The sequence below is a fragment of the Syngnathoides biaculeatus genome, chromosome 5 (assembly GCF_019802595.1).
Source record: "Syngnathoides biaculeatus isolate LvHL_M chromosome 5, ASM1980259v1, whole genome shotgun sequence".
Lineage (NCBI taxonomy): Eukaryota > Metazoa > Chordata > Actinopteri > Syngnathiformes > Syngnathidae > Syngnathoides > Syngnathoides biaculeatus.
In genome coordinates this window covers 26,654,654-26,758,689 of record NC_084644.1, presented here as the reverse complement: position 1 = coordinate 26,758,689, position 104,036 = coordinate 26,654,654, and the positions used below count along the sequence as shown (strand labels likewise).

The window sequence follows — 104,036 nt, the reverse complement described above, 5'->3', positions numbered from 1 at the left end:
GTAGTGTGAGCCAGATGGGTGATTTTTCAAAAGCTGATTTGAATCATATTCTAGTGACAGCTCACACAGACATTTTTAACATACAGTACAATTTACAAAGGGTGGAACGGTGTAGCAGCTGGAAAGTGTTGGTCTCACAGTTCTGAGGTCCCGTGTTCGATCCTGGACCCGCCTGTGTGGAGTTTGCATGTTCTCCCCGTGCCAGTTTCCTCTTACATCCCCAAAACATATCCAGTATTAATTGGTGATTCTAAATTACCCTTAGGCGTGATCGTGAGTGAGTCTGTTTGTCTATGTGGCCTGTGATTGGCTGGCAACCATTTCAGGGTGCTCTGCCTCCTGCCGGTTGACGGCTGGGATAGGCTCCAACACTCCCGTGACCCTTGTGAGAATAACCGGCTAAGAATGGATGGACGATTTAGAAAAAAATGTTTTTGTTTTAAACTGCAAACTTGCTCTTACAGTTGAGGAGGTTATGAATATTTAGATGTCATCATATTTAGGTTGTGAACAAAGTAGTATTGTTGAACTCGCGTAAGTATTAGGCGAAAAATGTCACCCCTGTAAAGTTTCTCTGGATCGCTAAAAGTTTCAGAACGCCTACGATCAAATTTGAACACGCGTTCGGACGATCCAACTTCTGTCTTAAAATGACTAGTGCACAATACTGCGTTCAACCAGTAAGGGGAGGCGGCGTTCCGTGAATGTGAACGAGGATATACCCGCCTTTTGGTGCTATTTTTCGGGCACATGTGGCTCTGTGAGGCTTTAGGGCTGCCTCCCCCTCTGACTCTACCTCGTCGATTAAAAAAAGAAAGCAAGGAAAAGTGGGGTGGGGGTTGTGGATGCGCCACAGGAGACTAGAAACTGCTCTACTTTGGGAACGCTGATGCTGCTAAGCATGGAGAGCCACCGCCTTCACGGACTAATTGGAGTGTACGACGATGTGGGCGCTTGTTGAGTTTGTCAAAGCCAAAAAGATTCGGCAGACACTTTGCTTGTTTTTTGTTTTGTTTTTTTCTTTTTTGAGACGTTGATACTCCTATCTGCAACGATGCGGGCTGTGGAAGGGAAAGGGAGTCGGACGGCCGTGCTTGCATTCTTCTTTATCGGACTGTTTGTTTCAGAAGGCTCCAGCAAAACGTCCGAGGAAGGTAAGGACTCATGCCGAAAATCTCGGCATACCTTGACCCGTCTCAAGAGAGCGAATGGTTCGATGTCTCCGAGGCTAATGGCACCGCTAGCCTGTCGGGATGCTGAGGTGGGCGAAACTTAGCTAGGTTCACGTTAGCCCGGCTAGCTGTTGGCTAGGAAAACTTGTTCATTCTTTTGTGTTCCTCCTTCAAGTCGTCTCTCTTTAATAGAGTGCATCATTTAACCAGCGCTATTGTTTTTGAGAGGCACTGCCCACGAGTCATACCATATTGTCGCGAGCCACAGGGTGTCCTGCTGCTCATTTATTGAGCAATGGAAAGTCGTAGTTGCTGTCACCAAACCTTCATATTCGTTAAAAAGATACCTAACGTTAAATCTTGAATGCAATACTGGCGTCTGCAGTATATCGGTGTCATTTTACCTGTCAATGCTAATCACAAAAGGATAAGTGATGCACCCATGTTGAAAATAGAACTTGATTTTTATTCTATTCTGTAACAACGTACTGGTGGTTAGCATGTTTGCTTCACACTTCTGAGGTTTAGGATTCGAATTTGGACTCCAGCCCAAAATTGGGCTCACCGGACCACTTACAGCAGATAAAGTACATTTTGTTCGAGGACCCTCTATTCCGTATAAGTACCCAGTGCAGCCCTAAACTCCATGAAACCGAAAATAATCATGACCTGTTGAATCAAATGAAATTCCACTTCATTTAAGATAATTAAATGTAATATTTTATGAAACGTGGCTAGCTAATGTGATCTGACACAAGCAACAGCATGGCAGCCAACAGAGAGAAGCTAGTTTGAAAAAAAAAAAAGCAACATCATTCTTGCCAACATAGCCATGATTTCGATGCTACATACATTTCAAGCACCTTTTCCGATGACTGGCGACTATTTGAAAGGAAAAAAAATTACTGTAGTGAGTTTAATTCTCCCTTACAGACGGACAATATGTGGTGAATTATTTTCATGTTCTTTTTAGTATGACAAATAAAGAATGAGGCAATTATTGAGGCGGTTTTGCTTAACATTGCCAGAGATGTGGTTCCCATCAGTTTGTTGCAAAAGCAGGGATTTATCTATAATGGAAAATTTTGACCGGAGGCATAGCTTCCAAACATGCAAATATTTTACAGAGATCGCCTTGCATCCGCAGTATGACTCCAGGGAATCACAGATCAGTATTAAATTGAAAATGTTTTACTTGGCGTCACAGTGAGCGAGTGGTTAGCACATCTGCTTCAAAGTCCTGAGGATTGGTAATCAAATCCTGGCCCCGCCTGTGTGGAATTTGCATGTTCTCGTGCCTGCGTGAGTATTCTATGGGCATTCCTTCCACACCCCAAAAACGTGTGGTAGTTTGATAGAAGACTAACTGACCATAGGTGTGAATGTGAGTGCAAGTGGTTTGTTTTGTATGTGCCCAGTGATTGTCTGGCAACCAGTTCAGGGTGTACCCGGGCTCGAGCCCAAAGATAGCTGTGATAGGCTGCAGGACGCCCGTGACCACAGTGAGTATTAGGTGTACACAAAATGGATCGATTTAATTATTTTATTCTACAACCCCAATTCCAATGAATTTGGGATGTCATGTCATATGTGCGGGCGCAAGGGTGGCTCATCTGGTAAAGCGTTGGCCTCACAGTTCTGAGGTCCCGGGTTCAATCCCGGACCCGCCTGTGTGGAGTTTGCATCTTCTCCCCGTGCCTGCGTGGGTTTCCTCCGGGCACTCCGGTTTCCTCCCACATCCCCAAAAAACATGCAGCAATAATTGGACATTCTAAATTACCCCTAGGTGTGAATATGAGTGGTTGTTTGTGTGGGTACAGTACATATCCTCATGAAGAGTGTGGTAATGCACAATCTGCTTGGTCAATGAGAGACCAGATTCACAGAAGGGGTTTATGTCACCTGCACTTTATCAATACAACCTACTTGGAACCTCAGCTATCCAGCAACTACAAATAATAACTTGCTCCTATTAGATGAGGGGAATTTAGAAAAGAAATGTCGATGCACATTGTATATGTGACAAAATACCTTTAATTTAAATTTAGCTTACTTTAATATATCTTTTAGTCCTGACTTTGACAATGGAAATGTGCTAATATAAGTGAGTACAATCATGGCTGGGTGAATAGGGACAGTATAGTCGAAAAGGGACTTTGCTGTTCACTTTCTTTCGTCTAAATCACTTAAAGGTTTTGAAAATGTGGTGAGTTTCTCTTGTAATTTTGTTCCCAAACATTTCTAGCACACCCAATGCAGCGCTTCAAACAATATGACATCACTCTGTTCTATTATTGTTCAGCGACAGTCGCAAGAATGTAAACAAGACTAAGGTTATGCATTACAGAGTAGAGAGTGAAACAGCACTTATAATCATAACATGAAGCAAACTTGGCATTTGTTTGTCTTAGGTAACATTCAAAAATTGTTTGGCTAGTGTATCAGGATGCATGCAGTACACCAGCAACTCATCCTCAATGTTACTTTTTTTTTTCCTGTTCAGCTATGAGGTTAAGCAGAATGGAGTTTCTGGAGTATCCTCTTAAATTGCTGTTTGTTAGTTGTCGGCACTTAATGCTTGTAATCCCTTGTACTGCGCACCTATTAGTTAATAAGATACTTCGGCTCTTGGAGCTACGGGTAGCTATATAAATAGCAAAGAGTTTTTACCCAGTTTATCTGGTATAACATGTCTCTATGCAATATCTTATCCCAACCATATTCATGTTTTTTATCTTTTTAAAGTATGTGGCAGAAAATGTTGACATGCCCTACAAAAGCTTACAAAAAACTTTTTAATTTCTGGCCAAAATTGATTAAAATTAGATTCATCACATAAAAAAATGTCAGTGGAGTACAAATTTAAAAAAAAAAAACCTCCCCTGGAAAACCTTTTTCTCTTTATTTCATGTAAAAAAATGCTTGAAACAAGTGAAAATTCTCTGAAAACAATGACAAGTCTTATTTTTTTTCAAGTTCAATATGCATGTTTTTTTTTTCTTTTCCAGTTTAAAAAAATCCTGGGATTATTACATCACTTTAATTGCCATAACTACATCTGCTAAATCTTATTAACGGCTTGTTTATGACAGGGAAGTGGTAGTCAGCCAGGTGATGGTGAGGAGACTGTAAAAAAGACATGATTGCATGATAATAAGTTTCTTTGTTTTTTTTTGTAGGTGTTTTATATATAACCACGTTTTGTGTGTGTGTGTGTGTATATATATATATATATATATATATATATATATATATATATATAATACTACAATTCCACAATAAACCATATTTTTATAATGTATTTAAAAATGATAATAATTTAGCATTTGAGTTTGAATAAAGCTTGAATTAATAATAATTAATTCTTATGATCTATTAGTGGCGAGGCTAGCTCTTTTTTTTGGGTCGTCCACCAAATGATCTTTTTGAAGTTCTAAAAAGTTTGATGAAATTTCAGAAGGGTACTTTCCAAAATAAGGTCATGGGCTAAGATCACCCAAAGTATTCAACCCAGACTTGCCTAACATGCTCCCGTCTTTCAATACACAATGCAATCTAATACAAGATGAGACCGGGTGGTTTGTTGAAGAAAAATGTGCAGGATTTCCACTAGTTACAACAACTACTAATTTGGTGAGTGGTTGTTTCATTTCTCTGTCTTTTTTTTTTTTTAAAAAAAAGAGGTCCGTGGTGTTCTGAAAAATATATAAATGATGTAATCGATTAATCAAGTTTGACTCAACTTTCATCACTTTTTAGTCAACGACAAAAAAATTGTTCTTAAATTCATAGCATCTAGTCTACCCCAGGTTCCAGGGATCTCAGTTTATACCTTTCCTCTGGATTTTGGATGTTCTCATCATAGTTATGAATGTTACAGTCAACGGTTGGTTGGTTGGTTGTTTATACGTGTTCTCTGAGTCACTGGAAGCCTGTCCAGTGTACCTTCTTTGTTGCGCAACCTAAACTAGGATTAGCTCCAATTTTCCCCTGACCCTGAACAAGCAGTATGGATGGCTTTTCTCCTGCTGGTTATTGCATGATGCCACATTTCTGCGGTTTTTAACTTGAGCCGATCCATACTGGAGTGTACTGCTTGGTGGTAATGTGGCTTTGAAAGGAGTACAATTCTCACTGAGGGAAGTTTACTCCACTTCAGAAAGAACTTCATTTATCTGAAACAGAATTGATTCCTCCGATCAATAAGGTGCTGCAGACATCCAAAAGCAAATGGCACCTATCAAAGTCCAAGATCTTCTATGTGTTAACAGTATCACAATAATGGTAATGTAATAATTTTGCTTAGTGTACAGTATGTATTTTTGGTGGTGAACTGAGTTGCATGCCCAAGGATCGGTACCATAAGAAAAAAAAAAATAAAAATTGGATGAAATAGTGGAGTGTATGTTCAGGTCAGAGGCACAAGAGTCACTTCCTCACCACCCTGTCCCGTGCTGAGTTAATAGGATACACCATTGATTCCCATCCTGTCTTAATCCCGGGGAGGCGAAATAGCAAGGTGAAAACCTACCATTTGTCTCTTCCCTTTGTGAATAATGGGGAAAAAAGTGACTCGTGAGTAGTAATTCTGTTTACCATGCCTAGATTGAATAATTCCACTGTCCAATGTAATGCTACAATTAGATGGGAAATCTGTCTTGTTAAAAGAAAAAATAAAACCTACAGGGGTGACTGCACCAAAGTTTGTTCTCAGGTTGATATTGTGACGGTTTTTTGCTAAGATCTGCATGAGAAAAATGTTACTGCAAATATTTGACTCACATTTGAAAACACGGCTTTGGACATTTTATGGTGCCTTTATTAATCGGGGGGGGGGGGGGTGTCACGGTGGATCAGCTGGTAAAGCGTTGGCCTCACAATTCTGAGGTCCTGGGTTCAATCCCGGACCCGCCTGTGTGAAGTTTGCATGTTCTCCCCGTGCCTGCGTGGGTTTCCTCCGAGCACTCCGATTTCATCCCACATTCCAAAAACATGCAACATTAATTAGACACTCTAAATTGCCCCTAGGTGTGATTGTGAGTGCAGCTGTTTGTCTCAATGTGCCCTGCGATTGGCTGGCAATCAGGCTCCTGCCCATTGACAGCTGGGATAGGCTCCAGCACTTCTCGCAACCCTCGTGAGGATAAGAGCCGAAGAAAATGGATGGATGGATATTAACTTGGGGTGAGGGATACATCAAATATACTGTAGGGTGGTGTGAAAAGATGTTTCCCCCCTTTTGACTTCTTTTTTTTTTTTTTTAGATGTCACTTAAATGTTTACAATTTACAAACAAATGTAATTATTAATCAAAGACAACAGCAGCAAACACAAAATGCAGTTATTGAATGTTTTTTTTATTTTTAAAGTTGAAAAAAAATACAAACCTTCATGGCCCTATGTGGAAAAAGTGATTGCACCCCGGATAAAACATACCTTTTCTCTAATTTTTGCTTTGTAATAAAACAAAGGAGAAAACAGAAACTCTAACCCAACGTGAACCCTGGGTTATTTCCTGGTATCGATGTGATGTATTAATTACCTTTTTAAAACAATTTAAATTGATATATTTACATCCAGGAGGCTAACTTTCCTGAGCACAGTCCAATCCAGTTGATTCATAGGGATATGAATTGATGCATGGATATAGTGATATTGATATGTTGTTTGTTACACCAGTCTCTCACTAACCTACAGTATGTCAACACAGTATGTGACGTAAGGCCTGGTATACACAAAATGAGAGGATTACAAACTCTTTGACCATTTTTCTGCCATCTTTTCAAATGGTTTAACAGATGAGTTTTGTTACCTCACAGGGCAGATAACGCTGCTGCACTTATGACTTGTTGTTGACCACAACTTCCCCTGAATCAAAACCTCTCCAAAAAACTGACATCAATCCCTTTTCAAGGCACTATCTGTAGCTCATCACCATCATCTCCGGTGTTTGTTGTACTTTTTGTCTCCTGGCAAGACTTGCTTGCTCGCTGCTGCAGGGAGTACACTACACTTGCTTGTTATTTAGGCAGCGTAATGAAGCCTGAACCATGTGTTCCCCCTCAGGTGGTTGACTGATAACTAGTTGAGAAAGTTCTTCATTTAAAGCAGAGCCCACATTTTAAAAATAAAACTCAGATGATCAGGAAAATTGACTCTTGGTTGCTTAAACTGTGATCACAACTAAAATTTGATTCAGATATGCAGCCCCACCTTAGAGCGAACGATAATTTTATCAGGAATAAGATAATCTCACATTTTACGTCATTGTTCGGAAAGGGGCATAATTGCGATAAAGACAATCCAATTGTCTTCACGTGTGTACCAGGTGCCATGATTCTATATGTTTGAAAAACATTTCTACGGGATAAATCCCAAAAAAATCAAAGGGAACACAGTCAGTAAGATGGTAAATCGCCATTGGGTTCCTCTATGATGCTTAAATACTAACATGATCATTTGGATTGACTTATTTTAAACAATTTTAACAATTTGAATTTGTGCTTTGGGAAGCTAAAATGTCAAACTCATCCTGCCACCCATTTTCTCCCCATGTGTGCCTCCCTCGCTCTTTCACTTGTAAACAAATGCGCACCACCCTGCAGCTTTTGGCGCCTGCTTCATGTGTTAGTTGGATACAGCTCTTTTTATGACGTTATTCTCCACATGGTTCTTAAATTCATGGTGATAAGGAGTGGACAAAGTGAGTTCTGCTTTGCAGTTCTTCAGGGTTACTTTCTCCCCCATGCCGTAGTGCAGGAGACTGCTTGTTTAACAATGAAGTCACCCCGCTGCTGATTTATTGGATGAGATCTGGGAGGGGCCTCTTGCATTTGTGAGTTCTTGCCTGTCATTCTGGACTCTCCCAGGGGAGTGTTTTTTAAAGTGAGTGCAGCTGGTACCCCTAACAACAGATCCCTGGGAGTGGAAGAGGAAGTTAGGTCGTGACATGCACCGAGTCAAGATGGAGTTTGGAATTTCCAATACTCTCTTTGTGCTCTTTCAAGCCTCCGCCTTGCTTGCATAAATGTAATAAAGGGTAGAATGTGGTGAGAGGTCAAAAAGTGGACACGGAGAGCTGATCTTCCCAGCACACTTCTGTCAAAGTTTTCATTGTTTTAGTTTACCAAAGATCACACAGTATGAAGCACCATCTAACTTTATATCAGTAAATGTATAATTTGGAGAAGCAGCTCCATTTTTGTGACCCAGCGTATATGCGGGTTAAACTCCCACACTCTTAAGAGTAGTTACAAGTCGGCTGTGGGATCATGGGGGTGGGGGTGGGTGAGGGCATTCATCCATAATTTGTGTGCATGTGGCTGAAGGTGATTGAACAAGAAACAGACAAAATTCAGTTGCGTTTTAGTATTTGGGAGGAGGCCATGTTTTTGGGCAGGGAGTGGAGAGACCTTTCAGCTAATTGAAAGGTTACCGAAGGGTTACTCGTGATACAACGATCAAACAAGTCGCTCCAAAGAGAGCAGAGGTGTGTCTGATTTTCAGGTTGTCTTAGATAATAATGCTGAAACTGGTATTGCAGAAGACAATTTAAATAAATAAGTTGACACAGATTTGATTCATATTTAGGAAGCGAGGCTAGACGGAGTTATTCATAAAACACATTTAAAATGCAAGGTAACTTAATGTGCTTTATACGCATTGAAAGTACAACCTTTAAAACCTTTTAAAAAACCCACCCCACCCATACTGGTAGACAAGTAACTGGATGGATGGAAACTTGGATCCAGGGTAACAATTTCAACAGAGAGTTGAGCAGCAGTTGACGTCTCTTTTGTTCTCTAAATAGGTTTGGGTTAAGGTACCCTGCTATTTTTATTGTAGTTTTTTTTAAAACGATAATTACTATTATTTTAGCCATCTGTTTTTTAGTGTAACGTAGGAAAGGAGAGCCACAGTCACTGATACACTTTTCATGTGTTTATTCAATGCCAAGAGAACAATAAAAACCAGTGAGCACACATGCAGAAGCTCCTGTCCACTACAGCTCTCGTCCAGACATTTATGTAGACTGTCATCATATGCCACCCAACCAGGCTCTGCCTCTTAAAGGTGCATGCATGTACACAGATCCTATAATGTTTGCAATATTTTCTGTACTTTTCAACCTTGCATTGTGTTTATGGTTAGGGTTAGACATGTTTCAAATGTATTTAAAAGTGTGTGGTAGAAGGTTTAAATATTTACAGGGTGTGGAAGACGAACAATTTAAAAAAAAAATGTTGACATTGTCTCTCTCTGTGGAAGTTTTTTACATTTTGTGGATGAGTCTGTAACGTATCCCCTGCAATAAATGGGGGTTCACACCAGGGTATAGTCTTTAGGCCTCTATTGCACATTAATATCCCTCATTGGTGATCACAGTCTCAGACAGAATTTGTTAATTTAATTTGATATTTTAACAAAAAATTTTCAGAGGTGGTTTTATATGCTGTGGTCCATGTTTGATGAAAGGAAATGGTCCATTGTTTTAGAGGGGAAGTTGCATTGGTAGGAATCCAGGAAGTTGTCACAAGGTTGACATGAAGAATGCGTCCTCTGGAGACCAGAGCTAGAAGGCAAGACAATGAACTGAACTTCTGGTTAAGAGATGACTATTATTTTAACGTCATGTAATGCAGCTTTTGTATGTAAAAGACTCCTTTGTGATTGTGGAAGCACAGAGATGTGCGATCTCAGTGATCTTTTCTCTTGTGTTCGTAGAGGTGACTCTGAAGGTTCACCTGAGCGATGCCAGCACTCACCAGCCTCTGGCAGGAGCATCCATACAGCTTTTTGCCAACCACACTTTGGTAACCACGGAAACATCACTGGTTGATGGCAACGCCTACCTGCGCTTCCCATACCGCCTGGGGACACCGTTACTCGTCGCCGCAACCAAACACGGATATGTGCCAAATTCTGTGCCATGGACACCGTCCCGACTACCTGGTATGTATCACCTATAGCGGATGTGTTTATTGCTTACCCACTCATGTGGTGCCAGTCGAGTGTGTGAAATGTGTGGGTTCATGCCAAGTGTGTGAGATAACAATTGGCCTGCTCCATTACTAATTTATTACACTCCCTGCCAAAAAGCCAGAAAGGGGGCCTGCTTAAGCCTCACTTTCATAAGCACACACGCTCATCTCCCATAGGGGCCTCTGCACAACAGTGTGTGTGCGAGTTACAGTCCTTTGTGGAAGAGTATGGGGGTGGAAGGGATGAAGGGCTATTATAAGCCAACGGGAACGCTAGCCAATTGGATTATCATGCTTACCAGTTCGGAACAATGGAGGAGTAAAATGAAGGAAGGGAGAATAACGAAAGAAGTACAGTCTGCCAGGTCAGCCATGTGTCCTGTACTACTGACAGGAAGCTGGTTTCATTAAAAATGTAGAAAGATGGTTTAATGACTTATGCGTGATAGTAATCAGTGAGTTATAGCCAGGTAGATGCAGGCTTGTGTCCATCCAATTAAAACTGTGCAGTTAATGCATTGTGTACACTTGTTTGTCTTCCAGTATTTTCCTCCATTAGCCTCAATCTTTTACCCGAGAGATCTGCTACTCTGACGGTCTATGACGATGTGGTGGAGATCGTGTCAGATTTCCAAGGTAAAAGTCATGCCTTTTTTTGTTTTTAAACTAACCTGAGGTCTGTTGGCTATAAATAAAGTGCCTTTAGAGAGTTTGCATGAATAAATGCTGCTTCCTTGCAGCAATACGGACAGTGGCGCCTTGAGATATGGGGTGACCCGACTAATGGGTTTAAAGAGATATGAGCCATCGTGCAGCTTTTTTTTTGACTTGCAGCAAAAATTTGAAATATGAATGCTTTATGATGGCATTGAATCAATTCCAGAACGAGCAGCAGTTTGGCAGACAGTGAACAACTGTTCCCAATTTAACTGCACTCTCAGTTGAAGTTTACAGCCAAACTAAAAATAAGCAAATAGAAATAATTGTTTATTCAGGTAAAACAGATAAGATCAGATACTCATTTGCAATGGCGGCCTGGCTACAAACAGCATAGTAAAATAAACAAGAAAATAAATTTTGTACGTGTATTTCAAACTTCCACATACCTTTGGCTTAAGCAGAGTGTGCTTGGCCTAATGCTAACAAACAAGTCAAAATGAAGGGCTCACAAATAGCATCTATCTGGTGGTGTTATAGCGTTTTAAGCGACTCATATTTCAAAGTAGTTATTTATTTTTTGATCTCATTTAAGACAGCGGCACAGTGGAGCAGTTGTAGACTGTTGGCCTCACAGTTCTGAGGACCGGGGTTCAAATCCTAGCCCCGTCTGTGTGGAGTTTGCATGTTCTCCCCGGGCCTGCTTTGGTTTTCTCCAGGCACTGCACTTTCCTCCCCTATTCCAGAAACATGCATTCATTGGCGACTCTAAATTGCCTTTAGGTGAGATTGTGAGTGCTGCTTGTCTCCATGTGCCCTGCGGTTACCTGGAAACCAATTCACAGTGTACCCCGCCTCCTGCCCGTTGACAGCTGGGATTGGCTCCAGCACTCCCGTGACCCTCGTGAGGATGAGCGGCCGAGAAAATGCCAAGTTATTGGTCATGTTTAGAGAATGATGAAGTCGAAATGTTTAAATGTTGCATATCTATCCATCCACCTATTCCACCATTTTCTATATCATGTATAATTTTTACGTATTGTCAAGTGATATTTACCTGATTTTATTTTACAGCAACATGCAATATGTTGTCTTTGATCAAAAGAAGTATTGCCTATGTGTAACTGCAACTTTTGTCAGCATGTGCATCCTGTGTTGAATATAAATATTTGAAGTCCAGCCCTGCTCTGAAAACATGAATCCAAATAATTTCGTTTTGTTGGCCAGCTTCTATGAACATGTGTGTGATTCTATTAGAAGGGGTTTTTTCGATCAGAAAAAAAAATCGAATTAGTTTTTTTTTTTTTTTTTTTTTCCCCCAGAATCTTTTGTGTTGGACTGACAAGCATGCATGTCACAGACACACAATAAATGTACAGACCCTATTAACATGTAAACTGTTGCCTCAGGGTAGTTCATCTCGTGTCTGACATACATCTAAATGTTTGTCTCGACGAGGGGAGCCGTGGGGAGAGATAAACCTTGGCGTGTGGCACGAGGGGAAAAAAGAATGAAATGAATGGGACGGGGGGCCCGGGGGGCGTGATCCAATCTGTGCTGGAAAGTGCGGATATGGGTGGAGTATTTTGAGAAAAGGGGGGGATGGGTAAAAGTGTCCAACAGAAGGAGAAGCATAAGGTGAGGTGGAAAGGGAAAAAACATGAAGAGTTGAGGAAGGAGATGCACAATGAAGAAAAATAGGGTCATTTCCTTTTTAACAAACCAGGTTACAATTTGCAACCCCAGCTCTTACCTTAATCTTAAGACTTAATATTAATTGTTATTCAAAATGTGCACACCATAATCATTACCTCAAAAATACAAACCCTCATACACACAGCTAGCCAGCTGCATGTGCTCACTGCTCTGGAATGTTCTGTGTGTCCAAAATGATATCACTTTCCCAAGCCAGTGTGCAGTGTACTTTTTCTCCTAACAATGGAACCTTATTGATATGGATTAAATGGATGCCGAAGATGTCTATGGAGGAAAAATTGAGAATATACTATGCGGGATAATCCTATATTGAGTGGCTAATGTAATCTAGCAGAGCTGTTACTGCAATTATAAACTTTTGAACCAATGTGACTTAAAGTCCCACTGTCATGAAATGCATGATTTTTAGTACGTTATTAATGAGAAGACGCTAGCCTACATGGACCCATGCGTTTTTTCACCACAAAACATGTTTTTGACATATACAGCTTTTTGTAACTCCCGCCATGAAAATCCTCTCAAGGGATTTGTTTTTGAGAAGAAGCAATAAGTGACGTATAGGACAGACCCGCCCTCAAGTGGACTCGTTTGTTTTCATTAGTTTTACCTCCAGGAAGGTAGCTCGTTGTTCCTTCGTGTTAGTCAAAATGCCGGCTCGTTGCATTGCTGGACATTGCTTGAACACTCGGGAGGATGGATTTACCCTTCATAAGTTTGCAAGAGACCCGATTCGTCGTATAAATGGATTGCACGGGTGGGGAGGACGAGAGCTTTGTGGGTTCCAAATGACAGATAGGTGTATACAGCTACTAAAAAAAAATAATAGTTTGGGGCAGACCACGTAATCCGTCTCTCATAACGTAACAAAAGATCCGCGTACGAAATGTGTTGATGTGCACGTTGGACGGCGTCTGGTTGCTGCGTCGCTTCGCCAGCGAAGCGAACGGGCTCCCGGACGGCGACGGCTCTGAAGAGCACTGCCACAATGCAGCACTCAGCCGCATCCGATGACAACGCAATAAAGCGCCCCGGCTCGACGGTGTTGTTTATCGCGTACTGCGGCGTCTTTGAACAACCCCCTAAAGCAGCACGGCTCGGCTCTGCCTCACTCAGCCGCGTTCGGCGACAACGCACTAAAGCGCACCGGCTCGACGGTGTTGTTCATCGCGTACTGCGGCGGCTGTGAACAACCTCCTAAAGCAGCACGGCTCAGCTCCGTGATAAGCCAACTCGGCGCCAAAAATGAGCCACACCGGCCAGCTGCGATGAGCCGGGATGGCTCATCTCCGCCACGGAAGTGGATCGGACGTGGCTGTGATCGCATATCATCTGAATATGGCTCGAAACAATAGTGTAATATTGCCCCGGTAACTTCACTCAGTTGTGTGGTGTTCTCCTTTTCGAAAAGAGCTTCTGTGTCAGAAGGGGCATGTTCGTCTCCCACGGTTAGGGTGCACTGTGTGTTTTCATTGGCGAATGTCCGGGTGATGTCACGGACATAGGATGCAATCAATATGGAAACCACTTGGATGTTGTAGAATGACACGTCTGCAACTTTGCGCATGAATGACGCGCTTTCCGCTCACATTTATTTTTTCGTATAGACATTGAAGTGAATAATGTTATATGTATTTTTCATTACAATATCTATTTCAGAATGTTTATAGGGATGACACTTGGCCTTTAAGGACACATATTAGCAACATATAAAAAGCTTTACAACAATACTCAGATAAATATTCTCTCTGCTCTGTGGGAACATTGACAAAAGGGGCTTTTCCACCACAGGTACCTTTGCAAGAACCTACCTAGTTATCCAGGTAGCTTGAGTTACCCCTCTGTCTCTACTGAAAACTACCATGGTACAGAAGGTCCCCCCTGGATTATTTTGTTCCTCCTGGTGGGTAAGGTGTTCCGAGAGCTACCAGGAATACTTTGATGGGGTGGGCTGTGCTGACAAACGCCAATTGGCTGATAGATTTCTGTAGGTGTTTACTTTTTCATTCACAGAGTTGACATTCCTGGATGCAGCACTCCCCAGGGTTAGAAATAAGAGGATTAAAATACATAGAAAACAAAAACTTCCAAACATTCATCCTTACATTTTCCCAATTAGCCGCACTTGGTGGAGAAGGAGCAGGCTGGAAGAATTCTGGGCCCGGTAACGGACTTTGCCAAGAGTCTGCTGCCGGGTGGTCCGCGGCCACCTTAGTCCAAGCCCAAGATGGTGTGTGCATCTTGCTCTCCTGGGGCAGAGGAGACAAACACTGGACTGAGATTGGCTGGTGGGGATGAGCTGATGATCAATACAGTTAGTCACCAGGGGAAAAAAAAATGAAGAACCCTCCCAGGCAAGAGCTCTTCCAGTCTGTGGAAAAATGCCACATTTGCCATCGTGAAAGCAAGGAAATGAAGCCTGGCTTTTTCTCTGTGTTTGTATGTTCACATAGAAATATTTGGAGTTTTTTTTTCTTTACTGAAACATAGTTACCGATGCCATATACGTCACACTGTTGTATTTAATAACAAAGAGCTGTCCTTGAAGTCATTCTTTAAAATTTATTTATGGAACATTATCCAGGTAAGGTATTTTCACTGCCCCCCTGCTTACAGACAGCGAAGTAAAACAAAGTAAAATAAATCCCAATACACATCCAAACTACAATGTTATATAGTAGCAAATTAAATATGATAATAATAATTGTGATTCAGGATGGATCAAAATAATCATGATTATTTTGGCCACAATAGTCCAGCCCTAGGTGCAAATGATAATATTCAATGGGCACATCCATCCATTCATTTTCCAGGCCGCTTATCCTCACAAAGGTCACGGGAGTGCTGGAGCCTATCCCAGCTGACTTCGGGCAAAAGGTGGACTACACAGTACACACATTAACACTGTCTATAAATAAGAGCCATGAAGAATCAGTTGTCCTTGTATGTTAGGTATCGAAAAAAAGACACTCCTCCCTCCTTCTCAATGTGATTTATGTTTGTGTCCCAAACAAGTATGTGACATCTGGATTTCTGTATCCTTTCAAGGTTTTAGGCACCAGCCGAGTGTTCATTTCCAGCGCAGAGCCTTAACTCTTCCTGTCAACACATCCTATGCCAATCTGACTGCACTGCTCACTGTGGCAGACTCTCTCGCCCACATCCAGCACTTTCCCTATCTGCAGGTCGCTGCCAGCAATGACACAGGTAGGTGCAGCAGGCAGAGAGAGCCAAAGAGAGGACGATGATCGCATGGTGGTTCACTAGGTGGGGTTTGGAGTCTGGGTCTTGAGTGAAGAGGAGAGAGAGTGGCACAATAGAAAGGCTGCATGTTGAACAGCCTCTAGTCTATAGAGATCGCGCACCTATGTCATAAAATCCTGTGATTTTTGTTTACGTCACTATATTGCCAGTCAAATTGTTGAAAGTCAATTCCGTTGAGTCGAAACAAAAATGTCTTATAGGATGACACCCAGAGTTTTGTCTGATACCATTAAACTTTTAGATGGTGATAATAAACGAAGGTACGCGAAAAAATTAGAGACACTTGGCATAGAGGGCCCGTATTCAATGCTGAAGTCGATGTTTTCCCCGATAAGAAATTTGACCGTTAATTCAGTTCCCTGTCTTGGACAACTGGATATACACATGTATCTGGTGAGTAAGTCGCCGAGATTGACACAGGAAAGTTTGAAAGCGTATTAAAGTCTGGACGCATACAAATACTTTGTTGCTGGATCAGGAATCAGGAGTAAATCTCACATAGTGATGGACCCACTCAGATTTTTTCAATACAAATACCAATATTGAAATAAATGACCCCTGGTTTTACACAAACTCACATTCATTAAATACGATTGGAAAAAAAATTTAGGGCAGGGAGTCGTCTCGACCATACACGGAAGTGTATTGCTGCCACACGTTAACCTCCATAAACCTCTCTGCGACAGAGTTCATTATTTTTTTGAAATACGGATTGTTCTCAAATGAGTCAATTTGGCATTATAAATACTTCTTGATAATTTGAGATTGAGGAGTAATAATTCCTACCTGAAGTGAAATGATCGCTAAACGAGCCAGTGTATTTTGTTGGTCACCACCCTATCCCGTTTAATTTCTGAGATCCATTGATCTTTTCTGGTCTTTTCAGCTGGTATTCCATAGAATGATATCTTTGAAGAACTGCACGTCTATTGTGACAACCAACATCACAACATCTCTCGGGCATTGTAAAAATCTGCTCTGGTTCAGCAATTCCCATACTGCCGAGTATTTTTGTTTGACTAGCAATATGGCGTCGTAAAAACGATGACGTCACCTGCACTATCTCTATATGACCGTCTCAAACACAACCCTTGTGTGTGTATACTGTTTTACTACAGGCCTCATGCCTGCATTAGCTGTCTATCATTCATCCCTTTTTAATCGGAAACCAAATCAAAAAAAGTTTTTTTTTTTAATCAAGCAAAATGCAGTTTTTGTCTCAGAAAAAACAATACACAATTAAAAAATGGGCCACCTTACTAAACTTGATTGGTCATGTTTTTGTGACCCTGACGTTTGGTAACAAACTTTAGTAAAGATGCATTAGCCAGTAAAGCCACAATCAGTCAACTGAGATATACAGTGTACACACAATTCCTAGCGGGTGAGACTGAAATTAACTTTTGAAATGACAGGGCCCAAGTCTAGAAGTCTACATGTGATCACATTTTCACAAATGAGTTGAAAACATTGGTGGAAGCATACTAGGTTCTTTGTTTTTGTTTAGATTCTCAGTCACTCAGGTCATGGTAATCTGCAAATCAAGGGAACTGGATTTTTGTTTATTGAAGCAAGAAAAAAAAAAAAAACAAGAAAAGTGTCCATTTGCTCCCTGTTCCTTTGGCCTGAATAGCCCTCAAATGACCCCCTGCCCCCACTACCCGCAGTCGGGCGTACTTGGCCTTTGTGACACTTCCAACCTCCCTTTTTTTCTTCCCTCTTAGCCCCCTCTCCTGCCCTTCCCTTGTTTTCTTTCCTGTCTGTCTTAGCCTTCCTGACATCTCTTCTTCAGATACACTGCTTTGTTACTAAACCCCAACCTCACCTACTCCCTCACAGGATCTGAGAAGTCTCTGGAATTGACTCCTGTGGCTGCCATCTCCGTTCACCTATTGGCCAGCGACGGACTGGAACTGCAGGTGAATGAGCCAACCACGGTCTCTGTCCCGCTACCTGCAGACAGTGGCCTGAAGGAATATGATCGCGTTCCCACTTGGAGATTTGACCCACGTTTGGGTACGTACTGATAGAAACGCACTGACTCATGGAAGCTTTCTGCTGTTCCAAGCACAAGTTCAGATTTCGAGTATGGATTTTTCAGAAATAAATGTCCTCGTCCTCCCTGAACACATTGCTGTGTCGGCATGTCGGTTTTAAATAAGAATAATTTAATTAGTTAACTGGAAAAGCTGCATAAATTCAAATCACAGTTTATGCACTTTTACCAGAAATAATGTAGCAGGTGGAGTGATGAATGACTTTATTCACAAGATCATAAGGAACTAACAACTGAATTTTTAAAAATATTTCTTTGGTCCTGTTCGGCTGTTGCGTCAAACAGAAATGAAGATCTGTATCTCTTTTAGCCAGAACAGTTTTACTGTGCTTCAGTGGAGTTTTTAGATGCCACTGTGGTTCTTTCTATTCTTATGGATTTTTAATGAAAGTCGGACAGAACAACGCTTTAAAGGGGAGTAACTGAAAAAATAATCCGAATGTGAAAAGATGTCTTCTCTTCCTATATTAAATTAACACATTTTTTTAAATTTTAATCTTAATTTGGTACCATGCAGCGGCACGGTGGGAAAACTGCTTAGGGCATTGGCCTTACAGTTAGGAGGACCCGGGTTCAAATCCTATCCCTGCCCATGTGGAGTTTGCATGTTCTCCCTGTGCCTGCGTGTGTTTTCTCTGGGCATTCCGATTTCCTTCCACATCCCAAAATATGCATTAATTGGAGACTCTAAATTGCCCCAAGGTATGATTGTGATTGCGGCTATTTGTCTCGATGCGCCCTGTGATTGGCTGGCAACATGTTCAGGGTGTACCCCACCTCCTGCCCCTTGACAGCTGGGATAGGCTCCAACACTCCCTGCGACCCTCGTGAGGATAAGCGGCAAAGAAAATGGATAAATGGAGGGATGGATGGAGACTCTAAATTGCCCTTTGGTATGATTGTGAGTGCGACTGTTGTCTGTATGTATGGATGGATAGATGGTACCATGTGTCTTTATGGGACATTTTGCTTTTTTGTATCACACAATTACAAAGATTCATCATTTAACTGCTGCATATTAGATTGAAAAAAGTTTTGCATTGTGCATGTGCCTTATGCTATGTAGCCAGCGGACGCGAAAGATCATTTGCCACACGTCTTTGCTGAAAGTGCATGCTCCTCACCAGCTCTGTAAGCCCCGCAAAGGGTGGGGCTTCCCCTCCCCGAGACGGCAACATTACTTTCTGGACAAGTTCAGGTGTCCCAACTTCGAGCGTTCGGGAAAAGGAGGTGAATTTGCGAATGCCAACATCCTCTGTGCTCTGTCATCTACCCCTCTAACCCCCCCCCCCCTGCAAAAATTCACATTGATCCAAACTGCATTGACTTTCAATGTAATCACCCCCCACGAAATGCCCAAAATGTGTACGGTGGTTATGTAGAATTGGAGGCAAATATCTTCACAATCAGCATAGCTGACCTTGGGAGTGTATATTTCATTCTTCTCATTATCATTGTCAACTTGGTGTCACTTTATCAGGATTGTAATAGTAGCCAACCTTCCAAAATCTGACTGAACAATGCTGTTTTATGCAGACCCTCCCTTTTACGCTCACGTAACGATTTCAAGTTGACGCCTGCAAGGTGACACACCCGCACATGCTAATCAGACAGTCAGTGATGACATTGTCTTTTGAGTCAGACATGTTTGCAATCGTTAATCTAACCCTAAAACCTCAACAGTTCCCACAGCTGTTGTTGCAGAACATTACAGTCCACAAAGGATGCCGCTTCCACATTATGGAACAACGTATGGGTAAGACACTTCAGCAAATAATACGCTGTTTACTCAACTTCAGATGGGGAGTTTGAGTCATCTGTTCGGTGGGAAGCCTTTATTTGTACAATTACTATCAACTGACATTTCAGTTGAAAACCAAACATAAAGGGCTCTTACAAAGAACAAACAAGTATTGTGGCAAGACAGAACAAAAACATGGATGGACACAACATTGTAGATCACACTAATAAAATCATAACCACCAGAAAAGACGACTGCTTAATACTGCACAGGGAATATGTTGACAACATGAGGCAAAATGGGCTCCACAGTTAACTCTTTCATTTCCGTGTGAACTATGTCTCAATTGAGAGAATTACAGTTACTACCAGATACTACAGACAAAGATCCGGATCCACAACTAACTGGGGCATATCATCTACTTGAAGAACGACCGCTATTTGAAATACAGTGGACACTTGAGATACGAGTTTTATGTGTTCCACAACGAGGCTTGTAACTCAGTGCTCTTATGTTCAAATAATCTTTGCCTATGCAAATTAACAGAAAAGCCTTTAATCCATCTTTCCCTAAAAAACAGCAATTTTTGTTTTGTTAATTGGGACAATAATACTCTAGAGGGATACCATGTAAAAAGTAAATCAGTTTGTACATCATGATTAGTTCCACCACCTTTGGTGCATGAGAGAGAGAGAGAGAGAGAGAGAGAATTGGCGACCATGAGGCAGTATAACAGTCGCACAAACAAAGAAGTTTCCCAACTTCTGTGAGTAGTGTTAGTTGAAGAACATATGCCTGTGAGTATAGTTGCTTGCCTACATGTGTTGCTGCACCATTTGTGGTCAAATATCCATTGCTTACAGTATTATAACACCCTCACATAGATGCTCTTCATTTGCCATTCTATGGCACATAACATAATTAATTCTCATTATGTGTTAGCATTATGCTAACAAACTTTAAAGCAAGTAGTGTTATTTTGTTTTTTGTTTTTTAAATACACAATGCTTAATTCTCTCTGTGATTAGATGGCAACCCTGAACTGGGAGCAGCATTAAACAAATTGGAGCATTTTTTTTTTCCAATAATTATTTACTATCTGCTAAAGTGCTGCTTGTAAAGTGATTTTTGTTGAATTCATGACCATGCACCGCTCGCGTCTTAAATTTTTGCTTGCAAGTCACAACGGCCGAACCTTGACCGAATATTAAAATTATGGAATGTTGGTCTTTACTCTTATGGTGATCCCTTTGAAGATCTTTTAGCGTTTTAGTTGCAAATATCCAGCACTTTAAAAGGAGCTTTTGTTAGGATGGGAAAGAACACATGCACATTTGTAGCCTACGCACATGCCTGCAGTATTTCCACAACAGTCGCCATCCCTCATCCCCTAGCAACGGCACCAAATAAATAACCAAACGAGAGTCACTTGACACCTGATTGAGTTTCACCAAGAAACTATGTGCCTGTTTGTGGTAATGCATGAGTTGAAATGAGGACATAAACCAGACGCAAATCTTTTAGACGGTTGGAGCATAGTAAAAGATTCCCATCATAGACACACACGCGTACTATTATTTGAAAATCTGTTTGTCTTGTGCTGCAGACTAGCCTGTGTGTATGAATAGATCAGGCAAGCATGCACTTAGGTGACCAAGTGTTGAAAGGAAACATGGCAACATGATTTTTTATATTAACTGAGACATGCAGGGCAGCCTTCCTGTGGATGTGATTCAGACCAAACCAGGGTGAGTGCGGGGAAGGCTGGTCACATGGCTCAGTGATTCTCAGTGATTGGTGTGTTTATGTATGTGCACCTGGAGGTGCTGAGTCACGCAGTATCTCCCTTTTCTCGACTGCCATTACCTCTCTACTTCTATTTGTCTCATTGTTTCCTGTAAGTAGTGTTTTATCCCCATTTGCCATGTTGTGTGTGTCTATATCAATTTCCTCTTTAGTTTTCTCTCTCTTCTTAAAGACCAGTGATTGTCTGATGGTGCCAGTGTGTCTACAGAGAACAAAGGTCACTCTTCACCTGTGTTGTACCCGGCATCCACAGGAAGTCACATGTAAATGTTTCCTCTTCTTGGAGCAGCCAGCAAGTCAGTCACTCAGTGTTGTCCGGTTTGGTTGTGGCACTGGCAAACTCGCAGCCCATTGTTCACTTAATTTTTGCCCTCATCATGTTCATCCTGTTTGCCATAGAATGTACCATATTATGAAGACTAGATACATGTAAATTAGTCGTATTTTGGCGAAATTCACTGTTTTGAACTCAAAATGGGCCATTTACATGAACTGTGTAGATCCGATGAGCTTTTCCTGGGGTTGGGGGAGGGGAGGTTCTGACACTGTTGTCATAGGCTGTGTTGTACATGTTGAATGCTGGCAGCTGGATCCATTCTACACAACCACACAGATGTCATTTCTGAATATTACATATCACTCCGAGCTGGACTAATATGGGAGCGCATCGGCCTGAGGTTCCCCCTGTGCATTTGGAACCTGCTTTGGATAAGTTACAGGTGTTGGCAAGACCGGAAAATTTTCTTCCGGAGCTTCTGTTGTTAAGGAGTACCGGTACATTTACATCCTTACCATTTGTATGGTGCATAATAGCTAAATGCCGATTCATCATGTTTGTTTTGGACTCTGCGTTCCACTATTTGAGTCTGTCGATCTCAGAGCACCACTGGGTTTGCATTCCATAAGCATTTTGTATCATGTATTCAGGACCGAAACCATTTAGTGATTTTTAGACCAGTTGCAGAACTTAGAAATCTATTCTAAAGCTGACTGCAACCCAGTGTAAAGAAAGACTTGTAGAATTGGAGTTATATGCTCTGACATCTTTGTTCTTGTCCGAACTCGAGCTGGAGCATTCTGAATGAGATGCAGCTGTTTAATACTTTTTTGGGGGGAGTCCAGTCGTAAGACTGGGTTAGATGTGTGAGATTTGAGGCACACTGAAATCCCCCAAAAATATTGTGGAAAGGGTTATGCATTTACAGTGGTACCTCTGCTTACAATTGTCTCTAATATCGAAAAATTCAGGTTACAAAACTCCTCCTCTGAAAAATATTCTCTAGTTACTAAGGAAATTCAGGATACAAAGGGAAAAAATACATGTAGAATTCCCCAAATTCCACCGAACGTAAACATCCTGTATCTTGGTTTGTGTGGCGCGATAGACCTGCTCTCCCATTAACTTTCGCTGCAGCCTCTTTCTAGCATCCCATTGGCTAGGAGGGATGTGAATCTTTACCCATGATGCTTTTTGATTTCCTTGGACACTTGACTCTCACCAAAACACGCTAGCGCTGTCACACGATGTTACAAGCTAACACACATTTGAAGAGTACAACTTTTTTGTTTGTGTTGTTTTGCACGTTTATTAATCGTTCTTCATCATTGGCCCCAAGAAACTTTAGTAGAATTAAGTTGTGTCCGTGCGTACGTTCGTATGTGTTTTCTCTCGGTTGTCAAAGTTTGCCTCCTCCTCCACCCCCCACGATGCCTTTTGCTTTTCACTCACCCTTCTCTTCGCATAGTCGCCCAACGCCAAAAATGATCCCAATTATTTCGTTTACATTGTGTACTTTGAATGCCTATTTTTGAAAAGCAGGGGGACTGGGGTCTTGGAACGGATTATGCTATTTACATGTAAAATGTGATTCTACTTGCAAAGAATTCATGTTACGAAATGACTTCTGGAACAGATTAATTTTGTAAGTAGAGGTACCAGTGTACTTTGTGTGGAATAAAATGTAATGGGAATGAAGTTGTAATTTTAATAGTTTGTCACACTTCCCGCAACAACATATTGGTTTTAGCATCGAATGTTTCATTTGTGAAACATACTTAACTTGAACTTGACAAAATCTTCAACAGTGCTCATTTTATTTGTCAATCTCTTTATTCTTGTAAAATTTACGCAGTAACTGAATTACTTTTTTTTTTTCCCGCCCCTCTGTCTACTTTCCCCAATACTTTCTTATACCATATATTGGGTGTCCCAGAAGTCACTTTACATTTCCTTTTTCTATATTGTTAAGGTATTATTCAGATAGATGTGAGGCCATCAGCATATGACAGCTTAAATTTTGCAATCTTTATAGGCACATGACTCCCTTGGCCATAGCTTGCCAGTTGACACTGGGGCCTGTTGTCAAATTGAAGATGTTTTTCTGTCCCTAACTGCACTTTAGTGCTAGTTGGAAGCCTCTGAACAATCTGAAGTAAAACTTTCTCACTCTCCAAAGCATCTGCTAATTCGAGGTTTTATTTGATGATGATTTTTAGTGAAGCCTTCCGGAGAGACATTCCCTGGCTTTGCGCAAACATTTGCTCTATGAGTTGGGTGTTTTCATCAGTGGCGGTGTTAGCAGGCTTTATACTGGGTGGTTTGTGAAAAACAGATCCCGTTTTTGAGAATTTGTCACACTGGTGCTGAGCCACAATCTGGGACAAAAAAATGTCTTTCCAGGCAGCAATTTTACAATATTGTGCTGTGGATTTGGGGACCCATGGGCTAAAGCAGCACACACACACACACATGCGCTGTTGTGGGCATTTTTACATTTGAAAATGTACCCTGCCGAGTTTATCAAGCCACAAATATCAACTTTTTTTTCTACTAAAATGTAACATCTTTCATAATTCCATTTTCATCATTTCATTTAACGCAGTTGCAGCGGCTGGTGTGGCTTGTCTGTCTGGTAGTAAAAGTAGCTCCATCTGCTGGCTGTAACATAATCATGAAAACTGTTCAATGTAGCCCTGCAAACCCCCCACCCCCACCTTGGCGGCTAGCCCCATAGTTTGAAAAACAATGGGGGAGAGACCGACATGTTTAGAAAAACTACAAAGCCCAGCCTGTCAAATGCTGATGGCCTCACGCCTTTCCAAATGATGGCTAACATTAAAAAAAAAAGTGCTTGTTGACTTTATGAACAACTGGTACACAAAGAAATTAGTTAAAATATTTTATTGAATTCATCAGATATTTTTTGTATTTAATTTTTTAAAAAGGAAAAAGCTGACATGTTTTATTCTAACTTTCTGAGATCTAGTGACTTTTGTTAGCCAGTTCCTTCGTCATTGTGAGCCCAAATATATATTTTATTAATGGCCAGTTACCAAATTTAGAATTTTTTTTTGTGTGGCTATCAGAAGATATCTCTTAATTTAATACAAAAGCATATTTTTAAAATTGGCCCAAATATAAGGCACGGTGGATGACTGGTTAGCTAATCACAGTTCTGAGAACCCAGGTTAAAATTTGGCCTTGCCTGTGTGGATTTTGCATGTTTTCCTTGTGCCTGCGTGGGTTTTCTCTAGTTAAAAAAAATGGATGAATATCCCAAGTATGAATAATTGGGGGTCTGACTATAGAATAAGCGAAGCTGAAGGGATTTTGAAAAACCAACTAAGTACAACTTTTTGTGAAACACTGCCACATGGTCGTCTCAACAATCTTGAGGGTGATTCCGGTGCATATCTTGTGTGTTTGCGCAGGTTCCTGGATAAAGAGCAGTTGGGGTCACGTGCAAAGGGTGGACGACCAACTCATCCTCACCTACATTGCGCCTCAGTTGGGGTACTGGGTTGCCGTCATGTCGCCACTCCAATCAGGTGAGATTCACTCTGGTTTGGCACGGAGGACAGTACATACATTGGAAAACAATTTACCACAAGGATTTAGAGAAGTTTTATACTTACCGGAGTAGTTTTGGAATCTTCTGTTTATTTCATCTGTTTTTATTGTCGTTCCAGGAGGTCTGCTGGTTGTGAAGGACATCAGTATGTACCACACCATGTTTCTACTGGCCATTCTTGGAGGCATGGCACTCATTCTACTTTTTTTGCTCTGCATCCTCCTGTACTACTGCAGGTGTGTCAACAGACCAAATACGACCGTATTGTCAAGTGATATTTGTCCCTCTGATATGCACTCTGCCCTGCTTTTTTATGGTGTGTCGGGAGCCAATACCTCCATTTTCGAATTATCTCAATTCATAGGCTGTATTGTTCATACACAGTTAACCAGTGAGCCCATTTCGGCTGTTGCTATCAAAAACAGATTGAGTGAGCTTTTTCCCCCCATAATTTTTTCAAACAAAAACAAACACAAGTGTTACAATATTTAAAAATAAACCACAACAGTGTAGGCTGGATCTCTGGTTTTTAACACCCCCATTAAGAAAAAAAATTCACTCTAGTTTTAATCAAGGCCAAACACAGAATCAATTAAATAACCCCTGGATACTTTGTGATAACGGTCAATTTTAGGCATTGTGCATAATTGGTAAAATGTTATCTCTAACTGGTGTAGATTGGTATGTTTAACTTAATAAAAACAAATTAGTTGTTTCCCCTGAATGATTAATTAAAATATTGAGTCTACCTGGATGGATGTCATAAATTAATTACCCATGCAGTAATTAATTTGATCTTGCATTATGTGGAAGCATGTTCTCCCTGAACCTCCATGTGTTTTCTCCGGATATTTTGGTTCTCTCCCACATCCCAAAAACATGGATGGTAGTTTAAGTGAAGACTAAATTGCCCGTAGGTGTGAATGTGAATGTCAATGAATGTTGTTTGTTTCTGTGCCCTGCAACTGGCTGGTGACCAGTTCAGGGTGTCGTCCGCCTGCTGCCCATTGACAGCTGGGATAGGCTCCAGCATGATCTTAGGGAGGATAAGTGGAATGGAAGATGAATGAAGAACTGTAAATGTACCATGTTTCTACCCACATCTGCTTTCACCTGACATGAAGGACCTCTCTCTCTCTCTCTCTCTCTCTCTCTCTCTCTCCATATGCGGTTTGTAAACAATTTTTTATATTCGAAATTTGGTGAGCCGAGTTGCCAAAGAAGAAAATGGGAATCCTCACTTTGTCTTATTTGTCACCTATTTGTTGTTTTCTGTGTCTGTGTTTACCAGGCGTCGTTGTTTGAAGCCCCGAGGCTCTCACCGCAAGCTCACACTGTCCTCTGGTCTGGACAGCAGCAAGCGGGACCAAGCCACATCCATGTCCCACCTCAATCTCGTCACCAACGAGGTTGGTACTTGGATGTCACTCCTCTGTTGTCGTCTAACAAGATTTGTCACGGATATTAAGGCATGAGAGAAGGAAAAAAAACAAAGCTGGGGATATTATGGATCATTCAGGGGTGGAAATTGTAGTTGTCTCAATGTGAAGATTTCCTTTTTTAGTTTACATCTATACATTTTGTGGGAATCACCTGTGGTAATAATTGCACCAAATCAAGCCCATAACTACTTAAAAACAAGATATATTTTATGTAGCTGCTGAAATAAGTATTTAACATGTCACACAAGGTGCTTTTGACCAGATGTTGGGAACAACCCAGGTATTTCCTACCTACAAAGAAGGTTCAAGAGATAAACTCAGAAATCAAGTTTGGTGTAAAAATGTGAAATAACACGGAGACAAAGTATTAAACACACAAAGAAAGGCAGGTGCAAAAAGGCATGGAAAGCCAAGACAACACCTAAAATCTATAATCAAACAGTAACTCAGCCCCGTGTCCTGACACGCATGTACACCTGATTACTATTTTTCCATTTTAATGGACACTGGATCCCCAACAAAGACTTGTGCCAGACTGGCCATCTACACCAGCTGAAAAGGCATTTAAAACGTCACCATTCTTCCTCACTGAGTATACTTCCAAAGGTGCAACTGAGTTGAAAATTTTGCCAAACAAATAATTCATACATAAAAAGAAAGTTGATCAAATAAGCTCAGAAATTAAGTTGTGTGGAAAAATATGAAATGATACAGGGAAAACATACTGAACACATGAAGAAAGGGAGGTTCAAAAGGGTATGGAAAATGAAGAGGACACCTAAAATCTATCAATAATCAAACATCAACACAGCCCCTTGTCAGTACAAATGAATATCAGCTGGTTTAGTCCGAATTGATGGCCTACAAAAAGTTATTGCCAGGGTGTTTGTCAAGAGACATCTCATGATGGGTAAGAACAAAGAGCTGTCCAAGACCATCGCAAACTAATTGTTGCAAAACAGAACGTTGCCATTGGTTGCCGGCGCGTATAAAAATAAAAGCTTCTGAATGTTCCAGTGAGCAAAGTTGGGGCCATAATATGTAAGTGGAAGGCCATTTATACCACCATAAATTTGCCTCATCAGGTGTTCCTTGCAAGATTTCTGAGAGAGGAGTGGAAAGGCTAATCAGAAGAGCCAAATACCCCATATGGAAAGCATTAAAAATACTATCCTATACATGCAAACAGTTTTAAAATATGACTAAATAGTTTTTTAAGTGGGGAAAAATGTTTTGTTCGATATTCCATTGGTATTTTACAATTTGACAAAATGTTCGTATAAAAAAATATCCATTGCCTTTCTTACGCATATCAAAAGTCCTATAGAGTTCATGCCCTTACGTCACCGAAGTCACGTGACTGGCCATATTGACAGTCTAACAGAGCATTCTTCAATGTTAAGTCGGTTGGAGACGCCACGAAAATAAGTCTTATAGCACAACGCACAGAGTTTTGTCCGATACCGTTAAACATTTAGAAGGTGATAATAAACGAAGGTACATGGAAAAATCAGAGACGCTTGGCATAAAGGACTCATATTTAATGGTGAAGTTGATGTTTTCGCCAATATGAAAGTGGTCTGTTAGCCCGCTTCTGCTTGTCTCGGACAACTGGATCTACACATGTATCTGGTGACTTAAGTCGTCGAGATTTACACGGAAGAGTTTGAAAGTGTAGAAAAGTCTGGACGCATACAAATACTTCATTGCAGGATCTGTTCTCAATCAAGAATAAATCCCACATAGAGCCGTTCAGATTTTTTCAATACAAATACCAATATCTAAATAAATGGCCCCTGGTTTTACAGAAACTCACGTTTATTAACTATGATTGGAAAGAAAAAAAAAAAGACAGTCAGTCGTACTCGAAGCGTGTAGCGGCCACATGTTAAACTTCGGTCAACTTCTTGGTGACAGATGATTTTTTTTTTTAATATGCATTGTTCTCAAATGAATCCAATGCGTATTTAAAAAAAGAAAATAAACCGCTGGGATAGGCTTCAGCCGCTGTACACGAAAGTGTCTTGCAGCCACACGTTATCCTATGTAAACTTCTGTGTGACCGATTTATTTTCTTTTTCTTAAATATGCATTGGACTCATTTAAGAACAATGCATATTTATAAAAAAGAAAAAAAAATCTCTCGGAGACGTTTACCAAAGTTCAACATGTGGCCACAACATGCTTCCGTGTACGTGGGAGATGACTTCCTGTCTTTTTTTTTTTTTTTTAACACATTTTTCTCAAATGAGCCAAATTGGCATTATAAATACTTCTTGTGAATTTGAGATTGAGAAGAGTAATTCCTACCTGAAATGAAGTAATCGCTACATAGTCGTGTCTATTTGGTTGGGCGCCGTCCATCACGTTTAATTGCCAAAATCCATTGATCTTTTCTGGTCTTTTCAGCTGGTATGCTATAGAATGATCTCTTTGAATATCTGTCTCATCTGTTGTAACAACCAACAGCACAACAAGTCTCGGGAATTGTGAATATTCTGCTCCGGTTCAATGTCCCCCACACATTTGAGGAGGTCTTTTTGACCGGCAATGTGGCGCTGTGAAAATGGTGACGTCACGTGCACAAGCTCTATATGTACATTTGTTTATGATGCTCCAGACTATGCCAGAAGTTACCGGGTTTCTTTTGAATAGTGCATCAGATTTCCTTCAGGGATTTTTTTGTTGTTGGTTTTGTTTTTTTTTTAAATAATGTAAACAACAGTGAAAATTAAAGATTTTCAACAATATATCATTAGAACAATACTTTGTCATTTTCTTGAGTCATTTACAATAAATCGTACCCATTCAACAAGATAATCTAATTGTGGTGTTGACTGTCTTTGGTGGTGAAATTCAGTTTTTGCTATGAAATCCTATTTAACAAAAAAAAAGAACTTTTAACAGATTTCCCTTACTGCCTTTTTTTTCTTCAGGTGCAGTTGGAGTGTGTCTCCACAGTGACAGAGCCCAACATGACCACGCTGATGCTGAAGCCGTCCTCTTACGAGCACCGAGACGATTCCCATGCACAGAACCTGATCCAGCACAGCAAACGCAGCCGCTCTTCGCTAGGAAACAGCCACCACGGCTCGTCCCTCGGTAATCTGACGCCTCGCAGCGGAGACTACCGTCAATCCATGGAAACAATGCACTTAAAGTCAGCCATGTCATGTGGTACAGACAAAGGTTACCGTCAGTCGTACGTATCAGTATGCTCGTCTGGCAACCACATAGTTGATGGACTATCACCAGTCAAGCACGGCCAGATGTCAGAACATCAGTTAAGCGGGGTTGTCATCTCCCCTTCCTCCCCACCTCACTCACCCTCCAGGGGACAGGTGAGTGAATGCAGGGTCCCTGACTATCTTCTCTCCCGCTCCGTGGACCACCTGGAGCAGCCCTCCTCGCTCACCCGCCCGGGTCAGCTGCTGTGCTGTGCCTCAGTGGACTTGCTGAGCAGTGGCGAAACCTATCCGAGTTTGCGTCCCACCCTGGTTATCCCCGCTCACTACATGCGCCTGCCCGGGGAGCACCCCCTCTCGGGTCAGGCACTCCTGCTGCAGACAGACCAGCAGAGTGACTTGGAGACTATCCAAGCTGAGCTCAATGCCTCCCAGTCATCAGGACAAACCCCCAAAGACTGTGTCCCTAGTCCTGCCGAGCAGGGTGACGGAGAGAAGTTGGTGTCCATTCCAGGAGCTCTCGGAGAAACAAGTCTGGTGGAAATAAATAGCGAGGACACCCTTTTGGCTGAAAAGACTTTAATGGAGCTCCGAGGAGGCAAGCCTCTGCCACACCCACGAGCCTGGTTCGTCTCGTTGGACGGACGATCCAACGCCCACATCCGCCACTCTTACATTGACCTCCAGCGGGCCGGTTGCCATGGTAATGTCACAAGCACAGGAGGTCCACAAGGCAGCGGGCGGAGGCACGGCAGCGGCAATGACGCTAGCTTGGACTCTGGTGTTGACCTGAACGAGCCCAGAGCGGGGCGCAGGGGACGGGACGTGGAGCAGGAGGAACGAGAGATGGAGAAGGGGGGGGCCAAGAGCACAATGTCAACCACGGGATCCACTCAGTTGGTCTACGTGGATGATCTAGATGGGGCAGGCAGTAAAGAGACCCCCAAGCATGAGAGCCAGCACAGCAACTTGCGCTCTGTCCAGTCCGTCAAGGGAGAAGCAGACAGCATACAAATATACACGGAACCCTACTCACTTTCCTCCTCCTCAACGGCTTCTCCTCCTCCCCTGACGCAATCCGACAGCATGACACTCAGGAACGATGGCACGCTGCTTTCCGCCTCCCCCGAGGATAACATGCCAGCCGAGGACGGGGAGGAGGAGAAAAAGAGCCCCTGGCAGAAGAGGGAGGAGCGACCCCTACTGGCCTTCCACATGAAATAAATCCTCAGGTGACCACATGAGAAGGACAAACCCGATGAGCCTTTTTAAAGCACTGACATACTGTATATCTGCTACTCATAAAAAAAAAAAAAATAGGGATACTGTATGGGGTTGTTGAGAGAAATTTCAGGACTGACTTAAATGCACTACATTACCTTTGCATGTGAACTTTATTCATACTTCTCTCAACTTTGGAATGCACATTCAGCTGTTTCTTTCAGTCGTTTTTGCACAAGTTTTGAGGAGGTGAAATTAGGTTTAACTGTAAAGGTAATAGTGCATTTTATACTTTTTGAGAGTAGTCTCATCAGCACTGGGATCCATGAAATGAAAGGACCGCTCTACTTTCTACAAACTTTTGTGTACTATTACATGAATATGACCACTGTTGTCAACCATGACTGCCCCTCAACCACCACCTGTGTGCACACTCCACTTGCAGGCGGGATCTACACTTTGCCTGAAGGACTTTTTATGTGTATGAAGCAAATACAGTATATGCATTTTTTTGGGTTGTACACAGACAATGGATGGGTGATTTTCACAAATGAAGGACTACAAGATCCTTTTTCTTTAAGCCATATTGGCCTCGGACCACTGATAGTAAAACCACTCTGCTCCTACTCTTGCTGTGTGTTGCTAGTGGTTTTGGCTGCACAAAAACACCTCAGCACACACTTAAATCTCTTAAGAGAGCTTTGCTCAATGACCAGGTGAGTGTTTTACGTGAACTACAAAAAAACAAAAAAAACACTCTGCACTGTCGTGTAATCAGACAGTGTGACACGCCACCCATCTGGAGGGTAAGGATGTAAAACCGCTTCTAGTTATGCCTATAATAATAATACTGTCTAATACGATGAAGGGTTTTTTGTACAAGTTGAATCACTGACTGGCATATGTTGCTGGAAGGCTATGGATCACTTTTATATACCTTCTTGAGATGCGTTTTTTGCTTGTTTCACACAATTATTTTGATTGCCTAGGTGAAGTACTTTAACCTGATGATGCTTCTTCCTCTCCCAATATCTAAGAGCTTTTATTCACCCCCTTATTCTGTGTTTTTAGGTTTATATATCTTTATTTTAACTGAAACCAAACTGTTCCCATTTGCAGCATTTCCCCTCTTATTTTTCGAATTTTCCAAGTGCCTTTTCTTAAGCACCAGATTTCCAGAACAGGTCACCGTTTATTCCTCACCTCCTTTTGCCCTCGTCTTGCCTTTTCTCCTCTACCTCAGCCCTCCTGATTGTGAGTGTGGCAGAAAGTATGCAGTAAATGTCTCTTCACTACACTCCGCATAGCTCACAATATTCTGAAATCCCGTCGAGAGGCACCAAGATGCATTGCAGCACAGTAGGGAATGGATAAAGCAAAGTGAGTGTAGGCAAAGGCGTAACGGTTTACTTTTCCACATTTGGAGAGGGAATATTTGTTTTAAAATATTTTTCAGAGTGATGCATGTTATTTTTTTTTTTTTTTAGAGGGGGAGCGTGGGGGGGTGACCAACCATGTCCATATGAGAGTGTTGGGAAATAATCAAATCCACTCTGGAGTCATATAGATATAACAATCATTTTCTTAAAAACTATTTTTTTTCCCCCTCGAGCAGGTTAAAATAATGCAAGCCTGTGTTCTCAAAAACCTTACACGTTAGCAAATTTGGAGTACAACGTGTGTACGTTGGTTGTTTTGCATTCTATATTTGAAGGCTATTATTCTGAATAAACAACCACAGGAAGAATGTGTCTGGGTTTTTGTTATAGAGACAGTTGCAGACTTGCTAGTCTTTGAGGATTCATTCAAAGACTGAGAATTTAGTGGCAATGTCAAACAACACATTAGGCCAATCCATTTGGAGGGTGACATTGTAAGACTGTATTTTAGAGGATAGTATAATTTAAGTTGTCCATGTGAGCTTCAAATGCTTCTTATTCCAAATTGTATTGTTCTTATCAGCAATAAGGTGCCATGGGCCACCTTGGAAACTGCATGTGGAGATGACATCCATGAACATACATTTGAAGTTCATGTGAGACTCTCTTAAAACTGGTGGTTTATTTTATTGGTGATGTTTCAAAGTAAACGTTTACTTAAATCACTCTCAGTGCTGGACATTCACTTCAGTACACCTGTACACGGTTAATTAACTCAAGTGTAGGAAGTTGTGCAATAATGCATTTAAAAAGAAAATAATGGCCAGCAAAACGACAATACAACTCACATTTTTTAGTGATCTTTTTGTGAATATTGACTTGCTTATTAGCGTATTATGGCCTTTTCATCATGGTATTTCATTGTGTGGCTTATGGTTGTAGGAACAGACAGAAAAAGGGGTCTAGTATACACTTTAATTGCTTCCCAGCAAACAAAGAAATGTGCAACAGATTGGTATCTGCCATGAAGAGGGACAACTGGGCACCCACCATGATGTACTCTGGACTGTGCAGCAAGCATTTCATTCATGGTAGGTACATGTTCTGTACATTTGTATGCTGCTGGTTGTGGTGGTGAGGGGACTGGTAGCTGTGGTCGGGGGTAGCCAATTTCAACGACACTGGCTTCAAATAGAACTATTGGAGACTAGGAGCTGAAATACTTATGATAAATGGTCAATTCATTGTACTGAATAAAATATTTGTTGCCGCATTCTTTTATATATTTCAGGTGACAAGAGTGATGACCCTCTATCTCCTCACTTTGTGAGAGGTACTGTGCGCAACAGATACACAATCATACAAGGGACAATACCGATACAAATGCTCCAACCAGATGTAATTTCCGGTTTAACACCTCTTGATAAAATTGTTCAACATTGTTGTGCACTTATAAAGCCAGCAAATCTGTTGTACCAATTAACTAAATGCATGTAATTGTATGTGTAATCAATTATAAATATACATACATTATTAATGTATGCATAATTTTAATTTGGTATTACTTGCGATAAAACATTTGTGCCAAATAATTTTATTCAAATTTGTGTCCTGTGCATTCCATTTTTTTTAATATGAGAAAAAAGTGAGATGACTAAAGATAATGTTTGCATTTGAAAATTATCTTTCTCTTGCGTTTTCAATTTCTATTTGAATTTCAAACATTGCGATGGATACATCCACTGGTATATACAGTACATACAGGTACACATACAAAATACGCAATTTGCATACATAATGAATTTACAACTATTTGGATTCTATTAAAATAAAAAAAATAGAACGAAACCTTTAGAAAGAAAACTAGGTTTGCAAAATGAACACATCTCTTAATATGACTTGAAAATTCTGAATTTTTCTAGTCTGGCCACGTCCACTTCCTCTTTGGAACATTTTTCAGTCAGAGGGAATTGATGTGAAACTTTACAATTATACACAAGTGATATGAACGACTCACAATCAGTTTGTCATCAATAGGTTTTCTTCAGTAACATACTGCACTTGTTGTGTCACTTGTGGTTCCATCTGCTGGCTTCACAGATCTCTGAAAACACAGGTCTGGATTTCTTGAAAAACAACTTCCCACTAATTCTGTGAGAATAACACTTATGTGATATTTGCTAGCTTTCAAAGTTTTTCACTGAAGAGCGTGTTATTATCATTGTGGTTTTTTTTTTTTTTTTTTGTACATGAAAACCTTGTCTTGTCCAAACAACAAAATCTCAAAAGTTTAAGACCAGTAACCCCTCACTGTGCCTGGATTTGGTAAAAATACCTATGTGATTTCTTCCGAACAAAACTGAGAGTCATGGGCTGCCTCTTCAACGGTCTGGTCTTTTTTGCAGTGCGGACACTTGATCTCGATGAACCCCACGCCGAGACGAACACAAGATGTGTAGCCTTCCGGTGACGCTCCTAAGTACGGGTGCTTCTTCCTGGGAACCAGACCAGCATCACCAACATAGAGACCCTGGTGCTTGCTTGTCATAATGTGCTCATACTCGCCTTGTACAATTTTTTCATGCTCACATCCCTGCCTAACAAAGAACATATTAATACTTTGAAGTTCACAATAAGGCATTGACAAGAATATCTTCGACAGAGACACATGTTCATCGCAATCACAAACTGAAATAACAGCAACCTTTTTATTTTGATTCAACATTAATAATGCAGAATAGTATGAAGGATGCATCATATTTCAAGGTTTGCAACATGTTTGTATCAGTTATGGTAAAAGAAGTTTTGTAGTTTTATAGATTAAAGAGCACGCATTTTTATATGAAATATAGAAGAGGAAGGGATTAGACAACCAGATAAAGTCCTTAAAGCCTTTGCATTAATAAAGAAAATAAAGCAGTGACACCAACACCATAGTCAGTCATGTGAGACGGAAATCTCCCGCTCAAAACTATGATGCTTTTGTTAGCAGTGATTTATACAGATCCATGTATTATTCAATTTATCTACCAGCATACATGTCATGTTTCATAAAGAAAGATAAGGTGAATATCATGGTGCATGCATGAACATACTATGTGGAAATAAAATACTAAAATGTACCTTTTTTTAAATCATATCAACTGAAAGGAAAAATTACACATAAATGTAGTAAACATTGCAGTTTCTTTTTAATTACTGTATATTGAGCGATTTTTCTTTCATATTCATATTTTCCTATCACCTTGTGGCCTTCGTAGAAAAGCCTTTAGCCTGCGGATGACAAATACGGTCCACCAGGCTCTTCAAGGGTTTATCTACAGCAGTTTGACAAGCATCCCAGAACAGTGAGGCGGTGATTCGACCCATTTTCTCCTGGTGCCACATGATGAATTTGCTCTGCTCTCTTGTGGACCACTCAACAGGTTTCACCTTAAGAGAGAACAAAATTCTATAATTAATAAATAATAGATTAAATTATCATATTTAAATTAATTTTAAAATACTAGAATTTTGTTTTAAAACAGATCTGGTCAGAAGTGAATTTAATGAACTGCTGTATTCGCTCACATTCTTGAAGGAAGCAGTCAAAATCCAGAGTCAGGAAGTCCGCCTTGAACCAGGAGGTCAGAGGCTTGGGGCAATGATTGTGTGCAACCTAATGGAAAATAAAAATGACCATTTTATTATAATATCTAAATCATTTGATTAAGTTTCCATTGATCTGTAAATACATCTGATTGATACATTTTAATACCGGGTAGATATACTGCCCAACAAATACTCAGGACCTTTAATCTATACATGTATATTTTTATGCACTTCACTGCAATTCATTTAACAAATAATTACCTGAGGAATGTATTCCTTATTGTAGGCCCAAACCAATGACAAAATGGCAGGTTTTTGTCCAATGAGGTGCAGTGTTTCATACAGTGACTGTCTATCTGTTGGCGGGTCGATGACAGCACTCTGTTTCTGGCGTCGAACATGCACCTTGTTTTCAACGGCCATCCCCTGTTTTTTCTTCGGATTAGTGAAATCGATATCACGTATCTCGGCTGATGGTACTGATGATCCAGATAGTGATGGTTGCTTCCATGCACAGGCAACATCTGTACATGATTTGCCCTCAGGGATCCGGACACCACACTCGACAGCAAACAGCAGCGCAGCGAACATGTCTCACCCAATCCGGCCATGCACATACAGTAGGAGGCATCAATGATTCAATTCTGGCGAACAATCACCTATGGTTGGAGTGATAGCATCTAAACTTTCGTAAGCTTTGAGGGCCTCTCCTGTGTACTTGGATGAGGTGTTGATGAGGTTGTTAAAAATGTCAATGTAACCTAGATCTGGCTTCCGAACGAAATCAATAAAAGCTAGTAAAATTATGTAAATGTATGCCATAAGGATCGACACCGATTGCTTGTGTCTTTTCTGTATATCGTTGTTTGTGATAAGTGTCCAATCTTGTGCAATATTTAGGTCCGCCATAATATGTAGACACAATCTTGCCGTCCAAAATGGCGTCGTAGACAAAAACACGTGTTAAGGGTGACGTCACCGCAAAGGATATAGCTGTCACGATTTGTTGTTTTTTTGTATTACCACCATTTAGCCACAGAGTGGTGCTGTTTCCTCCTTTGTCGGATTTCTTTTGTTTTTCCGGTGAGTGTCCGCTTGCCGTGATCTCTATCAAGACTGCGCTCACGCTGGGTTTTTCCCTCCCCCCACCAAGCGTCTTGATGATGGCGGAGGACAGCGAATCCGCCGCCAGCCAGCAGAGCTTGGAGCTGGACGACCAGGACACCTGCGGAATAGACGGGGATAACGAGGAGGAGAACGAGAACGTGCAAGGGTGCGAACGGCCTGTCGAACATCACAGTTTTGTGTATGTGTGTGTGTGTGAGTGCGCTCGGTGGCTAATTCGGTTAGCCTATACAAACACTCCAAGCCTATCCGCTGTAAGACTGTCCTTTTAAACTTGCAGCCTTCATAAAAAGCTGGGGTTTAAAACAGTTACAGTGCCATTTTTTTTAAACTGCTTCAATATGATGTCTTGACTTTAGAGGAAGGATGCTAGGCAAAACGTTAGCGAGCTAGTGTTGGGGCTAGTGCAGCTGTCATTCGTTGCTATGGTAGCTAACGTTAGCTCGCTGCCTCCCTGCCTGCCTCAGAGAGGGAGTATGTGCAAGCGCATATATATATATATATATATATATATATATATATATATATATATATATCGTGTTTGATTCTATATTTGAATGCAGTGATTGTAGCGAGATTGCCTTAAAATATGACTTTGTCCTCATGTTCGTAGGAGTCCCGGTGGAGATTTTGGGGCCAAGAGAAAGAAGAAGAAGCAGAAGAGGAAGAAAGAAAAGCCAAGCTCTGGAGGAGCCAAGTCGGACTCTGCCTCTGACTCACAGGAGATCAGGGTGAGCACTCCGACTTTCAGGACCATTATTTTATGAGCGTGAATGGCTTTCCCCTCTCTTTTACATTGTCATTTATAAGCAGGACTAGTGTCAACTTAAAGGTGACATGTTGTGAAATATGAAATTTTAAGTTTCCATCCCGCAGTGGTGGGCTGTGCATGTGGTACCTTGGCCCGCTGTGCGCATTTACCAGACTTAATCCACCTCTTAATACCACTGCTATTAGGTTGCAGTCATAGAAACCATCAGTACGAAACAAAAATGCAATATAACAGATAGGAATGGATATCTTACTCAAAATATGACAAACACTTCCTATCCAACCGTTGATTTTCTTTGCCGCTTATCCTCACTAGGGTCGCGGGGAGTGCTGGAGCCTGTCCCAGCTGTCAACGGGCAGGAGGTGGGGTACACCCTGAACTGGTTGCCAGCCAATCGCAGGGCATATTAAGACAAATAGCCACACTCACAATCACACCTCGGGCAATTTAGAGTGTCCAATTAATGTTGCATGTTTTTGGGATGTGGGAGGAAACTGGAGTGCCCGGAGAAAAGCCACGCAGGCATGGAGAGAACAAGCAAACTCCACACAGCTGGGGCCGGGATTGAATCTGGGTCCTCAGAACTGTGAGGCCAACGCTTTACCAGCTGATCCACCATACTGCCAAAACACTACCGACTTAAATGAAATTTAGTGGCACTTTACTGCAAGTGAACAAACATTTAAAGTTTTTGTAGCCCTGAGGATGACTTGTTTACCTGCCAGATGCCAAAAATTGTATGCTACTATTGAAAAATAATAAGAAAAAAATGTTAAAATTGTACTTGTCATAGTTTTAATAAAGCACAGTTGTTTTTTTTTTGTTTGATAATAATGTTAAGAAGAAACAGTAGTTTTCCTCAATTACAATAATGACCATGCCCCCCAGTTCTTTCATTTATCAGTAACTGCGTGCGGTCTATTTTTAGACTTTTAGTTTTGACTTTCGCATCAGGCGCCATTGCTCCAATCCACCTTGATTAACACAGTGATGTTTGACTCAAATTCACCATTCAGATGACACGGGAAAGTCATGTCTGTCCGCACGTGAAGTCTTCTATTAGGCTTTACGGGCCAGTCAAAAGAGTGACAGCCGTGCAGGACTTGTTTGCATTAAAGATTGTGAAAAACACCAGCGTTAACATGTAGCATAGTTTTGTCACTGCCTAAACTTGGTTATTTCAGGCCACTTATTTGAGAAAACACCTTGTTGTAAGTTGCAGTTGTTTTTGCTAGTTAGGCGGCTGTCCTTACAAGCAACATTAGCAGCATCTTGTGGTGACAATATGCATGTCTCTCTCTCTCTTTTGTCCTTTCTTTTTTTCTGAAGAAATCAGTGGGTTTATCTTAGTGGTTTGGATGTGAAATCTCCAAATGACGTCTCAACTTGTTTGGGTTCATGCTGTCAGCGGCCTGTACATTGAGACAAAATACCCACTGTGTTTTCTCCCCATTACAAATTGTACAGGTGAAGCTGTGGGAAAGATAAGCGACGACGTATTTTAGCGTCTTTGCCTTTTTGACTCGTCATCTGCTTTGCGTTTAATGCTCACAAACTTGTCCAAGGTAGCAGTGAAAATGTGTTCCTATATATTTTTTTAATAGTCCTCTTTTGGTGTTTTTAAGATGCTTGCTTATACAAATGACTTGTTCTGCTGGTTAAGTTACACTGTAACTTTATGCAAAGTATTCATGGTAGCTGCGCACCCCGTGCCGTGGGGAGGCTCAAGTCATCCACATTTCCAACTGTCATGACACTTAAATACTCACTGGCCAACGTGAGTCTGCTTTAAACAAGTCCACTTACTTGAAGTTTATTTCTGGTGGATACTCTTCTTCTTACATTCCTCTCCTCTGACCATCATATGTCTTCCAGAAAGCTGGACACACACAGAATTAATGAATGGTTTGACGTTTTGCCAAAAGAGGTCAGTGAGGTGTGTTGATATCATGCATTAACACATCTTCAGTCATATTTTATTCCAGAATATTCTTTTTAAACTCCAAATTTAATCAGGTTTAAGATGTTCATACTTTGAGGTACCATACCATTTTTTTATTGTTCTGTCATTCTTAAATCCACTGAAACGTAAAATGTAATATGTAGTATGTTTTTAATTTTTAAAAAAGTCAGCCAGAGTGGACTCATCTGTTTTTTCACCACACGTCCAGATGTTGTCGTATATGGATTTTTGCATCTCCCGCCATGTAAATTCTCTCGAGGCATTTGGAGAAGAACCAGGAAGTGACGTTTTTTGAAAACACCCACACTGGTGGATTCGTGTGTTTATACCTGTTTTACCAGCAGGAAAGTAGCTGTTTTTGTCTGTGTGTTAGCCAAAATGCTGGCTTGTTGTATTGCTGGATTTTGCTCAAACACTCAGAGGATGGATTCATTCTTCACACTTTTCCAAAACACCCGGTTTGTCGTCAAAAATGGGTTGCACAGGTGCAAAGGAAGAGAGCTTTGTGGGTTCTAAATGATGGGTAGGTGTGTATAGAGCTATTAAAGAAAATAATAATTGGAGGGACTAATTTGTCTCACAGTTTATAGCATATGTTATGTGTGAATTTAGAATAAATCCCCATGGTCTAACCAGCAAAATATAACAAAGCACTTATATTGCGTTTAAGACAATTTAAGCACACACAATACAATACAACACAAAACAATAACAAAATAGAAGTACAAAAACAGTTGAGTAGCATGTAACACAAGCTAACTAGCTAACAAGACTTATAGTCACCAAACTCTAACTCCGAAAGCAGCAATCATAAAAAGGTCCGTCCACATCTGATGACGCAATCCTTCATCTCAGAACATTACAAAACATCTGCGTCGTAATAACTTCATAAAGTACGTAAGTCAGGAGTGCTAAATGTGTCTGTGTGTGGCCCAGCGTTAGCCCCGACGCAGAGGTGGATCGGACGGCGAGTTGGTTTGGCTGCGTGCGGGGAGGAGAAAGGAGCCCCCCACCACCACCACTACTGGCCACCAGTGTCTGGGCACCCCTGAAGTAGTTGCTTCGCCCGGCATGGGTCCTCCTGAGTGTGCTACATACACAAGACTTGTAAAAGAGTTAGGAAATCAAACAATTATAGGCCTGTCATTTGAAATATTTCATCGGGTTCCTCGTTGGTCTGTCGGGAAGTCTTTGTTAGTCAGAAGCGATCTGCATTTCATCTAAATATGGCTCGAAATGATAGGGTAATATGGCCCCGGTCGCTTCACTCGATTGTGAGATGTTCTCTTCTTTGAAAACCGCTTCCGTGTCAGAATGGGTGTCAGAAAAATCCGAAAATCTTTGTTGTTCGTCTCCCATAGCAGGTGGCACAGCGTCTTCTCAATGGCGACTGTCCCAGTGTGACATCTGCAAATGACGTTACAGGCAATATGGCCACCACTGGGATGTTGAGTGAGACTTCCGCAACTTTGCGCATTAAGGACACGGTCTCTGCTCATTTTTTTTTCTCGCATAGACATTGAAATGAATATTATATGTACTTTTCATAACAATATCTATTTTACAATGTATATATGGATGTCAGTGGACCTATAAAACACTCCATGTATGTAACTCTGTAGAATCCTGGCTTGCCCATCCAGAAGCTGCAGGACATCCAAAGAGCTATGGAGCTGCTTTCCTGTCAGGGCCCAGCTAAGAGCATTGATGAGGCAGCCAAGCACAAGTACCAGTTCTGGGACACACAGCCGGTGCCCAAGTTAAGTAAGTGCACAGTAATTTCAGTCTGTCTTTTCATTAATCCCTGGCAGACTAAAGTAGTAAATAGTCAATGTCATCTTTAGGAAATGCAATGGAACCTCCAAAGTCAAACATCCCATAAGTGGTAAAATTTGGAGGTCAGCCAAAATTTTAGGGAAAAATATCTTCTCACTGTCAAAACCTGGAGCTCAAACTATCAACACGTGATGTCAGCAAAGGTCTGTTCTTTAATCCGGCCCACCGATTGTTTGCATTATCAAGACATTGATTTGAATTAAGACAAAACTTGGTCAAAATGTGTAGTAATTTTTCAATTTTTGACTTAGTTTGTCTAATTAATGGAATATTGCAAATAGTGAAATGAATCCTATTATTATTTATGTATGTAACAATTTTATATATTTGAAGTAACTGTTTAATTCAAATTCAATTTGAATCAAATGAATTGTTGTATTATTTTCTCAATATGTTGCTGCTGTGTTAGCAGATGAAGTGGTGACAGGCCATGGCCCGATCGAGGCCGACAAAGAAAATATTAGGCAGGAGCCATATTCCTTACCTCATGGCTTCATGTGGGACACTCTGGATCTCAGCAATGCTGATGTAGTGAGTACAGCTCAAATCTAAAATGCAAAAAATACATGGTTTAACAGGTCATAAAGCCATGGCGTGTTCCTTCTTTTTCAGCTTAAGGAGCTGTACACATTGTTAAATGAAAACTACGTACAGGACGACGATAACATGTTCAGATTTGATTACTCGCCAAGCTTCCTCAAATGGTAAACAAACCATTCTGCAACGCATGTAATGGGTAATGTGGGTCACTTTCAGAACGCCAAGTAAAAATGTAATTCATAGTTGAATTTAGTAACGCTACAACAGTTAACTCAACTGTCTAAAAATAGAATCAGTCAAAAAACAGTCAAACCAAAGATCAACAAAATAACACGATCCAAAGCAAATCTAGAATAATGAAGAAATTAAGTAAATGATCATCTATCAGTTTGGAAAGGGTTTACAAAAGCCATAACGAAAACATGGAACAGTATGGAACTTTCACAGGAGTGGCCAGCCAACAAAGATTACCCCAAGAAAACATCAACGACTCATCCAGAAGGCCACAAAGAAAGTCAGGACAACTTCTAAAGTACTGCAGGCCTCACACAACAATGAGGAAGAGACTCTACAAAAATAGCATCCCTCCAGTTCAAAAACAAATATAAAGGCTCATCATACTTTAGTCTTACTTTGCATCTCCTCAAATCATTCATAATGCAAGGCTGTTTACACTTGATTCATTAAAACAAAGTGAGGGCAATTGGCCTTCCTATTCAACTTCATAATTTGTCTTTGACTGGGGCAGGTGTGGTCTAATGCAGAAATATGTGTTTCAAGACAGCGCATGGGGATACTCATCAGCAACCAAACATCTTTTCATTGCTTGGTTCAATGGTTGGCTTCACTTTTAGCAGGACACATAGAAGAACATAGTTTGTAATTATAAAAAAGAAAATCATCAAGTGGAGATATAGTATAAAGTTATGATAGGAGATCATTGTGATGATGATGAATTCATATTCAACCCATTTTGCTTTCATAACACTTTTGAAACAAAACAGTTGAATTGCTTTAATTTGGCAGCCCAAGTATTCCTTTTCTTTCATTGTGGGCTCAAATTAGCACCTCTTTTCAGCGGGCATAACAAAGCGCTCCTTCCACCCTCCTCTTTCCAGTCTGTTCTTTTCACAAATAAGATAAGAAAATCAAGATAATTGATTTTGCACCAAAGACAATAGTTTGAATGCTCATTCAGATGATGCTGCTGATGATAAGCATGAACATTACAAACGGTCACAGAGCCACAGACTTTGAACCCCTGATGAACTTGATATGTTGTATTGCCTCACTTCACAATGCATGTAATTAAATGTATCTTTCATCTTTAACATGAAGCATATAGCCATTGCCTTTAGCGTCTTCTTGCTCCTCAGGGCTTTACGTCCGCCCGGCTGGTTACCTCAGTGGCACTGCGGAGTGAGAGTCTCTTCAAATAAGAAGCTTGTTGGTTTCATCAGTGCCATCCCGGCAGACATCTGCATTTATGACACGTGAGTATTCACAAGTGATCATCCATACTCACCGATATAATTCCCCCTTTCTCAAGATAATACTGTAGGTGATGTCAAAAATTCTCTGTCTTCTGCTGAGTTATTAAAATTTTATTTTTCAAATTGGTACCCTGGACATAAATTATTTTTATTTAGAGTATGACGTGTTTAATGGGGCGGCACGGTGCATCAGCTTGTAAAAGCGTTGGCCTCACAGTTCTGAGGACCCGGGTTCGATCCCGCCCCTGCCTGTGTGGAGTTTGCATGTTCTCCCCGTGCCTGCGTGGATTTTCTCCGGACACTACGGTTTCCTCCCACAACCCAAAAACATGCAACATGAATTTTTAAATAAAAAATTCCTAAATTGCCCCTAGGCGTGATCGTGAGTGTCGCTGTTTGTCTCTATGTGCCCTGCGATTGGCTGGCAACCAGTTCAGGGTGTACCCCGCCTCCTCCCTGTTGACAGCTGGGATAGGCTCCAGCACTCCCCATGACCCTCGTGAGGATAAGTGGCAAAGAAAATGGATGGATGGATATGTTTAATGGTAAATAAATATTTATATAACTTCAAATTAGATTGCCTGGTAAAATAGTTGAAAGAAAAGGTATGTGAACTATTTGGAATTAGATGTCTGAGTACATTTATCATAAAATGTAATGTAATCTTATCTTTATCTATGGCTCAAAGATGGGTGTGGTTGTTGGATCGGCCATCCTACAAAGTTGCCCGGTGTGGTTAGTGAACCAGCTGTCCTCGAAGGATCACCCAATTCAATGAGAAGAATGGCCTTAACAAACTGTTTTTCAGCAAGATGTGTGAAAGACAGGTTAGGGGCCTATCTCACTGTGGCCTCGAGATAAGATAGCAACCTCATGGTGACTCAAGGCACATCTGGTTTCGGAGATGTCTTTTGTTGACATCTCTTGGAGTCTGCTATGGCAAATATGGAGTGCCCAGGCCACAACCACTTCTGACCAAAAAGAACAAAGTCTTGTCTTTTGCAAAAAACAAAAAGGACAAAACATCTAAATGATTCCCAAGACTTTTGGGAGAAAGTGCATCTTTTTGTGTCTGTCTTCCTCATTAGAGGACTATACCTGTCTGTGCTGAGCACAGAACATGGGCACACAGCACACCCGTGCACAGACACAAGCAATATATACTAACTACCCCCAAGGAACACTCCCCCCACCCAGAAATGGGGACACTCCATATGTAAAATGTTAGAACTAACGAAGCTCGTTGCATTAAATGTGACATGTATTTAACAAATAACAGTCCACTTGATTTATTCAACCTATGCGGATTACCGTTACCTGGCTGACTGAGAAGCTACACAGACACTGTTCCTAATTTATCAGAAATTGTGGCCACTGAGTGTCTGTACGAAACACAGATTTCAAATGCTCAAATCTGCATTTCTGCTGCTCCAGGTTGAAGAGGATGGTAGAAATTAACTTCCTGTGTGTCCATAAGAAGTTACGCTCAAAGCGTGTAGCGCCGGTGCTCATCAGAGAAATCACGCGGCGGGTCAACCTAGAAGGAATATTCCAGGCTGTGTATACAGCAGGCGTCGTGCTGCCCAAACCGGTGTCCACGTGCAGGTAAACATTCATAACCTCTCAACACGACTTCTTTGAAATGGTCCAAAAATACAACCCCAATTCCAATGACATTGGTATATTGTGTAAAATATGAATAAGAACAGAATACAATTATTTGCAAATCCTTTTCGACCTATATACGATTGAATTCAGTACAAAAGACTGATTTAATGCTCAAACTAATGAATGTTTGTTTTTTTGCAAATATTTTCTCATTTTGAATTTCTTTCCAAAAAAATCTGGGACAGAGAAAACAAAATACTGGGAAAGTTGAAAAATGCTCAAAAAACACCTGTTTGGAAACACACTCCAGGTGAACAGGTTACTTGGAAACAGGTGTGTGTCATGATTCAGGTGTAAAAGGAGTATTCCCGAAATGAAGGGTTGTTCACAAGTAAGGGTGGAGTGAGGTTCACCACTGTGTGAACAACAGTTAGTAAATAACCCGAGACTTTAATAACAACTTTTCTCAATATACAATTTCAAGACATTTAGGGATTTCATAATCCATGGGACACAATATACAGCATCATTGTGGAAAAAATATTGCACGTGAGCTCAGGAACAGTTCGAAAAACGAGAGTTAACAAAGTTTGTCGCTACATCTACAAATACAAGTTAAAACTACCACTCAAAGGGAAAGGCATATGTCAACGCTGCTGGCTTCTCTTGCCCATCTCATCTTAGCTTATCTGATATGGGCTTACGCAAGTTGGAAAAGTGTGCTGTGATCTTACAAGTCTACATTTTGTATTCGGAAATTGTGTCCGCTGGGCCAAAGAGGAAAAGAATCATCCGGACTGTTATAAATGCAATGTTCATTAGCCTGCATTTGTGATGATAAGGGGTGTGTTAGTGCCCATGACAGGGGTCAGTTGCACATCTGTGAAGGCACCATTAATATGGAAAGGTTCAATCAGTTTTTGGAGCAACACATGCTGCCATCCAAGCAATATCTTTTTCTGGGACGTCCCTGCTTATTTCAGCAAGACAATAGCAATCTTGATCTTGATAATCTTCTGGATGTTAGAACAAAATGGCTTCTTGTTAAAAGAGTACTAGATTAGATTAGTAGTAGACTGGGCTGCCAGCAGTCCAAACCTGTGCGCCATTGAAATTTTGTGGTGAATTATTAAGCACAAAATATGGATAATGGAGAGCCCAGAGTGTTAGGAAAATAAAGTTGTACATAGAGCAAGAATGGGTTAGATTTCCACCTAAAACATTAACCATTAGTGTCCTCAGTTCCCAAATGCTCATTGAGTTTTTTTTAGGAATGGTAATACAGTGGTAAACATGCCTTTCTCCCGGCTTTTTGGAATCTGTTGCAGATATCAAATTAAAATGTTAAAAAATGAAACATTTGCAAAAAAAACCCCATTATATTCTGTGTTTACTTACATTTTACACAACGTTCCAACTTCATTGGAATTGGGGTTTGTATATACGTTATCCTTGTTTGGTTGCAAACCTAGCCACACGATAAGAAAGCCAGTGAAGTACTATACAGGAACAAGTTTTCTCTTGTATTTTGTGGTGCAGGTATTGGCATCGTTCTCTGAACCCCAGAAAGCTTGTGGAAGTCAAGTTCTCCCACCTGAGCAGAAACATGACCCTGCAAAGAACCATGAAACTCTACCGACTACCAGATGTAAAGCCTCCCTTCAGCCAACCGTCTCTTATGACTTATTTACTTCATGTAATCGGTCATCGTCCTTGCCGTAGAGCATCAAAACAGCGGGGCTGAGGCCAATGGAGCGGCATGACGTCCGGCAGGTGACCGACCTGCTGCAGAAGTACTTGAGACGGTTCCAGCTCGCGCCTTCTATGAACGACGAGGAGGTGGCTCACTGGTTCCTACCACAGGAAAACATCATAGACACATATGTCGTCGAGGTACCTGAAATACACTCATCGATGGAAAGAAGTTAGAGCATTTACTTTCCATATAAAAAGTCCACGTACCCCTTTTCAAAACCCAATAATAGTTTTAGACCATTAATTCAAATTGGTGTGTTTCTCATAAATGTTGAGACGACTGGCCATGAAATAGTTTGAGGATTTATTTGCAGCCAACTCTTTTCCATTCATATTTCAGTGTACTTGTAGAATATCAAATAAATGCTCAAAAGACCTTCTCAGCTGTTTGAGAATTTACTGGGATTCAAATATCCTAGTAGTGTTCTGAATTCCCTTACTAGTGAGGACCGAGGGTATTGTAGTACATGGACCTTAAACTGGATATTGAATAAATGCTTAAACAGCCTTTCATACTCATAGTTAAAGTATGCTCACCATCTTGAAGCTCCTCTTGTGTTCCGCAGGGTGCTGGTGGTGTATTGACTGACTTCGCTAGTTTCTACACTCTGCCTTCCACTGTGATGCATCACCCACTCCATAGGAGCTTGAAGGCCGCATACTCCTTTTACAATGTTCACACACAAACGCCGCTCCCGGATTTAATGAATGATGCCCTGATCCTTGCCAAAATGGTAATTTAGTATTCTGTGTTCGTGAGGTATTCCAACTTCCTCTCACACTACATAAACTGGCTTTTTCTGTTCTCTTAATATTCCTTAGATGTATGCGAATGTTAGGGGTTTGTTTTTCTTTTTTTTTACATCTATTTTTCCTGCAAACACTCTCACAGTTAAAATGTTGGCGGCTAGCACTAGGACGTTAGCAGCTGGGCAACTTTGGAGGCCTATTTTCCCCTCACATTTTTCAAAGTATATACAGTGCCTTGTGAAATTATTCGGCCCGCTTGAACTTTTCAACCTTTTGCCACATTTCAGGCTTCAAACATGAAGCTATACAATTTACATTTTTTGTCAAGAATCAACAAGCTGGACACAATCGTGAAGTGGAACGAAATTTTTGGCTATTTTATACTTTTCAACAAATAAAAACCTGAAAGGTGGGGCGTGCAATAATATTCGTCACCCTTGCGTTAATACTTTGTAGCACCACCTTTTCTGCAATTGACCCCTCCGTAGAAATTGCGTCATCCGCATCGCTGACCAATCAGAGGCCAGAGATCTGCATAAATGTTGGCGTCCGCCATTACCTCTGACAACGTTGCATGGTCCAGTATCGCTTTTGTTAGCGTTTTATCGCGTATTTGGGTTCTTTAAGAATAGATATGGTTAAGAGGTGTAGTCACGGACTTTGTAATAGTGACGACAGGTATCCTGAAATGCTAGTTGGTGGAGTTCAATTCGTACCCTATCCAAAACCGAAGACCCAGTACGAAAAATATCTTCGATGGATCAAACTTTGTGGAAGATCGTATGATCAACTGAATCCATCTAAAATCAACCGGAACAGATATGTTTGCACAAAGGTAAGCCCTACATTTGATTTTCAATACATGTCTCATATAAATGAATTAGCAGTTCTTCGCTTGCATAACATAGCTACGTGTGTAGGATTGACACACTTGATCTGTGTTGAGCAATATTTTGCGATGATCTGAGTGCACAAACGTGTCTCTTTGTTGCTGGCTAGCCAACCAAGATAAACCGGACTATGTTTGCACAAAGGTATGCCCTATATTTGATTTTCAATACATGTCTCATATAAATGAATTAGCAGTTCTTCGCTTGCATAACATAGCTACGTGTGAACGATTGACACACTTGATCTGTGTTGATCGCTATTTTGCGATGATCTGACTGCACAAACGTATCTCTGTTCGGCGGCTACCGAGCTAAGCTAAACCGGACTAGCGAGTCCTAAAAGCCTTCGACGTGCACCGAGACACCAAGACTGAAGGAAGGATGTTTGAGGAAACTATAAAGTAGTGATTGTCGTACTCGGTCGGGACTTACGTAGGTTCGGCACTAATTCAAGAATAATTATTGAGGGGAGCGCGTGACGTTACACAAAGAAAACGAGAGAAACAACTCGTAACTCAAGCCTCGCCTTCTTTTCCTTCATATGGCGGTTCACAAACGGCTATACAGATACACATACAGATTCTGCATACAAGTGTGATATGTAACACTAAAATATGAAACTGTCAATGACGAATTTGTCTTTGGGTTATAATATATTATATTATGTGGCTTCTCGGTCTTCCTCTGACTCTGGAAAGATCTCGCACTAATATCAATGGTTTCTCCGTCGATATGCATGTAAATACCATTGAAATACCCCTCGCTGAAATACTTGAAGCCCCGCTGTCTGCTTTTCAATGATATTTCACTATTCGCTAAGAATGCGAGTGAAAAATCAGCCGGTAAATCGGACAATTTTGCTCTAGTCTTTTCTTCCTGCGCCGCCATTTTTGCTAATTGTTTGTCTGAGGTTAGCACACGTGGGGTGACGTAACTTCAGGAGGCGTGGTTAAGTGCCCTGTACAGAGGGGTCAATTACAGCTCCAGCAACAAGTCGCTTGGGGAATGTCTCTTATCAGTTTTGCACATCAATAGACTGAAATTCTTGCCCATTCTTCCTCGCAAAACAGCTCGAGCTCAGTGAGGTTGGATGAAGAGAGTTTGTGAACAGCAGTCTTCAGCTCTGCCCACAGATTCTCGATTGGATTCAGGTCTGGACTTTGACTCGGCCATTATAACACCTAGATACGTTTATTTGTGAACCATTCCATTGTAGATTTGGCTTTATGTTTTGGATCATTGTCGTCTTGGAAGATAAATCTCCATCCCAGTCTCAGGTCTTTTGCAGACTCCAACAGGTTTTCTTCCAGAGTGGTTCTGTATTTGGCTCCTTTCATCTTTCCATCAATTTTAACCATCTTCCCTGTCCCAGTTGAAGAAAACCAGGCCCAAACCATGAGGCTGTGTTCAGGGTCATGAGCTGTGTTGCTTTTAAGGCCAACATATTGTTTTGCATTGTAGCCAAAAAGTTGGATTTTGGTTTCATCTGACCACAGCACCTTCTTCCACATGTTTGGTGTGTCTCCCTGGCGGCTTGTGGCAAACTTAAAACCAGACTTTTAATGGATATCTTTGAGAAATGGCTTTCTTTTTGCCACTCTTCCATAAAGGCCAGACTTGTGCAATGTACGACTAATTAATGTCCTATGGCCAGACTCTCCCACCTCAGTTGTAGATCTCTGCAGTTCACCCAGAGTGATCACCGGCCTCTTGGCTGCATCTCTGATCAGTCTTCTCCTTGTTCAAGGTGAAAGTTTCGAGGGACAGCCGGGTCTTGGTAGATTTGCAGTGGTCTGAAACTCCTTCCATTTCAATATGATTGCTTGCACAGTTCTCCTTGAGATGTTTAAATTCTGGGAAATCTTTATGTATCCAAATCCGGCTTTAAACTTCTCCACAACAGTATCTCGAACCTGCCTGGTGTGTACCTTGGTCTTCATGATGCGCTCTGCACTTTAAACAAAACCCTGAGACTATCACAGAGCAGGTGCATTTATACAGAGACTTGATTACACACAGGTGGAGTCTATTTATCATCATCAGTCAACATTGGATCATTCAGAGATCCTCACAGAACCTCTGGAGTGAGTTTGCTGCACTGAAAGGAAAGGTGCAGAATAATATTGCACGCCCCACTTTTCAGGTTTTTAATTGTTAAAAAAGTTTTAAATATCCATAAATTTCATTCCACTTCACGATTGTGTCCCACTCATTGTTGATTCTTGACAAAAAAAAATAATTTTATATCTTTGTTTGAAGCCTGAAATGTGGTGAGAGGTTGAAAAGATCAAGGGGGGCAAATACTTTCACAAGGCACTGTATAGGAGATGCAATGTTTTTGCAATGTGGGAGGAAGCTGGAGTACCCTGAGAAAACCCATGCAAGCAAGGAAAACACTTCAAACAGGAATCCTAGGGTACAAACTTAAACTGTTTGCCACATTGCTAACCGCTATTACCATGCTGCCTTGCAGCCTTAAAAGCTGTATCTGAAATAAATAAGAACATTAAAGATCAACTGACAGCGATATATACATTTTAAAATAGACATTGTCATGAAAACTACATATATTATTATTCACTTCAATGTTTATGTGCAGTGGGGGTCAGATAGCCTGCAATATCATTTGCAGATGTCACACTGGGATAGTCACCATTGAAAACACGCTGTATGAAGTGGGAAGAGCGAATCCATCCTCCCAAGTGTTCGAGGAAAATAGGTATAAGCCAACATAAACACTCGACCCGGCTACTGCAAAAAAACGTCACTTCCTGGTTCTTCTCCAACACAAATTCCTCGAGAGGATTTTCATGGCGGGAGATGCAAACATCATGTGTGGTGAAAAAACAAATGGGTCCATTCCGGCCACCTTTTATTATCAAATTAAAAACATACTAAAAATTATGCTTTACGTGTCAGTTGACCTTCAATGTCTGCTCGACTTGAACTAGATAACTTGAGCGGCCTAAAAATCCATGGACTCCAGAAGTCTGCAGAACTTCCATCTGTCCATTTTCTGAGTTGCTTTTCCCCACAAGTGTCAGGGGAGTGGTGGAGCCCATCCCATCCCAGCCGTCATCACACAGGAGGTGCAGGGGCCCCATGAACTGGTTGCCAGCCAATCGCAGGGCACATAGCAACAAACAACCATTCACAATCACACCTAGGTGCAATTTAGAGTCTCAATGAATGCATGTGTTTGGAATGTGGGAGGAAACCGGAATGCTGGGAGAAAACCCACACAGGCATGGGGAAAGTCCAAACGAACAAGCATGCAAACAAGCAAACGCCACAGAGGCGGGGCCGGGATTTGAACCCCAGTCCTCAGAACTGTGTGGCAGAGGCTCTCACCAGTTGTTCCACTCTTTCCCCTCTCCAGAACTTCAACAGGGGAATAAATCTCAACCCTCACAGTAGTTGTATTTATATTTCATAACAGAAAGGCTTTGACGTGTTCAATGCCTTGGATCTAATGGAGAATAAAGTCTTTCTGGAGAAGCTCAAATTTGGTATAGGAGATGGAAATCTGCAGTATTACCTCTACAACTGGAAATGTCCACCTACGGATGCTGATAAGGTCAGTGAGCAGGATTTGAGTTTTGATTTTTTTTTTTAAAGAAAAAAAAAAACAATTGACTGATTAAAAAATGCAAATTTATCTTCCAGGTTGGTCTGGTCCTTCAGTAGCCCCATGCTACAGAAACACATGCACAAACGCATACATTCACACATACAATGAGGACACAAAATCTGGCAGACACCCCTGCACACAGGTCTCCTGAGACAGACTGCTGTTGGAAAGCAACCATTTGACCAGGAAGATTTTTTTTTCCAAGTGCATTTTTTTCATCTCACCTGAAGGTGAAAAAAGTATTAAAAAAAAAAAAAACTGTTGAGCTCCTCAACATTCTGAATGTGAATGTCATGTTATGCCTGAGACGTCTGCTCACATTTAAAACAAACCAGTTTGGTGTTCAGATCACCGGCATGCCCTCAATGTCATATGTAAGTAAATAAGGTGAGTAATGAGCAAGTTTTTCTCATTTTTGAAAGTTATGTTGTCCTTAAATACTACTGCACCTCACCAGTGAATAGTGAACAATTTGAGATAAGTGACTTTCATTACAACTACATTGGTGGGATTTTTTTTTTTAAATGTAAACCCAAATAATTGTTGAAAAAGCAGGGCTAGATGTGTTTGGGGTTGTTTTAGTTTCCCCCGAAAAACCCATTTTAAAGGAATTAGGTGGGGAGAAAAAAAATCATCAGATTGGTGAAATTGCAGTTGCTTAACTGTGAGCGTGCAGGGTTTCCACTGTATACCATTCCTCTGCTACGTACTTTATTATTTCTTGGTACATACACACTTCTACACTGTCATACAGTTATTAAACCAACAGGTGCATTTACTTTTTTCTTTTTTTAAATGAAAAGTCAAGTTACCTTTACAGCATGATGTCATGCACTCAGTTGAGAACTCATCTGTTTTTTTTATGTATAAAGAATGTATTACATCAATGAAGCACATTTTTTTTCAGTTTAGAAAAGGTCTAATGTGTGAAAGTGAGCTGCTGCAATGTTACAACGGTCTAGTATTAAACTTGCCATTAATGCTAAACCCTCCGACCTGCCTTCCATTCTAAACTAAATGAATAACGTTAATTAACCTCAGTGGAATTACAAATCACCATAGTATTTGCCACAAACAAAAAAAAAATGTGGAACTTAGACTGCACCATAACCTTCTCTAAACGTTTAAATATACATGCAGAACTGTTCAATATTGCAGATCTCTTTGCACAGCTTGTTCTCTAAACAAGGAGACAAATGTCAAAATTCACAAGTGTTTCATCCATGAATGAACCCAGTGCTTTTCTGTGACTCTTCCAGTGGTGCATTACAACATAATGTTGAGACTAAAACTGGAGGTTGACCGGAAGAGGACCAGTACTTTTTTCCTGGTTCAATTAGAGTTGGTATTCAAACTTTACTTTTCATCATGTTGCCATCATTAGACCAAGACTACACCTAACATTTGATCAACAGTACCTCACTATTACAAAGCTTCCAACAAAGAGGAGCAACTGAGCTTGGAGTCATCAGCAAATTGCAAAAGTAAGACTAGTAGAGTCACAGAAAGGCATGGAGATGAACATCCTTGGAGATTTTCATGGCTCAAATACTTGTGAATGTTGCCATTCAGTTTTTTGTTAGAAAACGGGATTTTGAAAAAAAAAAAAAAGTACTGAACCATTACAGATTAAATGTGCAGAACGTTAAGTTAGGCTTGCCTGTAAAGGTTTTCGTGCATTTTAGTCTTAAAATTTCTCCGAAAACCCCAATACTCCAACCTTATTGTGAATAGTGTTTATCATTTCATACATTTAATACAGCCCCTGAGGACTTTATTAAAAACTACACGTGGTTTAAAACATCAATTTTACATCTTTTTCCATCCACATTCAGGATTTCATCACGTGGGCAAATAAAGCACCACCAGTTGAAAACAACGATTTCTGAGCCGGCACCAAGTGTAGAGAGAAAACCAGTAAACAACAACAAAAAAGCAAATTTGTTCTTCCTGTTGTGGTTGGGACAATATAGAGTCTCATGGCAAAATCAGCATTTAGTTGTTCCGTCCGGGAATAAGCTTATTGAAAGCATTTCATTTTGGGGGGCATTTCATATGTATAAATAAGCTGTCAATCACCTTACCTGTTGAATGATTCCTTTCAGAGAGAATTATTGGAATTTTTGAGGGGAAGGGGCTACGTGTTTGATATTTGGGGCTTGTTTTTGACGTCTTCATCCCAGTACGTTGTATTTACTTTCTACTCATACTGTGTCTGAAACAAGTCTACTGTATTTTTTCGGAGTTGTGTTGTGCAGCTAAATGCATGGGAAAAGTACTATTGAGAATTGGTCTTGTGACAGTTTTCTGAAGTCCAAATCGGGCAACCAGAGAACTGATATGACTGAGTGCATCTTGCTGTTTTATTTTAAAGTGAGCGTCCTCTGTTGTTCGGTCCTCACATTTGAGATGTCTCCTTTTTCTGCTTTTTGTCTCTTCCCTTTATTACACATGAAGAAAGCACAGTCTGCTTGAGTTAGAGCTCTTTTTATATATATAAATATATATCTATATATATACAATTGAAACCTTGAGTGAGTCGCATTCACCAAGCTGGCTGAACTTTTTATGCACCACACAGACTGACGCTGGTTGTCTCCCAAACGTGTGAATGTTGCGCATGTTGCTGCAATGATTGTAGTATCAATGTTACTAGCCAGCCACGCCCTTTAGTGACAACTCCGGCCCTGAGAACCTGCCTTATTTGGAAAATGTAGTTGTATCCCCCCCCAGACCCTCGACCGGAAGTTTGATGTTATGGCGTAAAATTAACACATACAGCTTCATCAAACTGAAGAACAACATTTCTATTCAAATCCATCGTAAGCTGTGAAAAAGGCTGACAGAACTTGTACCAGCATCATTTGAGAGCGTATTACACACAATGCTACTAAGCTGTTTGAAGAAACGCTGCCTACACCAGCATGGATATTTGAATAAATTCACGTGACAAAATCAAAAAGGCTGATTTTTGCATTTTTGGGAAATGCTGTGGTGTTATTTGACCGCTTTGAAACTTCCATCAAGTTCCACAGAAATATGTATTTTTTTTTCCTGTTTTAGGTTATCGAGGATGACCAAAATTATTTCTATTTGCTGAAGTTAAAATATTGACTTTTTTTAAAGGCAATTTTTCATTGTGTTCATGGAAGTTACATTTATGGTACATATAGTAAGTTACTAGTATTTCCTTTTAACAATTTAAAAAAGCATATTTTTTTGGAAGCTTCTGATGGGTTTAGTGATGACATTTGAGTTAATTGAAGACATACCTGAACTACAGTACGCTTCTTTTTGTAACATCATGGGAAACTCAAAAGAAATCAGTCAAGATCTCAGGAAGAGAGTCTGGTCTTCCACAAGTCCGGCTTATCCTTGGATGCAATTTCCAAAGGCCTGAATCTTCCACATTTTACATGCAAGATGGGTTCTGTGTCCTAGAGATACATATTTTTGTCTGAAATTTACATAACTCGAACAAAATAAAAAGACCTTATGATGACGCTAGCTGAAGCTGATCAGTGTCTTTTATCCACACTGAAATGTTTTTATAAAGTACGATATTGTAGTGATACTAATTATAAAGTGTTACAAAAATACTTTTTAGGAAGAGGATGGGACAAATAGCTCAAGGAGGGAAAGGACTTAAGTTACAAGTCTGATCACAGAACAAATGCCACTCATTTCAAAGGACCATTGTTAGTGCTTCCTCTTGAAATTAAATGCTCTAACAAAAGTCCCGATAAAATCATATTCATCTATGAGGATCATTGGATGCATCATATTATCTGTTTGAAATCTGCATTATTATTTTTTTAAAAAGAGTGTAAAAACCAGATTTGATTTTCAATCTTAACACCAATAAAACAGTAGAGTAAAAGTTAACCAAAGGCATTTAATGATGAACAGTCATCTCATGTCTTAATACCCACTGCGAAAACACGAATTGGCCACGATAAATAAGAACAAAACACTACACTTTAACCTTGATAATAAATGACTTGCTTTGAACGGGATTCTTGTTTAGTTCATCTAACTTTCACCCATCCATTTGTGCTGCTTATTCTCATAAGGGTCACGGGAGTGCTGGAGTCTATCCCAGGTATCAGGCAGGCCCTGAACTGGCTGCTCGTTCACACAGGTATGGCCGGGATTTGAACCCCGGTCCTCGGAACTGAAGGAGATGCTCTAAACAGTCGCTACACCGGACCGCTCATTCTAAGTTTTCGTGCCCCCCCCTCCAAAAAAAAGCATTCAAGAATTGAGGTACTCTGCCTTTACAAGCACTTTTTTTAATTATGTTTGTGGAACTAACATTTGCAAGCAAAGCCAGAAAAAAATTGACAAATCTTTTGAATCCTTGTCCAACTGTTTTTTTTTTTTTTCTCCAGAGTTTTAGCACAAAATGAAAACAAGCTAAACAGAATAATTCAAAACAGGTGTTTTTTTTTTTTTTTTTTTTTTACACAATGTCCACTTTTCTGCCTTTCAGTGACTCTTCCAGTCTCTTCACTGCAACCTCCTGATTGCGACAATTTGCTCAGAGGTCACTTCTCTTTGAGAACATCCTGCTTGGAACCTCGCAATGGCTGAGTTTTTGTTGATCAATCGTTATGGTCTCATGATCTCAGAATGTGAATAAATGTATTGCTCCACTCATGTAATGTTTGCTGTTCAAGTCCTTGTTAGAGAGCAGCAAAAAGGACTGGGCCACTAACCAGTTGGACATATTAAGTTAACCTGTAAAGATGATTGTGCTTTTTAATTGATCTGGAAATTTACCCTGAATATTTTTGTGGTGTGTAAATTAACCCCAAGGCGCATATATTAAGTTCTGACTAATGGGTGGGTTGGAAATTAATTTCACTTGGCTTGCTTTGGTTTCGGCTTTCTTTTTTTCTTTGCCGGGTTCGAAACAATTTTTTTCACTTTGAGATACTGCAGCACGCAGGATGCGGAGGACTCTGGGACTTGACCCTCTGACTCCAGTTTTCTTTTCTTGCCCGCCCTCTGTCTGCCTTCCTCCTCTTTAACGTCAATGTCGTGTTGCAGTTGGGCACCAGGTGCTCCGCCTTGTATCCAGGGAACGTCCAGTGAGGGCACCCTCGGTATGATGGCCTCCACGGTGTCAGCGAACATCTCACCGTCGTCGTCGTCGTTGTTTCCGCCACCTCGGCAGCCGCTGCGCCTGAACCCCAGAGCTAAGACACTCTTGAGCCCCAGCGGCTGGGCAACGGTTTCACTCAACCGGGGCACCTGGCAGGCGGGCACGCCTCTGCTGGCGCTCAGCGCTATCAGGTGGCTGGTCATGTGCTTCGGTTTGACCGACTTACACACCAGCACCAGATTGAGTTGGTTCCTCTCCAGAGCTTTGGTGACCTCATTGATGCCCAGGGCGAGTCGTCGCCTCACGGCCACATCCGACCAGCCGCCTTTGGTCGTATCCTTAGCTTTATTCATGTCCGATGAAGACGAGGGAACGGGAACTCTTTTCCCCCTCCATGGCCGAAACACTTTCACCTCTTTCTTCTCGAGCCCCACTGAAATGAGTTTCTCATTTAAGGTTGTCAGGATGAAACGCATGTCTTCTTGAGGAAGCGGGCTCCATTGCACTGTGAAAGGGGACGTAAACAACGTCTTGACCTGAATGGGCTTTTTGACGGCCTTTTTGCTGACGCTCTTCCCTGGGGTGTCCATCTGCTCTACTGGAATGAAAAAATATATGTAAATCAAATGGATTTTACACAAGAATGACAACGCTTCATGAAATAGGTAAAATTAACAATTGACTGACAGGAAAGAGTGTCTAATACAAAAATAACGTTATGAGTAACTTGATTCACAAGTATAACTTACATAATATGTAACGTAGAGGGTAGGCCAAAACCAAATAATTAAAAACTACATAAATACTGGAGTTTTAAGCAAAGGAAGGATGCAAAATAAAACTCTTCTAAAAACTGGGGAGGAAGGTATGAGAAAGGAAAGGACGTAGTGATGTATTAATTTAAAAAGATTGGTGTGATGGGCAAAAGTTCAAAATGAGGAACGTGTAAATCTAGTGAGAAAATTTACCGTAGCATAAATAGCGACAGCTGTGGCCACTAGGCGGCGCTCAGTCTGGTTTTGGGAGAAGAGCTCCATTTTTGGTTCACAAAACACTTGTTCTATTACGGCGTCTGACGTGAAATTGCGCCTTTTGAACGATCCGAGACCTGGCGCATTGCATTGTGGAGAACCTCAAAGTCATGCGGATTCCAGTTTGGAGGGAATGTGGCGAGAAGGGGTTTTTGATGCGAAGTGAAATGTTTAAAGATTGGGTTTTTTTTTTTTCCCGTGATTTTCAGTGTGAAACACACATATATTGTTAGCATTTGATGAATCATTATGTTATCTTTCATCATAACTAATTATCTTAGTCATTTGTTACATTTTTGGACCATATAAGGTGAACAAATATACCCTGCATGCAGTGCCACCGGTGCTGAGAAAAGGAACATGCCTGGTCGAGGTGGTCCTGAACGAAGATGAGTGATAAAAAGGAAATGTTATAAACTGCATCCAGGCTTTTTACTGCTTCATTCTACTTAAAATTTCTGCACATGGCTCTAAAAAACATGTACCGTAATTTACGGCCTATAAACTGTGATTTTTTTTTTTCCACCCCACACACTTTCAACCCTTCGGTTACGCAGTGATGCGGCTAATTTGTGCATTTTTTCTAACGCCTGCAAGGGGGCACTCGAGCGGAAGGCAACCAGAGTGAGACCGGTGGAATATATGTGCTAAGGAAGTGACTTTTACCGGTGCAGCCCTGTTCACGCTGCACTAGCGTTAGCGCGGCGCTAGCGTTAAACTCTCTGTGTACCGTCCGTCTTTGTAAATATCTGGTGCTTCAATGCGGGTTTCAATGTGGGCACTTGCAGCTTTTACAAAGCTGCGGCTTATGTATGTACCAGATGGTATTTCTTATACAAATGTACTGGGTGAGGCTTATAACCAGGTGTGCTCTGTAGGCCGGGAATTACGGTACATTACATTGATTTCTGCACTGAGGCCCCATAGCTCAGTGGTTTTGTAAACCAGGGATCGTGAGTTCGTATCTCACTAGGGCCTCTACTCCCCAAAAGAGGTTGCGTCAGGAAGGGCATCCGGCGTAACAACTGCGCCAAACAATTATGAACGTTCATCTGAGATGTCATGCTGTGGCGACCCCTAATGGGACAAACTGAAACAAACTTACTTATATTGATTTCAAAACATTGCACTTTGTTATTCACTGAGGCTTTTTTCATAAAATTATGTTTAGTAAAATCTATTTTAATGTAAATCTCATTAGTTATTGAATGAACTAAAATTCATTTACTATTCAATGAAGTTCTATGCCTACATGCCAAATCAGTTTTTAAATACACATTTTTCTGCCACACTAGATACTGCATTGCCAGTTATATCTCACTGTATTTATTCCTTTTGCAGCATCAAAGTAGTGACAGTACTGACATTTTTCATCTAGTGGCCAACAGTCAGTTATGGACTAACCTTGAAATTAAGGAATAAAGAAAGTTGTGAACTTTCCCATAAAATCGTAGACTTCCCCTAAGTTTAAGACACCTTTGGTGTCAATCTTTGTAGTCACAGGAAGTTTCAAATCTTAAGGAAGTTTACTTTTTGCTTAGTTTTCATAGGCGAATTTAAGGAAAATTACACGTAACCTATTTCTTGTTGGGTTTTGAATATTTTACTAAAGGATGGGATAATTTATCATCTGATGTATTCGTGTATGACATGAATGAAAAGTTGAAACACAGACACTGACGGAATATTAATTTGATAGCATTAAACAAGCTCAGACTATTTTTTTCCATGTTTTTGCAAAAAAACCCCACAAAATTTTCGCATGTGGTTTTCTTGTTCTTTTGAGCATGTAGACCAACAATATTAATAGGTAATAAAAAAAAACTGTCATTGAATGATTACCCACAGTCCAAGGAATGATTCTAAAACACCTTCTTCTATCATACTGTGACTCTCGACTTAGCGAAAACCAAAAACACTTTAAATAACTTTACCTGAATGTCACCGCACAAATGTGTTCCAATTTTCTCTATATTTCTACTTCACATACACGTATATCTATCCATCCATCGTCTAGCGATCCTTCGAAGCACACGCTTTTAACACAGGTCGCCGCCATCTTGTTCATATTTGAAGACCTTTATTTAAACGGAAGTGGTAAACAGCGCCAACGGTCGTTCAGGGGACAGTGCCGTACTTAAAAAAAATAATAATAATAATTCTGGAAACATATTTGACTGGACATTTTCACAAACATTATCTCTTAATGTGTGGATTTTTTTTTTATTTAGTTATTGATATACATACGTCTGTTAGTTTTGGAAACACTCATACTTCCACGATATTCACTGTTATTTTTTTCCATTTGAAACTTTTTCCTGATACGATTTATTAAAAAAAAAAAAAAAAAAAAAAGCAAACACACAGAAAGAAGGTCGGGGGTGCATGACACGTCCTGGGTGGACTTTGTCCCAAACATGTCATGTTCTTAGCGGACCGTTCTCTGATGTGCGCGTGCGCCCAAGGCCACGACACCAATCAGCTTCTATGTAGCAGGTTGGCCCCGCCTCTTCATTCAGGCCCTGTCGGGGCGACATTGTGCCATTGAACCGTTGTTTTTTTTTTGCAATTACCGCTGCACCCACAAGAGCGACCCGAAGCACATCGAAGCCGCGGCCTTTTCTCCATCAAAATGACTTCTGCGGTAATATCTCGTTGCCTTTTCGTATCTTTTCGGCCAGTGTGGGATCATCAATGTGGACTGTGATCACGCGATTTCGCCCTGTCCGTCGTTAACATTGACATCCTGTAATATTACAGTACTCTAGTCCAGCGACTCTACTTTTACTTTTAGCTGTCCGTTTGGACCAATACCAGCACTAAATTTCCCAACTTGGGGTCTGGGCCCAAAGGAAATGTTTCTTTTTAGTCAGAGTCGTGTGTAAGCTGCTTTTTAAATTAGATTTATTGCAGTGATTACTTCCAGTACACAACAATAAAGGGTGGGCCAAAAGTAAGTACATTATACACGTTTTAAAATTTAATATCATAAAAAATAGCAACTCATTGAGTCAAAAAGAAAGAGTGGATTCTAGAGCTTAGACGGACAGGAAGGAATTAAGGAGAAACCTTGGTTTAACAAAGGAAGATAGGCTGCAAAATATTAACGAATAAAAAAGTAGAATAAAGGTGGGAAAGTAGAGAGGTGGAAGGAAGAAGTCAAAAGAAGGTGGAAGGAAGCCAGAAGGGAGGATATGAAAAATGTAAGGTCAAGTTAGCTAGGAAAGAAGAAAAAAAAACAGTACAGTATTGAGATGAAAGGAAGGAAGGATGGAAGGAGATGAGGAAGGAAAGAAAACAAAATTCAGTATAGTGGAAGAACGTAAAGGTCGGCAGTAAAGGTTGAAAGAAAATACTATCTAAGATGGAAGGAGGGGAAGAAAGAAGATCAAGCAGCTCTGAAGCAGGTTTAAATTGCAAAGGAGGATGTATAGCTTGTTTGAGTAAAAAAAAAAAGGGAAGGCAGAAGAGATTTACACATATGAAGGAAAGATGCTAAAAAGTCTGAGAGAGCAAGACTCGAGGAGGGAAAGCACATGTACTGCTGAGATGGATACATCTGTTTCTTTTCTACATTTTGAGACAATAAAAAGACACTGTAAATCCAACAAAATGGATGAAAAAAAGTGCATAGCTTTTTGTGCCACCTTGTTGCAAATTTCTAATTTTAGCTGAGAAAGTTTGCAAAACTCTTCTTCAGACTTTTATCTGTCCCGCCGTGTCCTCGTTCCTCTGTGGAGTAGAAGTAGGAACAAAAGCACCAGTCTTGAATAAATGCCTATTGTTTAGACCCTCCCCCTCCCGCGGCATTCCAATAGGTTACTAAGTTCACAACATGTACGGTACTTTAAGTGCTGATTACTTTAGCACCTTTCTTACTGGTTAATAATCAATAATGACCTCTTCCTGTCATCACCCGCAGGCAGAGTTTGAGAAGGCGGCGGAAGACGTGAAGAACTTGAAAACCAGGCCGTCGGACCAGGAGTTGCTGGACCTCTACGGCCTATATAAGCAGGCAATTGTCGGAGATGTCGACACAGGTGCGACGAGAACGCCTGACGTGATGTGTCATTTCTTGGCTAACCCGCTGTGATTTCACATTTTCCAGAGAGGCCGGGTTTGTTCGACATGAAGGGGAAAGCCAAGTGGGATGCGTGGAGCTCCAGGAAAGGTGGAGCGAGAAGAAGTCCAAATATTTCCAGGTGACGTACCACGACTCGATGCTTTTTCACGTGTCGTTTTGTTTTCCCGTGTTCGCTCAGGAATGTCCAAGGATGACGCCATGGCCGCCTACATCGCGCTCGCTAAAGAGCTAATCAGCAAACTGGGTTAATGAAGGGAAAGATAAGATTCTGCACTAAAAAAAAAAAAGAAGAAGAAATAAAAGGACTAAAGTGAGGCTGCTGCCTTGAAGAAGAACCTCTTGGAATGATAAAAATGCTAAACGTTCTTTTGTGCGTAGCTTCTCTATGTTCCACGTTTGCTTACGTGTGAATTTTAACCCGCTTAATGTGCACTAATCTTCATGTTCACGGTTAGCTGAATCCAAATTTTAATCCTTATGAGAACTGAAATACAAAGTCATATTAATGTTCATGCTTTGAAAATAAAACTTCTGCACTGACCTATACTATTTTTTTCATCTTTTTTAGCAGAATTTGTGATCCAGGAGATTTTTGACTCATGATTCCATCACAGAAATGACATGAAACGGTGTGCTTTTGGAAGAAATTTATTCGTTTAGATTATGCTACATTTTGGGATTGTGAGGTTTTTTTATATACAGGATGTCCACAAAAAAGTATACACACTTTAAATAATTGTAAACTTGATGTTTATTATCCATCCATCCATTCATTTTCTTTTTCCGCTTATCCTCACGAGGGTCGCAGGGAGTGCTGGAGCCAATCCCAGCTGTCAACAGGCAGGAGGTAGGGTACACCCTGAACTGGTTGCCAGTCAATTGACCCCTCCGTACAGGGCACGTAACCACGCCTCCTGAAGGGACGTCACGCCACGTGTGCTGACGTAAGACAAACAGTAAAAATGGCAAATACAATACAATACATTCTGAACTGAGACAGACTCCATGCTTCTGATTTCATTCAAATCAACGATATATTATATATTCTAAATACAATACATTCTTAACTGAGAGAGACGCCATGCTTCTGATTTCATTCAATCATTCACACGTAGCAATGTTATGCTAGCGGAGAACGTCTCATTCATTTATACGAGACGTGTATTAAAAATCAAATTTAGGGCATATCTTCGTGCAAACACAGTCTGGTTAACTTTCGGCCGCGAGCCAGCAAGAAATCAATACGTTTGTGCAGTCCGATCATCGCTAAATATCGCTCAACAAAGAATAAGTGTGTCAATCGTTCACACGCAGCAGTGTTATGCTAGCGAAGAACTTCGAATTCATTTATACGAGACATGTATTGAAAATCAAATATAGGGCATACCTTCGTCCAAACATATGTGTTCCGGTTGATATTAGATGGATTTAGTTGATGATGCGGTCTTCCACAAAGTTTGATCCATTGAAGGCATTTTTCGTACTTGGTCTTAGGTTTTGGAAAGGGTACGAATCGAACTCCACCAACTAGCCTTTCAGGATACCTGTCGTCACTATTACAAAGTCCGTGACTACACCTCTTAACCATATTTTTTGTTAAATAACCCAAATACGCGATTAAACGCTAACAAAACCTAAACTGGACCATTCAATGTTGTCTGAGAAAATGGCGGGAGCAAAAACGGGCTTTGGTTTATGCAGATCTCTGGCCTCTGATTGGTCAGCGACGCGGATGACGCAATTTCTACAGAGGGGTCAATTGCAGGGCACATAGAGACAGACAACAGTCACAATCACAATTACACCTAGGGGCAATTTAGAGTGTTCAATTAATGTTGACCCCTCCGTACAGGGCACTTAACCACGCCTCCTGAAGTTACGTCACCCCACGTGTGCTAATCTCAGACAAACAATTAGTAAAAATGGCGGCGCAGGAAGAAAAGACTAGAGCGAAATTGTCCGATTTACCAGCTGATTTCTCACTCGCATTTTTAGCGAATAATGAAAGATCGTTGAAGAGCAGACAGCAGGGCTTCAAGTATTTCAGCGAGGGGTATTTCAATGGTATTTACATGCATATCGACGGAGAAACCATTGATATTAGTGCGAGATCTTTCCAGAGTCAGAGGAAGACCGAGAAGCCACATAATATAATATATTATAACCCAAAGACAAATTCGTCATTGACAGTTTCCTATTTTCGTGTTACATATCACATTTGTATGCAGAATCTGTATGTGTATCTGTATAGCCGTTTGTGAACCGCCATATGAAGGAAAAGAAGGCGAGGCTTGATTTACGAGTTGTTTCTCTCGTTTTCTTTGTGTAATGTCACGCGCTCCCCTCAATAATTATTCTTAAATTAGTGCCGAACCTACGTAAGTCCCGACTGAGTACGACAATCACTACTTTAGTGTCCTCAAACATCCTTCCTTCAGTCTTGGTGTCTCGGTGCACGTCGAAGGCTTTTAAGACTGCTAGTCCGGTTTAGCTTAGCTCCGTAGCCGGCAACAAAGAGACACGTTTGTGCAGTCAGATCATCGCAAAATATCGCTCAACACAGATCAAGTGTGTCAATCGTTCACACGTAGTTATGTTATGCAAGCGAAGAACTGCTAATTCATCTATATGAGACATGTATTGAAAATCAAATATAGGGCTTACCTTCATGCAAACATATCTGTTCCGGTTGATTTTAGATGGATTCAGTTGATCATACGATCTTCCACAAAGTTTGATACATCGAAGACATTTTTCGTACTCTGTCTTCTGTTCCGGTTGGTTTTAGATGGATTCAGTTGATCATACGATCTTCCACAAAGTTTGATCCATCGAAGACATTTTTCGTACTTGGTGTTCGGTTTTGGAAAGGGTACGAATTGAACTCCACCAACTAGCATTTCAGGATACCTGTCGTTACTATTACAAAGTCCGTGACTACACCTCTTAACCATATCTATTGTTAAAGAACCCAAATAAGCGATAAAACGCTAACAAAAGCTATACTGGACCATGCAACGTTGTCTGAGGTAATAGCGGACGCCAACAAGGGGCGTGGTTTATGCAGATCTCTGGCCTCTGATTGGTCAGCGACGCGGATGACGCAATTTCTACAGAGGGGTCTGTGGTGTTTACATAATTCACCCGCGGGACCTCGAGTTGGGGTGCGGGGTTCCGCACGGACTGTTTTTGTTGTTGCGCTTCCGGAGTAAAGGTTAACAGAGTTCCCGCCGTTATGCGAGTTTTGTTTTGATGTCGAACAATAAAGCAAGTTCTGTTCCTGTGTCCGACACTCCGCCTCCGACTCCTTTTCTCCGGCTCTACACTGGTGACCCCAACGTCAGTCCCGGCGTTTTCGAGACTGAAACGAACATGGCAACCGCCATCCTCAAATTGCCAGAGTTTTGGGAGACGTCCGCGGCAGCGTGGTTCGCACAGACTGAGGCTCAGTTCGCCCTCCGTGGGATCTCAGATGATTCCACGCGTTACTACCACATTGTCTCAGCACTCGGGAGCTCAACGGCGGCCAGAGCAGTGAACTTCATCACCTCTCCCCCGGCCCGAGATAAGTATGCTGGGATCAAGGCTCACCTTCTCAAGGTTTTTGAGCTTTCATGGACTGGGGGGACAGCAAACCTTCCGAACTCATGGAAATGATGCTAAACCTGCTGGGCACGGAAGAGCCCAATTTCATTTTCATGGAACTGTTTCTCAGGCATATGCCACCGCATGTTCAGACGGCGCTCGCGAACAGTACTGCCACTGAGCCCCGGGCCCTGGCCGAGGAGGCCGACCGTTTCTTCCTGGCAACCCAGCGCTTCTCCCCTGAGACGCTGGCCGCGACGCGCAGTTACTCACCTTCGGGCGCGGGGGTAGCATCCAGCAGGGGCCCCTTCGGCACCGACGGCCGTGCTGGCACAGGCTTGTGCTACTTCCATGCCCGTTTCGGTGCGAAAGCGAAGAGGTGCCGCGCCCCTTGCAACTACGACGCGTCGGGAAACGCCAAAGCCCACGCTTCGCAGCAGCCGTGAGCGTGGGCGCGAAGAGCCGGCTGCTGTTCGTCAAGGACAACCTTTCCGGGCGCAAATTACTTTGCGACACCGGCGCCCAGAGTAGCGTCCTGACGGCCACTGCGGAGGACGCCGCTGGCGGGACTCATGGGCCACCCCTACTGTCCGCTAATGGCTAATGGCTCCCCTATCCGCTCTTATGGCATGAGGACCACCCCGGAAGGAAACCGTCCGTGAGGCTGGTGGCCCAGAAGTTCGTGTGGCGCGGTCTCAAGAAAGATGTGCAGGCCTGGGTCGACTCGTGCGTGGCCTGTCAGCGGGCTAAGGTGCATCGCCACACAAAAGCCCCCTTGGAGCCCTTCGCTGTCCCCGAGAGGAGGTTTGACCACGTCAACGTCGACTTGGTAGGTCCACTTCCTCCCTCGCACGGATTCACCTATTTGCTCACCATGGTGGACAGGACGACCCGCTGGCCCGAAGCCGTTCCCCTCTCCTCGACAACGTCGTCAGACGTGGCCCGGGCGTTCATCGGCACGTGGGTTGCACGCTTCGGGACACCGTGCGACCTTTCCTCAGATCGTGGCCCTCAGTTTACCTCTGAACTCTGGAACGCAGTCGCTGAGAGTTTGGGGGTCAAGCTGCACCGCACTACCGCCTATCACCCCCAGGCGAACGGTCTTTGCGAGCGGTTCCACCGCTCCATGAAAGCAGCCCTGCGTGCCGGCTTGACGGACGGCAACTGGTTGGATAAGCTCCCATGGGTCATGCTCGGCCTCAGGTGCGCCCCCAAGGAGAACCTGTTGTCCTCATCCGCCGAACTCGTCTACGGCCAGCCACTGCGGGTCCCCGGCGAATTCATCCCGGACGCCACAGCGCCCTGGTCCGCAGCCAAGCAACGGTCCTCCCTGCTGGAGGCCGCAAAAGGGTTCACGCCGGTTCCCACGTCGCAACATGGCACCCCAGCTGCCCGGCTGCCCCGTCACCTGCGCTCTGCGGATTTTGTGTTTGTTCGTCATGACGCCCACCGTGGACCTCTCCGCCCCCCATACGACGGGCCGTTCAGGGTCCTGGAGCACGGGGATAAGAGCCTGCTCGTGGACATTGGCGGCAGACCCGAGACTGTTTCCGTGGACAGGGTCAAACCCGCGCACCTGGACATTGCCCAGCCTTTGGGGTTGGCCCTCCCCCCGCGCCGGGGTCGTCCCCCTTTGCCCTGTGCCCCTGCGCCTGCCGGGGTACCCTTGACCCCGCCTGAGCCCTTGTCCCGTGACTCAATGGACAGTGCGGCCCCGCCCCCCTCGGCCCCTACAGTGCACACCCGCCGGGGTCGGGTCATTATCCCTCCACGGCACAAGGATTTTGACTATGGGTGAATTCTGGGGGGCTTGTGTGGTGTTTACATAATTCACCCGCGGGACCTCGAGTTGGGGTGCGGGGTTCCGCACGGACTGTTTTTGTTGTTGCGCTTCCGGAGTAAAGGTTAACAGAGTTCCCCCCGTTATGCGAGTTTTGTTTTGATGTCGAACAATAAAGCAAGTTCTGTTCCTGTGTCCGACACTCCGCCTCCGACTCCTTTTCTCCGGCGCTACAGGTCAATTGCAGGGCACATCGAGACAGACAACAGTCACAATCACAATTACACCTAGGGGCAATTTAGAGTGTTCAATTAATGTTGCATGTTTTTTGGGGGATGTGGGAGGAAACTGGAGTGCCCGGAGGAATCCCATGCAGGCACGAGGGGAACATGCAAACTCCTCACAGGTGGGTTCTCAGAACTGTGAGGCCAATGCTTTCCAGCTGATCCACCGTTCCGCCATGTTTAATATAAATCTAATAATTTTTAACATGTATAAGATTTTATAAATATCATTATTTAAAGTGAGTACACATTTTTGGGACACCCAATATCAATAAAGTATTGACAAAAGAAATGAAAATTAAAAAATGTGAAAATTGTATTTATTGTGTACATTAGAAATACATTATTTAATAGCCGCATACATGGGATTATTTTGAGTTTGCCAATATTGTTGAAAATGGACGCCGCTCTGCTGCTGTTCCACATCCACTGCCATTTATTGATCACGTCTTAACTATGTAAAGCTGAGCGAATTGGATTTATGTCACCACAGTTTTTAATGTTTCCAACTCTACTCCCCCCCCCAAAACGCCTAGTAAATGATGAATAGTTAATAGTACGAAAATAATAACCGAAAGACGCAATCTTGCCCCCACGTGACCGGTCCAGGCTTCCCTCAATGCTCTGGGAATGTAGGGCAAGGGCCACGGAGCTGCGCATGCGCGGTAGCCTCTTCCCTTCCGGGCTGCTGGAAGGGGCGCTGGGTTAAAGGTGAACAATGGGAGTACGAAAAAAACACTCATCCAAAGGTTTGAGGTTTGCCTTACAAGGAGAACTGTCGACATACGGCCTGAAGGTGAGCTGACCTTTTCGTCCTACATACGAAGCAACGTGAGACATAAATTTGCAAATCATGTAAACAAGTCTAGATGTCAGACAGAGTAAGCTGTCTAATGTTGTCCTGTAGTTTGACTATGATCTACATGCACTTTGAATGTCAGTGTGTCTGAGTTTTAAATTGGGAAGTGTTTATAAAATGGACGCAACTTTAAAACCTATTGCTGGTACCGACATGGTTAATAACCCAATTCACTGTTTCCATATATATATATATATATATATATATATATATATATATACACACACACACACACACGTATGTATATATATGTGTGTATATATAGATATATATATACGCGTGTATATGTATATATACATGTTTGTGTATATTTACACACACGCGTGTGTGGCATGTTTTTGCTCGTGTTGAAGTGATTTACTGAGCTACCTGTCTTTTGTCTGTGTGTATGTCTTTTCTTTGTGTGACTCGACTCACTGCAGACAGAATAAGAAAAAAAAAATGGCAAAGCATTCACGAGATGCACAGCATGAGAGGACCTTCGAGTACCAAAGCAGCCTCCCTGCCCTGCCTGTTCCCACACTAGAGGGCAGCCTTTCCAAGTACCTGGATGCGGGTGATCTTTTGCTTTAACTCAAGGATACAGAAATCCCGTACACTGACACTGTCTTGCCTGTATTTCTGTCCTTCATCACTACATTCTAATCTAATGAGATCCAGTCCAAAAACTGCATTTACAAAAATAATCTAATATTATGGTCCTCTCCCGTAGCACAAAAAAACGAACCAATGTCAGAAACAGCACGCCGCAGTGCAGTAATATGACGCTGAAAACTATAATCACAACTTAATATTAGTAGTTTTAAAAATAAATCACAAACCTGTCATTCATCATTTTGAGGTTACGAACAGTGGGTGTAGTGATACTATGTCGTGGCATGAACACGCAAACTTTCCAAATCACTGTTATGCTTAACTCGTTAAATGCCACAGATGTAAAATTAGGTCTCGGAAAACCCCTTCGTTTAGTGCCATGGACGTGAAGTTACATCTTTGGTGTTTTATATTAAAGAATAGTAATAAAGGGGTTGGTGCATCTCCTCAGTAAGTATCAGTGATGAAAGTCCTCGGGATTTTCCCAGAATTCCGGCTTTTCAAGTTTTCATGAAAATTGAGGAAAAATTGCCTAAAATTAATCCGGATATTAGTTGATAACATTGAATGAACATGCGTTTGAGTTTTTTGTTTTGCTTTCACAAGCGTAGCCATGATGAGGCACTAGAGATGAAAGTGGACGTTTGTGAAAATTCCTGAAAATACAAATGTGAGCACTGAAGGTGTGAAGACCTGCAAGGGGGTCCGGGGGCATGCACCCACCCCCCACCCCCCGTGAAATTTTTTGAAAAATGGATGGCTGTGGTGCATTCTGGCGATATCTATGAACAAAATTCAGACAAAAATTTCCAAGTCCTGAGCATAAAAAAAATTGGGCAGAAGTTCACCAAGGGCCAAGCCCAGATTTTTTTGCTCCCCATCCCCATATCACTGGATAGCACAAAATCACATTTGTCATTAAAATATGCTTAAAATATGCCAGTTTATCTCAAGACCAATGAATTAAGTGAACTATTCAGTAAAAAGATATCTAAAATTGTCATTTTCCCCACATTATACATATTATAGTATAGATATACGTGAAAATATATCCTAGAATTTCTACATCGTACAGCAAAACATGTAGAAGTTGATCTGTAGTAATTACTATTAACGTTTAAGTCTCAAACTTGTTACGTCGCGTTGTACTGATACAGTCGACCACATTGCTCACTATCGTAAATATAGATCTAGTAATACTAATAGGATAATGAGTTGCCTTTATTATTTTGATATATATATATATATATATATATATATATATATATATATATATATATATAATATCGACGTGGCTACGCTCATGAAAGCAAAACAACGAACTCAAATGCATGTTTGTTCAATGTTGTCAACTAATATCCGCATTCATTTTAGGCTATTTTTCCTCAATTTTCCTGAGGAATTACCATGAAAATTTGAGGACTTTCATCACTGAGGCACTAACACGAGTAACAGTAACCCCCCCTACCCTCGCATTCTCTCAAGACGTCGCTTATGTTGTGTAGTCTTGACATTAATTCACGTGTTTATTTCATAAACGTTGTTCACTAAACAAGCCTGCTCCAAAACAACCGGTATTCACCTGGAAACAGGAAATGCAAGTTAACCGTACTGAGCATGTACGGAAGTTAGGCTGAAAGCGCATGTTCAGACCTGCTTCACGTACTCTGAGCGCATTTATGTTGAAAGTCATCCACATCACGAGGCATGTCAAAGGAAATTCAGTTACACCAGGGGTGCTCATTGCGTCGATCGCGAGGCAGTGTGAGGGAGTGTCCCCCCCAAAAAAGACGTTATACTATCATCCACCTCGTCGCTTGATTCAGGTGTGGCTGATACGTCGAGCGCATGCACATAAAGACGTGTTCTAGCAAGCCGGCTTCCTATTTACGGCAATCGTGGTGATGCGTGCCCCCCCACTCCTCCCATGTTTGTTCCAATTTATCGCTAGCTCGTTGCCCTGAACGCCGATTATGTTGGACTAAACTTTCAGCATTTTCAAAATATTGCGGACATAGACTGTTTTTCGGATAAAGTTTATCAGATCAAGAATTTTTAAGGATGACAAATTTAAAATACCGTTTTATATCATGTTCTACTAAAATCTGTTGAAATTGGAAATGATCATTTTTTTAGTTTAAAATTTTAGTTTTCTATTTTAGTTATGTATTTGTTTATTTTATTTTTAATTTACAGTTATGTAGACCTAGAGAAAGCCTATGATAGAGTACCCAGAGAGGAACTGTGGTATTGCATGTGCAAGTCTGGTTTGGCGGAGAAATATGTTAGAATAGTGCAGGACATGTATGAGGGCAGCAGAACAGCGGTGAGGTGTGCCGTTGGTGTGTCAGAAGAATTTAAGGTGGAGGTGGGACTGTATCAGGGATCCGCGCTGAGCCCCTTCCGGTTTGCAATAGTTATGTATAGGCTGACAGATGAGTTGAAATGTGAGCGGAGAGCGCGTCATCCATGCGCAAAGTTGCAGGAAGGGCATCCGGCATAAAAACTGTGCCAAACATATATGAGTGTTCATCTGAGATGACACGCTGTGGTGACCCCTAATGAGACAAGATGAAAGAAAGTTATTAATCTAATTTAATCGATTTGCTTTTGGTGGCATGGAAGCTAGAATGCGTTGGGCTCACAGTTCTGAGGTTCCGGGTTTGATCCCTGACCCGCCTGTGTGGAGTTTGCATGTTCTCCCCTTGCTGTGTGAGTTTTCTCCGGGCACTCTGGTTTCCTCCCACATCTCAAAAACATGCATTAATTTGGAGACTCTAAATTGACCCAGGGTGTGATTGTGAGTGTGAACGGCTGTTTGTCTCTATGTGCCGTGTGATATGCTGACAAGCAGTTCAAGGTGTACCCCGATGACTGCTGGAATTGGTTCCAGCAGTCTCGTGACCCTCGTGAGGATAAGCACCTCAGAAAATGGAAAATGGTTGGATATGACATTTCAAGCTTATGAAAGGCAAAGTAAATAACAGTTTGAGCAGTAACAGAGTATGTCCTCACATGGTACAAGAAGGCACTTACCATTTTTTTTATTTACGGGCTAGAAGCATTTTTTTTCATACAAATGTATTCTTTAATTTCAATATTACTGGTGCATTACAATAGGTTAGTGATACACTATGGAACAGTTCAACTTTCAGACTATCTCAAGCTAGGATTGCAACTGTGCTGTCACCCGAAGACCCCCTGTACATTGTGCAATTGTATTTACTGTTCAGAATAATTTAAAGATAGTTTTGGTGCTACTATGCTAATAATATTATTTGTTAATGTAAGGTTGAAATGAAATCTGCATGCACTTTGTCGCTCTGAATTGGCCTTTGTTTGCCTTCAGTTCGTCCATTTGCGACTGATGAGGAGTTTAAAACTACGGTGAAGATTGTGCAGACGTTTCAAGAGGGTCTTGGCAAAGTGCTGCAGCAGAAACTACTCCAGAGAGCCAAGGCCAGGAGGAACTGGGTTAGTTTTACTTTCATAGATGATTTATTCATGCTGTGACATTAAGTGTTTAATGGTGAACTTCAAATAATTTGAACAACTGTAGCTGGAAGAATGGTGGTTGGACACCGCGTACCTGGAGGCGCGCATCCCCTCTCAGCTTCATGTGAACTTTGGTGGCCCGGCTCCCTATCTGGAGCATTGCTGGCCCCCTGCAGAAGGAACTCAACTGGAGAGGGCCAGCATTAACATTTGGCACACGCTACAATATTGGAACCTCATTTACAAGTAGGATGGAAGTACTCGTGCAAACAAGTCAGTTTACAACATTACGTGAAATTTTGTTGTGGCTATGTGTGGTTTTAGGGAGGAGATGGCCCCTCAGAAAGCTGGTAAGATGGTGTTGGATATGGATCAGTTTAGAATGCTCTTCTGCACTTGCAAAGTACCCGGAGTTAAGAAGGACACTATCTACAACTATTTCAAGACAGGTAGAGTAAATCTCAAAATATATCTTTAACATAGGGTAATTTAAAGGTCTACTGACACGTATGTTTTTAATTAAAAAAAGCCGCCTGGAATGTACCCATCCGTTTTATCACCACACGTCATGATGTTGTCGTATACGGATGTTTGCATCTCCCGCCATGAAAATCCTCTCGAGGCATTTGTGTTGGAGAAGAACCGAGAAGTGACGTTTTTTTACAGTAGCGGGGTCGAGTGTTTATATTGCTTTGTACCTATTGTACCGGCGTAAAATTAGTTTTTTTTCATCGTGTTAGCCAAAATGCTGGCTTGTCGTATTGCTGGATTTTGCTCGAACACTCAAGAATGGATTCACTCTTCACACTTTTCCAAAACACCCAGTTCGTAGTTAAAAATGGATTGCACAGGTGCAAAGGACAGAGCTTTGTGGGTTCTAAATGACAGGTAGGTGTGTACAGACATATTAAAAAATAATAGTTGTGGGGGACTAATTTGTCTCACAGTTTATAGCATATGTTACGTGTGAATTTAGAATAAATCCCCTTGGTCTAACCGGCAAAATATAACAAAGCACTTCTATTGCGTTTGAGACAATTTAATCACACACAATACGATACAACACAAAACAATAACAAAATAGAAGTACAAAAACAGTTTAGTAGTGTGTAACATGAGCTAACTAGCTAACTAGACGTATAGTTACCAAACTCGAACAACTCCTCCGAAAGCAGCAATCATAAAAAGTTCCAACCATGTCCCACGACGTAATCCTTCATCTAAGAACATTACAAAAGATCTGCCTCATAATAATTAAAATAATTAAAGTACCTAAGTCAGGGATGCTAAATGTGTCCGTGCGCGGCTGCGGCGTTGTTGTCGTTCGCTTGGCGTTATCCTTGACGCGGAGGTGGATCGGGCGGCGAGGAAAAAGGAGCTCTGCCACCAGTGTCTGGGTACCCCTGACGTACGTACTTTACATTGGTCCTCCTGTGTGCGCTACATACACAAGACTTTTAAAAGAGTTGGAAAATCAAACAATTATAGGCCTGTCATTTTGAATATTTCATTGGGTTCCTTGTCCGTCTGTCGGGGAGTCTGTTGTTAATTAGAAGTGATCCGCATGTCATCACAATATGGCTCGAAACGATAGGGTAATATGGCCCCGGTCGCTTCACTCAATTGTGAGATGTTCTCTTCTTCGAAAAGAGCTTCAGTCTCAGAAGTGGGGTCAGAAAAATCCAAAAATCTCTCTTATTCATCTCCCATAGAAGGTGGCACAGCGTATTCTCAATGGCGACTGTCCCAGTATGGCATCTGTAAATAACGTTGCAGGCAATATGGCTACCAGTTGGATGTCGAGCGAGACTTCTGCAACTTTGCGCACGAATGACACACTCTGTGCTCATTTTTTTTTCTTTTCGTATAGACATTGAAGTGAATATTATATGTAGTTTTGTAGGCTCCAGCTCACCCGCGTCCCCCATGAGGATAACTCCTATGAAAGAAAGATGAATGGGAATGATCACCTTTGATGTTGTGTGTATCACAGAACGAGAGGGCCGGTGCCCGTCACACCTGGTGGTGATGTGTCACGGACGGATCTTCACCTTTGATGCACTTTGTGATGGAGAAATCCTCACACCACCGGAACTCCTCAGGTAACAACTACTCCTTCTAAGATTTAACACTTTGAATGACATCAAAGTATGAATGCCGAGTTCAAGCTCTTGTAATATATTTTAATGGAGTAATCAGCTAACAACAATGGATTTTGTACTATTAGATAATAACGAGCAGGTATTTTTGTCCACTTGGGGTCGCATTGAATTTGAGTGTGTGGCTTTAAAAGTTGGGGCCTGGCCTGATGAGTAGAGTTGTGGTTGTTAAATATGTGTGTTGAGTTGTGAAGCGTGAATTGTGGCCATGGATGACTTTTGTAGCGTGCGGAGGGGATGGAAAGAACAGAGGTACTTCTTTGGTGCCGAGAAATGCAAAGCGATGTAATATAAAGCAGTACTATCACATAATTACTTATCTGTCCTTAAATTTGGCAGTGAAATTCTTGGATAAACAGTCCAAATATTGAATCTGCAAAGTCTTCAAATGGATTGAGCATGCATTCCGCTATTATGGGTGGTATAAGGAAACAGTGGAATATAATTAAAAACAATACTACAGATGCACGATAGCAGATGTCAAAATGTTTGTTGCTTTTTTTTTTTGATTCACCTCTGCAGGCAGCTGAGCTATGTGAAAGAACGCTGCGAGAGACTGCCAGAAGGCGATGGAGTTGCTGCTCTTACCTCTGATGAAAGGACTCGATGGGCAAAGGTTTGGAGACTTAAACATTAGCTACATCTGCCTGATATATTGGGATCAAGAGTTTTATCAAAGACTCTGCCTTAACATCGATAATGCTCAGTTTTGATTAACATTCAGAGATAATCTAACATTTTCAGACCCAATTTAACTAGTGAATAGCTGTAAATATCAGAAACAAACAAACTGCCCTACAGTAATTAACTTTTTTTTTAATTAATACCTCTCTGACAGCGTTTTACATTGACATTATTTCATATGTCAAGTGGAAAAAGAAATACGCGATAGGTTACAGTTTGGTCGCCATTTATTGGTTTGTTCCTTCATGGAGGATTACAGAAAAAAACACGTAATTTAGGTGCAGAATTTACAATTTATTCATTCATTTTCCAAGCCGCTTGGACACACCCCACTGCAATATGATTGGCTACTGCATCTAATTACTGCAGGCGTGCCCACACTTTTTTGCCCCAAGATTTACTTTTCAAGCAGCCAAACTCTCGTGACCTATGGGGGTGTTGAATGTATCGTCGCTGCGATGTGCGTAGGGGGTGGCATCGCAGCGACTGCCATGGAGAAAGGAAGAGACAGACGGTAAATACAGTAGGAAGGCATTTTACTGGCAGATGCTCTTATGTGCACATGCGCTGTGACGTGTCAGAAGAGGCAAGGGTCGAAATCGACCGTAATTGCCTCGGTGATTGTCGATCGCGATCGACGCATTGGGCCCCGTCCTCTACTGGATCCAGGCAGGAAGGCCAGTGTCTGATTTAAGTGATTTCATCTCAGTGGGATTATTTTGAATTACATTAATCTGAATCTTAACCCTAAAGTACATTCCATGAAGCTTACACGAATGAGTAGCCACGAGAGATGTGAGCTACTCGCCAAGCCCGGTCCCCATAATCAACTGCCAAGTTCTGAATAAGTGTGGGGAATCATTGAAATAACCTAATTTACCCTAACCAACTAACCAGTATGAATGTTTTTACAAATGTGAAACATATTTCATATCATCTCATTTCATTTGGGTCCCCCAAGATGTGTCCTGCGTGGTTGCAGTAGCCAATTCTATTGCAGCAGGCCTTGTCCTGGCTAGAACTTAAATGGCACACATAACTTGTCTAACCGATATGGAATGGTACAAACAGGACCTTTACAGCCACTTTATACAGACTTCTTTAAAATTTCTACTCATTTCAGTTACAACTCCATTTGATGTGCATGTGTACCTAATAAAATGTCCAACGAGTGTATCTTTCATCGTTCACTGTACTGTCAAGATGTTACCCAACTGTATTGTTTTCCATCTGCTTGTGCAGGCCAGGGATTATCTAATTCGCATTGATCCCCACAATGAAACCATCCTTGAGACCATCCAGAGCAGCCTCTTCCTTATATCGCTGGATGATGCCAAACCCTACTCATCAGCAGAGAATTACACAAATGTAAACAACACGACTTCTAAAATTTTATTACATTTAATGAGTTGAGACTTGAAATATAAAAAAATAGACTGTGAATGCAGATTGCGGTGGAAGCGCTGACAGGAGACCCCACCATTCGCTGGGGAGACAAATCCTACAACTCACTTGTGTTTGCCGACGGTACTTTTGGATCCAATTGTGATGTGAGTTAAATGTAAGAAGTTTATATGTGCAGATAAAGAAAACAATGTAAACATTTGACGCTGTTTTGTAGCATGCACCATATGACGCAATGGTCCTAGTGTCCATGTGTTGGTATGTTGACAAACAACTCAAAGCTACAGACGGCAAGTGGAAGGTAGACTTGGGCTTTTTCCTGATATGTAAATGTACCAAACACAAGGTAACAGTTTTCTGTTTCTTTTTAATTTTGTGACTTCAATTAGGGCTCAGACAGAGTCCGACCCATGCCTTTACCCGAAGAGCTTGTTTTTACTGTGGACCAAAAAATCATGGGAGACATCAGCCACGCCAAACTTCAATATAGAGAGACGGTGAGCCTGTATCGAATGAAATAAGTTGTACATTTTATGACATGGTAGAGGTGGGAATTGGAGAGTGACTTGTATTATTATTTATATATTTTATGAGCAGTAGTATGTCAATGTCACCTGATACATGATGATAACCATCGAGTTGATGAGTTTCTTTGCATATCAAAGTATGCATGATCAAATTGAAATAAACGTAAATGTGCACATTTTCAGTCTGACAATTTGTCCATTAAACATAGAGAAAATAACATAAAAGTAATATGAATCACAGTAATTAATATATCCTGTACATATGGTAAGTCAAATGTTTGTGGACTTCAGAACGTTTAACACAGCAGGTTTTTTTCCCAAATTAAAATTCAAGATTCAAATTCAAATTCAAACAAATATGAGCGTTCATTTGAGATGACACACTGTGTCGACTTCTAAGGAAACAAGCCGAAAGGACGTTTGTTTTTCCTGTGACTCAAAATTTTGAATCACTCTTCACAATCAGAATCAGCTTTAATAGCGAAGTGTGTAAAAATACACAAGGAATTTTTCTCCGGCAGTCGGTGCTGCCCTGGTACGACATTCAGAACAAAGAACAAGGTACAACATAGCAACAAGAACAAAGACCTGTTAGTCCGCCGTTAGACATGACCCTCAAAGACCTGTTAGTCCGCTTTTAAGTCCACCTCGACTCTATGTATTATCCTGAATCACAGGTCGTTAGCTGCATAAAGACACCTGTCCACCCCATACAATCTGTAAGATTCAAACTTGTAACATGGCCAAGACCAAATGGGACAGGATGACTGCACTTTATTAAGGAGAGGATGACCGTAGCCATGTATTGTGAGATTTTGGGGAACAACATCTTTCCCTCAGTCAGAGCATTGAAGATGGGTCGTGGCTGGGCCTTTCAACATGACAATAACGAGAAGCAAACAGGCAGGAAAACCAAGGAGTGGCTACGTAGGAAGCATATCAAGGTTCTGGCGTTTCCTAGCCAGTCTCCAGACCTAAATCCAATAGAAAATCATTGGAGGGACCTGAAACTCTGTGTATCTGAGTGACAGCCCAGAAACCTGTCTGATCTAGAGAAGATTTGTGTGGAGGAGTGGGCCAAAGTGCCTCCTGTAGTGTGTGCAAACCTGGTGAACAACTACAGGAAACGTTTGACCTCTGTAATTGCAAACAAAGGCTACTGTACCAAATATTAACATTGTTTTTCTCAGGTGTTCTAATACTTATTTGCAACTGTTTTACACAAATAAATCATTAAAAAAATCATACATTGGTATTTCTGGAGTTTTCTTTTTAGATTGTCTCTCACAGTGGACATGCACCTACGATGAAAATTTCAGACTCCTCCATGATGTCTAAGTAGGAGAACTTGCAATACAGCAGGGTGTTCAAATACTTTGCTTCACTGTAATGTGGAAAATTCTGTATAGTTTCAGAACTCTGCGGCAATCGTCATCACTCTTACAACATAGCTAAGTGGGAGAACTTGTTGACGGCATCATCCGCAGACCAGTTAGCCTAGGCGTTCAAAGGACTTCATGACCACAGAACAGGCCTGTAGTCATCAAGACCTAAGACTGCTCCTTTTTTGGGGACCAGTATAATGGTGGAGCATTTGAGAATTTGCCACACAAACACCCAGCGATTTGCAACTGGGCTTTTGGGGGTTATTGTTACCATTTCCGGTCACACACAAGAAGATATATTGGAACCTGTCACTGGCTGTAAATCAGAATAAGAAGATTCATATTTAAAGTACCGGAAAACATGACAGAAGTCATTGTATGTATAAACCTGGAGGTCAGGTCGGATGTTGGCTCATTGTATCGTACTGTGATTTCATGATGATCTTTTTTCACACCTCTCCTGTTCATATTTTCACCTACGTGACTGTGCTGTCTCTGCCTTTCCAGGCACAGGACCTCCAGATTGTGTGTCACGCCTTCACAGGGTTTGGAAAATCTGCACTCAAAAAGAAGAATCTACACCCTGACACCTTTGTTCAGCTGGCCATGCAGCTGAGCTACTACCGCATACACAAAATGTACCTACTAACATTTCATTAGCATTTCAATGAAATAATTGACAGATTCCATTGAAAACAATTCATTTACAAATATAATTTTATTTTTATCAAAATAAGATACATACATATTTATTTATTTTTACCTTATCTACTAATGAGCTACCCCATGTGTCTAATGTGTCCCATGAGTAATAAAGCTTCCCCACCCCTGGAAGATTTCCTCTGAATATCTGCTCTCACCTGTCAGACCCGGAAGTTGCTACGAAACAGCAATGACTCGCAGGTTCTACCACGGCAGGACCGAGACAATGCGGCCTTGCACCAGCGAGGCAGTCAGCTGGTGTAAAGCCATGATGGATCCCACCTGCGAGGTGAAGCTGAGTAGCTTGACACAGGAGCATTGTGAATGCTGAGGGTGGCCTACTAAATCAATATTATCTCATCAGGTTCATGACAAGAGGAAAGCCATGCTTCAAGCCTTCAACAAACACAACAAGCTGATGACAGAAGGCCAAGAGGGAAATGGTTGCTGTCTAACTCGTCGGATTCAACCGTAAAATCTTCTTGCAACGATCGAGTTTAACTGTGATGTTGTTACCAGGTTTTGATAGGCATCTTCTCGGACTCCATCTGATCGCCAAGGAGGCAGGACATCCCACTCCAGCTCTTTACCTGGATCCACTCTACACAAAGAGGTAGGGTTAAATATGATGAACACATTTGAAGAAATAAGTGATTTGTTGTTTGTACTCGCAGCGGAGGTGGCGGGAACTTTGTGCTGTCATCCAGTTTGGTGGGATACACTCCAGTCCTGGGGGTTGTTGCTCCTATGGTTCATCATGGCTATGGCTTCTTCTACCGCATCAACAATGACAGGTATCCTTACTGAACTGGTATCCCTTAGTGCAGTGTGCATAGTAGAACACCTACATTCAAACATCCCTGAATGTGAGGAGACTCCCTCCCATGAACACCCAGTGGCCCCACCATCACGTCTGAGTCTTTAGCTCAATTAGTTAGTTTGATCCGCAGGTGGTCCTTGGCTCTTTGACAACGCTTCAGAAATCTTGCAAGGAACACCTGATTGACAAAAATTTATGGTGGAATCATTGGCTTTCCACTTATATATTATGGCCCCAACTGTGCTCACTGTAGGCCTCAGAAGCTTTTATATGGGCCTGTAACCAAATGGCAACATTCTGTTTTGGAACAATTAATTTGCGATGGTCTTGGACAGCTCTTTTTTTTTCTTAGCCATCATGAGATGTGTCTTGACTCACACTTTGGCAATGAGACCTTTTTGCAGGCCAACAATTAGCATTGAACTGGCTGATATTCATTTGGAATGAGAAGAGGCTGGATTGCTGTTTGATTATTGATAGATTTTAGGGGTTGTCATGGCTTTCCATGACTTTTTGGACCTCCTTTTCTACATGTCCAATTTGTTTTCGCTGTATCATTTCACATTTCTACACACAACTTAATTTCTGGTCTTATTTATTTTACTTTCTTTTTATGTATAGATTACTTTAGGTTTTCCCAACATCTGGTGAAACTTTCAAGTCAATTAGACCTTTGGAAGTACATACATTTAGCGAGGAAAAAATGGTTACATGTATACTTACTTCACCTGCTGTAGATGGCCACTGTCTGGCCCAAGTCTGTGTTGAGGGTCCAGTGTCCCTTAAAAATTGATAAAATGGTAAACAAGTATGCATGCATGTCAGGAATTCATGCTGCACTGGAAAACTCTATCAATCATTCCAATTCTTCTCATGTAGAACCAATGTGCATGCTCAAATTGATCAAATCACATTGTACCAGTTAATCAGAAATACATTCCATACTCCGTATTACCGTCACCTGTGGATAAAGTCAGTTCTTCTCCCCCGTCCCCCATTTCAGGATCGTGATCTCCATCTCAGCATGGAAATCTTACCATCAGACTGACGCCGCAACGTTGTTCAACAACTTCTCCAACTCAATGCATGACATGTTTCACCTGGCGACCACATCTCAACTTTAAACATTCACACTTAGAGACATTGACTCACCTGACTGATCTGCTCATTTTCCACAATCTGAATGCACACTAGAGCGTTTGCTCCGAGCACCAATCAATGCAACTTTTAAGGACGATTGATTCTTTTGTGTGTGTGTCCGTGTGTGTAAGTTTTTTTTTTTTTTAATTGTTGTTTTTTTGCCACATCTTGCTTACCCCAGGCTCCTATGTGACTTGTTTGGACCTCTGCTTCGGGTCCATCTGGTTTGTCATACCTATTTTTGGGAACCTGTAACCGATCAGTAATTTAAAGAGTTTTTGTACCATCAATCATAATAATATCCTTCCTTACATATTATGCCACCACTTGACATTGTGAACTGATGACATTGTTAGTTATACTGCTATAGTTTAAAATTGTAATTTTTAAGGTGGGCCCTGAAGGCTCACTTGTTTTGTGTACAAAGACTTTAAACATGAGCCAGCCTGAAAAATGTTCCACTGACATCCCTCAGAAACTAATTTGTTAGAAGCTAATTTCATTGAATAGTGGCCAGAGGCCTTCATTTAGTTAACTGCACAGAGTAACAGGCATTTATTGGGGGTAAGGCATTTACTGTATTACAGAATAGGCCTTTAGTTTTACAGATGCCCTTTTATCACACTAAAACAAGTTCAATATGTGCAATGTCATTTCCCAGACAAATATTGCTACTTAAAATAGATTGTTTAGTACTTATATATTAAATATGTGATTGGGTATTGTGGGATATGATTTTACTGATATGTTCTGCAATATTAGCAACGTTCACATGTATTTGTATAAATGATTACAAATGAATAAATGAATGAAATTAATAAAAAAATGAACAATGATGCGAAACAATGCTACTGTTGTTATTGTGGTAAAGCTTTTACAGTGACATGTCATGGTAATAAAAGTCATTCATCCATTTCTTAGGTTGAAAAGAAAAGGTCTTTATTTGTGCTGTGGTGGATGATGCACTTTGTGAATCATTTGAGTTTAGGCCATTATTTGACGAAGTTGGCTAAATTTATTTTACTTTAAGTTAAGGAGGTCATTACCTTGAAACAAATGCAGTACTTGCCTTTAACCCATGTTCCTGCACATTAGTTAATATGCAAAATATTGATCCATTGGTCATCCTTACTTGGTTCAATCGGTTTCACACTTGGATCCTGCGGCTCCTCATTTTGCGCTAATGTCAATAAAAATCTGACGAAATGTTCATACAGTTTGACATTACGTACTTTCTGTCAAGACAATGTATGGATTGCTTAGAGAATGTGAAACATGAGAGTTTGGCCTCATTGCCTGTCTTCAACTGATGATTTATGATGGTTACCGGTAATTTGTGAAAGATTATAGAAGGTAACCTGTGCACTGAGCATTTAGCATTTATTGTCTGAATACTTAGGCCTCGTCCCATTGTCCAAAAAAAAAATGCATTTATATACTGTAAGTCTGACTTCCAAACAGACCAGTGCATCCCCTCTCGGATCTCATCATATAGTGCAGTCGCTGAATCACTCTTGAGTCTTCTCATTCCCTCACATAGCCCAACTGAGTGGTGACCAGTGTGTGATAGACTCCCTTTTTGGCTAGCAGTTGCTGGTGTGTCCCTTGTTCAACCACCACCCCTCCCTGAAAGACAGCGATACGGTCTGCGTTTTGGATGGTGGAGAGACGGTGGGCGGCAATGATGCAGGTCCTCCCCTGCCTAGCTTTGTCCAACGCGTCTTGCACCATCTGGTTCAAGCACAAATTGGGAGGACAAAAGCCATTGTGGATGCACATCAGACAGCCAAATATAAAGTAACTAAGTGAGAAGAAAAAATTTCACCTTCTCACTGTCGGTGTCAAGCGCCGACGTGGCCTCATCCAGAAGCAACAGTTTGGGGTTACGGAGGATGGCTCGGGCTATGGCTATTTGTTGTTTCTGACCACCAGACAGCTGGGCTCCCTTATCGCCCGCCTCAGTGTCATACTTCTGCTCGAGTAAACGTCAGTCCGTGGAACATGAAGTATTTTTTTTCTGAACCTTTTGACTTATAAATGAAAACTTTATCATACTTTGATTATGAGAACTGTAATGATACAATTACCTAAACTTCAGGTGAGACTACGTTGCGATTTGATTAAAAAAAAAAAATTCTAAAAAAAGACCATTACCTTTGGCAAGTTTTCTATAAAGGTATGAATGTTGGCTGCTTCAGCGGCGGCCTTGATCTCCTCTCTTGTCACAATACGACTGTTGTCTCCGTAGGCGATGTTTTCGGCCAAGCTGCAGTCAAAGAGCACAGGCTCCTGGGACACAATACCGATCTGAGACCTCAACCAGTGGATGTTCAGCTCTTTCACATTTACAGAATCAAACATCTGGATAACAAAATCATAAAAATGTGTATTAATATATCGAAGCCAAGTCTCCCAAACAAAACCATAGAAACCCTGAAGTAATTTTTTCCATATAACAAGGTAGGCTAAAATAAATCTGATCAAGTGTCCAGCTTTAAACTCCAAATAAGACATAAGTTATATAAATGAAGTTTGAATTAAGCGTGCTTCTTGGTGTCATCGGTGCAGCTCAAGAAATGGGTCTTCTCACCACGTTACCCTGCTTGGCATCGTAGAACCTCTCTAGAAGCTGAAGAGTGGTGCTTTTTCCACAGCCGCTGCTTCCTACCAGGGCCAGCGTCTCCCCTTGGCTCACTTTCAAATTCAGAGCCCGGAGGACTGGTACACCACTGCGTGTCGGGTAGTTAAACGTGACACCCTCCAAATGAACATTCCCGTAAAAGTGGTCCTAGTTTTGAGGAAGGAGACACCCACTTGAATTACTACTTTAGGCTTGTAGACAGCTTTGGAGAATAATGGTTGGCATCCTCTTGCTGCTTACCAATGACTGTCCATCATGTGAGAGATTATCTATGGCAGGCTGTGAGTTCAGAAGCGTCACGATGTGAGCAGCGGATGTTTTGGCATTTGCATAGTTTGAAGCGAGGGAATAGGCCTCTCCAACAGATGCTGAACCATATATGCTTGTTAGGATCACTCTGAAATATGAGGTCAGTTTACATATGATCAAAATATCAAAGATGGACCCGTTAGGATGATGTGTACATGTCATTTTCATTTTCTTGTAATGACAGGAGCTATCGAGAAGTAAATAAGGAAAAGAGAATTTTATTGTGGTGGGGCACAATATTGATATTGAGTCTGAATGCATCAGTATTGAATATGTGGCTTTCTTCCATTATGTTGATGAACTCAAAATCATGCCAAGTTTTGGGAAGAATCTAGATTGACTATAATGGGAGGGGCAGGCTGCCAGCAGAGAGCATTTTGGCCTGGAAGCCCTTTTAAATAGGGGGAAACAAAAGCAAAGGGTTTATTTCCACGTAGGGTGAATTGCTGCTTAACATCCAAATGTTTGGATTTACTGATCACTAACTACAACTCCAGACTGTTGAAGTCCATAATTTGACGTACAAGAAGAAAGCCTGAACATCCATATGGCTGTGCTCAATGAGCCACGCTCCAAACAAGAAACAGCCTGCATAACCAACACCGAGCAAGGCTTGGGAGAAACTGACGACAAAACCATGCACAAGGTCCTTTTCCTGTGAGTTTCTGGAGAGAGAGAGAAAGAGAGAGAATGCGAGAGAGGGAACCTTTGAAAAGAACAGGTAATAAAAGAAGCGTGTATTATACGGTCAATATTTATGGCGAGGTGATTGAGGATCTCACATACGTGCAGAGAACTTCAAGGCTATTCTCATACAGTGATTCAAACTTGGGTTCACTAGTCAGAGATGCAACTGTACGGATATTCTTGATGACCTCTGTAACCTTCTGATGAGACATTATGGAAATGCTGCATATCGTATACCACAAATTCTTTGGTAGAACAACTTACAAGTAGGTGACAGACACATGTGATGGCAAATGCTTACTTCTCCAGCCTTCTCTAGCTCCTTCTTGATCTTGGCTGTTTTATCAGTCTTCATCTGAATCTTTAAAGCTCCAGCACCTGCCGAGATTGCTGTTAACACCAGTATGAACAGTGTGAGCTCCCAGCCATGCACGAAGAAGATAATTATGCTGCTGCCCATATTGGATATAATCTTGACCAATGTGGCCAAACGTAGTTCATTAACCTGAGCAGAGATGAAAGCTAAATTACTAATGTGCGCAACATGTGACAGAGAGAAAGAGAGAGAGAGAGAGACTGCATTACCCCTATTACTTGAGCAGAATCTGATGCCAGCCTTGCTGTGAGTGCACCAACACTGTTTTTGGGGTCATCAAACCAGCTAATTTCCTAATAAGATGAATATGGGACATTTGTCACAGTTTGCCTGAGAATACCTCATTGTCCTTCCAGTGGAACTGACATCCTTGCAGAGACTGCTGCAACTATGACCCAGATGGGGTTGAATGGATAGATTGATGGGTTGAATTTCATTTAAAGCTTGCAACATACAAATGAAAATATTTTATTGTTTTAGGGACATGTTTGCAGGTCCTTACATTGAAAGCTGTCACACGCAATAAACTGCTTAGAAGCGCTGTGGGGCGCTCGGCACTTTTAGATGTCTCTTTAGTGCTGAGTAATCATTGTTCCACCTACCTGCCTCATCATAGCTTCGAAAGCTGCAAGTCTCAGTTTCATGGTCAGGATCGCTCCAGCTTTACCAAAACAGAAACCCTAAAAAAAAGTGAAAGGCACAACAACAAATACACGTGACGGCACTAATCTGAATGTTTACACTGTCGTCTCAGAACGAGTCTTCGTGTCAGCAATGGTAAAAAGTGTCATCAGCAAATTACTACATTGATAAAGAAAGGTTAGAAGGGTCACAGAAAAGCGCAGACGTGGCTATCTTTCCATCTGGCTTTACATTTCAGTTTGCGCTTCTCCATGTCACGTGTAAACTGTACAAATGCATGTCAATAAATTCGAGTTTTAACATTTTAGAGCTGTGAAAAAAATCGGGTAAGTTGACCACAAAATTTGGTGGACGTAAAAATAAACTCTGCCTGAAGCCAGTTACAAAATGATAATAATAATTATAGCCAAGTTGGGCCACCCGGAAGTATTTGGCGACTCTTCATGTTTAACACACGGATATTTGTTGTAAGAGAAAAGTCATTTTTAAGACACTGTTTTATAATGTAGATATTACCCGATGTATGAGTGAACTGAATGTTAGCTTTTTTTAAATTTATAATGGTAATCGCTAGCGAGGTCATGCTAATTGAGAATGCTAACCATTACCACAGGCTGATTCTGTCTAAAATTCTGTACAGAATACCGTACTTTCAGTACCAGCATATATAGTTCAAGTACAGAAGTCCATACGTCATCAATGAGAATAAAATTCATATTAATAGTTTCAAAAAAACAAATCAAATACTTGGTGAGGTGCAGCAATTAGTCGTGTACCCAATGAAATGTTTAGTTGATTGAGTCTAAAAAGTTTTCATAATGACAGCCCTAGAAAACATTTTAGTTCAATTCGAAATTCATACAGATTCTCAACAAAAAAAATCTCTTTATTTTGATGATTTTTAGCTTACAGCACATGAAAAAACACTTTAACATCAAGAAATTTAAAATGTAATTTAATAAACAATTAAACAGATTTTAATATGGATATTAGGTTGTAATTGGCCTTCTAAAAAGTATTTTCCTGCCTTTGAATACTGTACATGTTTCACTTTTCGAATTGCAATGGTGGAATACAATTAACTCTCTACACTATTGTAATTTATTGGGATGCACCTGTATGCACCCAGCACTCATTATTTTGATTATCTCTGGGTCTTTAAGGCTTGTGTTTCCTTGGGTGCCACCGCTCCCCGCTCAAAAAAAACAAACAAACAAACAAACAAACAAAAACACATTTTGTTCACTAAATCCTCAGATTTGACTGTTAATTCGTGCAGGGTCAACTTTGGTCAGCCAGGGTCTGGAACATGTTCCATCATTGGATGAAATTTATGATGTGCAGTGTTCTCGGGTCCTTTAGATTGCTTGTTTTATTGAAAGTGTAATTCATGTGAAGCTTGTTAAAGTGCCACTGTCGTGAAATGGATGATTTTTTTTATGTTATTAATGAAAAAACAGCAGCTGGTGTGGACCCATCCGTTTTTCACCACAAAACATGATTTTGATGTATATAGCATTTGGTAATTCCCGCCATGAAAATCCTCTCGAGGGATTTCTTTTCGACAAGAATCAGGAAGTGACGTTAAGGGCAGTAGCGCACTTAAGCATTCTTTTATGTTTATACTAGTTTTACCTGCTACAAGGTATCTCGTTGTTCTTTCGTGTTAGCTAAAATGCTGGCTCGTTGCTCAAACACTCGGGAGGAAGCATTTACCCTTCATAAGTTTCCAAGAGACCTGGTTCATCGTGAAAAATGGATTGCACAGGTGCAAAGGACGAGAGCTTCGTGGGTTCCAACTGACAGGTAGGTGTATAGTAGGGGCCACACCATGTTTTCAATGGCAAATTTCCGGGGTGACGTCACTGGCAGTAGATGCAGCAAATATGGCGACCACTTAATGATGAATCCGCAACTTTGCGCATGGATGACGCCCTCTTCGCTCATGTTTATTTTTTCGTGCAGACATTGAAGTGAATAATGTTATATGTATTTTTCATTTCAATATCTATTTTAGAATGTTTTTCGGGATGACACTTGGGCTTTAAGATAGTAAAGCAATTTTGATGGAAGATATTCTTGATTGTCCCAATATCATACCTATTTAGGTGTGAATGTCAGTATGCCTACCTGTAGAAAAACACGGAAAAACACTACAAATCCAGCAACAGCAAACATGAGGCAAAGGAATTCTGCTTTGTGTTTTATCATCTCCTGATCAACCTCACCAAACAGCTGAAAGTAAGAATGAGAAGGTTTGTTTATTCAGAGTTCTTCTTCTTGCATCAATAGAAAAATAAATCAAGGACAATACAGTAATGCTGCTTGAGCGTAATTGTAACCTACACTGATGAACTTTGAGATGAGGACCCCGTACACAGGTTTAGCTATTCCAGTGATTGCAGCAGTAATGATTCCCAACAAAATGTAAGGCCACTCAGCGAGGTTGAAATGCATCACTTTGAGAAACAAAGAAGGTGGATCACTTTTAACCTGCAGTAAACAAGGAAAGAGCATTGAATCATCCCACAGTTTATTTTCTGCGAGATGTGTAAAGCACCATTATCACCTCTTCTGTTTTGCCATTGTCATCCACCAAATTTTCACTCTCTTTGTTTTCCTCTACATCAGCGGAGGAAGAACATTTTGTAGACTTCCACCTATACGTGGAAGTTTCAGAAGTTTTGACTGGTGAGCAGTTCTCATTATGCTCACAATTCTGCTGATCTTTATCCTTAGCTTTCTGAAACATCTGCATGATGGAGACACCACAACCACGTTTGGTCATTATGGATGTAGATCAATGTCCCTCCAAATTTTGAGTCAGTTTTTATCTTTTTTAAAAATTATTTCACTATTACCTGTATCGTACTGAGAGTATGGTAGACACCTTTTTTTCTCATCAGTTGGCTATGAGTCCCCAGCTCGACAACCTCTCCATGTTGGAAAACAGCAATCATATCGGCATTTCTGATCGTTGAGAGACTATGGGCCACAATTATGGTGGTACGACCCAGTCTGACCTGCACAAACGATAGAAACTGTTTTTGTGCCTGTGTGTGTGTGTGTGGTGTGTGTGTGTGTGTGTGTGTGTGTGTGTGTGTGTGTGTGTGTGTGTGTAAAATATGGAGGGGTCTTTCTGTAAAGGACTTTACAGGGCCAAGGTCCTGACATAGTAATGCGATTGGTGTGATTTGCAAAGCCAACCCATTCATCCATTTTCTGTACCGTTTAATGTCACTACTTTTGCAGGTATGGTACAGCCTATTCCAGTTGACTTTGTGAGAGAGGAGGGGTGCACGCTGAAAGGTTGCCAGCCAATTGAAGGGCACACACAGTCAAACAATTATTTACACTCATATTCACAACAAAGGACAATGTGTTTTAAATTTAGCTACAATGAGTACCTGGAGAAAACTGACTAAGGCTTGGAAAGAACATTCAAACTTCACACAGGAAGACCGGTCCCGAGTTTTGAACCCCCAAACTCTGAATTGTAAGGTATATGTGAAAACCAAGCAGACCTTTACGCCACATAGCTAACCTGTCAAACAATACCAAAATAGTATTACACACATTTCCTTTTTACAATATTTGTGGTTTTGAAAATACAATATTTTCTTTTACATGATCAAATGAATATCTGGCTGGATAACAAATGAATATATTGATCTACTAAATGGACAACAATGCATTAACTTGGATAAATGTATTCCTCAAAACACAGAAATACACAATACATTTTAAATACAAAACTAATCTCTTAAAAGATCCATCCATCCATTTTCTTCCACTTATCAGAGAACAGGTCATGTCCCAGACTTCTCCCCAGTTGCTTCATCCAGCTCCTCCAGGGGGACCCTGAGATGTTTCCAGGTCAGGCGGGAGACAGTTTTTCCAGTTTTTCTCCCTGGGGACTCCTCCCGCTGGGACATGTCCAGAATAACCTTACCAGGGAGGCATCCAGGATGCATCCTAAGCAGATCCCCAACCCACCTCATCTAGCTCCTCTCAGGATCAGCAGCCCTACTCCGAGCCTCTCTCATATGACCAAGCTTCTCAACTTCTCTTCTTCTAAGGAAGCCCACTTGTATCCGGGATCTTCTTCTTTCGGTCACAAGCTGCAGCTTGTGACCACAGGTGAGGTCAGGAACATAGATAGACCAGTGAATTCAGAGCTTTGCCTTTCGTCTTAACTCTTTCTTCACCACAATAGACCGTTACAAACTATGCATCGCTGTAGACGCTGCACCGATCCGCCTGTCGATATCTCGTTCCATTCTTCCCTCACTCGCGAACAAGACCGTACAATACATGTAATCCATCCTTTTGGGGCAGGATCTCGTCCTTGACCTGGAGAGGGCACTGCACCCTAGTCTCAAATTTGAAGGTGCTAATTTTCATCCCAACCGCTTCACACGCTGCTGCAAACCACTCCAGTGAAACATGGAGATCATGGCTTGAAGCAAACAGAACCACATTATCTCCAAAAAGCAGAGATACAATACTGAGGTCATGAAAGTGGACCACTCTACGCCTCAGCTGTGCCTGAAAATCCTGTCCATAAAGGTAAAATCAGTGAAAAAGGACAGCCTTGGGGGAGTCCAACCCTCACAGGAAACAAATCCAACTTACTGCCAGCAATGTGGACTAAACACAGACACTATTTGTGCAGGGACCGAACAACCCAAATAAGGGGCTACAGTTCGCCATACTCCCAAAGTCTACAAAACACATGTAGACTGGTTGGGGGAACTCTTATACAGCCTTGAAGACCCACCCGAGGGTGCAGAGCTGATCCTATATTCCAGGGCCAGGATATTACAAAAAAATTGTAAACATGTCAAGTCTACGCTTCAGTACAAATTGTTTTTGACACCCACAACACAACAATGAAAAGCTGGGAAACCATTTGAAGTAAAGCACCACAGGTATGTCAGGCTTCAGTTTCAAGTCACTCTGAACAAGTAAATTAAGATGAAGTTTTAAATTTGACCAAGTACCTTAGATGCACATCAAGTTGAAAGGGAGTTTGTATGTCTTTGAATAATGCCTTGGCCAATGCATATCCACATTCCGTTACAACTGAAATATGACTAAATGCTTGTATATGCCCCCCCCCCAAAAAAAAAAAAAATCCATGCTATCCACAGCGGCCATTTATTTGCTTTTTGTTGGCTTGTTAGTTAAGTAGCTCTGATGTATTGAACTCAATTTGGTTATTTTTTAAAGCGCTGCCTTCCAAGTTCTCACTTTCTATATTGCCTTGGGGCATAAGAGACACAGCTTTTGAGACACATATGAGAAAGGAAAAGTACTAATCTATATGCCCATTCATTCTTAAAAAGTGTTTTCTGAGTCAGTTTTCCCAACTTTGAAACAAGCCAGGTCTTCCCCTGCCAATCCCACACAACTCTTCCATAACCAAGCAGTTTGATTGGCTCATTATGGTCATGTGAACACAACAGGACCAACTGTAATGCTGTGTGTAGCTCGGATACTGTCTTTGATTGCGGTCTTTGGGAGAAAGGAAAACACTGTGTGATGGCACAGATATTTTACTTAACAGCAATAAAGCATGTGTTTGCCTCAATCAAATGATAGATGTCACATAAATAATGATACAAAATAAACTGAAAAAATACGTCAGATGCGTTGTTTAGAAGCAATGGTGTTTTTTGAGTTTATCTCCACTGTGTTGGCACCCAAGACCTTGTGGATGCTTCATAAAGATTTTTATATGTAAGAGCTTGACATGGTAATTTACCATCCTGTGGATCCATGCACATTATATTGCCAAAGGTATTCCATGCATATAAATTAGTTGCCTTTCAGCGAAATTTGCCATTCTGAACTCAGAATTGGCACAATAATCGTTGGACACAAACACGTCACCGTGCGCATTCTTCGTTGTAGGTTTACTCCGCTTCTTTGCTTTTTTTCACCACTTCTTCACAGCTAGAGGATGAGGCATTGAAACTGGTAACCGAAATGTTTTAATTTGAACGGTTCTGGAAGAACCGTAATGTTAGTCCCGGTTCCAATCGGTTCTCAATTCTTGAAAACCAATCCTAATCATTTCCCAAGCTGGACCAGTTGGTTGGTCACCGATAGTGGAAAAAGATTCCTGGGCAAGCCCAACTGACAGACAGCTTTTTTCAGGGTAAAGTGATTAGAATTTGTGTGCTCATACCTTGTCGAGTGCAGCTTGCACAATAGTCTTACTCTCGGAATCAAGAGCAGATGTTGCTTCATCCAGCAAAAGGATTTTGGGTTGACGGACTAGCACCCGAGCGATTGCAATTCTCTGCTTCTGACCTCCACTCATCTGAGTCCCTCGGTCCCCAACCACCGTCTCAAACTTCTGCTCAACAATAACAATACCATAATTGGCATGTTTGTTATTTGTAAGTAGAAAAGTTGTTTGTAAGTAGAAGCCCTGAATTCATTCGTACTTCGGGAAGGTTCATGATGAAGTCATAAGCGTTGGCCTCCTTGGCAGCTTGCTCTAACTCATGCTGTGTCACATTGGTTCGTCCATATCGAATGTTTTCAGCGATGCTAGTAGCAAAAAGGACAGGCTCTTGATTCACTACGCCAATCATCCCTCGAAGGTAGCAGATATTGAGAGAACGGATGTCATAATCATCAATAGCTATCTACAAATAGGGAAAGGAAAGGATTCTTTTCAAGTTTTCTTCACTCTTGCAATAGATTGATTTGATTCAACCTGGACCTGTTTATTATGACTGAATACGTATTATATTTTAAGTGTAAAGGTTTAGATATGTGTACAAACCGTTCCCTTGTGAGGATCATAGAACCTCTGCAACAGCTGGATGATAGTGCTTTTACCACAGCCACTGCTTCCCACCAAGGCGATGGTTTGTCCACTCTTCACACTCAGGGACATATTGTTTAAGACCTGCAAATGATGAAAGTTATGGAAAGGAGTATGAGTACGTACTTTATTTCATCTAGTACATTAAGATTGACTTCTTTACGTATGTCAGTGAGGATCTTACTTTGACTCCTGGCCTTGAGGGGTAGTTAAAGTGAACGTTCCTAAACTCTATGTTTCCATTGACTGAGTCAGGCTTGAAGCCACTTTTCGAATAGCTGTCGATGGGTGATTTCTGTCGAGTAAGATGTTTTTGCTCATCTTAAGTGCAGTTATAGATTGTTTGGTTACAGTGGAAAAAAGGAATTCTCATAAAAGTTCAATACATGGAATTATACTTATATATATATTATATTTATATATAGGCACATTCATCCGGTGTCTTGGGAGGGGGAAGCAGTGCACCGTCAACACTGTGTACAGTAAGGATAGGGCACTTCTGACCTCGAATTGGGATGTTGTGATTCGGTGGGGAGAATACTTCATAGATCTGCTCAATCCCACTGACACAGCTTCCCATGAGGAAGGAGAGTCTGGTTTATCTGAGGCAGGTTCTCCTATCTCTGGGGTTGAGGTCACTGAGGTGGTTAAAAAGCTCCTCGATGGGAAGGCCGAGATTCGTCTGGAGTTCCTTAAAGCTCTGGATGTTGTGTGGCTGTTCTGGTTGACACGCCACTGCATCATCACAAGGTGATCAGTGACAGTACATCTGGATTGGTGGACTGAGGTGGTAGTCCCCCTTTTTAAGAAAGGGGAGCACACTCCTCAGCCTCCTCAGAGGGTCTGTTGGAAATTCGAATCTCATATCCAGGAGGAGCAATGGGGTTTTCTTCCCGGCTGTGGAACAGTAGACCAGCTCTAAACCCCCACCCCGGCAGGGTCCTCAAAGGGAGGTTCTACATGTGTTTTGTGGACTTGGAGAAGCCATTCCACCGTATCCTTCAGGGAGTCCTGTTGGGGGTGCTTCGGGAGTATGGGGTACCAAACCCCCTGATACAGGCTGTTTCAGTTCCTATACGACTGTTGTCAGTTTGGTCCACAATGCTGGCAGTCGTTTCTGATGAGAGTATGACTCAGCCAAGGCTGCTGTTTGTCACCGATTCTGTTAATAACTTTTATGGATGATTCTGTTCATTACTTTTATAGACAAAATTCTGGGTGTCCTTGCTAAAGGTTCTTCCCTTGCAACCCGACCTTGGATAAGGGGTAGTGGATGGATGGATGGATGGATGGATGGATGGATGGATTATGCTGCGTACAGTATCTTTATTTTGTGAGTGGCAACATTCTGAAAGCAAAGTGGAAAGAGTTGAATAATATGGAGGGAGAAAAATTATTTTCCTTACTCTGTCAATGATGGTGTACACTTGGTGTGCAGCTCCTTGGGCAATGACAAAAGCCTTGAGGTTAGGTGACATTTTCCCAAAGGCAAATGTTCCAGCAAACAAAGTGAATAAAACCTTCAGACAAAAAATAATGAGATTAAAATTTCTCACTGCAATGTTTTGTATTGGGGGAAAAAAATTCCGTACGTAAACATAATGTATCTCTGTTTGTGTGACACGAAAGAGCTGCTATCCCATTGGCTATTGCTGTAGCATTTTCCTGGCATCCCATTAGCTAGGAGGGATGTCAATCTTTAGCCATGATGTATTTTGTTTGTCTTGAACACCCACGTGTTATCGAATCACACGCTGTCACAAGGTAGCACACATTGGAAAAGTACAACGTTTTGTGGGTTTTTCCATCTATTTTTTTTGCAGTTATTCATCTTTCTTTACCATGGTCCCCAAGAAACTTTAGTGGAATTAAGTTGTGTGTACGTACATTTCCATGTATGTTTTCTCACGTCTGTTAAACATTTGCCTCCTTCTCTGTCCCCCGCGATGCCTTTTGCTCGTCATTCACCTTTCTCTTCAACCAATGCCAAAGGTAAATGAACATAATTATGTACTATTAATGTTTATTTTTGGCCACCCACTACCCTGTGAAAAATAAGCACTTAAAGTACATAATGTATAGAATAATAAAAATTATGTTCATTTACCTATGGCGCTTGGGTGACTATCCAAGGAGAAGGTTGAGTGATAAACAAAAGCCAACGTGGTGGACGGAGGAGGAGGCAAACGTTTGACAGCTGAAAGAAAACTTACATCCGATTGTTTGCACACACATAACCTAATTCCACTAAAGTTTCCTGGGGCCCCTGGTGAATAATGATGAATAAATTCATGAAAAAGTTGTATTTTTCCATTGTGTGCTAGCGTGATTTGGTGACAGTCGAGTGTCCAAGTGAAACCCAAAGCATTATGGGTAAAGACTGACGTCCCTCTTAGCCAAAGGGGTGGCAAGAAGATGGAACGGTGATAGCCAAGGGGAAAGCAGCTTTATGGAGCCTCACAAACCAAGATACAGGATCTGCATCATGGGTAAAGACTGGTGTCCCTCCTAGCCAATGAGATGCCGGGAAAATGCTACAAAGATAGCTAGTGGGAAAACAGCTCTATCATGCCACAAACCAAGATACAGAATGTTTGTGTTCGGTGGAATTTGGAGGGTCCGAATCCAGTGCCTATTTTTTCCTTTCATATACTGAATTTCCTTCGTAACTAGAGACAATATTTTTCCGAAGAGGTGTTTCATAACCTGAATTTTTCATTACTAGAGACATTCATAAGTAGAGGTATCACGGTACTGCCAAAAGTATTCGCTCACCTGCCTTGAATTAGGACTGAGGACGGTAGGTAGTTTTTTTTCATTTTTATTTTTATTTTTTTTACAAAATATTTTTACTCTGTCTCGAGTACATGATGTCACCATTTTATTGTCAGTTCTCGTTAATTCACGCTCTCTCCTGCATAATGAGATCAAATTCATGATGGAGTCTTGGATTGCGAAACATCGGAATATTGCAAAAATGATAAATAAACTTGAGTTTGTCATGAACGAGGCGCAGGGTAGGACCCAGATGCAGGAAGCCGAGACGTAAGCGTGGATTTTATTTGTTTATTGCCAGGCACTCCAACACGGCGATGGTTCAAAAATCCCACGACAAAAGGCTTAGTCCCCAAAACATGAAACAATTTCAAAAACCGGACGTGGCAAAACATGGAAATGGAACTTGACTTGATATGGCTCAGTAATGCTATGACATGGGACGAGGCAGTTACTCTAGCTGACGCTCGTGAACTCTGTTTGGGAATCATTAAATAATTAATTTATTGTTGACACTTCATCAGGTTATATAAAGGTTGGATAAAAAATATAAATAAAATTAGGTGATAATTTCTCCACTCACCTTGAGTACAGTTCCGATGGTGTATGCTTTATCTCCACTCAGAATGAGTGTACTCCCATACCAGAAGGCCAGAGCATAAGACAGGTACATCACCATAAGGGAAAAGCCCCTGATTAAATTTGAATTTATCGACCTCTCTACTCCTATTTTCTTCACGGCCTCCAAACACTTATGATATCTGTAAAGTAATGTACACACGAAAGAATTTGGTTTAATGACAACAAATGTTAAAATCCAATTCCCAATGCAACTTGTGGCAAACAATGATAAACTTGATGCATATGTGATTAAGTACACCGGCACAATATAAAGAGATATAATACAAGCGATGTATTGTATTAACGATCCAGCCACTACAAAGATTGTAGCATACAAAATCCTACACAAACCTCTCGAGCTCTCTTTGCTGACCATTGAAGGCAAGCACGGTCCTGATGGCAGAAAGCACCTCCTGTGCAACTGCATCTGCTTTGGCATAAGCAGCCTGTTCTTTAGAAGAGTATGACATCAGTACCTAAAGAGCAAGACATACAAGATTTATAAGATTTGCTTGTTTAGGGCATAAATGTTAGACAGGGTAGATGAAGTGTACCTTATTAAAAAGGGTGGCTGAAAGGCCGAGAAAGGGGCAGGCTGCCAAGGTGACCAGAGCCAGTTTCCATCCTATAACTAAACTGATGATGACGGATAAGATGAAGGTGGAAACAGAGTGGATCAGCATCCCCATCTTGTCTCCTATAAACTCTTGGATCTTCCAGATATCACTGTCCATGCAAATGAAAATGTCCCATCAACTCTCTTCACAACATATTTGTGTCTCGTGTACTTTACTTTCTAGAGAAAATGAGACATTGTTACTCTGCTATATTGCAAGTTCTCCCACTTAGAAATCATGGAGGGGTCTGAAATTTTCATCAGAGGTGCATGTCCACTGTGAGGGAGATAATCCAAAAACAATAATCCAGAAATCACAATGTATGATTTTTTTTTTTTTTATGATTTGTGTGATAAAGCTGCAAATAAGTATTTGAACACCTGTCTATCAGCTGGAGTTCTGACCCTCAAAAACCTGTTAGTCCGCTTTTAAAAGTCCACCTCCACTCAATGTATTATCCTGAATCAGATGCACCTGTGTGAGGTTGTGAGCTGCATAAAGACGCATGTCCACCCCATACAATCGGTAAAACTCAAACTTGTAACATGGCCAAGACCAAAGAGCTGTCCAAAGACACCATTGGCAAAATTGTACAACTTCACACAGCTGGAAAGGGCTATGGAGAAATTGCCAAGCAGCTGGGTGAAAAAAGGTCCACTGTTGCAGCAATCATTAGAAAATGGAAGAAGCTAAAGATGATGGTCAATCTCAATCGGAGTGGAGCCTCATGCAAGATACCACCTCGTGGGGTCTCAATGATCCTTAGAAAGGTGAGGAATCTGCCCAGGACTACACGACATGATTCTCTAAATGACCTGAAAAGAGCTGGGACCACCATTTCCAAGGTGACTGTTGGTAATACACTAAGACATCATGGTTTGATATCATGCATGGTTGCTTAAACCAGCTCATGTCAAGGTCCGTCTTAAGTTTGCCAATGACCATTTGGATGATACAGAGGAGTCATGGGAGAAAGGTTTGTGGTCAGATGAGACCAAAATTGAATTTTTTGGTCATAATTCCACTAACCGTGTTCGTAGGAAAACAACACCATCCCTACTGTGAAGCATGGGGGTGGTAGCATCATGCTTTGGGGGTGTTTTTCTGCACATGGGACAGGATGACTGCACTTTATTAAGGAGAGGATGACCGCAGCCATGTATTGTGAGATTTTGGGGAACAACCTCTTTCCCTCAGTCAGAGCATTGAAGATGGGTCGTGGCTGGGTCTTTCAACATGACAATAACGAGAAGCAAACAGGCAGGAAAACCAAGGAGTGGCTACGTAGGAAGCATATCAAGGTTCTGGCGTTTCCTAGCCAGTCTCCAGACCTAAATCCAATAGAAAATCACTGGAGGGACCTGAAACTCTGTGAATCTGAGTGACAGCCCAGAAACCTGTCTGATCTAGAGAAGATCTGTGTGGAGGAGTGGGCCAAAATCCCTCCTACGGTGTGTGCAAACCGGGCTAACATATACATATATATATATCGACAGCCTGGAGAGCTGCCATCAATTTGGAGGGGACCATCCAGTGCCTCAGTTGTTCAAGTGAAGATCCTTTGTGTAGGCAGGGAAGACAGCTGCCAGATAGATGAATGGTGTGTCCCGCGCGTTGGCCTCCGAATAGTCAAGAGTCCACGTCATTCCCATCCGAAGAACCATCCGAAAATTCTACAATATTTACAGCCACAGATTCAAATCTGTTTGGAAGGATCCCTCCGTCTTCCCGATCAACTGATACTGCTATTTCTTCATCAGATGAGGATAAATCTGAGAAATCGGCGCTGGTCATAATTGTGTCACAATGTAAACGAGCCTTTGTTTACGCATGTAATACATCACATCCGTGCATGTAGGTCATGTGACTCGCCAAAATGGCGGTGCCCATGAAAATTCAAAATTGCCATTATACACCATTTAACACCATTAAATGATATCGGATTAACCTAAAATTTTCACAGTACAGTGCATAAGACATGACCGATCTAATACATTGTTAATTCAACGACCGGGCTTCCCCTTTAAGTGGTAAATGTGTTATCGGCATTTGCCAGTTCATTGTGCATCCTGCATTGCATTCTGGGATACTCTGCTATGGTGCATAAGTTAGTGTAGAGCAATCCGTTGTAGCAGCGAGTCTGTGCCATTTTAGTTTGATTACCTCTTGTTATGCTTCTTAGTTTGCCTCATAGTCATCGAACCTTGTTTCACGTTTTTTGGATCTTGCCTAGCCTAGTGTTTTGATCCCTCTCCCTCATTTTGGACTGCCTTTTGGTATTGACCTGTTTTTGGAATAAGACCACTCTGAGCATTATGCCTTTGCCTGGAAGTCCTGCATTTGGGTCCGCCCCCGTGCCGCTGGTTTATGACAGAACGAACTGGCCAGAACAGAACCCATCAGAGAAGATGCACCGTCGCCGACCACGCCATCGAGTACGGTGCTTGCCTGCCTCCCAGCTTGAGGACCAAGCCTCTCCTATCCGGGTGGGTTCCGTCTTGTTGTCCTCTCTTACCGCGCCATCTGTACCACCCGTGTGCCCTGATTGTACCCACTCTCCACCACATATTTTGTTAGACTCAGATTTTTCGGATTACGAGGAAGACCCGGATTTATATGACCGGCTGCCTGATTTTGACTCGGACAATGACTGTGATTTTTCTCTTCCGGTGATCAGCCCCTGTCAGTTTGTTTTTCCGCCCCATGCTTCCAGCACCCAAGTGCCTTCACCCGGTGCAACCAAGTCCTCTTCCTCCAATCCTTTCTGGAGGACCTATCCATGGCCTCCGCATGGCAGGCAGAGGGGATGCCCAAGTAGGGTGCCCCCTTGTACCTCCTGCTGCTCTCTGATCAAGCCACATCCGACGCTCGTCCACGTCGTGGCGGCGACCAACCCGCTGCCGAGCCACGTCCACGTCGCGGTGGCGACCGACCCACTGCCGAGCTACAGTCACATCGCGGTGGAGACCGATCCGCTGCTGAGCCACACTCACGTTGTGGTGGCGACTGACCCACGGCTGAGCCACACTCACGTAGCGGTGGCGACCGACCTGCTGCCGAGCCAGGCACATGTCGCAGTGGCGAACGACTCGCTCCCGAGTCACGCTCACGTCGCGGTGTCGATCGACCCACTGTTGAGCCAAGCTCACGTCGCGGTGGGGACCGACCTGCTGCCGAGCCACGCTCACGCCTCAGTGGCGATCGAGCCGCTGCCGATCCACGCCTCGTCGCCGACTGATTCTCTGCCGCCCGATGACCACGTCCTCACCTCAACAGCAACCGATCCTCGGCCGCCTGATGACCACGTCCACGCCTCGACGGCGACCCATCCTTGTCCGTCTTCCGCTCCTGTTTTGGCGGCGACCATTTCCCGGCTGCCGGATGATCACGCCTCAGCGACGACCGATCCTCGGCCACCTGATGACCACGCCTCGATAGCAACCAATCCCCGGCAACCTGATGACCACGTTTCGATGGCGACCAATCCTCAGCCGCTCCTGTTTTGGCGGCGAGCGACTCCCGGCTGCCCGATGATCACGCGTCGATGGCGACCAATTCCCGGCCGCCTGATGACCACACCTCGACAGCGACCAATCCTCGGCCACCTGATGACCACGCCTTGATGGCGACCAATCCCTGCCTGCCAGATGACTACATCTCGATGGCAACCAATTCCCGGCTGCATTTTGCTCCTGTTTAGGCAGCGACCGAACCTTGGCTGCCCAATGACCACGTCCATGCCATGACAGCAACCGATCCCCAGCTGCCCGATAACCACGTCCACAGCCACCCATCGCGGCGGTGATGACTCTATGGGTCTTTTGCCACCTCACGTTCCTGTTCCGGCGGCGACCTGTCCTTTGCCGTCTCACATTCCTGTCTCGGCCTCCCAACATGCTTTGCAGCACTCTTAGTGCCCGCAGTGCAGCTTACATACATGCTAAAACGCATGCTGGCATGCATGCTGACAGTGTAACCAGTTTGTATGATTACTGCATCCCATATAACTTTGCAGCCAGTTTGAACATTAAATATCAGTTTTTTTGTTGTGTATTCGATTAAATGTAGGTTGAACATGATTTGAAAATCATTGTATTCTATTTTTATTTGCTTAACACAATATCACATCTTTGTTTGAGTTGGGGTTGTTGAAGACTAGTTTGACCACGACTTTGCTATCTACCGAGAAACTACCAGAATCGAGGTTAGGTCTTGCTGACACACTCTTGAGAATGGTCGGTCTAATCTCTCCTGTATACTGAAGAACAACTGCATCCACCCCCCAAACTGCCTTGTGTTCAGTCATGGAAAGGAACAAGCAGAGAAAACCTGCTGAACCAACGTACTTGGTGTTCCGGAAAGAAGTTTCCGCCTTCCTCGTCTGAAGGGGGCATATTTTGGTCTCTATTTGAAAATGAAAGGCATCATTTATATGCCACTCACTCAATGAGACGAGTGTTGAGTGTTGTTGTCTCGTTGACATCAAACCAACCGATGTCCTGTCGCATGATGCTGTGGAAAAAATGCTTGCGAATGCGTTTGATCTGTCGCCCAGCAGTCAGTGCAAAGAAAGCACCCTGCATGTAGGCAGCCACATTCAATATTGCACTGGTGATGATGAAGTAGATGGCAAAGCTGCTCTGGAGGAAACAAAATTAATCAAATGTGCCTCACTGAGCGTCACTTAATTAACAACTTTCTCTTACCCAGCGACGTTTTCCTGCAGAGTGTTTTCCTCAATGATAGTAGTGGAATCTGAAAATAGGATAAAGTGTTATGTTCGCCATTGTCATGTTAGATATGTAGCTAATTGTTACTGTCTCTGTGAACTCACTGGCATGGCTGGTGTTGATTTTAGACATTTTTGAATATTGAATGAATGTGTCCGCTACATTCCCAAACATGATACACATGAGGGGGAACATTAGCCCATGGACCATCGACATCACAGTTCCGAAGATGATCAGTACAACGTCTAACCCATCTGCAAACCGAAACTGGGCTCATGTGAAAAAGAGGACAAGAAAAATGCTCAATGTTGTTAGAAATCTGTGGATAGATAGATAGATAGATAGAATAGATAGATAGATAGATAGATAGATAGATAGATAGATAGATAGATAGATAGATAGATAGATAGATAGATAGATAGATAGATAGATAGATATATAGATAGATAGATAGATAGATAGATAGATAGATAGATAGATAGATAGATAGATAGAAAACGTACCAGTCCAATGGGGCCAACCTGCTGTATCTTGTCTTTTTCTTTCCTTGAGTTATTAGTATTTCATTATGATATTGTTTGATTTGAAAACACAGAAAACCAGTCTGTCAAAAAAATTATAGCATATTACCTTAAATAAATTTCTGAAGAGTCCTTTTGCAGCGTGTCTGTTTCGTCCATGCCTGGGTATTCTCAGAGAAAGACAGACGTCAAAATCATTTTGTTTCATAACAAGAACATTTTAATGGTCCTGTCTGGAAATCAAAACGTATCAGTCAGTTCCAAAGAAACACTATCGACATTAATTACTTGTGCTGGGATCACTGATAACAACACAGGCTATACTAACATATTAACTCACTGGTTTTTACAGGTGTTCTGACAGTTCTTTTCACATATTTTGCCACACACTTTTCTGTCCTCTCATCTTATTCTGTTAGTAATTGCTTGTCCTCACCGGGTGTCCCCCCCGCCCAACCCCTATCTACAACTGTTGTAACGTTACTATGTTTAAATATCTAGACTGTTGTTCTGCTGTGGTTCACACCCCTAGTCCCCTTGTCCAAGCTGTCCCCCTGTCTGTCCCCTCAATCCCTTTTCTGTCCGGCCGTATATTTAATAAACATCAGTTGAATTAAAAAAAAAAAAAAAAAAACAGTGCAAAGGAAGTACATCACAGAACAGCAAAACTGTTCCAGCACAAAAGCCTACAGAGCCACCATTCTGCAAAACCATTCAGCTGAAGAGGACAATTAAAAAAAAAAAGAAACAAAACCTATATCAGTCAGTATAATTGTATAACAGTATAATTACTACTCAGTAATTAAGAAACAGACTCATACCTGAGAGCTTCTGAATTATTGTCGTTCCACACCCTCATAAGGGCTTCAGTGTTTGACGCTTGAATGTTTGACTTTGGCAGTTTGGATAATGGATGCGCGTGCACACACGCCCACTCCACCAAATAACCAAAGTAGTGTTCTCAACCTCTAACATGATAATAAAATGTCAAAAAAGTGGATGCACAGTTTAATTTTGTACTGGACCTTCTGCCATCTAGTAGAAGGGCATTTGCAGTGGGACAGAAAAGTATTTCGTCATCCATCAATTGTGCAAGTTTCCCCACTTAAAAGGCCTGGAATTTATCCCACTATTGAGAGACAAAATGAGAACAAAAATCCAGGAAGCCATGTTTCATGTTCAGTGTCTTTGCTGATGGAAAGAGGTTTTTGTTC

At 41.6% G+C, this 104,036-nt stretch overlaps 6 protein-coding genes and 1 long non-coding RNA gene across 15 annotated transcripts; 3 read left to right on the top strand and 4 right to left on the bottom strand.

Moving 5' to 3' along the window:
• Positions 1-308: 308 nt before the first annotated feature.
• fam171a1 (family with sequence similarity 171 member A1) lies at positions 309-32,062 on the top strand. Its single transcript, XM_061820478.1, has 9 exons — positions 309-1,154; positions 9,897-10,124; positions 10,697-10,789; positions 15,572-15,730; positions 17,627-17,803; positions 25,102-25,218; positions 25,360-25,477; positions 26,533-26,650; positions 29,620-32,062. The coding sequence occupies exons 1-9, from the start codon at positions 1,055-1,057 to the stop codon at positions 31,090-31,092; spliced, it is 2,583 nt and encodes an 860-aa protein (XP_061676462.1). The 5' UTR covers positions 309-1,054; the 3' UTR covers positions 31,093-32,062.
• A 2,801-nt stretch (positions 32,063-34,863) lies between these two features.
• Positions 34,864-36,458, bottom strand: LOC133501384 (uncharacterized). Its single transcript, XR_009795167.1, has 3 exons — positions 36,321-36,458; positions 36,039-36,126; positions 34,864-35,900 (listed from the first exon to the last, which is right to left on the bottom strand). It is a non-coding gene; the product is annotated as an uncharacterized LOC133501384 (long non-coding RNA).
• Positions 36,459-36,528: 70 nt separating this feature from the next.
• nmt2 (N-myristoyltransferase 2) lies at positions 36,529-56,221 on the top strand. Of its 6 annotated transcripts, none has more exons than XR_009795166.1 (14): positions 36,706-36,749; positions 37,213-37,332; positions 37,798-37,915; positions 41,542-41,683; positions 42,165-42,286; positions 42,368-42,459; positions 43,672-43,788; positions 45,223-45,393; positions 46,936-47,044; positions 47,119-47,289; positions 47,718-47,885; positions 52,231-52,368; positions 52,458-52,796; positions 54,258-56,221. XR_009795166.1 is itself a non-coding variant. In XM_061821111.1 (13 exons), the coding sequence occupies exons 1-13, from the start codon at positions 36,669-36,671 to the stop codon at positions 52,476-52,478; spliced, it is 1,500 nt and encodes a 499-aa protein (XP_061677095.1). In that variant the 5' UTR covers positions 36,529-36,668; the 3' UTR covers positions 52,479-56,221. The 6 variants fall into 6 exon arrangements, 4 of the variants coding, with proteins under 4 accessions (XP_061677095.1, XP_061677094.1, XP_061677092.1 ...); XR_009795165.1 differs by having other exon boundaries at positions 52,458-52,809; XM_061821111.1 differs by lacking the exon at positions 36,706-36,749 and adding an exon at positions 36,529-36,679 and having other exon boundaries at positions 52,458-56,221.
• Positions 56,222-56,297: 76 nt separating this feature from the next.
• Positions 56,298-60,659, bottom strand: rpp38 (ribonuclease P/MRP 38 subunit). Of its 2 annotated transcripts, none has more exons than XM_061821113.1 (2): positions 60,495-60,659; positions 56,298-58,127 (listed from the first exon to the last, which is right to left on the bottom strand). In XM_061821113.1, the coding sequence occupies exon 2, from the start codon at positions 58,117-58,119 to the stop codon at positions 57,286-57,288; it is 834 nt and encodes a 277-aa protein (XP_061677097.1). In that variant the 5' UTR covers positions 58,120-58,127; positions 60,495-60,659; the 3' UTR covers positions 56,298-57,285. The 2 variants fall into 2 exon arrangements, with proteins under 2 accessions (XP_061677097.1, XP_061677098.1); XM_061821114.1 differs by having other exon boundaries at positions 56,298-58,124.
• A 369-nt stretch (positions 60,660-61,028) lies between these two features.
• On the top strand, positions 61,029-82,908 carry LOC133501380 (acyl-CoA-binding domain-containing protein 7-like). 3 transcript variants are annotated; one of them, XM_061821106.1, is made up of 18 exons: positions 61,029-61,204; positions 62,483-62,600; positions 62,669-62,731; positions 73,096-73,220; positions 73,306-73,487; positions 73,566-73,690; positions 75,235-75,343; positions 75,923-76,016; positions 77,327-77,452; positions 77,533-77,634; positions 77,706-77,789; positions 77,878-77,985; positions 79,908-80,038; positions 80,268-80,391; positions 80,467-80,545; positions 80,622-80,715; positions 80,777-80,896; positions 81,926-82,908. In XM_061821106.1, exons 1-18 carry the CDS (start codon positions 61,193-61,195, stop codon positions 82,044-82,046), a joined length of 1,917 nt encoding a protein of 638 aa, XP_061677090.1. In that variant the 5' UTR covers positions 61,029-61,192; the 3' UTR covers positions 82,047-82,908. The 3 variants fall into 3 exon arrangements, with proteins under 3 accessions (XP_061677090.1, XP_061677089.1, XP_061677088.1); XM_061821104.1 differs by lacking the exons at positions 61,029-61,204; positions 62,483-62,600; positions 62,669-62,731 and adding exons at positions 68,937-69,089; positions 69,575-69,708; XM_061821105.1 differs by lacking the exons at positions 73,096-73,220; positions 73,306-73,487; positions 73,566-73,690; ... (10 more) ...; positions 80,777-80,896; positions 81,926-82,908 and adding an exon at positions 62,823-63,190 and having other exon boundaries at positions 61,045-61,204.
• Positions 82,909-83,003: 95 nt separating this feature from the next.
• On the bottom strand, positions 83,004-87,339 carry LOC133501381 (ATP-dependent translocase ABCB1-like). Its single transcript, XM_061821107.1, has 11 exons — positions 87,320-87,339; positions 86,678-86,755; positions 86,285-86,368; positions 86,001-86,204; positions 85,799-85,899; positions 85,537-85,677; positions 84,944-85,100; positions 84,653-84,850; positions 84,217-84,423; positions 83,888-84,034; positions 83,004-83,793 (listed from the first exon to the last, which is right to left on the bottom strand). The coding sequence occupies exons 1-11, from the start codon at positions 87,320-87,322 to the stop codon at positions 83,587-83,589; spliced, it is 1,527 nt and encodes a 508-aa protein (XP_061677091.1). The 5' UTR covers positions 87,323-87,339; the 3' UTR covers positions 83,004-83,586.
• Positions 87,340-88,817: 1,478 nt separating this feature from the next.
• LOC133500387 (ATP-dependent translocase ABCB1-like) lies at positions 88,818-102,981 on the bottom strand. The gene is given in 17 exon segments (XM_061818996.1): positions 88,818-88,847; positions 89,064-89,210; positions 89,287-89,469; positions 89,579-89,740; positions 92,911-93,081; positions 93,173-93,372; positions 93,513-93,642; positions 93,743-93,853; positions 94,965-95,078; positions 96,917-97,094; positions 97,306-97,430; positions 97,509-97,680; positions 102,015-102,211; positions 102,265-102,291; positions 102,389-102,568; positions 102,805-102,847; positions 102,932-102,981. Coding segments are annotated over 17 exon segments (2,220 nt in total).
• Between the last annotated feature and the right edge of the window lie 1,055 nt (positions 102,982-104,036).

Bases quoted from the DNA above. Each gene is read 5' to 3' on its own strand.
- fam171a1 (XM_061820478.1), top strand. From the start codon at position 1,055: ATGCGGGCTGTGGAAGGGAAAGGGAGTCGGACGGCCGTGCTTGCATTC. The intron at 10,790-15,571 runs GTAAAAGTCATG...TATCCTTTCAAG, and splicing joins GATCGTGTCAGATTTCCAAG to GTTTTAGGCACCAGCCGAGT. The intron at 26,651-29,619 runs GTTGGTACTTGG...TTTTTTCTTCAG, and splicing joins TCAATCTCGTCACCAACGAG to GTGCAGTTGGAGTGTGTCTC.
- nmt2 (XM_061821108.1), top strand. From the start codon at position 36,721: ATGGTTGGAGTGATAGCATCTAAACTTTC. The intron at 37,916-41,541 runs GTGAGCACTCCG...GTAACTCTGTAG, and splicing joins CTGACTCACAGGAGATCAGG to AATCCTGGCTTGCCCATCCA. The intron at 47,045-47,118 runs GTAAAGCCTCCC...TCCTTGCCGTAG, and splicing joins AACTCTACCGACTACCAGAT to AGCATCAAAACAGCGGGGCT.
- rpp38 (XM_061821113.1), bottom strand. From the start codon at position 58,119: ATGGACACCCCAGGGAAGAGCGTCAGCAAAAAGGCCGTCAAAAAGCCC.
- LOC133501381 (XM_061821107.1), bottom strand. The intron at 84,851-84,943 runs GTAAGCAGCAAG...CCTCAAAACTAG, and splicing joins CACATGATGGACAGTCATTG to GACCACTTTTACGGGAATGT. The intron at 84,424-84,652 runs GTGAGAAGACCC...TTTGTTATCCAG, and splicing joins ATGCCAAGCAGGGTAACGTG to ATGTTTGATTCTGTAAATGT.
- LOC133501380 (XM_061821106.1), top strand. The intron at 77,453-77,532 runs GTAAACAACACG...CTGTGAATGCAG, and splicing joins CAGCAGAGAATTACACAAAT to ATTGCGGTGGAAGCGCTGAC. The intron at 80,897-81,925 runs GTATCCTTACTG...CCCCCATTTCAG, and splicing joins TACCGCATCAACAATGACAG to GATCGTGATCTCCATCTCAG.